This window comes from Streptopelia decaocto (assembly GCF_964273445.1).
Source record: "Streptopelia decaocto genome assembly, chromosome: 1".
NCBI lineage: Eukaryota > Metazoa > Chordata > Aves > Columbiformes > Columbidae > Streptopelia > Streptopelia decaocto.
Window position 1 is genome coordinate 167,330,286 of NC_138663.1, and position 144,179 is coordinate 167,474,464.

The following is a 144,179-nucleotide window of genomic DNA, read 5'->3' on the forward strand; positions in this document are numbered from 1 at the left end:
TTTTTTCATTCATCACAGAATCACAGAATGGTTGAGGATGGAATGGCCTCTGGAGGTCACCTGGTCCACCGCCCCTGCTCAAGCAAGGCTGCCCACAGCTGGTTGTCCAAGACCATGTCGAGATAGCTTTTAAATATGTCCAGTGGGGGAGACTCCACAACCAGTGTGGGCAACCTGTTCCAGTGCTCAGTCATCCTCACAGTAAAAAAGTGTTTCCTGATGTTTCAGTTCCATTGTCTTTTACCTGCACCCCTGCACAGTGATTCAGCTCTAAGAGCAAATGGAGACTGTCCCTTCATCTTTACTTTGGCAGTGATTATATCAAATAGCAAATATGGATTCAAAGCTCTTTATAAAAAGAAGGACTTGAAAATCAAAGCTCCTGCTTCCTAACTATTTCATGAGAGTCATGTCATCCCTCCAGCCACATAACAAACTGAACTCTATGTTGTCCATATGCTCAGTGGACCATAAGCACATATCAACTCCAGCTGGTTTTCTCTTCATTTTGAGCAGGTATCTAAGGACTTTCCAGATGTAGGTGCTTACAGCCCACAGGTGTCACTTAGGTACCACAACTGGTAGGCTTAATATAGCCCTACATGTTTTCATTGACCTGTAAACTGATCAAAGAATGCTTCAATAGAAGACAGACATTCCTTGACAGTATCAGATGGTTAGAAGTACCTTATAAAATAAATATTTAAAAGCATCTAGTAAACACATAATGTCTTAAATGTTATCTTACTTTACTGAAAGGTTACAAAGGTTAGAAGACATGAAGACAACTAGCAATTACATTAATAATTTTGTTTATTGCACTGAGTTACTTTAGTCATCCTGAATGAGACTGAATGACCAGTTTGGCAAGTCTCTCTGAAGAATGGGTACTTAACATTTAACAAAAGCATTATTAGTTTGCCCTTTAATACCCCCTGTACTTCAAACCTGACAGCAGTTCAGCATTCAGCCTCCTCTGCACTCAATCTAAATCCCATTAAAGTCAATGCAAGTCTCTCCCATTTTAATGGGATTTAAATCAAGCCTTTAATCCTCAGTGTCTGTGTCACTGAGAGAGAAAATTACGAATGTGAATTTGTGATGTAGATATTGCTGCAATGGGAGGTGAATGGTAGCAATTGGTGCAAGTTACTGTGAAAAAATATATCTTTGTGTATCTTCCTTATTGATGAGAGCATAAGATCTTGGACCCTATCAGAAAAGCTAAAGCAAAGTAAAATATTTAAGATGCAAGATTTTTAAGACCTTCACTCTGCCATATCTACACCTCTGAAGGGATTCATTCATCTGCCTTAATGAACTTACCTAAAAATTGGAAGCTTATCCTTCAGGTCCCCTTCACAGTAAAAGGAGAAGAGTCATGTCCAGAGGGCAATTCATTTGATCTGTCTAGGACGCATATTTTCAGCTGAGATGAACAGCCTTCTTCTGATGCTTGTTTCTTGCTATTGATCATATTGGGAAACTTGGATGGGTAACTCAGACTTTCACATGTCTAATTTTTAGCTATCTATGATTAAGTAAGATATATCTCAGTCCTTACTGGATTTTTTGAAAACTGTAAGAAATACCCTTTACGCCTGGAAAATAGGTAGGTTAGTGCTGGTGTTCAGTTCCATTTCTAAGGCTAGATGCTATGAGAATAACACACTGGTTTGACTTGCATGAGGTCATAATTTCTTTTGTTGAACTAAAATATCTATTTTAAGTAAAAACAACTGCCATTGTGTACATATTTTGAATTACGGAGATATCATCATATCCCTTGTTAGGTTATTGCTATGATTAATCATCCTTACTATTAAACATATTATCCCAGCTCTGGTAGAACTTCATCATTTCTTTAGTGTCTGATGCAAATCCTCTCTAATTTTGTAGTTCGCAGTCCGTAAGTTCAAGGATTGCATTAGACTTTTTAATCACAGCAGTATGTGACGAGCTAATAGATAATTTGGTGTTCACTGAAACTCCTTAGTGCTTCTAAGCATGTTGCTTTTCAAGGCACATATCCTTGACAAATAACATAGTATATATTCAGTTTTCCCCCAGTGAATTCTTCATAATTAGCTGTATTATGAACTTGTTTCTCTCCACTAAAGAGACTGTGAATTTGCTCTACTGGCAGAGCTATTTTAGCAAAACAAGATACTAAAGGAGTTTTTCGACCAGTGGATCTACCACACCTACTGTAATGACTCCAGCTAAGCCAAGATTAGAGCTGCATTTTGTGTGGACAGATATATGAGTTTGGGGGGTGTGATTTTTCCCCAGCTCAGCTGAGACATCACACTGACGGAAACATTTTCTATAATAGGCAAGATTCATAAAATGTTGCCCACAGAGCCTTACTGATGGAGGTCTGTGGTGGGGAGGGGGAATATATATATATATATATACACACACACACACATATTTTTATATATATATATATGTACACACACATATATAATATACGCATCGCTTTCAGCAAAAAGTATTTTTGGGAATACAGCTTGGCAAGCTCCACTAGCAAACACACTCTTATTCCCCTGTTACACATTTACACAATTCTACACTGCCACATTTCTAAGCCTTTTGTTGTTACAGAAGTGCCACCCCCAAAAATAAGTCTCTTGTTGCTATCATAGTGCTGAAAAAAAATTGTATACCACCTGTTTGAGTCTAGTTGCAATATGAGCTGCATGAATGATCTTTCCTCTTCATTATTTAGTTGTTAATTCTCCATGTTATTGGCAAAATATGACTCCTACAAAAAAATTACTATTATGAGAGTTCAGTTGTGGGCTATGTGATGAGGTTGCTTTGTTATATAGGATGCAATTACAAAATAAGTTGCAATTGCATATAAGTCAGATTTTTGTAGTGTCTTCTGAAAGTATAAAAACCACATGCCTAGGACTAAATTCCCACTTGTAAACTATACACTTGAATACATGCAATGACATAAACCTTTGGATCACATAGAAAATGTATAGCTGTGTTTGAGCAAGAGTATTCTTTAAGCCACTAAGATTTATGTACAGTACATATATTAATGAGTATGGTTTTAGCTAAGGAAAGAGTTACGGTGACATAGAAACCTAAGGATCTTGAAAAAGTGGTCAACTTTACTGGTATGAAAAAGACTTTTACATAAATCAGAAAAAAAAAAAAAAGTGTTTGAAAGGCTCTAAGACCTTTATAGAAAAATCATGATCAATCAAACCACCTTCGGGGGGAAAAATATTTAAAAAATCAAAAAGTAGGAAAAGTAGGAAGAGTGAAGTAAGAAAAATACAGAATCAGGAGTCCATTTTTAGATTGTTTGTGGGATGAGCTCGAGTGCTTACAGCTCAGCTACCCAACTGGCAGATGTAACCACAGCCCTAGCACTAGGTTGCTTGTGCCCTGCCATTACAATGCTTCCTTTTGTCTGATGGCTGCAAATGTTTGACAGCCATTAGAAAGTCATCCAAGGAAATACTTCCTTTCCATGTACAAGATCCTTGTCGTGGATTTTTTAACACTGAGCTTTCTCAGTAATTCAGCTATCATTAGCAAAAGAATGGCTTCTTACAGCCTGCCTCTGCCCTTAAGGGTCTTTTATAAAGAGGACAGAAGCTCTTTGTTGTCACTCCTTCACACGTTATTAACAGAGGTTTAACAGATAGAAGAGGGGCTTGTTACATGCCCGTTGCAATTTGTCTTTTTTCAGTTCATTCAGATCTTCACCATGTCCACCCAGAAGATGGATTAACCCAGATCCACGGTGACTGTTTCCATACTAAATAGAAAATGAATTGAAAAAGGCAGACAGTGTAATCTCTCCCTATAAAGAACCAAATCAGCTAATGAGACAGTGAATATTCCTGAATGCCAAGCAACATTTTTTATAAAACAAACTGCTGTTCAACAAATGGAAGTAAACTTCAGTAATATGCAGATATATTATCTTGATAATTTGATATGATCATCGTTTTGCCTAGTGGATGTTTTTACTCTTTGTCTCTGCTGCCTAATTCTTTCCATGCCCCCTATGCCCACCAACTGAACTGCACAAAGCAGTAACTTACAGTGACTGCTTCTGCTCCTATTGAATTTGGGTCTGATATCTGTGGTGAGGCTATTAGCTGGCATAAAATAGGATTGCTCTACTGAGGACGGCAAAGTCAGGCTGACTCAACACTAACTGAGCCTCAGCTTCCTCAGTTCTGCCTTTGCCAGAGTCCACGCACCCACAATGACTTGCCACTTTTTAGAATTCTAGCAATGCTTTTGATGAATTTGGGACCCACGCCCAGTATGAATCATAGGCAACTCTTCAGCACCACTGCTCAGGGCAGGAAGTTGTAGATCTTTCCATCAGGGCCTAATGAGTCACTTAGCTTTCTGTGAAAATTTCTGTTGGTTCAGAATTTCATAAAAGGGTGATGAAAACCAAAGAGACACGTACATAAAAAGGGAGTTTGCAACATGCGAGCCAGTGCCGCACATCATGTTGATGTACTAAAATCTTCTGTGACCTCTTGAAAGTCAAGAGTTCTCAGCCTAAGAAATACTGAGTGTCTGAATGTGTCTTAAGAGCTAACATTGCTTAAGCTCAGTTTATCCAGGAAATAGTATCTAACCTACACATTTCTTAAAGAGCTGTTTACATTTTTCATTTAATTTGGTAATAAAATTAATTCCTGAAAAGTCTCATCCCCTCCTATCACCTGTTCCCACACCCTGTTGTGGTTCTCCACCCTACAATGTGCTCGGGAAACACCACAGGGATGTGCCAGATCTCTACAATGTCCTAGGTTTACACAACAACAACAACAACAAAGCACAACAACCACAAACAAACAAAACAAACAAACAAACAAAAAACTCACACACTACAAAAACCTACCCCCTGCAAAACATAACTTTTGCAGCTTTAGAAAAAGTTGAAGTGAGGGAACAAGCAGTCATGAGTGGACAGGAACCTTTCAAGACAATTTCAGCACTGAAAAAAGAAATCTGTAATGCACAACTACAATTAAAACAGAAAAAAAAAAAAAAAGCATATGGGTATATGGGAAGCATTTAAAACTTCTGTATCAAGAATAGTGCAGTGCAGGTCTGGTGGTCTGCTTCACAGGGAATGAGTGGTTAGGGGACATTCTCTCCATACAGGTAAAGATCTTCCAAATACGTGATCAGTTTTGAGCAACCTCCTCGATTGAAGGAGTGTAACAGTTTCAGAGACGGCACAAGATGGCTTGTGTGTGTGCAGTTCAAGACATTCATAAACAGCCTGGCAAAGAGAGGCAACAGCAAGGCAGTGAAGTCTGTGGATGATACGAAGCCATTTAAGTTAGTGCAAGCAAAGGCAAAGTGTAGAGAACCACAGAAGCACTATAAGCAACTGAGCAGTAAAATGGCAGGTGGAATTCAATGCAGATAAAAGTGAAGTCATGGGGGAAACTGTTCCAAAAAACAGACCTAGTATCACATGTAAAAAGGTGATTACATATAAAATGAGCTGATATATTCTGGGGAAAGATCTTGGGATTAGACCTAGATAGTCTGTAAAGCACCAACTCGGTGCTCAAAAAAGAGGTAGAATATTAGGAAATGTTAGGAAGGGAATACAGAACAGAACAGAAAATGTCTTTATGTCATTGTTTAAATCCATCATTCACCCACGCCTTGAATAAATACTGTGCACAGCTTTGATGCCTGCATCATAGAAAGGATAGTAGGAACTGGCAACGACTTGCCTTGGTTTTTCCCTTCCCTCCATGGCCACATGCAGACACAGCTAGGGCAGGGTTCCGCGCTAGAGAGACTCTTTGAACCATTCCCGTGCCCTTACATGTGTGTGGAGATTATGTTATGACTGAGAGCTACAGCTAACAGTTCTGAGAAGTGAGCATTGGCAGCCACTTCCAGCTGAAAAATGTAATTTGGCAAAGGTCTACCTGTTGTATACTGGACACTATACTTCTATGTGAGGACAGAGGGGATGAAGACCTGATCACAAAAAGAGCATTTGAAACACTCTACATATGAGATCACCTTAAATATAAACATCAATCAGCCTGAACAACTTGCTATTCCACCTATACAGATATAAAGTTGAATGTTTATGCATATGGAAGTAATGCTATATAATACAATAACTGCTCAGTACTGTGATCAGGGTTAAAATATGGTTCAGATACATCTTCAGTGTCTGTGACCAAACCATGACAGGTACAGAAGCGGATTACAATTGTGTAAAGCAGCGCTTTAACTGGGTTATAAAATAGCTTGAGGCTGCTACACAGACATTCTCTCATGGCCAGTTCAAGCCCACCCCAGCTTTCCCACAGCTCCTTACAATGCCAGCAGTGCAGCACCCGTTCTAGAAAGCTCACAAGCAAATTTATTTGAATGCTCAACTACAAATGGTCGCAAATCCCATGAGAATCTGATTATTTCCTCTTTGTATCAGCAATATTTACTACATGGGAAAGTACAAGCAATTCAAAAGATGTATTTCTGCTGTTGAAAATAAAATGTCATTTTCAGATCTCTGAAAATATCACAGACTCCGGTAACACCAACAGTGCCCTATTGTTGGAAACAGTTGCAAGTAACACACACCCTATTCACTTGACTGCTCGAACACTAAGGGACGTATTCTCTTCCTCATTCTGCTTCCCCTCCACTCAGCTGCTAAAATGACAAAAGGAGGCCAGCTGAACACTACCGGCATTTTTATGGAGTATGAAGCTGATGCCTTCACATGGTCTTAGGAAAACAGTACTGAAGACACACTCAGCTGCTTCAGAGCATCTGAGCAATATGGAGCTACAGGTTGGACTAGGAGAAATCAGCATCAACTCATATCAACTGAGTACTGATATTTTGAGCATCAGCTGGGAAAAACAAGTTCAAAGTCAAGCAAGACCCTGATCAATGCAGCCATGACTCCTGGTGGAAGGTCTAACTGATGTTCAGCAGCAGGGAGAACAGTTTTTCTAAAATGGGATCTGTGAAAAGTATTTATTTCAGAAACATGGAGTGTACACAGTATAGTCACTATGGCAGTAACCATGAAACAGCCTTAGGTATACATTTAAAAAAAATAGCCTAAACTTAACAAAAAGCAACATTCCTAGTGAAAAATATGTCAAAAATAAACCACCTTGTCCAGAATAACAGTAGGAGAGATAATGTTACCTCTGTAACATCATGCACTATATAGAGATCTTAGACAAACTGAAACGCTGAGCAGTGAATGAGCACGTAGCTAATAAAAAAGCTGCAGCATTGTTTAATTCCTGTGCTGGTGTCTAACCCAGGATTGCACAGCAAAGGGAGAGGAAGCTTCCTGAGGCATAAGAAATAATGTCAGGAATAGAGGACTCAAGCCCTGGGGCCTCTTCAGCCCCACAGAGTCTTTAGGCAGTGCCACCACGTTCTTCTTCATGTGCCTTCAAGTGAAATTAGTGCTCTCCATGTGTTTGAACCAATCGGATCACTGTCAATCAGCCTTGATCAGAGGCAATTTCTGTATTTCAGGTTCCCACAGGTCTACAGTGGGAAACTTCTGAGGATACATGGGATTCTGCATTTTCAGTGCTCAGGGAACTCTGCACTGCATGTCTATTAAATTCAGATGTTTTCAAGGGCTGCCAGCTATGTATTGTAGGCATCTTTAATTACTCTTTTGAAACTTGCCATCAAAACTCGATCTAAATCCAGCTGAATACATCTCAAATCCCAATGTGAAGATTCTAATTTGACACCAGGAGTGCCTTTCTGCACCTGAACATAATTCCAAACTATACCTATTCTCAAAATGCATTGAGCAAAATTGCACAAATGCATTGTTATTGCAGAGAAAGTGGTACATGTAAGAACATCACACATGCTCTGCTGGTGCTTTTCTCTCATTCAGGATGACAGAGTTTAGAGAAACCCTCCCTTAAATAGTGTGATTTGATTAGTGAAATAAATCCAGAACATATGGCCTGGACAAAAGTCTGTTCACAGTGAACAATATCTAGCTGAGACTCCATTTAAATATCTTTGTGAAGTCAACTGGGTAATCATAAAGTACTATTCATATACAGTACGTATATGGGAACCAGAAGCATTCTCTCTTGAAGAAAAATCTCATTAAAAACCCTGTTGTATTTCTTCTACAATTGGAAGCAGATCATCATACCAAGCAGAGGGTTCAAGTCTGAACTCAGAAGGGAAAGCAGGAAAAAGAAGGAAAAACAACAGCAATGACCTCCCTCTTATACTTTAGGAAATGCTTGTTTGGAAGAGTTGCATGAGAACATACAGACAATGTTTTTAGTTTCTTATCAGGCTGGACCAAGCTCAAATCAGTGACCTCAAGGTTAAAAGCCCTACATGTCTTTTCCATGTTCCTAAACAATCCAACCCTTCCTACTAATAAAATATGTTATTCGGAAGCCCACACCACTGGATTACATATAGCTTGTAAAAACAATTAGGTCTAGACAATCAACTGACAATCAGACTGTCAAGTCTGTATTCCCTCAAAGAGAGGGCATGAAGAAAAGGAGTCTGATGCTCAGCTGCTCTGAAGTCTGAGGCAGTGAAGTGATACCTGTTTAAAGCAGATAAGGGTCTGGTATTTGGTGGTTAATAGATTGTATGTTTTAAGGACAGATCATTCATTAGGTATATACATGGGAGATGCTCCAGAGTATCTATTCTTGAATGAGTTATGAATCTCTTAAATTACCATGTCCTTTAACTTATTAATCTTTCAGTTTTTGCCCTGGCAGATGGAAATGAAACTCATCTTCTCTGTTGCAAGTTTCATCAGTGACAAACAGAGGCTTTTTCATAGGTGTGTTTTCTACAGTGCTACTCATATTTTTGTGATTAATGCCCTTACTGCACGTACTTTTTCCTTCCTATGTTTACCACTGAAGTTTTTCTGGTATATAAAACATTACATTCTGAGCTGGGTAAGTTACTTACCTGTAAGTAGGGTTCGCCAAGATGTGGTACTTGGAAGACCCTTTCCTCTGAGTACACAAACCCATCAAACACCTAAGCCCAAATGACTTTTCTCTCCAGCAGTCTCAATATTGTGTGTGCATCTTCTCTTGTGTCCCATGCAAAGAGTATAGACAGGTGGGCATTTTCTGCTCTTCCCTTTCCTCACAACCACACGATCCCAGAGTGTGAGGGACTCCAAGGAAGAAGACAAAAAAAAGCAGTTATAAAATGTATATGATTACAGCATAAGAGCTCCATTCATAAGTAAGTCCCATCTCTGGATGTTTGTTCATTCCGCTTTGGGTGACCCCAGTGCCTACGGGTGTGTCTGAGGTCTGTGTGAGCAGGGAATTGCTTTGCCAAGAAAAAGTCTGTGTGTGTGTGTGTTTTTGTGTGTGTGTGCAAGAACAGACCTAGCCCAAAATCCATCCTGGGAATGTACAGTGGGCATACCTGGCATGGTTTGCATAGCAGAGGGTCTATATGAGTGACTCATGTGGAAGGAGGAGGCCATGAACCATCCTGTGCAATCACAGCCAGTTCCAGACAGCTCAACAACCAACCCAACTTGTGCAAAACCTCAGCTGGTCAGAGGAACACATGGTGCCTCTGTTCAGACATATGTAAGAAAAGGCAGTAGCTGCTGGGTGTCCAAAGGGAGGCATGTGAGGAGACCCAAAAGGAGACACAGGAAGATACAGTAGGCACACAGGAGGGGACATTAGGGGGGACATGGATGGAGGTGCATTCTTGAAGGAAGAGCTGCTTGCCAGAGGGCTGCAGCCCATGGATAAGCCTATGCTGGAGCAGGTACTCCTCTGAAGGGACTGCAGCCCATGGAGAAACCCACACCAGAGCAGAGGAATAGGAGCAAAACCTAGGAGCAACAGCAGGAAAACACCGCGCACTGATCCCAACCTCCTGTGCCACCCATTGCCTCACTGAAGGAACTGAGAGCTGTCTTGACTGACTTTGAGCCTGGGAAAAAAGGTGGGAAGGTATTTTCCCAATATTTGCTTAATTGTTTGTTATGTTTCTCAATAGCCAAATCTGTAATTAAGAGTTTATGTTGATTGGCCAAAAATTCCATCAAGTTAAAGTCTCAGAGGCAAGACTGTTTTGCCCACAACAGGACAGAAGAAGCTGTCTTCAGTTGAGGTCCTGGAAAGGAACAGATGAGGTGGTAGCACCTCCACAAGTCCTTTACGCCATTAGCACTAGGAAGGAGAAGCATCTGTTTCTGATCCCATCCATGATATCCATGTGGGCCTTTTGGTAGACCAGTAGTGGAGTTAGAACTGATATCATCTGGATAATGTCATAGTGCCTTCTTCCATCAACTCTCCACTTATATAGTAAACATACTCAGTTTCACTCTTTCTGAGGGCTGTTATTTTATTTCTGATCAGGATCACTGAATCACAGAATGTTAGGGATTGGAAGGGACCTCAAAAGATCATCTAGTCCAATCCCCCTGCCAGAGCAGGAACACCTAGATGAGGTTACACAGGAATGTGTCCAGGTGGGTTTTGAATGTCTCCAGAGTAGGAGACTCCCTGGGCAGCCTGTTCCAGTGTTCTGATACCCTTACTGAGAAGACCTTTCTTCTCAAATTTAAGTGGAACTTCTTGTGTTCCAGTTTGAACCCATTACCCCTTGTCCTACCATTGGTTGTCATCGAGAAGAGCCTGGCTCCATCCTCATGACACTCACCCTTTATATATTTGTAAACATTAACAAGGTCACCCCTCAATCTCCTCTTCTCCACAAGGAGGAAAAAAAAAAAAAAAAAAAAGCAAGGGACCGTTAGGAAAAACCTGGCCTGGGTCAGTTGGTGGTATTTCCTGAAAGTCCTAAGTTTGATCCAGATAGAAAAACAGCCTGTTCACAGTAGGTGTAATTAATTTAGACAGAGAGTGTAAGGAGGCAAGTTACTGTTGTCCAGAGTAACCCACAGATCCAACTCAGTCTAGATGAGTCGCAAAGACTCAACTTCTTCGTAGCATAAAAAAAGTACATCAAAGAATAACCAGACCTCGTAATGGCGTCGGCATTTCAGAGATAGGCACTTTTAAAAGGTTAAAAGATAAATTGCCTTTTTACGACTCTTTTCTGTGTAGCTACACAAACAAGTCAGACTATCTTGTAACATCAATTAGCTTGACAACTCTACTGGGTAAATTATGAAACAAGTCTTCTTTGCATTACTTTCTGCATAACTGAATTCATCCTATAATAGAGTTGCTCATTAAAGCACATACTGCCTCTGAAAATTTCAGTATTTCCAGTTTAGTGAAATTTTGTTTTACTAATTCAGTTCTCTGAGTTTGGCTGTAAACATTACATTTATTAATATTAACATAGTTTAGATCAAAATGCTATTTAATTACCTAAAATGTCACTTTATTACAAAGAAAGGTAGTTCAATATATAGGAAAATGAATGTGTAATTACTAAGAGGTTATGATGCTGAATGAGTTGAGGGAATGACATTAATATTACAGGGACACATTCCACAAGACAGTAGTTGAAAGAGCTTTGTGTCATTAACTTTATTGGGAGACCTTCCAAAAAACTCAAGTTTAAAGAACTCATGCCATTAATATAATTGGGAGTCATTCCAAAAAAGCAGTAGTTGAAAGAGCCTCTTGGAGAATTATTTATTTGACAGTTTGAGCAGATAAATTAACCCTTTTGGTATTAGGTGCTGGATTTTGACAGCAATTCACCATACTGATGGCTCTTATAAAGGGAGCTGGGGTATCCTGGACTAACATTCACTAAATGCTGAAGTTAACTACTTGAAATTAGGAAAGTGTTTTTCTCACTTCTCCAAGCTCCTTTGAATATTTTTTTTTGTGTTCCTTTTTCATGGCATAAATGGTCCTTCACAGCTCAGTCGTTCTCTGTTCCTTCTGCCTTGTATTTGTCACTGTATTTGAAATGCTCTTTTTCTGCCAGGACAAGTCATGCCCCTGCAGACAATTTCTTAACATTTTTAAATTACTGGCCAGTGCTTCTGCAGTGACAGTAGCTTGAAATGTTCACTTCTTCCAAAAATGTATTTGCATGACTGTCTCACACAGGATCCTCTCTGTGTGCTGCTCTGTGAATCCACTACTAGGAAATTTTCCTCAGTCTCTTACATGCTGAGAGAGATACCTTGCATGTTTGTTATGCTGGATAATAACACGTCATAGTTCTGTTCTGTTTCCACATCTTTTTATGCCCTTCTCTCAGCTCTTGGCTCAGATAATTTTGGGCAGGGTCTGTGTTTTCTGTGCTTGTTAGAAGAACACTGCATATAGAGGAGTCCTGGTCATTGCAGAATTCCAAATAGTGTTGTATCTATACTGTCATATTGCTATGTCCCCTCTTTCACACTCAGGTCTTAGTCCTTTGGTTTTCCTGACTACATACACGTTATTCATCACCCAAGATCCAACTGTGGAGTGGTGCTGTAAGGGCAGGAGCCTAAATAGTTCCTTTGCAAAAAAAAAAAAATAAATAAATTGCAAGCGTGAACTGCAAAACAGTGCATGCCAGGTTTTTGTTCCTATATAAAATATCAAAATAAATCTGGGCAGATCTGGCTTCTTCAGCCTGCAGGCATCCTGGCCTTGTGTGCCCTTCCTGATTCTCATGCTATAGACCAAAACAACATGCCTTAGCCTTGGCAACACGCTACCAAACATTCCTGTGTTAGATTGTGAAGCAGCTGTCTCGTTTGTGTCCATTGCTGAATAGAATGATGCTAAAGAGCATTTAAGGAGGTGCCAACCTGGGGTCAAGAGATCAACACTCATGGTTTCACCATCCAAATCCAGTAAAACAGCATCCGAGTCCAAAGAAATAAACTGGAACTTGAGGGAATTTTCAGTGTTTCCAAAATATGCACAACAACTTGGATGGAGAAGTAGCTACCCAACATGCCCATGAGTTCAAGAGACAGGTCTGTGTCTCAGCATCTCCAGACACCCCAGAGCACAGTTGTGCAACATCTCACAGAAGTAGCCTCCAGATGGCGTTAACTATGGTGATGAGGAAGAAGTGGACAGGCAGGACAGGCAGGAAGAAGTGGTCATGGCATTCATGAATCTCTTCACTGATCAGCAATGCTCTGCAGGACCAGGGAGTGATGTCTGTACCAATTCACACAGTTGTAGGTCCTCACACTGGAAAAACTGGAGGAAAGTGTCCTTTTAGTGTCCTACACGCAGAATGGAAAGATGCACTTACTGCTTCAGAGAGGCCTAGAGCCCAGCAATGCATGGGGATGGACAGTTGGTCTTGCTTACCTTTCCTCTGAGTTACCTAGCAGGGAACTTTCTCCCTCCAAACTGGCTTGGGGTGGACAGCCCCCCAAGGCCACTTCTTGTCCATAGCAGAAAGGCACTGGTGATGGCATGTTGCTGCTGCTGGACAGGCATGGACTCCCCACGAATAAATGTGTATGTTCCCGCACCTACCCTAAAGTTTTAGAGGTACTCTGAACATCCCAAATCTGAAGTATAATGATGCGATCAGAGAGTGCCCTCCTCCTAAAAAGCTGCTACTTGACAACAAAGACTGTGGCTGCCTCACTGACAAAGTGAAAAAAGGCTAATATCCCAGTCAAAACAGCCTTGTCTGATGGCATCTGAGATGAGAGAGGTCTGTCTTGCCAGGGTCTACTCATCCCATATACATCTTCACTCCAACACCTGGGGTGTGAACAAACCTGAAATATTCTTCCCAGTTAAAGGCATAACACTTCCACTAACAACATCAGCAGCCACAACAATGGACAAATTAAGTAGAAAGTCCAAATAAGTGGTTAAGTGTCTGTCTCTGTCATATAGAGAACTGGAGATATTTAAAATTCAACAGGACAAGATCCTGAGCAGCCTGATCTAAGCTGACCCTGCTTCAGGCAGAGAGTTGTATCCAAGGACATAAAGAGGTGTCTTCCAACTTAAATTACTCCTTGATTTAGTGATTTTAACACATATCTATGCTAAAATATCATCACATTCAATGTAGGAGAAAAATAATCACCTAAATTAAAAGACCAAATGAAATAATTGCTAGTGACTGTGATGGTACAATGTAAACCTTCAAAGTTCTTCAAAGGCTGAACATTCTTTCTCTCTGTCTTCATTACATATGTGGTAAATAGAACGTATATAACTGTATATGTATATAGCATAGACTAACTTTCAAACTACTGTCTATGTATTCTTCCTTGTGGTAAATCATTCACTATACAAGATATATTGTGACAAATAAACTATGTAGCATGAGATTACAATCTTTTAATAACAGTCTACATTTTGGACTAATTTTCAAAGAAAGATGCAGATATCTGTAGACTTAAAAGACAGATTAGAGAACAGGATTTAATGTTTAAGGCCATAGTATATTTTTGCAGCTGTATTCAAATAGGAGATCTGTTAGTGATGCTGGAGAGCAGCTTCGTGGAGAGGGACCTGGGGGTCCTAGTCGACAGCAAGTTGAACATGAGCCAGCAGTGTGCCCTGTAAGACAAGAGGGCCACCCGTGTCCTGGGTGCATCAAGCACCCAGCTTGGTTGCCAGCCGGGCGAGGGAGGTGATTGTCCCGCTCTGCTCTGCACTGGTACGGTCTCACCTGGAGCACTGTGTACAGCTCTGGGTGTCACAGTATAAAAAAGATATAAAGCTACTGGAGAGTTTCCAGAAGAGGGCTATGAAGTTGGTGAAGGGTTTGGAGAAGAAGCCATATGAGGAGCAGCTAAAGTCACTTGGTTTGTTCAGCCTGGAGGAGAGGAGACTAAGGGTGAGACCTCATCATGGCTACAGTTTCCTCACAAGGGGAGGAGGAGGGGCAGGTGCTGATCTCTTTTCTCTGGTGACCAATGAAAGAACCCAAGGGAATGACAGGAAGATGTGCCAGGGGAGGTTTAGGTTGGACATGAGGAAAAGGTTCTTCACCCAGAGGGTGGTGGAGCACTGGAACAGGCTCCCCAGGGAGGTGGTCATGGCCCCAAGCCTGACAGTGTTCAAGAAGAGGTTAGACAATGCCCTCAGACACATGGTGTGAATTTTGGGGTTGTCCTATGTATGGACAGGAGTTGGACTCGATGATCCTTGTGGGTCCCTTCCAACATTCTATAATTCCAGGACAGTCTTAAGTGCAACCCTATATATCCAAACACAAAAGCCTATATCAAAGAAACATCTCTCTGGTGTCCAACACATAGGAACGTGCTGCTTTCCCTTTGTCATCACAATCTGACTCTGTTCTTTCTCCCTCGAAGTTTTGTGTTGATACACATATATTTGGTATGCATATACTATGCAAACCTAATGGAAGTTAACACTGCACCATACAAACCATTAAGAAACACGGAATTTATCTCAGTTGTCTAAATATGCAATCAGAGAAAATCTGAGGACCACAGAACTTAGAAAATACATACGCAAGACAGACAAGGGGTAGAGGAAAGGAAGAACAGACGAGAACAGCAAACAGTGTGGTCGTAGCAAATATTATCTCTGTTAGTATTGTTATTATTGGCTTTATTTGTTGCTTAAATCTTTACAATGTAGTTCTGAGAGGGATTAAGTAGGTGGAAAAACAAAAAGATAGGAGTAAATCCGTGAGAGCACATGGAAAAATCTGTCATGACTGTTTTAATGCTTTCAGCTTCCACAGTTTCTGCAGTGGCTCTGTCAGCTTGACTCATTGGTTGCCTCAGGTCTACTGCTTCTTTTGTAGATTTTAAAACCTGTATATCAAAGGAAGGAAGACAGCTAAGCTATGTTCAGTTTACCTGGATGGGCAGTGATGTACACAGCAGATGTCCACATCACAATGTGTTTAACCACAGTAACTTCTGCTCAGCCCTCGTTCTTAGCTTTCATTTCAACCTAAGTAAACTGGGAAAGCTGACCATCTTCATCACCTCAGTCCTAGGTGCACTTCTAGGCCTGGTCATCTAGACATAGTCCTAGTGGTTCCTGGTCCATACATTTAGGTTTGGAAGGTTATACAGCTTTGCAAGAATCTTTGAGCATCAGTTGCCTATGCAGAGTATAGACAAAAAGGATGAGTACCAGCTAAAGATAAGACTTTTAAAAAATAACAAAAGCAATTAACAGAGGGTGGCTCCATCAGACAGTGCAAGAGGGACTATCAGGCCTAGGAGGAATTTTTGGTTTAAGAACACTCTTGGTTTTATAAAAACAACAACAACAACCGCAAACAAACAAAACAAACAAACAAAACTCCCCAAACAAACAAAAAACTCAACAACCATAAGTAAACAAAAAACAAAAAAAAATAAAACAAACCCACACAGGGAGGGGAAAAAACAAAACAAAACCAAAAAAACATTATACAGGTCATTTAAGGACTGAAAAACCTAAGAAGACAACCGGAATGCTTTATATTGGCTCAGCTGAGAAGAGATATAGAGGAAACTTTTGAGATGTGTTGCATATGCCAGAAAAACAAGCCAAGTCAAGCAAAAGAGCCCTGTTGGTGGCACAGTAAAAATTGCTCCTCTAGAGCACAATGAGCTTAGTTTTATTTAGATTGGCCAAGAAAACAAATGTACTTTTTTTCTGGGCTGTGTTTACCAAGAAGTAGTATTTTGTGAATTTTGGGCATAGGCAAGTTACTGCTAGTGTGCCCTTAGTCGTAACCCAACAGTGACTTTGAGAAAGTTTACTACAATTAAATTACAGGATATAACTAAATACAGGTTGTCACCTGTAGGCATTTGTATTACTAGACAGGAAGAATTATAATGCGTTTATGGATGATAGAAGCTGATGTCAGAGTTTTGTGGAAGTATAAATACAGCTATATGCAATATAATCTGATGGTCATGGACTTCTCAACTCTTGACTCAAAACACCATATATATACATGATGGAAATCAATTATCAGAAAACAAAGGAGATTGAGGAAGCACAAAGTCCAATTAAAAATGTCTCATGTCATGCACTGCAATCATATGACAATTGATCAAATTTCCACAACATCCCACCTTTTACTATTTATCCTATAGCTAGACTCAGGTCCGTAAATTCAGATGGACTCTGGTACAGCTGCCCCACATATTTATGAGATTGGTATCAATAGACAAATGCCAATATATCCAATATCTCCAGGTAGGAGTCATTCAGCTTGATTTTTTTTTTTCTTTGAGTTAGATATGATTAGGCAGTTTTTACAACAGAGAAGACAACTAAATCCCAGGTCTTTAATACTATTTAAAAAACAAACAAACAAACAATCAACAACAAAAACTCCCTTACAATTTCCTATTAAGAGTAGTTTCGGTATTTCAAGAGAGACCTGCCAGTGACAGGCACCTCAGAGACTAATCAAAACCAGTTATTAACCTCAACACAAGATAATAATTTTATGTAGTAAGTTCATTACAAATATTTGGAAGTAAGTGCCATATATGTTGCCTAAGGACTGATGGTGTAAGTGCTTTGTTCAGGAGGCTGAGCAAAGATCAGTCTCTCTAAGAGAGCCTTGTGTGTGTGGAAACTCTCTTAGATTCTACTCCTTTGCTGGCATAGAGGAGAAAGAGGGGAAGCTGGAGGAATGAATGAACGAACATGCTTAAGTATGTTTTATATTTATTTCATGTGTATATTTATCTAAAAAATCATGCAAACAAATATATTGTGTAACTGCAGCTCTAGTAAAAGGCTTCCTAATTCTTCAACCCAAATTGGGAGATTTAATAAAGCTCAGGACTTGACAGCTGGGTGTTCCAACAGTGAGTGAGATATAACCAAAAGAAGTAATCAGAGTTCTAAATCTCTTGCCAGAAAGCAAAGGACTGAAACTAGTAGCTGTGTACTGCAGGGAAAGAGCTGTACATTGTTTCTGTTTCTTTGCTTCCCATCCCTCCCTTCCTCCTTCCCTTCTTTCCACAAAACACTGTTTAATTAATCTGCTCATCTGTTTGGTTCATCACGTACAGCTGCAGAAGTATTTGTCCAAACAAATTAGGATTATTTTCCCATGCTTCCAGGTGAATATTCAAATCTGTTTTAGCAAAGAGACTTCTAGAAGCCTTTTGTTGCTGCCAAGGCCTGACAAAAAGATTACTGTTATTCAGTTTTATCTGGGAAAATAAGCTGTGGTGTATGAAATCTTCTCTTTCAGGGGTTCATTCTGGGAAATGTGTCACTGATAAAAAAGGATCTTTATTACCACAGACCCTGAGGTTACATCTAAACTGCTCAACAAAGCATGTCACTTTGGATGGCCTGATGGCCGGGTGGCACCACCTTTCTCAGCTCAAACTGGCTTTGGGTTAATCTCCTGGACATTTGTGTGGGAGATGGTTATTTGAAGCAGTCCAAAACAAATCCAGGGAATGAGTTAGGAACTAAGCAATGTAGATCGTCTTGGGTATAGCGCTTGAGTTCCTTTCCCAGCCCTCTTCTGTTCAGCAGTGATGACTGAGCCCTACCCTCTAACTTTCAACACCTACTGTGGAAGTGAGATGGCACCAACACACAACATATGGGTGCCTGCACCCTTTTAAAGGAAGCTCAGGAACAGCTTAGTAGTGAGTCTCATCATGTGCCAGGGGGAGTGGGCAGGGTTTGAGTCATATGGTTTCATTTTGACCTGCAGGAGAGAAAAGCAAAGAGAGCAGACGGAGCACACTGAAGTGCTGCACCTGAGGTGTTAACCAGAAACCACAGCAAACACAGCAACCGAGTTGGGAGAGTATTAGATGCAAGGAGATCAGAGTCTGTCCAAGCAATATGGAAAGGTTGACTCTGAGCTCATACCACTTTCAGGCATCAATGACAATTGCAAAGAGCTGCAGTAGTGCAGAGTGAGAAAGGAGATGAAGTAACTCAAACTGGGACAGAATAGATGAGGTAGGTCTGCTAGCTGTTTTGGATTGTTTCTCTGAAAGCTTTCGTTATTCCAAGCTATTACCTGTACGGAGATCCTAGTACACGGCTTTTAACTGAGGCTGTCAGATCACAGCCTTGCACCGTAGTTTACTTCTCTGTGTGCAGTGTCCTGCACTGTTCACAGGACATACAGCAAAGCCCCAGGGAGTCTCCTGCAAGTAGTTCTGCAGAAGCTGACACCGATGCAAAAATTTCTGAGTCTAGTTGCTAGCAGGAATGGTGCTGACAGCTCTTTGGAAGGGTCTTATGATTAGGCATCTCAAGACTGTCAGCCAGCCTGCCCAGAGCTGGCTTGGAATGATCCCATTGCATTTGTCTTTGCAGGTCATCTTTTGATGAATGGTTTATTTATCCAGATAATCTCTCTGTGAGAGTAGCTCTTCTGCCAAAGCAAGAAAGTGCCTGAGTTGTCACCTCAAACTCTGTACTATACTCGTGCTCTTTTGGTTTAATGCAGATTTTAAAAAATGCTCCAGGCACTGTAGAGCATCCAAAGGACTTCTAGCCTGTGGCAGAGCTCATTTCTTGACCAAAACCTTCTAGAAGTATTACGTTACGTGAATGGTCAGCTGTAAGTTTGTATCCTGTGGTGTTTACTTTTGGACACAGAAATATGGCAATTTTGAAAAAACAAAGCAAAACAACTCCACTCTGTTTGTCATAGTTCTTACAGATGTTATTAATTGCCCTCTGTGACAGAAAAATATTTTTCCTCATGAAAAGTCTCTTACAAATATGATACAGAGATTCTTTAAAATAATATTTTTATCACGCCTTCAGGCATTACCTTTCTATAAAATTCGGAAAGTACAAGGTGTACTGTCATGTCACAGAATACCATCTGACTAGCAGTAAAAATAAACCAACGTACGGAGTATCCCTGTCCTGCAGAGCTGCTTGAGGCACTGCATAGCTTAATATAAACATCCTAAAATATATAAACATGTACTGATTAAAACCTACCACTTAAAATTCAAACAAATGAGAACAAAGTGAGCATGAAAAAAGGTTTTATGAGCTAAATAGACACTAAGTCACTGTTGTTTTGAATTAACATATTCATCTAACTGGTGCTAGATAAATTACTTTAACACAAAGCCCAGGTCTGGCATCTGTACACAGGCTGGAAAAATTTTCTTAATAAATAATTCTACCACTTTAAAATGAGACTAATCACTAAAACACTCCTCCATATGGTTTCTAATAAAAAAATTGGCTTCCCCAAGTGAGGTCAAAAGCTATCACAATAATTTTTTTTTTTTTTTCTGTAAAAGTTCTGTTAAATTGCATCCTAGCTCTCCAGACAACACTGACAGTAGTAGTTATATGTGCTTTGATTATATGATATGAGCTTAGACATGCAGTTCATTTTCAACCATTTAGGCATCTACAGTCTGATACTAAATCCCACTCCTAAATGGCTTCAGTGGTGAAAACCTGAGAATTTAGGACTCCATTCAATAGCTCAAATAGAACAGGGCATCATGCTGGGCCTCCTGCCCTCCATTAGGGAAGAGCACGGACCTCCCACAAGTCCTGTACTTTATCCACCAGTCTTACATGGATGGCTCAAGACACCCTACGGCAACAGGCAATTATGTTAAGACAAATGAATTTGTTCCTACCTGTCAACATTTAGATGAGATTAACAATATCACAGAACTGCCCGCTTCTCTCTACTGAGTGTAGAGAAAGAATAGCTGGTAGCTCAGGTATCAAAACTGAGCAGAAGAGTCCTGCTGCAGATGATTTGTGTAACAGTGGTTGTGACTCAACAGCAGCTGGAGGATGAACTTTTCCCATTTGAAAAAACCTGAAGTACAGCTAGGTAATTAAAATTCACCCAGTCTTTGTGAATATCTGGAGGCAGATACCTTGTCTTGAAGGCACATCAAATGTATCTCCTTGAAAGGAGAACAAGTAAAGCACCAATGTCATTTCCTACATGTGCCTCTTGTCCTGGAGAGAGGGAACTTTTCTTAATACCAAGCTTACATTTTCCAGCTACATTTCAATGTTTTCATGTGTCAGTAGCCATGAATTACCTACTCATTTTACCTACCTAACAAATTTCCTATCTCCCTATGTCTGTCTTGTAAACTCTAAGCTACTAACATCAATAGTGTTTTGCAATGTATGTAGAAGACATTGCAAATGCAAAACACGTTGCTTATGTTAAACCAAAAATACTGCCTCTGGATCCTCTGATTCCTTCATGTTTCTGCTACAAGCCCAGGACCAGATCTATCAGTGAGTCCCTCTAGCCCAACCCAGAACAGGTGCAGCGGTTCAAGCATTTTGAACAGTGTCCACCAAGAGTAGGCAACAGGCCATCCAAAAGACATCCCAGATTCCCAAGAGCCCTTTTGTAAACCCCTCTCTCCTTCACCCATGACCAAACTTGAAAGAACTGCAGCTAAGCAGAGCTGTGAGTGCTGTGCGCCAGCCAAGCGTTAGGTCCTGCCTTACAGGATCCCTATTCAGCAAACCAAGTGGGTGTTTGGCTCCAGCTGAATTTCCCAGGTGGTCTTTTGAGTGCATCCCCACTGAGAGAGCTTTCCAGTGCCACAGCACAACAGAACAAAAAGAGGCATTGCTGTGCCTAGGTCATTGCTCCGAATTTAAACAAACCAGCAATCCCTTCCAAAACAACAGTATCTCCTTTTATTTCGTGGGCATCAGATTAGACCTGAGGCACAAAAGTAGAAAACATTTCCATAACAATTTACCACTGTTTTACAGTCTTTCAATCGCAAATGAGACCAAATAAAACCCTTAGTAAGTCAATGTGAATAATAAATGACCATTTAATTTAAAGAATTCCTTCCAACCGACTGGGTTGTCTTCCTCAACCAACAAGCAACACACCCATCAGTACCTGAATTGAGGATTGCACCAGAATATAGATTTCCTTAACCTGAAAGTCAGCAGGCAGTACAGAGAAATGCTTGTCAGGAAGGGATGTATCAGGAAGCAGCATGAGCATGGGGACATGAAGTTAGAGGAGTTATATGAGTTTTAGAATAGTTTTGCAACAGGTTTTGCAATGTATTATTTAACATTGAGGCAGGAGGCTGTGAAAAGGGAGACAGTGGAAGCAGCTCCACTGCATGGGTAGCAATGGAGCCAGAGTTTGGGAAAGGGGAGCACAGACCTGACACAGGCACCTCATCCTTGTACACTGTGCTACAGCTTCTCTCCAGCTTTGGAAGAGCTAGAGAGCTGTGATGGTGCTCAGGGGCTCCAAATCTGAGTCACCTGCACAGGATGAGAGGAAAGAAAAGTGCGATTAGGAAGAAAAGAGGAATGACTTAGTCGTTTTCTAAGTAAATCTCTTTCTCTGAGAAAGGGAAGGGAGCACACTGACTGCACTAGAGGCGTTTTGCAGTAAAGCAAAAATGTAAAGCAAAAAAGTAAGGATACAAGAGAACTTGTACTTAAAAAGTCCTAGAGTCACTAAAAATCTGTTGTGATAGCCAGTAAATGGAAAAGATACAGTTGGAATTAAAAAAAAAAAAGTTACAAAATTATGAAAGATTAAAAAAATAATAAAACACTTTTCCTGTAGTTTTGATAGGAGTACTCCATAAATGGGAAATAAGGAACAACACATCACAGTGTTTCTGCTTTTGGATGTCCCTTTGTGGCACTCAGTATTGAGAAGCATTTGTTAGGAACATTGAAATATATGTATACTTTGGCTAGAGCCGCTCAGGACTAAATGCGCTTCATTATAGCCAACTGGATGCCATTTGGGTATATATTATTTTGGGAAGAATACAGTTAATTATGCTCAGATGTTTTACAAGCTACTTCGTTTCCTAAAGGAAATGTGATTTATTTCACCGACTATGAAAGATCTGCAGACACACATTGAGGCAAATTTCACCATTTGCAGAACCATCAAGGCTGGGGGAATACCACAACCCTATAGCTTTTATTTTTCCCTACACTAGGAATTTACTTATCCAAAGAGGAAGGAGATAAGTATTTTAAGCATTAGGTGGTAAAGTATCCTTTTATCTCAGAATCAAAACTCTCAAACTTGTGAATGTTTATTCTCCCTCCCATCCTCTGGGCAAACAAAATGCAGTGCAGTTCACCAGTGCTCTGGGGAGTGTGTGTCATGCGCAAAGCTTTGAAAGTTCCTGTTTATTCTGAGTGGACATTTGAGATCCTAGGACACAGATCATAAAACTAGGCCTTTTTTCTTTTATAGTTTGCCAACAACAGACTGCTCACTCTTCTGTGGTAGCATGCATTGTTATATTTATATATATATATATATGTCAGCATTTGGATGATTTGAAAGACCATGTAAATGTAAGTTATAAGGAAGCTAATGAAATCTGAGTGTCATGTATAGATTGTCTGACTGTAAATGAGAGCATCTATCTACTTAAAGAGTAAGACTGTATATATCTCTTATAAGCAAATCAATTCTAATTAAAGCATCCACAGACAGCTGCTATTAAACAAAACAAAACAATTATCCTGTGCAGCACTAGTAGTCCTAGTTAGAAACAAAGTGCTTTGCAATATTAATGAGTCATATGTTAGTGTGACAACTCCTGTTTATCTTAACTTTCTGCAGCCTTAAACACAAAATCTAAGAGGGAGGAAGCAGGAAGACAATTTAGCAGTCAAGAATAGCTGGTGTGAAAGGAAGGGAGGGAGCTTTCCCCTTGAGTTGTGAAAAGATAACTTGCAAAATCTTGCTCTTTATTTCAAAATGCACTTAAAAAGCAAGGATGGTGATTTACTGAATACTCAAGTTCTGGTAGTTAAAAGAAATAATTTATGCCAACAAAATATAATTTTTTTTATTTCAAAAAACAATAATCTACTTTTGGTCCAAAAAGATTTCTCTTAGAAACAGGTTCCATAAAATGAACAAGATTGTAGATAACCTGTGCATGCAGTCAGAGTATATAAATCTTATTTTGTGGCTTATTTTCTATAACAATTTTGAAAGCTAGTTCTCATAGCTCACATATAGTGAAAAAAAAAAAAAATCAGGTAAATTCTTGGTGTTCAAGTGGAAAAAGTTTTTCTTCCAGTTCTGGGGTTTAAAACTTACCTTTTACATATTCATATTTCCTTCAGGGAAGCGGGAAGATATTCCAGTATTTTAGACAGCTGTGCCAAAGTGCCCGTTTAGTGTTCAGTAAAAGGAACAAGGAGCAAACCAGACCCAGCTGTGCTGGGTTGTACATTCACAGTAACTAGACACATATACTGTACAAATTAGAGCTAGTGTGATAAAAAAAAATACGGAGGTTCTACAGACCTTCTCATCTCTGCATTATTATGAGGACCTAGTTTGTATAAATCTGCAATCTTGCTATCAAGTGGAATTAAGATTTAGAGCCATGTGCTTTCACATACACAGAAACTGCAGGAGCTGCCCATGGAATCCTTTTTTTTCCATTACAGTAAAGAAGTTACACACAGTTGTAGCACTTCCACTCCAAAACTAATTTTCATAGCTCAAAATGAAGCCAGCATGTCATTAAGCAAACTGATACATGCAAAAGAAAATTTGGGACTGCTAAAAAATATTCCACAATTACTTTTAGTGCTGAAAAAGCTGTACGCTAGTATAGCATGCATGCCAGAGATGACCGAACATTTCTCGAGCATTGGGTTTTGATTTACGTAGAGGCTCACAGGTAGAAACCGCGCGATGGTGTGATGGTGACCTCTGATGTGAATGCAGCTTTTCCAGGAGGCAGAGCACTTGGCACAAGCCCCAAAGTCATGGGACTTGCATGAGACTTGGACATTATCCTCCGTACCTCCGACCTCTTTTGTATAATGGCAAGAACCACCACTTTTCTTCCTTGAATGGCTGCTAAAAGGCTTAACTAATCACTATTAAGAAAGTACACTGAGGCTGTCTCACAGCATTAGTTGGTTCTCTAGGACAGAAAAAACATAGAAAAAGAGGGATCTTAAAGCAGAGTCCCAGTTCCATCTTAGAAAATTAAATTTTGTTTTAGAACTACTAAGACCAAGAATGAGATCCTCAGAACAGCAGCTTCATTGAAATCTGCTGTACTAACTGGCCGTAGCTCAGTAAGGGATAGGGTCCTCAGTTTTTAAGAAGTAGCATTTTTAAAATATTTGAAAACTGGAAATTAACACATGAGCTCTTTGGCTCTTCAGACTAAGAACAGCCCATCCAGAGATTGCAATTAAGTGCTTACTTAAATATACATTGTAACTAATGTTAGGCACCTATTTTCATGCTTTCCTGAGTAAAGCGACACCAGTGTTGTTTAAGAGCTTTCTCAGCCAGGTTCCAAATGCAGTTATTATTAAAAGAATCAGATAGGTAGGGCTGTTTCTGAAGCTTCAAAACAGAACCTGTCCCCTGTGTGTAGTGAAACAATATCTATTCCATGTTCATTTCACAGACTACAAGCTCTCTAGACTATTTTTGCAACTGTATTTTCACAGCGTTCATTTCCCTGCCATCTGGAGTGATTAAAGGGTCTTGCTCATCTGCAGCAAAAGCAATAATGTTTCTGCCAATATCTAAGAATGAAAGCTGAACCAGCATTCAAAATACATCTCAAATAAATGTTCAAAAACATATCCTTAGGGTAGTTTCCCATGTTACTGGCAAATCTAGTTTGTGTGTCTGATAAAATGGTTTGAACTAGAGAAGTTTAATACTGCAAAGAATGTTTGATGGTGCTAGGACATGCCAAATGACAAACTGAGAGCGCCTCATGATGCTCCTAGTTTGCCAGTTCTTGCCACTGAGAAAATCTAGTCTTGATCTGGACACCCATTTTCTTAGTCTTTCTGGTGACTGGCGTTTACAGTCCATTTCGAAACTTTTGCCTTCTACCTTTCTCGGTATTTATTAACCTGTCTGCATTAATAACATGGGATATAAACCTCCCTGAACTATTTTTCCTAAACGATCAAGATGATGGTAAATTACTTTTACAATACTGAAGTGAGAAGCAAGGCATATATTTTTACCAGTGAGGAGGACTATTAGCAAAAGAAAACTTTATCAGGAAAGAATTTTTATATCTTTCTCTCTCCTGAGCATTTCAAATAATGACTAGACAACTTCCCAGAGATTCGGCTGAACACAGAGGTCAATGGTGAGATAAGTGGGTAAACTGGTAGAAAACAGGAAAGATTTTAATCAGCATGGACCCATAAAAGCAAAGCAAAGGAAAGCAAACCAAATCAAGCCAAGCCAAATGAACATGACTAGAGCAGTACTCCTGCTTTAAATAAGCTTAATCCCATATTGAATGCTCTCAGTTGAATCAGAGGACTCTGCTGGAGAGAGCTGTCCTTCCACAACCACCTCTGTTAATCGTCACTCCAGTGGTGGTGTGTAGTATATAAAATCCTGCTCAAGAGGGAAGAGACTTAGCTGGTTAAGAAGGATGCCACATGTAGTGGATGGTGGGTGATGTAGATACATTTTCTATTTATTTAATTCTATTAGGAACTCCCTAGAAACTGGAGAATGATATTGCACAGTATACCATTTTAAGTTGCAACATTCACTCTATGTTCTTCCACTTGTGAAACTTTTGCTTTTCAGAATCTGAAAGTTTTCTCATGTCCTAACAGTGCCTGCTGCTGGTGGTGTCACAGAGAAAACCTTCTCAGTTCCCTTTTTCCTTCAGCCATTGGAACATTTAATGGGTATTTTGGCTGACACAACGCTTTGTTTGGAAGAGAGAACTGGGTTCACGCTAGATGACAAACTGGTGATCAGCAGCAAAATTACATTAAGCCTGATTTGGATCCAGAGGTGACTCTGCATCATTTGAGGTAGTAAAATGCTTCCTGATTTCTTCCACGACACAGAAACTACAGACTTTTTTTTTTTTCCTAGAAACTCTTCAAAACCAACACACACTGAAAGCCTCTAAAAACTGAGCACAAACTTTGTAAAGAACTACTCTGTAAAAGTATTTGAAACGTATTTGTGGATGAATATATTTGCCCTTGGCTATTACATTCCAGTTTTCATCTGTAGAGCACTGGAAAGGAACATGTTCATTTGGCATATGGTTTTAAGCACAGCAACAAAACATAGAGGTAATTAATACTAGGGTTTAAGACTGCTAATTTTCCCTTCCATGATCATCTCTCTTCTGGTCATATTTTGAAAGAATAATTACAACTCTTGTAAGCTATGTCCAAGGGAAGAAAAAAAACTCAAACAAACAAACACCCCAAACAAACAACAAAAACCTCAACAAAACCAAACAAACAAACACCCACCCCAACCCCCCAAACAACAACAAAAAAAAACAGACAGAAACCACAAGTTCTGTCTTCTGTTAGTTATTAACATCTGCACAAAGTTTTACTATGTTGAGTACATCTAACAGCTGCAGCAAACTCCCAGGAAAGTAGCAGTCAAAAAGGCTATTACAACAGATGCTTTTCAGATGCTCCTGCAGAACATGATATAAGGCTGTGATAATATAAACAAACCTTGTACCTACATGACTGCTCTACAGTAGCATATTAGGTGATTTTTCCAAGCTTCTTTTTTTTTAGAAATAGAGCAAATAAGAGGAACTGTAGGCATTTATACTACATGACAACTCCTGTATTTAAAAAACACTTAATCATGGAAATAGTCCCAGGAGAAAACAAACAAACAAACAAACAAAACCAAACAAACACAATATTTCCTTTCCCTGAACCACTAGTGTTCAAAGTTACGCGGTAACTTGTGTTCTCTCTCTGGCCTGAAATTTCCGATAGATCTCTTCTGTCCAGTTTAACAGGAGAGGCTGAGGGAAACTCATGGCAGTAGCACTCCTTTGGGACACGAGCTGTGACATCCTAGAAACCAAGTCTACTGCTTCTTTAGGAAGCCTTAAAACCATTAATAGCTATATAGAGGGTTCCTGTCTTGGAGGATATCTTTTAAGGCTGATAGTCCTGCCCAGTTCTTATAAGGTACATCTTTACTGCTAAATAATAGAGCCAGGAACTAGGGTTAAACAGCAAGCCACCAACTCACCCACAGTATTTAAATGTTATTTCACACCCTGGCTCCCTTTTGAACTGCTTCAGGTAACTCTCTCCAAGACAAATTTTGTTCCAGAGGGAGCTACTCCTCAGCTGCGCAGCCATCAGCCAGTTTGTGCCATTTGGCTTTGCGGTCAGGGATTGGCTCATGGCCCTTTTTTAATTAGCAGCATAAACATAGCTTCAAAGAACATATGTGGGTGTCAAACCTCATTAGAGGATTCGTGGTTGTGAAACCCAAGCGAGCAGATTCATCCCAGTTGCCGCCTTAATTCAAGCACTTACAATCTAGAAAAAGGAAAGTTTTAATTAGCATTTTTTAATAGCCAGCCCTAATAGAAGCACTCTTCTGAGGTGTTTCTTTCTCCTTCAGCAATTAGGATGCTTCCTTATTTTACTTCAGAGTTGGGACTACCTCCTGGGGGACAGAATCGTTAAAGGTAGGCATCACATTTCATACTGTATAGGCACCCAACTCCACTATCAGATCTGCCCCTATACTCCTTCATCGAGAGGTTTCCTTTCATGGGTTTTCACCAGGCTTAAAATTAATCTCTGCTCATGCAGTCTCTGCTGATGCAAATTTAGACGAAGAACAGAAGCTTCCTGGTTGGAACTGCTTAGAAGTGGTAAAGAGCCCAGGCAGGACAGAAGTTCACACGCTAGGGAAAAAAGCACGTCACAAAATTTGAAAACATCAAATAACAGCAGCATATTCCTTTTCCTTTGCTGTTCTTCAAGCGGTCATAGATGCTATCACTCTTGTTCTTTCTTCCTCTTTAGAGGGGTCAACAGCAGCTCAGGGATGAACCCAGTTGTATGGTCACTGACTCTCACAGTTCTTGTTCTCAGAACTAATACTTCAAGACCAGCTTCTGTGGTAAATCCAAAAAAAAAGAGGACATCAAAGAAAGTTGCCAGAGACATTTCCCTTTCAAGTACATACAATCTAAAACATAGCTGAATTGCTCTACAAAAGTACAGACAATTTGTCCTGTTTAGTATTACGTTCTTTTTTTTCTTTGCTTTTCAGACTTTTAAGGCAAGGACTTGATTTGATCCAGTTTTACCTCCTTGCCAATGCCACGTGCACAGCAGCTGAACAACAGGTCTGATTCTGCAGTAACACTGCACCGAACATTAGAAAAAAGAACGGTAATTTTATTTACAGTCTTTCAAAGACCACACACAAAAATTCTGAAGTGTGTGGTTTGCGATGGAAAGTGCATGCATAACCAATATATACCATCAGAACATCAGCTGTCCTGGCCCAGATGCTCTGGCTCACTATTACACTTGTGAACCACCTTAATATGATGTAATATAATAATAAGTACAGATCAAATACCATTCTCTCTCCTTCCCTCAGTCTTGACAGCTGGACTAGCAGCTGGCACATATAAATGTGGCACTAAAGGACACTAATTTTTCCTCATTTTAGACAAAAATCTGCTATTTGAATTCTCATCATACCTATATCATCTGGTCTCTGGAACATCCCAGGACAGTCCACTGTCCTTTGGGATAATAATCAGTGTGTGTGAGATAAGGATGAGATATATAGTACCATTTATAGTGCTTTTAAGGTCTCTGGAGATCTTTTAAGATAGCCCTTTGTTTACAGCTCAAAGGAAACAGTGGAAGGCCAATAAACTGGCTCACAGCTGTCACTTTTCTATTAGATTTTAAAATAACTAAATGAAAATGCTCAGCTAACCCAAAATGTGGCTGGTGAGGTAAAAAAATACCAAGTTCATGCCCCGTGCATACTGGTTCTCACTGTTCAGGGAATAGTCATAGGGAAAATTTTGACTTTTCTCCCTGTACAAAACTAGTTCGACAGCTACGAAGTTGCCACAGAACACTGAAAAACTGTTTCTTCTGAGAAACATGCACTTAACCCAGCAACATAGAAATACAAAGGGCCTGGAAATGGGAGAGAACGAACACCTTTTCTTATGCTGGGATTTGAAGCTAGTATGGAAAACGTTGGCTGTTGGTGCACATGACAGATCAGTACCTACTATGGACAGTACCCTGTCTTCAAAAGAGTACTGTTCTCCTCAGTTAGCTTTATTTCTGATTCTCTTTCTCCCCTTTCCTTCCACTTGTGTTTGTTCCATTTTGTTCCACGTCATGAAGATATGAAACCTTAACCAGCCTACAGAATAGAGAAGAAAACTTAAAAGCTGTACAGTTATTTCCTTATGGATACCTAAACTTGCTAAAGAGCCTTTGGTCATTAACTAAACGTATCAATAATATGAAATAATCCCATCTTCACAGGATATTTCTGTACAGGAATATGTTCTCAAATTTGAAAGTTCTGTTATTCCACTGCTTTTCTTCATTGCTAAATAGCTACCTGTGTTCAAGGGCATCAGAATTTGTTTTGCTTCATTCTAGTTCCCTTAAAACCTAAACAATAACTATGTTACGCTAGGCTCTGTGAGTACGTTTTAAGCTTAGAAAGCAAGGACAGTTTAAGCAGAAACTGAATTAGGAAAGAAGAGAAAAACCACCAGCCCTACAGAAAATGTTTGGGGAAGACAACCCAGGTTTTCTGATTTCCAGTTTACTCTCCTGATTATTTGCTCCTGTCTCAGGATCAGTTCTGCAATTCTCTCGCAGGTGCAATTCTCTCGCTGTGCACCTTGTCATATGACGAGGTGCACAGAGCTCAGGCAATGCCCTCACTTCACTGTCAGCTGCTTCGGACAAGGCTTTTTGGTTTTATTGCATAAAATCCAACTTTGTTCCAGGCCACAGATGCTACCACAACATAAAAATGTTACCCAAGTGCAGGCATGTCAGGAGGGTTTTCTGGTAGTACTGAGATTTTTGTGAAATGGGTTCATTTTCAGTGCTTTGTGATTTTTGTCAGCAGGCTAACACATGCCATGACACAGTTTTTCTTGTATTTTTTCCCCCCAGAGGAAAAATACTATTTCACAACAAACTTATCTGCTCTGTGGAGCTAAGGAGAAGCTTCAAAACAGAGTGCAAAACTGAAGTTTACTGCTTCACAAAGGATTAAAGGAATATACGGGAGATGTACTTCATAAATTCTCTTCAAGGCGATGGCCTGCTTTTATGTAAACTGCCTTTCATCTTATCATATATTGTTCACAGTGAGGATATAAAGTAGACAGGATATTGAGTGAGGCTACAAAATGATGCAGAAGAAAACAAAGCTCTTTTCAGTGGCGTATGTTCTGAAACGCTGCTGAAAAGCTCCAAGATTTCCACATCTCTATTTCTTTCTTGGAAGTATACTTGTGCTTATGTAAACCCAACAAGCACATGTGGTTTATATTTTGAAACTACATAAATTTCTTAAGCAAACTGCTGGTTTAGTCTATTTGGAGGTGGTGAGCCTACTCTTGGGAATACGGCTGATATTGACCACGATGGAGTCCTCAGTTATATAAATGCCCCTTGGGTGTAGTTTTTGCTGTGCTGCAGTATATGCTTAACTGGGACTTTTATTAATGCCTGAGACTTTTAGATGGATACTGGAATTTACACTCAATTCTTTATAAAGCAATTGGGTGCCAGGGAAAATCATCATTCCAATTGTCTGGAATAGGGCGTCAAATAAATAGCACTTTTCTTCCCATTTCCTTTGGAAAATATATCATTGACAATGCAAAATAATCTAAAACATTACTTTTAACAGAATGTTCTGTGCACTGAGCTTGAATTTTAGATATTCTCTATTTTTGTGGAATTCCCTGTCCAAACAGTGAATTTTATTCCAAGCCGTTTTCACTCAATGCCATTGTAAAAACTATTTCTGAAATAATCTTTAAGATATTGCCCTGTGAAAACATAATAATGAAACCTCTCTTTAAATGGGGTAAGAGAACATCAGGAAGAAAAAATTTGCGCAGTGTCTAATTTCAAAGGTGCTAAAGGTCTTTCCAATTGAGCTGGATGCGATGGGAGCTGCAGGCATTCAGTGCTTCAGAAAAAACATGCCCATGTTGTAAGACTGTGCATAATTACATTTGGATCTTCGTCAAAGAGCATCACTCAATAGTTCACTTACAAACCGTATGGCTGGATTTGTTGATAACAGATTTGTTATCAGCTACCAGGCTGATAGTACTGAACAAGGTAAAGCAGACAAACAATCTCTTTCCACCCAACTGCAGATCTCCATCTGCATAAGACTGTATCCGAGGCAGTAAGATATCCTGAGAAGGAAGATAAGCTCCACTCACACTCTGCAGAGCTTCTGGATCAGACTTTACTTACATCAACCAGATGAGACTGTACCTAAAAGGACTCGAGCCCACCTGCACCCATCCAAGTGGCTGCATCTGGGGATGAGGCCCATTTTACAACATAAATGCTATTTCAGATTGACTGAAAAGATCAAGTGGTGAAAGTGTTCCTTTTTTGGAGGCAGAAGTAGGTTATTTAATGTGAATTCTGATACAGTGAATAACAAGCCATTGACACAGCAACACTGTTTTGTCTGATGCTTTTTTCCTTCTCTCATCCACTGAAAAAATCCTTCCTGTTGTATATGTATATATAATCAGAGCTGCATAATTCAGTGCAGTCAGTGACTGCCTAGAAAAGCATAGATTCAATCAAAACACATTTTTAAAATTTTATTTGGTTTAAAAAAAAACCCCTACTTCTTCTAAATCATCTTTTCTTCTGAGTACTTGAACTTTTAATTCAATTATTTGCATTTTAAAGGAACTGAATAGGATATTAGCAGCATTATGTAAATAAGACAGAGTATACACTGATGCTGTCATTGGAATATCTCAATTTTAGAACCAGTATGAGAAAGTCTCCTAAACAAGTCAGTAGTCACTAAACGGTTTGCTAAAAATGAGTTCAACACATTTTTATTGTCTTAGTGAAATTCATAACAAGAAAGTGAAAAGTACTTGCCAAGGGTATTCCAAAATGAAGCTATTATAACCTCCTGTAGGGAGGGTTGAAAAGCAAAGTGGTAGAAACATACCAGTATCTTTTCTGTTTTCTATTATTGTAAAAAAATGGTTCCAAATAGTCTAGTTTAGATGTATTGTAGTTGACATCCACATCATGTTTTCTGCTTCTGCTTCTACTATTGAAAAGTTCAATCTTGGATACAGATAATATACCTCATTTAGTAACATTTGTGAAGTAGGAAGGTTGGCTGAATTTCTAGAGCTCCGTTTGGGAATTTGGCTTCAGGCTCATTCCTCCTATAGGTCTGGCCACAAGGACAAAGGAATAATATTTTATTTTTCCAGAGGAACAACAGAAATGTCAGAGGCAAGGAAAAAGTGAACAGAAACAAAGAAGAAATGTTATTTACATTCTTTTAACTGAAAATAATCAAAATAGAAAAATATAATACTATATACACAAGCATGGGGAAAGAGCTCTACCTAGCAGAAAGATCGTGTCTGAAAAGGCAAAGCATTCTCTTTTGGCTGTGCTCACAGAATAGATACAACACAGTCGAGTATCTTCAGCTATTTGGACTCTGCCCCAGTAATTCACTTTTTTAAGCACTCCACCTCAGCAAAAAGAAAGGTCCCCTCTCCGGTACCTCTGTGGACAACTGTGCCTGTGGATCTGGGTACCACAAGTGCAGCAGGTGACAGGAGTCCATGCTTTCTTTGGTACAGTGCTACTCAAAGCCAGACAACAGTTAAACTGCCAGTGACTCCCTACTGCTCTTGAGCCTGTTAACGAATGCTGCCTCAGCATTTTTCTTTCTCTGCTTGGTGATTTTTACTCTACCTAAATTCCAACCTGTTGGAGGCACAGACTCCTGTCATTTTCTATTTGGATCTCAGTCACAACACTACAATGTCCGTATGCTAACACAAATACTAAAAATTAGCATCTTTATATGGGAAGCATTATTTAATTGTCCGCTGTGAATGATGGGTGAGATTTCATAATTAAAAAGAATTGGGCAGTGACACACCCTCTCTCTTAAAAACAGATTTGTGGTGTTTAATCATCAGGCAAGACTTAGAAATTCAGAAATTGTGGATAATAAAGGAAATGACTAAGCCTGGATGACTTTTCCTGTCACCGTTGGGGTGAAAAGGATAAGTCCTGGCTGGTCTGGTTTGATTTTCTTTTTCCCAGCCAACCAGTCCATCTGCTCAGCCATGTTTTTCCCTTTGTCTACGATTGCAACTCTTGCTCTCCCCCTTTCTTGTAACCTCTGTCAGTGGTTACCTGTGCACTTGTGACTGATGTGGTTCCTGACCATTTACCTGCAGATCCCACCCAGCTATTCTGCTCCTTGCTCACCAGCCTTGGGAGCAGGTCCTCAGTGGATCCTTTGTCTCCACCATTTGGACTTTCAGCTGTTACCAGGCAAGGTAAGCAGTTATACTTAATCTGAATTAATGACAGTGGAAGGGAAGTTTAAGGCATGAAGAGAAGCTGATATGTCTGTGAGAATGGTAATTAATACCAGAGTTGGTGATCCCTTAGCAGGGTCACACCTCTCTCCCCTCTGATCTGACCAGGCTGCCCATTAATTCCAAATGCAATTCAAGGGCTTGACTTTGATCTAAAAAGGCCCCATAGATTTAGAAAAAGTAGGGTTTTTATTTAAAACAAAATAAAATTTAAAAAAATGTGTTTTGATTGAATCTATGCTTTTCTAGGCAGTCACTGACTGCACTGAATTATGCAGTTCTGATTATGTATATAGCTTGTAATTTAGGTATAGCAAAATTCACCAATCAGATAAAGAAAAATGATGAGGCAGCATTCATTAATGGGCTCAAGAGCAGTAAGAAGTCACCAGCAGTTTAACTGCTGTCCCGCTTTGGCATTTCACCAAAGAAAAAGCCTTTAAGGAAGGATTTGAAGGCGAATAAAAATGGAGACCCTTATGATCATGAGGGTCTTGCTCCCCAATAAAGGACAACATGAAAAGGAGCTAGAAGGCGCTTTGCTTGCAAGAGGCACAATGCAGACTGGCCTCATGGACCTATATATGGGATACATTTAAACCCTCGAGAAACTAGTAGTGAGATGGCATAGCATCTGTGACTTTGCAGAAGAGTTCAACTAGCTCATAACTCTTTCTAACTGCATTTCACAGAGAGGGGGAAATCAGTATCAATACACAAGAAGTGGTCAAAGCAGTGACATGGCCAAAGCAGGAAGATTGGAAAATTATCTTTATCATTTTCATTTGGACAGATCTCACAAGCTGAAGATACTAGAAGACCAAAGATGACTTCAGGTGAGGAGGTTAATGGGTGAATCCAATATCTGCGGGGAAGAAAAGGGAAATGTGTATCTTCATTTTATTATGCATGCAGGACTTTAAATTAACCAGAATAATAGGTTGTAGAAAAGACAAAGATAGTGCCCCAGTTATGGGGCTTACTGACTAGAAATGTAGAGGTTTTATCCCCAGCAACTAAAAAGGGAGGGGAAAAAACTTTAAAAGTTGAGAAAAGTTGAGAGTCATGACTCAGACATCAGCTCAAGAGCTAAGCCCACGACTACAGTTTGGACAGAAGGTCATTTTTGGGATGCAGCAACAGAGAGACAGGAGTGGGATTTGCATTCATGGACCAAAAGAGAAGAACAAAAGAGGGAGTTCTCAAATGCTTCCTTATACTTAGAAATCAAAGTTTGGTTGTGAAAAATAAGTATTTTTAAAGATAACTGCATGGCCTTGCTGATTCCTATTGCCTTGGAGGAGATTCTACCTCTCACAAAATTGAGTGTGACAGAAGTGGTTTTGTTTTGCATATTCCACACGGTTTGCTCCCAGTTAGGCTGTGGTGAAGTATGAGAAACCGTGCAGTAGTACCTGTTTTGTGGATGCCCATCTCAGGAGACTCAGCCAGCCCCACCAGCTCCAGGCAAACAGCAGCAGTACCAAGCCCACAGTTGAAACAAGTGTGATTCTGTTGATTCTTTGAGTGTTGACGAGATCAAGCTGCTCACACCTTTAGGCTTTCTCCTCATGTTTGATGGCATCCAATGTGACATATACTTGACAAAAACACTTAAAAAAGCAAAGCTATAGCATTACTAAATACTGACGTGAGTGGAACAGGACAATTAAAAAGGGTAAAACAACTGCATCTTCTCAAAGAGCTCATTATATTCAAAATGCTTGACTCTCTAGTTCATGACACAGTTTGTAGTGTGAAATTTAAAAACGCAAATCACCAACAGTTGGGCACCTTCCATTAACATGTCATCATACATAAACAAGAGTGGAAAGAAAGCTATGCACTGGGTTCAAACCAAGAGCCTGGAAAATAGAAGAGCTTCAGCTACCAAAAAGGAAATATTTTGTAAGTACATACTGCCCTCCTGTGTACAACTCAGTATTACCTTCAAGAGCTGCAACATATTTCAAAAATCCAGAGTAATGTGGGGCTGTGGTATCCCTGACAACGGAGGAACAGGAATAAAATCCCGGCATCAGGGAAGAGAGTGAAGAGACAGCTCAGGCCAGGACCGGTACAATTAGCAATGAGCAGAAGCGAATCATTGCCACTGGTCTCCAGCCATCTTTCATGAAAAAGATCATGCTGGTTCCCAAGCACTGAGAACCCAGGAGAGCTTATTAATTTGGGAAGTTCTGCAGCACTCCTTGTCACAGACAAATAGCAAAGTACCCCCTCAAAGCTGGCTCTGCACCCCCACCACAATTAGTCTGTGAGAAAAACTGTTCAAGTCAACAGAGATTGTCTACAAATGACATTGCTTTAACCAGCAGTAATTTCTTCCAGCTAAAGCTTTCCTATGAACAGGATGAGTTTGGTGCACTCCTGCTGAAATGCTTACCTGTGCAGAGGTAATTTCCTTGCTGGAATATTTTGTGATACCTTCTTCAACAGTTCTGGGTTTTTGGAAAAAAAAAAAAAAAGAATACTTTAACTGGATTAAAAGAACTAAGTTGTGAAAAATTATCTCTGTTAATATTAATCTGTGCAGAGATACTACTGCATTACTATACAATCACTTTGCAGTGTAATGAAGGTTTTACTCACCAATAAATCCTTCTCCTTTGTTTTTTATATGAGCTTGCCCTTTTAAGAAAAGCTGGTCCTCGAGCAAATCCAGAGCCACAGTGAGAGACCCACTTGGCACACTGTTTCCCATTGCAAGTCACATTTGCACTTGCAGAATCCGTACATTAAATTGCAATGAAAATTAAGACCATAATAACTATTATTTCTAAATCAATCTTATCTGTCTTCTCTGCAAACATTTTTTTTTTAATTTTCAGATAAACTTAGGTACTATTTTCAAAAATCTGGCATAATCTAAATGCTAAATAATAAACCTTCAAGAGTTAAGCAGATGTCAATATTTATACTGCACACCCAAAAAACAGCATTATTGCTGAAATAAATTCTTTATTTCTGAAACATTCCAAAACAGCAGTATACACAGTTGTAATCAAATATTAAGTCATATGCCATTATAAGAAAGCATTGATTAGTGCAATTGGATTTTGTAAAAGATCTATCAAAAAGATTTATTCGCATTAAAACTCATTTTCCATAAGCAACTGTTAATAAAACATTACAATTTTATTCTTTGTAATAAAGTACTGAAAACCAACTGTAGTTTTAGAGATCACTGTATTTTTTAAGTGCAATGTGACTTTTGCTGTCATTTTAAATACAAAACACGATGACAATAAATTAACAATTGAACAAACGGTGAAAGACCAACAAAACCATGCTGACCCAGCTGGATGGCAATTTCCTCTGACTGCTACTTTTTTTCTTGTGCTTCTGCAACATAAATATACTGCTTTGTATTGCCAATGGTATGATTTTTAAGGTATGTTCCTAGAGCTAAAAAAGTACATTACCCCAAAAATATTATTTATGGCACAGAAAAGTTAAATTATCTCTCTGTTGTTCAAGGTTCAGGCAAGTTAAAATGAACTCAGGTATACAAAATAAAATGTACTGGAAACACTAGAAAAAAAGTCAAGCACATACATAAGTCCCCCCAAACTCAAAATAAAATGCATCATGTCTTTACATTGAATAAATTATCCTAGAATTTCAGTATGGCAAAGCTGCCCAAAAGCATTATCTCCTAGTTCTTTCCAAGGAAATATTCTGGTACTTTGCCCATATATAATACTTTCTTCAGTTCTAAATACCAACACTGCCATTGTCAGCCTGATAACAATGCAGCTGTTCAGGTAACTGATTAAGTGCAATATTTAGTATTTGATAAGATGTTCATTTTTTAAAAAAATGACACTGCATTATGGATAGTTACATATTAAAATCCTGGGGGAAATAATACTGTATGACCCTCCTTTCCCAAATCATTGTTACCCAGCCAGCTGGGTAATGAAATCCTCATTATTTATTTTTCACTGTTGATGGGCATCCTTCATCAATAGCAGCCATCTCTCCAGTTCCCATCCCGCATCGTGCTGAGTGATGAAAGTGGCTTTGGAGGCTGGAGAAAACTATTAAAAGAATGACAAAAAAAGACATAGGAAGTCATATTACATGTGAAAGATGAAGGTAACAAACTTCTTTTATTAGGCTGGTGCAAAAGTAACTGTGGTTTTGGACCATGAATCATTATAACTACGCTCAAACACACCTTTATTAATCAAAATAGGAACCATTACATTACAGGATAGAAAGTGGAGGACTAGAAGGTAGGGGACTGCATGAAGCCCCAAGCATGGAGTTGGAGAGGGCTGAGGGTTTTGTGAATCCATTCAACAGGAAGTAAAAAGTAGTTCTGCCTCAGTTGTAAGGCTAAGAAAGGATGGACTGTATTGTTTATATTTACACTGCTTTTGGATGCAGGAATCTCTGACGGCAAGGAGAAAAGCAGTTAATATTTAGCCAAGTTACTTACCTTGGCTTTTATCAATTTTGTTTTACAAATAACCTAAAGCACTCCCTTGTGTTTGATCCTATGCAGTAAATATTGAAGTTCCCTATCCCTAATGCAGGCCCTATATAAAATGTCTATCTAAAATACCAATCACTTGGTTACCTAATTACCTAACATGCTGGCCATAGGGATGAAGATAGTTTCACTCAGAATGTACACTTCTCCCTGAATATCTGATTGACTTAGAAACAAACAAACAAAAAACCACCAGAGACCTTTTCTACTTTTAATCCAGTTATAGAATCATAGAAATATTTAGGATGGAAAAGGACCTTCAAGATCATCAAGTCCAACCATTAACCTAACACTGCCAAGTCCACCACTAAACCATGTCTCTAAGCACCACATTTACATGTATTTTAAACACCTCCAGGGACAGTGACTCAACCACTTCCCTGGGCAGCCTGTTCCAATGCCTTGCTACCCTTTCAGTGGATAAACTTTTCCCCTCATCTGGAGCAATTTCAGGCCATTTCCTCTCATGCTATTGCTTGTTACTTGGGGGAAGTCACCAACACCCTGCATGCTACAACCCCCTCTCAGGTAGTTGTAGACAGTGATAAGGTCTCCCCTCAGCCTCTTTTTCTCCAGGCTAAACAGCCCCAGCTCCCTCCGCCACTCCTCATAAGACTTGTGCTCCAGGCCCCTCACCAGCTTCACTGCCCTTCTCTGAACTTGCTCCAGCACCTCAATGTCTTTCCTCTAGTGACAGGCTCAAAACTGAACACAGGATTTGAGGTGCAGCCTCACTAGTGCCGAGTACACAGGGACAATCACTTCCCTGGACCTGCTGGTCACACTATTTCTTATACAGGCGAGGATGCTGTTGGCCTTCTTGGCCACCTGGGCACACTGCTGGCTCATGTTCAGCCAGCTGCTGACCAACACCCCCAGGTCCTTTTCCACCAGGCAGCTTTCCAGCCACTCTTCCCTGAGCCTGTAGCACTGCCTGGGGTTGTGTGACCCAAGTGTGGGACCTGGCACTTGGCCTTGTCGAACCTCATACAACTGGCCTCAGTTCATAGATTCAGCTGGTCCAGGTGTCTCCATAGAGCGCTCCTACCCTCAAGCAGATCAACACCCCACCTTGAGTCCTGCATCCAGCTCTGGAGCTCTCAATACAAAAAAAGACATGGACCTGTTGGAGCGTGTCCACAGGAGGCCACAAAAATCAGAGGGCTGGAATACCTCTGCTCTGAGGACAGGCCAAGACAGTTTGGGTTTTGTAGCCTAGAGAGGAGAAGGCCCCAGGGAGACTTTCTTTTGCATGTAGCCTTTCAGTACTTAAAGGCCAAAGATAAGATGGGACAGATGGGGACAAGATAAGAAAGATGGGGACAGATTTTTTAACAGGGTCTGTAGTAACAGGACAAAAGGTAATGGTTTCAAACAAAAAGAGGGAATATTCAGACTAGATATAAGGAAGACTTTTTTTACAATGCGAGTGATGAAACACTGTCACAGGTTGCCCAGAGAGGTGGTAGATGCCCCATCCCTGAAGACATTCAAGGCCAGGCTGGACAGGGCTCTGAGCAACCTCATCTAGTTGAAGATGTTCCTGGTAATTGCAGAAGGGTTGGACTAGATGGCCTTTGAAGGTCCCTTCCAACACAAACTATTGTATGAACACTCCTGCCCAACTTGGTGTCATCTGCAAACTTACTGAGGGTACACTCGATCCCCTCATCCAGATCAATGATAAATATATGACTAAAACCGCTTTAAATTTCAGTATACCAGCAGAAGCTAGACTCTTAAACTGATAATCAGAAATACCATCCCTTAGAAATGACCACAGCGACAAAATTCAACAGTGAGAAAATCTGCCACTGATGGCTGAATTCTTTCCAAGAAAACTGCATACAAACTGGAACCACCCTTATTGTCCACATGCATAAATAAAATGAAACAAGGGTCTTTAAGAGCTGTAGGCTGAGCTCCAACCTGCCTGTGCTTTTAGAGTCCTATAAACTTGTCATTCCCACAGTGAAAAGACCATCTGTCTTAAAGGATCATGCATCTGGCTGTATGGCAACATATGATACTGCTAAGGTACATTTAAAGGTGAGAAGATCTGAGCCCAGAGTTTCTGCACTATAAACAGCTTTGTTACCACCTTGAAACAGTTTCTAATAAAAATAATGTTGAGAGTACAGTGTCTCACCCTCTCAACAACACCTCTTAATTTTGTTTTTCTTTAATATTGTCTGTTGTATGAAAAGTTACAAAATAGCAAAGAACTGGACTTCACAGCCCGGAATGTCTTTCTGACATATTGCTATGAAAGATTTAATAGCTCTGCAAAAGAACATGAAGTTGAGGAAAGGAAAAACAAAACAAAACAAAACAAGAAAAAAAGAAAGCAAGCCCTCTGCTATAAAGAACTCTAACACAGAGAGTTCCAGCAGGGAGCAAAGGAGGCTATCATAGAAATCTCATGGCACAGTCCTCATCAAAGAAGAAACCTGTCAGCTCTTTATCAAAGTTTCACTGCAGTTGGTCAAAATCTGTTGTCAGTCACATCAGTGTAATTCCCAAGTAACTCAACCAAAGAGAGAATGTGAGTGATTGAACTTATTCTGGATCTAGCCAGTATCTAGTGAAAAGCATAAAAACGGTGAGAGCTAAACAGTGACAGTTCACCCAACAGAAAACCAGGTGGTCACATAGAGAGGGTCCTCACAAAAGGAGGAATGCATGCAATGGGAAGAAATAGTTGGAAGAGTTTCTTAAAGGGCAACTTTCGTCAACTGATGTCAACTCTTCCAACTATTTTTCTTTGAGAAACTTTATCATTTGGAGACAAAATTCTCTTGGAAAAATTCATTTGCTTAACAGTATAGCTCATTGCAACTATGTGATACTTCAGGATTTTCTGTTTGTCTATTGTCTAACAGCTGGAACTGAATAGATGCTAGTTCAAGCCAAGACCATACTATCCAGAATATTTCCTTCCTCACAATGCTGTAATGTCACAAATTGCATTTTTACAGTCGACTGCCTTTTACAACAAAAGGGATGCAACTCTTTTTATTCTCTAAAATTTGCTTATCCTGTGACCTTGAAATTGCAGCTGGCACGAGTTTGGAAGAAGGCAAGTCACGTACGTCAATGATACAATATTTCTATTTGTTTTGATTTCCTATTGATGGATGGCAATCTATTCTTGTTTACATGTAATCACGTTCTATCAATTATCACAGCTTACTAGGAACTACCAGCAGGCATTGTCCGTATCACCGTTTCTGGAGAGAAACCTTCACCCATTCAGTGATGCAGCACTGGAAGCTAGAAACTCTTCTCTTTTATATCCCAGCTTCATACTCAGAAGAAGAACAAAGAAAACAAACCCACAATCTAAGCCAAAGCCATCCACTTAGGGAAGGAGGCCAGTTTAACTCTTACCTTCGAACTGGCTGTGCAATTTTACTTCTGGGTATGCCACTCCCATTGACGGCCAGCGATGGTCTTGGAAGAGCACTGCGTCCTACAGTCCCTTGACTGGCAGTCTTGTTTGGCATTGGGATCCCAGTGTTAGAATATAACTGTAAGTTGTTGGACACGGGGATACTGCTGCTACTGCTACTACTACTACTACTACTACCTTGTACGGTTGGGCTTACGTAGGCAGTAGCTTTGAGAGGCTGTCTGACAGACACTGGAAAATGTCCCACACTGTGAACTCTGTGTTGAAGCTGTCCTGGTGATGGAACTGCAAAGAGCGGTAGAAAAGGAAGTGACAAGGTCAGTATGTGACAGATGAAGGCAAGCAGTAATGCTCATTTCTAGAGAGATCTGAATAGGGATAAACACATCATTATGAAATTTATTTGCTAATTATGACCTGCTGGAAAAACCCTTGGATCCAATACTGTATCCAATAACACTGCACTGAACAAAAATACCCTGTTCCATTCTCATCCTGAACAAAACTCCCACCCCATACTCACCCTTCTTTCTCCCCTCAAAGAGGTCTCCTTAGCCATGATGAGCAAACTAATTCCACCTGTGCAATTAGAGCTTTAAAGAAGATAAATTGCTGAAGGTATAAATCAATTACTATTAGATCATTCAGTTTTTTGTAAGGTTGCTTGTAATAAAAGCGTTTAAAGAACATTTCATTAAAGCATTCTAAAAAAAAATCACAGCAGTCTAGGCTTTATGTATAAATCAAAAAAAGGCTATAAAAAAATCTCCTGAAAATAACAGCATATTCCAAGGCTGATGTTATGTAAACTATCATTTAAAATCAATGCTATGAGTTCTAGAAGCTTTATATATAGATTTTTCTACACAATCCTGCCCCCTGGTGTACATCAGACACACATGTTTCAAAGTCCACATATCAAAAGCAAACTGTCAAAAGCCTGAGGCACATGAACTAACAAAGCACACACAGGCTAATCCTTTTTTCAAGTCTTTCAAAAAAAGACATCTTAAACTCATTTAAAGACACAGGCGAAAATACAGACGTGTGGCTCAATTAAACAATACTGGCAATACAGTGCTATGGAACACTTGGCATAATACAGCTCCTTAAATACTCCAGCAGAGTCACTTGTTGGAAAAGTTTTTAAAAAACATATTTCTGAAAAATCACATTTTATACACACACATATATATACATATATAAATACAGAATATATAATTTTCAAATATTAAATAAAATTAAATTCTCAACACATTTCCATGCAAAATCAAGTGGGAACCTTAACAACTGCTTCCATTCTCCTTTTCAAAAAGGACCAAAATAAAACAAAATAAATCCAGAGATCAAGTATATTTTCCAGAAAATATGCAATTTAATAGTTTTGAAGACATTTGTAAATTCTGCTCAAATTTGAAAGAAAACACCCACAGGAAAAGGTTTTGTCAACTTCTCCATCTAAAACCTGACAGGACATGGGAGGCTTAAGTTCAGTCCTTTCTTTTGCCTGTGTCAAATGAAATCCACTTTTTCCACTTCCTCTCAGAGTACCTCAGCCACTGTGCTAGAAAAGATGGGTTCAGATCCCGATCCATCTTGTTCACATTCTACATTAATAATTCAACATTCACTAGATCAATACTCACTCCATCCCCTCATGAAGAAGTCACCTATATTAAACTAATTACAGAGTCATTTTAATTGCCCCATTCAACAAATATATTATACTTGAGGATATAACCATCTGTTTACCGCATTTGCTCAGAAGAAAGTGGCTGAAATTCAGTAAGAGAGAGAGGTCATGTATTTTAAGATAGTATTTATACAGTGTACTGTAAAACCAGGACTGTATAAATTACCAGAAAGAGCAGTTTTTGATTCTAGTATGAAAACTAGAAATGTAAGCTTATGAGAGTTAATTGCATTATTGGTGCTTCTACAATATTACTACTAGTACTAATTATTATTAGAACTTTAAAGTTGATAGAAAATGAATGGGCACAGAAAAAAAGAAAGGAGGTGATGAACCTCTCAATACTGCATAACAAGATTAGCAGAATTTTCTTTCCAAAACAGAAAACTTTGAAAATCCTGAGCTATATTAAAATCTGGTGCAAAAGGAAGACATCCTGCCTTTAATTTTTCATAAAGTAGAGGACGAGTGACTGGGACAGCTGTTTTACCACTCTATTGATTCACTGTACTCAGCCAAAGAACACAGGTACTTACTACACGACTGCATCCTTGAAATCCCATTACTTGCTCCATGCAAATTGGAGTCAAAGCTCTGGCTGTTCCTCACAGTGACTGGAGAACTAGCAAAGCCAGCGTTGCTGTTAATGGTGGGGGTACTTGGCATCCGAGCAAGGTTAGGCATGCTTCTTCGAAGTTTATCTGAAGCAAAAGAAGACCACATCCACAGTCATATCACAATTTCCAACAAACATAAGCACCCTCGGAATAATTTCTGCAGAAAACCAAATTAAAAACAAATTACTTCAACACAAAGAAAGGCCTTGCTCTGCAGGAAGAATATGAATACATTATTGGCAGCCTACTAATCAAACCCTTCTGACTACAGTAATAGCACGATCATTCAGACATAATTTTAAAGACACCAACTGGCAGTACATTTTTGGAATCACAACAATTTAAACACTACAGTGTCATAATAAGGATGAGTTTCACATGAATGTGTAAAGTAGGTCAGCTGAATCATGCCCTAAATGTGCCTGTTTCTTTGCAGTAAATACAAAGCAAGGCTGCAGTGACAAAGTCAGACACAGGTATCTACACTGTGTATGTCTAAAGACAGGTGAGATTAATCTATCCTAAGTGACTAAAGTCTTGCTTTCAGGTGCCAATAAGATGCTCAAAATTTCCATTCAGTACCTAACCTTATTAGCATGTTAATTTTCTGCAGGTGGCCACATGCAAAACCTGCTGTTCAGTTGCTTGGAGCCCTGGGTTGACATCAGGATTTTCAAATCTGGTGGTTCTTTCTCTTACCCTGCTTGTGGTGCCTGATTTTGGTGGGCATTTTCAGAACAGGGCTGTAGAGCCTTTCACAAAAAGAAAGCTGCAGATGCCCCAAATGTTTTGAGGCAGGTTCAACAGCTAAGGCACGTGTCTAATTGCTCAGAAGACGTTTGCAACCCCACTCATGCTAGTCAATTTGGAGAGAGAAGACTAAACCAAATCTGACATCTTAAGAAGACTTCCCAGCCACAACAACATTAGGTAACCTAAGGTGAAGCTCTTTGGTCTCTTCTGCCACAGGGCCAAAGAGAGACAACTCAATTCTGTATAATGAGAAGAGACTGGTGGGGGCAGAAAGGCACACACTGAATGACCTGCTCTGAATTGTCTCCTGTGAGGTGACAGACTTCAGTAAAGCACCACTTTGGGGGAACAACGGGTCAGTTGTTAAATTGTCACTGACAATACCACTAACGCCTCTTGGCCAAGTTCAGGAGCACAAGTGCTGTTTGTGCTCTGCTGAGGTGACTACCATTTCTCCTGGTACTGTGGAGGCCACCAGCTCCTGCCCCTGCCATAGATTCCAGCACCTGACAGACATCTGCCTCCAGTTCCTACACTGCAACAGAAAATGTGTATGCTGAACTGCTCCTTCCAACAGCAAGCAGGGTCATTTCAAGACTGGGTTTATGCACAGGAGCGACACATTGAACACGGCTTGCATTTGCTGTTTTGGGTCAAGCACTTAAGTCACACAGGCCAAGTTCAGTCCAAAGAAACAACGAATTGACTTAAGAGTCTCTGTTTATCAGTCTACATAGATATATAACCTGTTTAGCACCATCATGATCGCCTCTAATCCTTAAAGCTGCTAACAAGTGACAAGTAATAAGAAGTGACAGTACAGTTCTATCTATACAATGTATTAGTAGTCAGTAACAGTAACTTCAATATATGTGATGCCTGTGTAACTCCAGTGAACCCAGTCACAGCAAAGCTACAATTCTAGCTGTTTTTTATTACTAGTCCTCATTATAAGGACTGGTACAGCATCCTGCAAATAGTCAAAAACAGTCTTGTATTTCACAAGTCCAGCATTTCTAATATACTCATGTCCCAATTACTACTGCGTACCTGCCCTTGACCCTGTATCATGCACACTTGCCCTGCAATAAGACATTCTTCCCTTCTATCCCAACAAAGGCTGACTTTTAGTTACCACAGATCGTCTGACACAGAAAACCACTGCTGTTTAGGGAACAGTTTAAACATTCCCATGTTTTGGAGCCTAGCCTACCCTTTAAAATCCTATGTCCTGAAATCCCAGGGGAACATTACAGCACTTGGCAAAGAAGGTTTGAGCAGCAGGGTGGTGGTAGGGAAGGTGGCACTGCATAAAATAGCTTTTTGTCTAATATTACCCATATATCACGCTATATAAACAGAATTTCTTGGACTCTAGATGCTCCTCCACTCAGGGCCTGCATCAGCCACCACGGGCATGATCCACTACTCGAATTGTCCAATGGATGCAGCTACAATAGCAGGAAAAGTAGCAAAAGTGCAAAAGTAGCTTGGATCTACTGCGTGTCATGGGTAGCCACATCTTTTCCCTCCTGTTCATTAGTGCCTTTTCATCCCAGCAGTATGTTCAGCTGCTGATTCAGTCCTTTGGCAGCAGATTCCTGCTGCATCAGCAAATTCTCATCCATCGAGCATCTATGCTAGTTCTTCGATGGGTCCTTGTGTCTGCTAAGATAAATGGTCCTGAAAAGCAATGAAATAGCAGGTCAGTTTTGTGTTTGGGGAAAACACAGAAATGCTCATCTTGATTTTGCAGCTTTCATCTCCTTGGATGATGCATTCTCTTTTATCTCTTTCTTGAAGTTTGTTCTGTCACCGTTCCTCTCCTAAGAACAGTGAAAGGAGTCTTACAGACACTTTGTAAATGAAACGCTGGCTCTTGTGAGCTTGATACATGGAAGCAGAAGGTGGGAGTTATGTGATTTTAATATCATTTCAGGCTACTGAGGTGTGACTAGACAAGAACTTGCTGGAAATATGAGACAAAAACAAAAATAGTTTTCCAAGCCACTAGTAGCACACCTTCCCTTTCTAGAGCTCTTTGCCCCTCTAAGACTGATGAGAAATTTAACAGAGAGGATAAATAGAGCTGAGACGTAGTCTCAGGTGAGACGTAATTTGTCCAAAGAGTCTTGTTTATGATGAATGCTGAAATTTGCTACAGTTTCTTCTCTGTCTTCTGCACTAATCTGGTTCAATGGCAAACCTAAAAAAATCATCGGTTGTTTACAGTTTATTCTCTAACGAAGATGTGAATTAACACCAGGAAATCCAAAGGACCTGCACCTTCTACAGCACCCAAAGTTATTATGAACCACTACTGAGTCTCAAATATAATATAGGTTGAAACAAATATGATGTTCAAGTAGGATGCAGCCATATAAAGCATCATAGATGTATCTTCAGCTTTCCCAGCCTTCTTTGAGATGCAATAGCATGACCTACAGACATTGTATTTTTGAGATATTTCTAAGTGTGAGAACAAAATGCAAGGACAGGTCATGCAATGGAGTTAACAATCAGTTCCTGGTTATTATCACCTTCTCAGTATAGTTCACGCATATACACATGGGCTTGTCACTTCATGAGTGTTCTTTACGTGGCACGTGTTGCCCTTGTTTCACCTATCTGCAGCAAAATGATCCACAGAAAATTGCCTGTTGCATTTTTACACTTTTACTCCCATGTGGCATCCATGCTGAATTGCATGTTGAGTAGAGCACAGGAAAAACTGGAAATCATGAAACACAGGGTCCTCTGCCCTCAATTGAAAATGTGCATGAAAGGACCACCCCACATCACAGACCATATTCACTACAGGTGAGAAATGGGTTGAAAAGCAGGCAAAAATGTCCATTTATTCTGTGAAACATTCCAAAATTTACAATAAAGACAGCAGTTTGTCTCTTACACACCTGCTTCAGTTCTGATTTTTTTTTCAGCAAGTTCTTCTCCTGATGCAGTTTCTTCTCTGGAGTCAGCATGGGATCAGCGGCCCAGCTTCATTCTGGCAGGACTCCAGAACAGCAGCATCTGATCCCAGCATTACTGATGGCTGTCCCAGTTCCAACATTTTTTTTTTTTTTACCTTCCCTGACCTAATACTATCACCAGCTGAAGATTAATGTCCAGGCAACATGCAAACAGACCTTGTCCTCGTAGCAAAGCATCCCCAGAAGAGAAGTGCTCTTGGTGGGCTGCCAGACTGGGAGTTCTGTAGCAGTTCTTGATAAATATCATCTCCCTCTGTCAAAACGCCTCACCCAGTAAGGCTCTCCTTGCAAGGAGGCTTAGTTTGTCTCTGTGGCGAAGGGTCTTAAAACACTTGTGTTCATTCATTGTTATCCTCTGCAAGTATTGTCAACATTTTATTTGAACAAAAGGACTCACAAGCCTGACCAAAAGTGTACTATCATTAAGGAATGTGATACAATGAATCATAATTATTAGCATCTCAGAGAAATCTGTATCGCCATTTTACGTTAGCAATTTCCTACACATACTTAAATCCTTCACACAAACCCTGCAAATTCAGCTGTCTTACCTGTACTATATGCACAAGTAAGCTGGGGAAAAAAACACAAGGAAAAAAGATCTATGCTTTTCTATTTTCAATATTATGTTCTAAATCATATAGATATTCAGAGTTTGTTCTGAAATCCTTAACAAACTTGTAGACTCAATTACAACTTTAAGGGCTTCATTTATCTCCCTCTTCTTTGAAGACCTGAGCTCAGTATCTGCATTACATCTCTTATGGTTGTAACATTAGTGACATCCCAAATACACCAGGGTCTAGTTAAAGGTCTGCGGAATTGTCAGTTGATAAAACAGAGACATTAGTGTGTAAAAACACAAATACAGATTAACAGCAAAAAGCAAGTCTTTCATTTTAAGCTAGAGACACCATTCTTCATGATTGTGAATACCTATGTTTTGCTAACACTGAACATTTCCATTTTATTCAGAATTACTACTTCTTATGCTTCACAGGCACGTCTCCCTCCACAGACAGTTACAGCAAATTAAAGATTTTTCCATTATCCTTCCATGACTTCTCACCACTGACCACTATTCTCAATATCACTTCAAAGGTGAAAAAGTAAGATTTTTTCTGCTTTTCTTTAATGAAGTCTGCTACAATTTCCTCCAGTGAATTATCTCTTCCTTAGTGAGCAAGAGAAGATATGAGCTGCAAATCACTCTAAATCAGTAAGACCTTTTCCCATTTCTCCAAACACACAAGTCAATGTTAGTCTATACTGGCCTGATATCTAGACATCAACCTACTGCCCCTGAAACAGAGCTTTTCTATACCTGCATGAAGTTTGCTTAAAAAAACACTGGAATAAACCAACAAAAAAACTCCACATTTGCTGCTTTCCAAATGAGGCAAAGGTGTTGAAACAGCCCAAGATGTTAATATTATTTTGCCTGAGCAAAGTTATTCCCTAGAAGTGTATGCATTTAAGTAACTCATAACTAGTGACTTCTGGAAAATAAAAGCAAAATTTTTAAAGTGAATGGTATCTGTGGCCTGCTTATGAAGGTATCAGCCAAGCTAAAAATTTAAAAATCAACATGAAAAAGTAATGGAAAATATACATTAAAATTAACCAGGTTGCATGCACTGCTACTCAGTGAAGGACGTACTTTTCATCCGCCCCTTCGTTCTGCATTATAATAAACTTCTTTAGCTGGAATAATTTGTCCAAAGTTTCCAATTTTCAGGTATTATGAAAATGGACCCTTTAAAATTCACATGAAAGAAGGAGTGCCAGGATAAAAGTTTATGAGTAAGCTTATCCCAAGATCCAGAAAGCAGGCTAGAACACAAGAAGTTGAACCCCATTTTCAGTATCTTGTCTATCCTAGATTTTGACTACTCTATATGATTTCACAGCACTACATAGTTCTATTACTTCTGGTTTCTGAAAACCACAAGTAATAAAGGGCATAAATGTTTATTATTCTTAATCTTAATAGAACTAGCAACATTTTAAGTTGTTAACCATGAACTTCTTCAAATTAGAGGAAGGAGAGAAAGGTATAAACTCAAATCTTTCTATTGCCAGCACATTAAAAGCTTTGTTAAATTATAAAACACACACTAACTAGATGGATTCACTTCAGCTAACTGCAACAGACACTCAAAAGCTATTCACATGCAGCCTCTCTCAGATTTTCTTTAAACGAACTACTTCCAACCCACTAATCAATTACAAAATCCCAGAAAACCAGAATGCCTTAAAAAGTTCACAGATGGAATCGTTACAGACAATCCAGCTGATTAGGGAGAGGGTGTAATTAAATAAGTACAAAAAAAACCCCAACAGATTTCATGCAAAGCTTTTTGATTAGTGTATTCTTGCCAGAACTGGAAATAACACTTATTAGAAAGCAAAGTTAACAGACACACACCACAGGTGATGACTGCAAAAATGTTCTTAAAGAGGTAACAACAGGTATGCCTATTCCCTATGCTACAAGTGGCCTCAAATAAACCTTAAACACAACTTATTTACCTTTGCATACATCTGCCAATTTATGGCACCGTTTACCAGGAGCCTTTCTGTACAGCAAGTTGCTGGGGACTGGCACTAAATTGGACTGGTACTATTCACTCAGACAGAGGTGGGTTAAGGCAACAGAAAGAACGTGGGTCTGCGAGTGGGGGCCAGACAGTGTGGTATTTTAAAACAGATGCATGGTATTTTACTTTAAAATAGATGTACAGCAATTTAGAATAGGGTAAACAAAAAAAATGTTGAAATTACAGCAGGGGCAGCACTTTGCTACAATACATTGGCAAGAACAATGTGTGAGTTTGAAATTATGGCCTCAAATACAGCTGGAAAACATCCGTAAAAGTGTTCTCACCCCAAGCACAGCGGGAAGTTTACTAGGGTGCCAGAAACCCCAGACCACATCTCTGCTACCTAAAAAGCAACCTTGTGGATGGAAAACAAGCAAACCATTGGCTGTAGTGAGAGACAAGACACCCAGTGCACAATTCAGCGCTTCCGTATAGGTACCCCGCACCACTTGAGACCCTGGGTTGTCTAATGCATCTGAATAGCACTGACACATGGTGATGGTGAAGTCAAGCAGAGTGCATTACGGTACCTCATAAAGCACTAAGTGCTTATACATGGCAGCTGAATTGGGCCCTTCATATATATTAGTATGTGGGCATCTACATCTCAGCGTATAAATGTCGGCGTTCCTCATCAGGAGACATGTATCATACTTTTTAAATAATTATTGAAGTTTTCTAAGTTTATCCCACCTTTAGTGTATCTGTTACAGTACAGGTAGTTAAGTTACTTATTCAAGTACCACAACTAGCATGTCATACCAAACCTCACTAAAAGCAGGAAGGACAACTCTTTGTCTGTGGAGAGCTCTGTGAAAGATCAGACGAACCAGTGACCTGACTGCTGACTGCACAGACAAGAACACAAGTCATCTCTTGGGGGCAAGAGAGAAGAAGAGAGATTTGGGAAGAGTGTTGGAATGGGTATGAGCAGCACAGCACGTGGCATGTGCAATTTTGATTAATAATGGATGATGCTTTCCCATACAGTGAAAGCAATAACTGAACAGTTTAGCCCCTCCATCTATCACCCCCGTCTTTCTCATTTGCCTTGGTAAACTTTAACAGTGTGGAAATACAGGGTCCATCATATTGAGCTTCAGACAAAGTCATATTTTGCAGTCTAACTCCATTTTAATGTGCAGGAGTTCTTGAAAGACAACGACATTGATGCCAAGCTGATAAGAAGTACTGATGAGATGTTGTAATAATACTACTCTCCCTATACTCAATACAGCGAAAACTTGACTCCTTGTCTGCCAACAGAGCACCGCCAAAGTGAAGCGTTTCTCACTATCAGTATTTGCCACCTATGTGGATCAGCGCTGCATGAGTCAGAAGCTGATGGCACAGAAGCTGAAGAGATAATTCCCATCTAAAGACAGTGGTATCAGCTATTATAGGCCTGTCTGCCATTCCAGCAAAAAGGAAACTGAGGTCATGTGTGTCCATCTTCTGAATGACACCAAAAAATTATCCAACACCAAAAAAAACTACCCAACGCTTTGAAGTTCATGAGCAAAAAAGGCAACCAGGTGATAAAATTGGTGGCCTTTTACGTTCATGCATTTTCTCGTTAATAAATGGAGAGTTTAGAATTTTTAGTGCCCTGTAAGTACTTTCTGAGGTTTCCATGAGGGAATCCAATGCTTAAGGTTCCACTGACATGGAACATTAAAAAAAATCATTCAAAAAGCATTTAGGGACCATATAAGAAGATCACTGCACCATATCCTGTCCTTATTCCTTAATTAAAAAGTCCCATAACTTTCCCTTCTTTCTCCCCAACAGATTTTCTGCAAGATTTTCAGTGCTGTCACATTCGTGTACCTCACCAGCAAGAAAAATAACACTGAAATTAATATGCTACATATGTTGTACCAACATATGCTCACGTCTCTCTGCCCTCTGTCAACCTCAGCCTTCTTTATATACTGTCACTTGTCAATTATACTTCCACGCCATGTCTTACTTTGAATGCAAGTGCTTTTGGCACCAACCTGTCATGTCTTATTTGTCAGGAAAGCAACATGCATACCTGTAGCACTCTATAAATAGCAACTGCTTTGAAAAACACATTTATTTTCTTGCCCAAAGGTGAGCTGTAACCTGCAATGTTACAAACAAGACCCTGACTGAAAACTGACTGTTTTGAATTACCTTGGGGAAAAGACTGAAGGAACAGGAAAGTAAGATGCAGCAGGAAGAAGAAAATTGTGATCATAATAAGGAATGAAAGGGAAGTAACAGCAACAACAGAGGGAAACTTAAGTCTTGAGTAAGCACTGAGAGACAAACATTCCAGAGACTCTGGAACACATTTCAAATGCAGTGCAAAAAGCATCAAAGGCTCAGGGTAGTTTGGGAGTGACATGATCTCCTGCTATGTCAGCAGTCTGCCCTACCAGACCTGGAACAGGAGCAGAGTGTTGACTCTTGCCACAAACGCTCATTGTGGATTCACGGCATAGCTGCATTAATAGCAAAGTCAGGAATAAGAGAGGGAATGAAAATCTGAAAACTCTATTTTGTATTTCACTGTATCCACGATGGACATGCATAATCCAACCTCGAAAACTCGATTAGGTCTTTAACCATTAGCCTGCTAAGAGATGCTCTTCTTTCCTTTTTCTTCTTTCGTCACTTGCGGTCATACTTGCAGCACTTTAAAACAGACTAAAGCAACAACTTTCACAACCAGGTCACAGATTACATTTTGTAGCAAATTACTTAACAATAACATTCCTCAATCATTTGCACAGGCTTAAATTGCTTGTCACAATTCACGGACTGATCTAGCTGTCATACACTAAAAGCACTTCACCCAGGTGACACAACTTGACCTTTAAAATGGCACCGGCACTTCACAGAGAGGAAACACCACTTCTCAGAAAAAGCGTGCAACCCACCTCCATTAATCCTATTTGGTTGCTGCTCTGGAGTTTGGGCTTGAGGAGAGTAGTAGGGCTGCTGATAAGTGTTATTTGAAGGGAAGTGCGGGGAGGTCGGGCTCCTCCTGCAGTCCCGGATACTGGAGAAAGTCTGTGAGTGGGGGATCCCCCTCTGGAAGGGGGAGCAGCGAGTCAGTCGCGGCTGCGGGGGTGGGAGGTGGTCAAACTCTTCCTCATCCTCCAAACTGTAGCGATCGTACTCCTGGTCGCCACCACACGTCCCTTTCTTTCCCGCATGCAGAGAGATGCTTGAACTGTGCCTTGACACAGATGCTGAAGTCGAAGCATAATCTTGCCTCAGGCCTGTAAATTCCAAGAAAAGGATGATTCGGCTTCTGCTAAGTGATTGATTCTTAACATGCACTTCAATCTTGAAAACTAAGCAAGTAGACAAAATTTTACATCAAGAACTGGATTTACAATGTCACCAGGCTGAATATCTTCATCTGATCTAACTTTTGGTGTCTATCTTTCAGGCATCTGAGCCTGAATTATTTCCCTTGAGATCCCTTTTTAATAAAAAAATAAAGAACACAGGCCTCTCTAAAATGCAGTACCTGTGAGATTTCTTAAATGTCTCTCTTAACATAAGATGAATTGCCTTCAGGAGGCACCTATTTCTCTGCCAATAGAAAGACTACATGAGCATTAACTATTTAAATTTTAAACAGTCTTAGAGGAATTAACACTCACTGTATTAGTTTTCCAAATTACTGCTATTCTACTTTTATATATCCATGCAATGAAAACACTGATAACATTTCCTAAATTTAGAATCCATGTAAATATTGTGGCTGTCCAGCCTCCCTGAACCAGAATTAGGTCCTACTAGCAGCCAGTCTCATGGACAAGGCTCAGTGGTAACATGGCCGTGTTTTAGACACATACGCATCCTGCCAGTCCCTTCTTGGAACACTGGGATTTGAAAATCATTCCACTATTAGCACTGCCTCAGAAGAGCATGTTTGCTTTGGGTCAAGTGAGAGGGAAACATCCACATTCCTTGTACATCCCTCCTTTTCCCACCTGCATAGTAGTCAGGGAAAAGGGGGATATACATCACATTTCCAGGAGCTGAGTAATTCTGCCAATAGCTGCGGATAACAACTTTTCTAGATTTACAAAAAGCACTCGGCTTCAACAGATGTTTTTGCTGGAAACTTCTTATTATAATATGCTACCCCCACCCCTTAAGTGGGAGTTTCCATTCTTGCCCACGAAGACAGCGTGTCTGCATGCACGTATAATACTACCACTGTCCACAGGATTAAGTGGGCAACAACCATCATATGTTCAAACATTCTGTACCAGCTGCTACTACAAGGATGAGATACAATCATTATAACTGACATAAATTAGAAGGAAAACCGTGTTTTTCCTTCCAGTTTACCAATGACCTTATTCCTTAAAGACACAAGTACCTGAAGTCTTTTTTTAAACCTCACTCTGAAGGAGACAAGCGCAGCTGTCATTTAAGTAATGCAATCCTTTGTATTTCTGATAGTATTTTTTTAAAAATTATTATAAATTTCACATAATGTCAGAAATTTTCCTGGCTGCAACTACACACATTTGCCAACTGAGAATTCAGCTCTCTAGGAAAGTCTCACACTTGCTAATTTCTCTGCTGAACATGACAAGTGGTACCAGACGCTCAGCAAGTTCAACTGCTGACAAGTGATTGTGCCGACTTGCTCGGTCTGGTTCCTGCAGACAGATCACAGCTCTACTACTTTTTTTTTCACATTTGATTTTTATTTTATTTAATCACTTATTACTTGGCATTTTCTTTCAGTCACCATCTTTGAATATCTCATTTCTCATCTTATAATTTTCTCCTTGATGTCTCACTTGGCACTAATAGTAAGATACTACACTTACTGTCCGAATGACTTCTAAGTCAAACACTATTTATTTATCAATACAGACATTTTCCAAAAATTACTATCACACGATACCATAATCTATGTCAAACATGCTTACAGGCTCAGATTTGTGCATAATCACTAGTATCAAAACAAAATGTTAAATTTGAATGTTCCCAACTGAGGACTTAAAGGGAAATTAATTTCAAAATTCATCCAACAACTAAGAAAATTAAAGCAGAGACAAAAAAAATCCATGAGAGCTTCTTATTTTTACCTTTCTCATTAAATGTAAGCAGAAGAAAAATGCTTTAGCATCTTCTCTTTGCAGAAATAAAATAATTTTAATTAATATGTAAGACATTATAAATCTTCTAAATCTAAATGTACTCTAGAGCTACCAGTTGGGAATGAGAAATATATAAGCATCAAGTTTTGAAACATCCAGTACCATTAACCTGAATCCAACAACCTGTATACCTTCTCCTTGTAGGTGAAGAGTTTTTCCACCTGCCACTTAAGAGCTGACACGATTTAAGAAAGATCCATTTGACTGAGACCAGACTGCAGCAGTTTTGACTGTTACGGGAAATCATCCTCAGACTATTTTGAAAGATGAAAAAAAAGCCACCTACTCTCCTCCTGTAGACGAGCCATGATTTGTACATCGGTGAGGTCCTGCAGCTTGTATCCCATAGAGATGGAGTCATCCTCCAGCTCCGAGGTGCTCAGTTCACTGTCTATTGATGACTGTGGGCTCAAAGGGGAACTCCTGGAAATGTAACCTATGGAAGAAAACATAACCTTTAGTCTGTGAATACATCTGGCCATCTTTCATTCACAACTATCTGCCCTTCATTTTACAGTATATTAAAATATTTCCTGTATAATGGATAAAAACTCCCAGAAAATTAGCAATCCACTAATAAACACCAAAGGGTTTGATACTCAAGGGTGGTAATGGATCATTAATTCCTCTGCTTGTTCCCAAAATAACATCACATAGCATAGACAATGAATAATTTACCCAATACAATCGTGATACAGCTCAGATTAGCTTAGTCTTAAATACACAATCCTTCCCACGGGACTGCGGTTCTCACTATTCTGTTCTGAAAAGCAAGTGTGTTTGTGCCACCAGCTTCTGCTCAGTAATCAGATTCCATATCAGAGCCACTTACCTAAATTTTACAAGTATTTTGGGTATAATAATCAGATAAATCAATGACAATAATAATTAAGATTGAACCTTATGCAACAACAGAGCAAGCATTGCCTCCTTCACAGAGCTACCTTTTGGAGAGGGCTCTGGATTCTCTGTTTTCCTCCATGACATTAAAAGTATAAACCAAATCGCAATTAGTTACATGAGCTTATGGTTGCCCAACTTCAAAGAAAAATTATTCAAATAAAACAGTAAATCACTTTCTAATATCCTCTGGACCACTGCAGGCCCAGAGCCTACAGGGCAAGAACAGCTGTGACAAGGGCTCATCAGCTCTGCTTGTATCACAGATGTGTTTGCATCCTCAAGCACTGCTCAAAGCAGCCACCTAAAATTCATCCCAAATTCAGCTGTGCTCTAATAATATCTCCAACAGAAAACAACACACAGGGGATTACTTTTCTTTGGAAGGACTGTAAGGAGTAAATGTTTGCTTTTTTAAATTTGCAAGTTACAATGGTCCTTGAGGTTTTGCAAAGGTAGCAACAGCTCTGCTCTCCTGCAACAGCAGTGCGAAGCTAGGCAAGATACGTGAGGGCATCTCAAATAGCTTGAGATCCCTTCATTTAGGAACTAAACTACATCCCACTGAATAGAGGCACTTAGGCATCTCACTCACACAGACACCTCCACCAGGTATTCAGTCTGGAGCTGTATCCCACCCACAGTGCCCATATCCCTGCACTGATTTCATGCACTGTGAAGAAAATTGCGCACAGATCAGTGTGACACTGGGGCTAAATTCCTTAGACCACACCTGGTCCCGACAGCAATAAAATGTTAATGCCTCTTCCCCAGATTATTTTCTCCACTTCAGCTTAAGAGAAGTCACAGATATAAATCGACTCCTGATACCTGTAGCAAAGAAGGAAAAATAAAACTCTTCGCAATTCACAGCCCATAGAAAGTTTGTCTTTTCCTAAAACTCCTGTGTCCCCTGAAAATCAGCAGCAAATGAAAAATAAATCTTGGAACCTTGGGTAGTAGCAGCAGTGCCAGCTTGAAAACATCTGTGATTCTGATGGCTGTTTTTATTATAGAGAAATTCTCCCTGCAACTTCATTACACAGTTGCACAAAGGTTTCTATAGACGTAGAAAAGGGTCACGGTGGGGCAGAAATGAACAGTAAAAGGCAGGCAAAGCTGGAGACTCCTTCAGCTGACACAGTCACAACTGTACTCTCAGTTAAACCCTTATTTAGAAATAGGCTCTGTTTACTTGCATCACTTTCCTATAACATGCTGTGTTCAACAGAAACACTAGCAGTTAATTGCCAAATTTTAGGTCATTTAAAAACATCTCCCTCTGAGATAAGAGTCTATACAATCATCCAACCAGTCTATTGCTGTTACATGCTAGCAAGATTAGACTAAATTAAGCATTTTTGTAAGCACCGTAAATCAATAAAAAGATAAGCATTACCTGTCCGTTCAGGTGTTAGTATTGCTTTACTGGAGGTTTTAGAGAAGCTGGGACTATTAAAGCCATTGGTATATGGGGTGAGTCTTGCAACAGGACTATAGGGAAAAGCCAAGGAGACAGGCGTAGAGAAGAGGTTCCGCCACCGGCTGGCTGTTACAGATGCAAAGGGAGGAGGGAGAAAAAAAAGATTTACAGTTATAAATAGAATGGTGCTGTTACAGAGAAAAATAATCTCATCTTAATGTGTTCATTATACACTTTTTACTTATGGCAAAAGGAAAATAATGGTCAAAGCTCAGGAGCAAAACAACGGATCAGCATAGCCTTCTACATCTAGAAGTGTGCTCCAAAAAGCTTTCTAGCAAGTATGCCTTGTTTACTGTTTTCTATGTACACATCATTTTGGTATATATTTATCACATACATCACTGTGCGCCAACACACAAAGTAACAGAAGAAGTAAAAACCACTACAGCTAATGAAGTAACACAGATTAAATTTGCAGTGCTCTTCAAGGAATTGTTCATGGCAATCAATCACCACACAATTGAATTAGCAGTTAAACTATCAGTTATGGGAGTTCAGAGACACAGCAGTAAAAGGCTCTTAACCATCAAGTGCTAAAAACAACTGTAATCCCAGAGCAAGCTTTTAAGCTACCATATTTTCCTTCTCTTTTTACAGCATCAAATTCCCAATTACATAAGCATGATTTTTTTTTTTCACTGTTTTTAGAGGATCAAGCAAACAATAGAATGGGGTACCTCTTTGGCTACATATTGCTTACAATAAACTTGCTAGGCATCTGGTCTGCTCAGTAACATCACAGAGAGCTCAGAGTAGGCAAAAAAGCTAAAGGCTTATTTAATTTACATTTTCTTAGCTCATCCAGTAAAATATGAATGCAACTGTCCTTCAGTTTGCTTATTTTTTAACATGTGTTCAAAAGGAAAAAGAAACAAAATCCAAATGATATTCAGAAAAAAAAAAAAAAATGAAGGTAAAGTTGCTTTAAGTAGAAGGAAAAGGCAAAATTTTAAAACTGTAAATTTCAGAGAACCCATCCAGATATAACCCAACTCTGTACAGATGAAAACCAAATTATACTATTGCCTGTTTATCTGTGGTAGGAACATACCTATAACTAGCTTACAAATCAATGGCGTAACCTTGATGTTTAGCAGATGTACTTTGTGCCATCAGGTGCCACAATCTGGTTTTAAAAACTAGAAGGGCCCAACATCCCTCCACCTTTTGGCGTAATCTGCTCGTTGTCACTCCAAAAGATGCTACTTCCCCTCATTTTTTTTGCTTTGACCCAACCAAAGGTAGTCCCAGGTTTGTAAGGAATAAGCAGCCTTTTCTACCTTTCCCACTAGAAGTAAAGGCAATTGCTGGTTGCAGCACAAAACAATTTGCCAGGGAAGGGACTACCTGTGGGATGGAGCTAAATAAGTTGCCAAGAGAAGTGGTAGATGCCCCATCCTTGGAGACATTCCAGGCCAGGCTGGACGGGGCTCTGAGCAACCTGATCTAGTTGAAGATGTCCCTGCTCATTGCAGGGGGTTGGACTACATGACCTTTGAAGGTCCAATCCAACCCAAATGATTCTATGATTCTAAACCACACAACAGTAAGATATAAAAATGCAAATGATGCTCTTTGTTGTCCCCTCATTATAGAATTATTGCAATTCCCTAATTTTTAATGATTCTAGTTCCTTAAAGGATAAAGAAACCGAAAGGTCTTGAGATCTGACCTAGGAGCAGCATCAGTACCACTTCTAGGAAATTGCTTGATGTCAAGTGACATGACAGCGACCTCCAGGCAGGGCTATTTGTCTTTAACATTTACCAACGCGATCAGTTCAAAAGCCAAGTATGCAAGTGTCCCAGGAAAAAAAAGGCGAGCAAATGCAGATGGACAAAACTCTACAAACTAGTAATTAACACAGATCACTGGGGATTAATTAACTCACGAAAAGTTAATAACTACAAATTCATTGGGGGCATTCACTGAAATAAATATACATGATAGAGCAGATCTCAATATCACATCCACAGCTTATGTTTGTTATTTCCACTAGAAACCATCAGAAGGAGCAAAGGATGACAGTTCCTTGTGATTTTATTTTTCTGCCTAACACAAGATCCTGTTTTGTAGCTGCCTGCTCATTTGCCAGGCCAATTAGCTGCCAGAATGTTCTCACCCCCAGATGTGATCAACCGTACAGCACAAATAAACATCATTCATTACCCTTCACAATAAGCACTGTGAGCTGGCCCACAAAGCACAAAGCAACAGTTATCACGGCTATGAAAGCAAGAACCCACACAAAGAATATAATTAGTATTTATGGCAAACCAGATTCCAAACCCCACTTTCAAATACTATGTATTCTCAAGGCAAGATGGAGGAAGAAGCCAAGAAACACTGTTTACACTCATCTCGCTATATACTAAATCTCTAGAACTACTAATCTAAAATTATCCTTAATTCTAGCACATTTGCCACTGTGCCTAAAATAAAACTTCATAGTGTTTAAGCTTCAGCAAAGGATTGACAGTTTTAATGCATTTGATTAACTCCACTGTTCAGGATCACATATAAAAAAATGTCATTACATTTCAAATGGAAATATCAAAGTACCTATTGAGTACTTCTATGGTATTAACAAAGACGGCAAAATTAGACTTATTAATGTCTTGTGTTAATGCCAAAACCATAAAAAGGTATTAGGAAGCAAGTGCTACAAACATCTTGGGAAATACATGAATTAATGTAAAATTTATAAAATCCCCAAATTGCGCAATGGGTAGTAACTCTGTAAGTTATTTTGCCCCACACTGACTAGAGACTGCCCTGGTTAGCACCACAGTGTGCACAGATTTGCTTGTTGATACCTCTTCCCAGTAGGTTGTTTCCAGAGAATAAGACAATGTCGTTAAAACCTTTAAGTTTAAAAGTCCAGCTCTCAAGCTCTGAATATGACAATATTTGTAGCTTCTTCTTAAAGCCCCAACTCTAGTTGCCCATAGATGAAATGAGAAACTCAGGTAACCTTTTAAAAATAAGGGAAGTTTCTAACCCATGCAGTTGAATAGAAATATGAATAATCTTGCTCTCAGTACTTCACACTGAAGATGAACTGAAGCAAGAAAAATTATCAGCCTTAGAATGGAAAGTAGGGGCATGTAAAGAACCATGAAGAAAAAATAAGCCAAAAAATCCATTGACTGATGGCAAATAGTTAAACGCAATAATAATCTGACTCTTTGAAGCATAATACAGTAGGCCTTTCACACCAAAGGAACTAATATTCTCTAATACGATAAACACAAATCATCCCACTCATCAAAGACTACAGTTAGATTTGAAGTGCCCAATTTTGGGGGTATGATTTATTTGGTTTTGACCAATTCTTAGTAACTAGATTGATGATAATTTACTGTGTTGCACAACGTATGCTGTAATATTTTAAAACAGGACTTGTCAAAATTACTACATAATCAACCAAACAAAACCTTTCCTTTCAAAAAACAAAATTAGCAACAAGAGAGCCTGTTCATAACTTTGAAGTGTTTACTAACACAACTGAAGGTTTAAAACCCAATTAAGACTTTAATTTTATAACTTCCCTGGAGATATCAAAATGCTAAAATAGACGAGAATAGTAACTCACAGAAAAATACGAGCAGCTACATAAACACAAATATTCTTCATACTGACTCGTGTGAAAAAACAGCATTTGATAAGGACCGATGGAAAATTTAACACAAAAACCTTAACAAATAAACATCTACAGTATTGCATGGCTCAAAAGGAATGGAGCACTCTGCAAAACCAGAGCATGCTGTACCATATCTAAAGCAATTCCTTAAGTAAAAGCAATTTTTCATTTAAGCTACATAAGGTATACAATTTCTAAACATATACAGAAGCACGTTTTTGAAAGTGAAGATGACATTTGCTATTCAAATTAATGGGAACAGTCATAAGCTGGGACATGAGGTAAAACCAGCACAGATTCTCATTGTGTTGTTTCAAGTTTGTAAGGCTACACTGATTTAATACAGGGACAGATCAAGTACAAGTCCTGTACTTGATGAATCATATATGTAGGGCATTGCATTAGCTCAGGATATCAGGGTTTCCAAGAAACCAAGAGAAGAACGTGTACATTTTAAATACCTTTGATTTTAATACCTCCATTATGAAAATTGGTGAGTCCAGTTTGGTATTTCTCTAACACAGTAAATTATTTTCACAGTCTAAGCAAAACAAATTAAAAATATTTATTTGTTTTAAAGACAGAAACACTAAAGTCATAAATAACTGTGTTGTACTAACCACACTAAATTATATCTGAGGTGCTATCTACATTGCTTATCCACTCCATTAACTTATATATAGGCCTTCAGGCTAGACTCAAAAATACTTCTTAAGCTTAAGCTAAAAATAAATTGCACATATGCAGATACTTGAATATGGGTACTAATGACATAGCCTGAACAAAAACACTCTTTTGAGTCAGTAACTGGAGGAATATTTACAGTGCTGTCAATCCAACCGCAAGTTTTGAACCCATAGTTTTTTCCTGCTGACATACTTTCCTCAGAGCAGGAAACCCAAACCACTTCCCTGGTGCATTCTGCATACACACAGTTGCACAGCAGCCAGGCTTAAAAGCAAAATATCTCTCTCGGGAGTGAAATGCAGAGTCCTGCATAACAAACGGAATTATTTTGTTAATCACTGGGGAAATTCAAGAGTGCAAGAAGGAAATTCAATACCCTCTCCTTACTGTAGATAAGAATGTCTAAACTAGCTAAGACATATCACCTCAGTGGTGCATATCTGATATCTCCCTCTCAAAGACAGGTATTTAACCTGGTAGAAGAGAGGTGTTAGATACCCAACTGCAACCAATGCTGTGGTGCCACCACATAGGAGCAGGTTTTCAGGCAGCTAAGTTTTAAAAGTAAAGCTTAAGTAGACACTGCCTTTAAGTGCCTCAGTAGCTCCCAAGCACATGGACCTTGGAGGTACATAAAATCCTAAGGTCTGCTTCATGGAGTGAGGCATTCAGCTTCTGTGCTCTGAAGAGGTCTGTGACTTCTTCCAGGGTTTACTTGAGCCCACTGCTTCAAAGCTTTCCTTTGCAATTACAAGTCCTAAAAAACTTACTTTTTTGAAAAAATTGCAGTTTTATTAGTTACAAGACTACAAGTTCCGAGCCCAAGACAGAAATATTTTCAGCTCTAGTAACTGTGAATAAGAGTACTAAGTTGTACCTGTAAAACTGCAAGTTAGTGTAGGGCATGTACATACTCCCATCTTGCTCAACGCTCTTGTGCAGTGAACGTCCCAACTTTTCAAGCAGCAGACTCCTCGTCCCACAAACATGAACTGTGGTCATCTCAAGAGCTTCTTCCAGCATGTATGGTTTCCTACCTGTAGCCACCTCAGCCATCCAGCTAGTGGAAGAAACTTAGCAATCTGCACAGAGCCACACTTCATATGTTTAATGTGCATTTTCAGTCACATTCAATCTGCCGTTGCCTGAAATTATTTCCCTGCACTGCCACATATAGCTCACAAAATGCTCTTGGGGTTTGTTTGCTGTTTCTGTCCCTTGATTTCTTGGTCAACAGAGGCAAAGTATCCCTTCATCCCCATCTGCAATGGTGACGGAGAGAAACAACCCCTTAGACTGTACAAGGGGACTCCTTTCAATAGTCAGTAAATACAGGTCTGAGGGGTGACCTTATTAATATTTACAAATATATAAAGGGTGAGTGTCAGGAGGATGGAGCCAGGCTCTTCTCAGTGACAACCAATGATAGGACAAGGGGTAATGGGTTCAAACTGGAACACAAGAGGTTCCACTTAAATTTGAGAAGAAGCTTCTCAGTGAGGGTATCAGAGCACTGGAACAGGCTGCCCAGGGAGATTGTCCACTTTCCTATAGGCCTGGAAAAACTTTAATATAATCTTAGTTTTAACAGTATGTGAGAACTCCAGTTTTAAGAATATGTGAGAACTGGGGGTACCTGAAAAAGTTTCCCAATTCATTCACATAAAGCAAGTCCTTTTTGAAAAATGACATTAAAGGATCTAATATCAGTGAGGAGTGAGAAAGCAGTTCAGTTGGTATGTGTTGGTATACTACTGCTTGGTGCATAGAACTGCAACAATTCATATACCTCAAGAGCTGCTCCAGAAAAAACTGCAAACCTTTTAAAGGTACAATCATAAAGCCTATTGAAATTGCAGTAGTTTCTAGGACTTCCAGCTAGCATAGCAAAGCAGTGCAATCAGCACTGGTGGCTGGAATACTGCAACTGGTGACAAAAATGTAAATCTAAGTAAGATTCAGGAATGACGCACTTTGACAAATTCCAGTTGTGCCAATGACTACCTATGAGTGTGAGCAGGGAAGATTTATATATTTTTCAAGATAAATGCACAATTACTCTATTTCAATGTATTAATAATTCAGTGAAAGGGAGGCCTTACAATTGTCTTTGGACACACTATATACTGGAAAAATGACAACACTGCTTTGCAAATGCAGTGTGACAGAGACTCTAATCAGTATGTCCTGATCCAACTGAGCCATAAAAATGATTTTATGACATCAAAGTATTCAAAAGACTAGGAATGAAATGGAACTGAGGTATGAGTTACCTCCAAAAAAACTTCAGTGAAAAACTACACTGCACATTAGCTACATGCTTTGGAGGGTTGTTTTCGCTGGGGTTTATCGTGGTTTTGTTTTTGTTCAGGTTTGTTTTGTTTTGTTTAACTTGCCTCTTATTTAAGGCAAACGTTTTACCAGCCCACTATATAAAGAGACAAGCATAGAGGCTTTGTGAAAAACGTAATTGTCTCAGCATTCATTTTATTTCTGTGTGCAAAACTCTCCCTGCATGCAGAGGTCCAAAAGCAAATTTTCAGAGCACAAGTAATAGCCAAACTTGCCTTCCCAGCTTCCCGTTCTTGAGAAACTGGCCAAATATTATGCTAAAGTATTAAGCCCTAGGCTTGACCTAGGGCCCAAATGTCTGTTGTCCTCCCAGCTTCCACACTCAGCAAGTACCATTTTATACAAACTGTCAGTCTGATGCATTTCCATTCCATTTGGTGGATTCTTAACCAGAACTCATGAGCATATACGCTCTCACATTTCAGCTAGTTTGAAGCAGAAGACTCATTCTCGTATTTTAATATATAAGGTAACCTGAAACAAAATATATAGCCTCAGATTCTTCAGCCAAACTATTAGCATTTCATTCATTAAGGAGAGTGTTTACCCTACATAATTTTAGGAGCCTTCAAACAAGGAATTGAGAGCCTGTCAAAAGAAGGAATTCTTACCAAAGGGTACTGCGAATGCAAAACTTTACATGGGAAGACTGCACAAATTCACAGAAGAGGAATCCACCAGAGGTTAATAAATCGCATCTAAATCAGAGCTCGCATCTGGTTTGGTCAGTCCGTGAACTTGAAAAACATCTGGGAGAGTGTTGGGGCTGGTATGGATGCTATTTCCCTGTATTCTCACTATCTTCCAGTATCTATTTATGGCACGTTTGGATGCAGGAACCTATGTCACAGACACAAAGATGTTCTTATGTATAGACATTGATGGTTGACCTAGTCACCATGGGATGCAACATGCTCCAAAGGGAAAGGACAGGGCACGATTCACCCCACCTCCACTTTAAAAGGCCACGAGCTGTGCTTGTTTGTCTGTGCCGCCTACAAACACAGTCCAGAGTGACTGGCTGGGATACAGATCTCTGCCTGTATTCAAACAAAATTCATTCTGACAACATTCACTACAGGGAACAATAAACAGAGCTTAAAAACAGATTTCAGAGACTGCATTGTTTTCCCTTTTTTCTCAGCAATTGAAAAAGACAACTCTTTCGCAGCGCTAGAGCACTGAAATGCTTGCATCCATCCTAGTGAAACATCTTTTTTTGATGTTGAACATCTTTCTCAGCATCAGCTCCAGTTGAAAGAAGAACTTTTGCTGCCTTCCTACAGACTAAGGTTTTATGCCAATCCTCCCCATTCCATCCTCTCGGCTGTATCATTACACTGTACCAGCAAGCACAACTGTCCTTGCAAGACTTCACGCTGAATCAGTCCAGTTATCCTATCTGTATTAAAAAGACCTTTTTGTTAATTTATTTTTTTAAACAAGGAAGAGTTCCTCAATTTCCTTTATTGAGAGGATGGAGCCCAATTGTACTAGGGCATATAAAGGAGAGAATGAGAAGCAGAACACAGCAGGAAGGTGAGGCTGCTGAAGCCAACATTGCCTTCAAGAGAAACACTTGTCAGAGAACAGCCTCCTTGATGTGTCTGAAGGCAGGTGACGTGAACTCAATGTCTGGTACTGATTCCTTACTCACATATATAGCACAGAGCAAAACAACAGCACTTCCATAAAATTTTAATAATTATCAACAAAAAAAAAAAAAAAGGAACAAATGGTAACCACCTTACAACGTAACTCAGAGGGGAAAGAAAGAGCTATCACCATGATGTGCAGACAGTTTTCCTCCAGAAATACCTTAGTCCAGCTCTTACCACCATGCCAGCTGGACAGGCCTCCTACCTCAGCCTGCTCTGAGTGTAGCTTGCTAGGTCTCTGGTTAAGCTCGCCCAGCAGGTTCTGACTAAGGTGGGCAAGGAAGCCATCAGCAATTCATGTAGGCACAAATGACGTTAGGACAGGACATACTTTCCTGCCAAAGAGAAAGCAGGCTACATTCCCATGCGAAGGGATGAGAGGAAGACAACCATGGCAACCTAAGACCACCTTATCTCAAATTTAGTGGATCCACAAGAGACTTCTAGGTTTATACCATACAGCAGAGTGTGTAAGAGCCCTGAGCAAGGTCTAAGGAAGGTGGTGCACCTACCTAGAGAAAGGTAGGACCATGAGAAGTAAATAACATCATTTCCACAATCAGCATAGCTTCACTAGCAGCTCACTGCACCCAAACCAGCAGGTGTAACTCATCTGGTCTCAGACAGTTCAAATAACCTTGCAGAAAGCTCCACACCATACTAATTTATGAGCAGTGGCTCAACTCCTCTAACGTGAAACAGCTCTCCTCACACAGACATTGCTATTGCAGCCTACAGCACGGAAAAGCATTAGACATAAGCAGGGCTGTGTCAGAAATCAGCATACACATACCACTGTAACGCTGTTTGAGCATCGTCATCAGTGTGAATCACATTTTACTCACTACCTGCTTAACCCTGCCTGCTAATCCATAGGGAAAACATTTCGATTGGCACCGTCTGTGACATAGTTTGCATCTTCCTTTATAAATCACAAGTCTACCACTGATTACATGCACTCTAACATTACCATTAAGAAAGAGACATTCATATTCTGTAACGACACCGTGAGCAAAATCAGAAAGCTCATACTCAGTGCACAAGGATTGTGAAACTCATCCCAACCTTATTTTCCCTCTTGAATCTACTACCTTTGAGAACTGCTTTGTTTATATTTCAGTGACAGTACAATACAGCAAAATTGTAAAGAGTACTGAGGAAAGCATGTTTTGCAATCATACAATGCTGGTTTAAACACTCGATTTGTCCCAGTAATCCAAAAATAGCACAAGGAACTAAATTTTTAACTGCAACACGTCTTTTTGTCTTTTTTGTTAAACGCTGGCTCTCAGGTCTGAAGCATCTCCCAGGTCTGAAAAATATTGTGCCTATAGTGCATCTCAGGACAATTCTTCACTGCTCGCTGCTTGCAGAGCTCTGACAACCTCTGTCTGCCTGGTAACTCACACTGTTTCAATTCAGAGGACATATTTGCTCTGCAGCGCAGCAGGCCATATTCTCTCTAGGTCCAAAGAAGTCAAGGAAACGTCTGTAGATAAGCAGCAGCAAGTGTATGCAGCTGCAGGAGTCACCTCCACAGCCTCCATAATCCAATGCTTGCAGCATCCTCATCAGAGATGCTTGCCTGGGATGCAGCTCTCACACAGTAAAGTGTTGGTGACCAGCAGTTTGACAGCTACTCTGCTAGATTATTAACACCACAGTTCTGTGTTCTATTCAAAAACAGGAGCACCTAAGTCTGTTTTCTCTGACTCAAAACAACCATACTGTCATCACCTCTTAGAGAGGTGGTTTTAACTGTAATGGGATCAACGATACATGCTCACACAGAAGAGCCAAGTGCAGTCTTGGCAACCACACCTGAAATCAGGTTGTTTGCAGGGTTTTTATTTTACATGTTGTTCCTGTGCAAAGGTTGTATACATCTATAGATTACTGACCAGAATATACAGAGTTAATATTTCCTATTTCTGTATAAAATGTGTTATTATATCACTAAGTTTCAGGTCTGCTATAAAGAAGTAAAGGAAGTTTTGAATCTAAAGCCAGGCCCATAATCTAATCAAGATATTCAACAAAAAATGCTAATTAAAGTACCTTAACCAGGAGGGAAGGCAGAAATTCCTTGTGCCATAGAAGCAGCACTTGCTGCCTCAATACAAAATCACAAGGATTGGTTATTCCACTTTGAGACAGAGAGTAGTTACCTGAGATCCTATTTTGAGAAACTCTGCAATTCACTTCACAGAAAGGAGCTGGGGAGCTGCAGCTCTATAAACCTTCCCCAAGCATGTCCCTTGGGGAATGCTGAGCCTTCTAACTCACCACCCTTGCTACCCAAGATCCTGGATTAATCAAGAGAGAAACCTAGTAACATTATATAACCTTAATAATGCATGTTGCAGGGGGTGGTTTGCTTGTAATATGGGTCCATGATCATAAATCTGTGCACTTCATCATCCTAAAAAGTATCTGGTGGTAAAGTTGACTTAAGGGAAATCTGGCCTACCACTCTTTTGGATGGGGTTATCTATTATTCAGGAGCAGGCTTTCAAGTTACTAATCCATCTGGTACACATACTGGGTATGTGACTCTTGTTACAGGTCGTCCTCTTCCCCAGCCACACAGCTCTGTCCCCTGGGGCCACTGTTATGTGTGGAGTTTGCCTCAGCATCCAAGAGGTAGAAGAAGCAGTTTCATGTCCACAGTTCACACAGGGGATGCATCCACCCTTGTACAAGTCACAAATGCACAGTGACAATCTTTTTCAGTTGCAGAAAAAGCTGGTAAACAAATTCATTTTGGACAGTTCTGTGTCAGATTACATCTTGAACTACTCTTAGAATAATTTTCTTGGGCATCTCTCTTATTTGTTTCCCCAAACCAGTCTATTCCACACATATACCTGATTATTTTAATTACTTAATAAAGACCAAGTAAACCCATTGGTGCAGGGATATTTTGTGAATATGATACAGTAGGACCTGTAATGACTCTTACACCACTGAGGAAAGTTGTTCTGTATGTCAACACCCTGAAAGCACTGCCAAGAACTAAATAAGTTCTATCAATATAAGGAAATATGTATATACCAGGGACTTCTGCCAAAGCAGGACATGGATTCACATCTTTTCACATTTTTCATGAACAAAACTATGCTACATTCAGGTCTCCAGCACAGACCTGACCTTCCTGACACTTGTACAATGGCAAGAATATGACGTTTAGTTCTGTAATGTGTGTCAGAAGAAACCTGTGGTGTCAAAGCAAGTCTTGCAAAGTCTTCTTCAAGCAAAGCCTCTGACTATGAGGAATCAAGTTTCAGAGTTTTAAACAGTTTGTACTTATTGCTGCCAGTCCAACCAAGAGCATGAACTTACTGTATTTTCAGTCATATGGGAACAAATAAATACTGAATCTCAGCTTATATTTTTAACCTTAAATATAAAGCTGAAGACTCCTCTCAAAGTTATTTGATGTTCATCCCAAAAAGTATACTATTAGTAGGTGAAATACCTTAAGGAGCTAACATAAGGACACTGCACAAACCACAAGAAAGTTAAAGACTTCCAGTGGTTTCAATAGGAGAAAAAAACATGTTTATCCAAAACCTACTATATTTCTACTACTCTATTTTTTCTATTACTTCTATCTAGTACGTGGGATATAATTACAAAAGGTTATCGTAACACCATTTTTAATACTATTTATTTAGTTATCTATCATCCTACCATATGACTGAAGACACTCCACCTCATTCTTGCCTCAGGTTAATTTTACAGTGCTGGAAGCCCTGCTTTTAACAGAATTAATTCCAGTTTAACAACATAAGTAAAGGCTGGAAATTCCTTTTGTTGGATGACGAAAAATTCTTACAAAAGCTATGGTAAGGAAGCTAATCTGAATTTTAGTCACAAAGGAGAGGAGAAGTGGAGGAAGACTGTTTTGCAAAATGCAGCAGCTCCTCCATCTTTAATGAACTCTGTGGTCTCTATTCACCTCAACTAATTTTCAAGGTTCAAACTTGACATCCAGTCCTATCAAACCGACTATGCTCCTCTCTGTCTCTCCTTGTCACTGGAGGAAGACATGTCTCATGCCCTGGAAATGTCTCTGTTTTTCAACTAGTCCTTGATTTCAAGCCTGAAGTTTAAGATGGCTTTAACAAAGTAGTATGAATCTTACCTTGAAAGCACTTATAGCATGTTTAACACACAGAAACAGAGACATATATAGTAGCTAGAGAAGATGTGACCTGAAAGCTGAAATATGAGTTGGATCATGACATTCATTCAAGTTGGATCCAAGTGACAGGATCAACTTTTACAGTCTATGTCTGTTTTGATAACACAGTCAGGAAGGATGATGTCTTCTGTGTGCCTGTATATGCTCTGAATACAAGTGTACCCTTCAAGGCTACTAAGAATGTGAGAGGCTTTTATCTTGTCAGCCAACCGCTTTCTACATAGCAAAAGAGTAGAGCTCTTGCGTATTTTCTTAACTTCAGTCTGAGGCCTATTTTCAAAACTAGTTAATGTATTATGGGCTTTTTCGTCCAGAAATAAATCTCCATAATTTCTTGCAACTGTACATTAGACTGCTAAAAGCATTTTTAAAACCCCAATGATAGCAGTGTACCCACTCTTGGAAATGCTGTTTTCAACCCTAAAAAGAACAACAGCTGCTTTGTGATGTCTTCAGTCTTTGTGTCTTTGTCCGGGTAGGTCTAGTATCGTCAGTGCCATTGTATTTATCTTCCTGTGCATGCAGTACAGGGACCGAGTCATTGCAAGCACAGTGGTCCCACAGAACTCTGTTGGACCAGCTCAATTTCTGCAGCTTTGGTCTCAGGAGTTGAATAAAAGACGGGAGGAGACAGTAGTAAAACTGTTGTTCCAGGGGAAAAAAAAAAAAAAAAAAAAAAAAAAATATCACATAAACTAAAATGCTTCAAAAATATGTAATAATTAGGGCAAACATTCAACCACAGTGCAAACAATTTAAAAAAAAAAAAAAAAGGTGTTGAAATAATTATTTTAGGGAATAAACCAGAGTTTTTAATATAGATTTCAAGAGGGGCTGAGCTGCCATTCACGAAACAGAGGAAGATGAAGGGCACCTTCACCCTTTTTCTCTGTAAGTCCAGGCTTAGAGGATTCCTCTAGGATGAGGAGCAAGGCCATTTAACCCTTCACTGCTTGATTTAAAGAACAGGTATTAGTTCAATCCCCTTGCAGATCAGAGCTCAGCTACTACACAAGGTGCTCTCACATTTTTCTGCTGAAGATGTCCTATTCCTTTAGTCTATTATTGGATCAGAGGAAAAGCAAACAAACAACAAAAAAAATACTTATCTACTATTTCAGAGAATGTAACTAGGGTTTTGTTCCGGTTAATGAGGGAACTTCATTCCTACATGCCACACAGGATGCGTGGCAGTTCTCTTTAAGTGGACATGTACTGTACTGCTAACCAGATATGCTAACAAAAATTCAAACCAAAGATGTATTTTTCTGCTCAGGAGAGCAGGTGGATGCAAGAAAAATACAGATAATTACATTTCTTAAAATTTCTGGTTGCATGCTTAACTCTTTTTTTACTTTTGTACAGTACCATCTGCAACAGAGGTAAGCATACCAGGTAAGGAACCTGTTCTGTAAATAACAGACTCGTAGAAGGACAATTTCCCACTTTCTCTTAACAGTGTAGGATAATAATTGCATGCCAGATGGAATCCAAATATATGTGTCTGCTTGGATATAACTTTCTTGATCATTTATCATAATGTGAAAAAGATTAAGTAATTCAGACATTAGCCCTAAACTGCATTTTTTCTCACCTTACTACTTAGTCACAAATTTCCCCTACATTCAAGAAACACCCGTAAACACATTTTCGCTTCCCCTAAAACTGTATTTGCCCACCATTTTCATTCACAGGTTAAACCTCTGGCAAGAGGGTTTTGCAAGGGAGCTTCTGTGTCTACAGCTTCTGACTCTGACACCCTGTTCCAAGATGCCATTTTCTTTGCACACATATACCTGCTGCCTATATTGAATCAGACTGGGAAAGCTAAAAGTTAGGCTGAAATTGAGGTCAAAAGCTGCACTACCCTCCAGGACCCCTGTGGCTTTCTGGATAAATATAGCAGGTGTCACAGCTATGTGCTTATTACGAGAAAGTGTTAACACAATTACCCAAAGCAGAGATACAAACACCTTCAAAAATAAAAGAAACTTTAAAATAGGTTTTCCATGCTTCTAAAATGCCAAACTGGGGAAAAAATCCTGGAAGTTTAGGATTACAAAAAGTTCTGGTAGATGCTTAAGTGACTGTCAAATGTAATAAAGCATTCAGAATACATATCCTCATGTAGAATTAAGGTTCAACACCAAGCAAGAGTCAAATTAAGAAGCACTAACCACATAGTTTTCTAGAAACATGGGTAAAATGACATCTACGTATTTGATACAGATACCATTATCATTACTGTAATTGCAGAACCCCTGACCCCCATGACAATTTTTCACCTAGAGAAACCCATCTCTTCAGACTCCCTAGAGAAAGACCACTTTCTCCTGTCACTAACCCAAAGCACATTCCTAAACTTAAGCTGCCCTGGGGTGATTTCAGACATCTCAAGAGAGACTCCCTAAGTAAGCTTCACCTTGCGAGTACCTCCCACAAGTATCTACACTGCAGCAAGAACGGTGCAAGCATTTAATAAAGAGGCAATCATCGCTCCTCACAAACAAGTCACCTTGAGTTTGCAAGAAGAGGAGACTATGACATTATTAACCAAGAGTACCATACAACAGGGAAAGCATGAGAATAGCACAAGAGACAAGAGTCAAAGCACACAAGTTGCAGAAGCACACAATTATTACACTGCTGTAATATATTTCTGCCCATATCTTGCTTTTCAAGATCAGAGGCACTCTACAGTATCTTTTAAGCTATCATGGTTTAACCCCAACTGGCAACTAGGACCGTGCAGCTTCTCACTTTAGCAAGTGGGATAGAATCAAATTGATAGCAAGAGGAGAGAATTGAAAAGGGAGAAAACACTCTTGGGTTGAGATAAGAAAAGTTTAATAGGACAGCAAAGGAAGAGATAATATTATAATAATAATAACAACAACAGTAGTAATAATCATATACAGAACAAGTGATGCACAATACAATTGCTCACTGCTCATGATACCAATCATCTGCTCATTCTCGAGCAGCAGCATTTGTCCCCTGGCCACTTCCAGTGTATATACTGAGCATGACACCATATGGTAAGGAACACCCTTTGGCCAGGTAGGGTCAGCTGTCCTGGCTGTGCTCCCTCCCAGCCTCTTGTGCACCTGCCACAGCATGGGAAGCTGAAAAGTCCTTGACTACCCAGCAACAACCAAAACATAAGTGTATTATCAACATTCTTCTCACACTATATCCAAAACACAGCACTACACCAGCTACCAGAAAGAAAATTAACTCTATCCCAGCCAAAAGCAGGACAAAGGGTTTCCACCATCAGAACCTGTCATGTCCACAGTAAGCAGAAATGTCCTTGGACAACAAAGTTTGAGAGGTTTCTTCAAACTTCTCCATAATTCCCATTTTGTTTCTTCCAAGTAATTATCTCAGATTTATCAACACCCATATACGCAAAAAAATAACAAAATCTTTTTTGGACTAAGTCCAACACAACAAGAACATATGGGCCTAGTTACAAACTGTTATATATTTATTTATTTATAACTAAAGATCCATTTGTGATGACAGTGAAGTATTCCACATCCAGCATTTCAAAAGACATTAAGAAACAACCACGAGGCACTCTTAACATTGGCTACATGACTGCAACACATGAAGAAGAAATGACAAAAAAAAAAAAAACACCAACAAACCTGCTGACACCACAGATGAACAGGCTAAAGCAATGATTTCCTCCATCACTCCATCTTGTCCCGTTTTGTGCTGGCTTACAAACTGCTCTCTCACCTGCCTTTCCTATGGGTTGGGAAGGAGGAACAAAGAACATCGAGAAGTTTTGCTAGAGTTTCACAGAGCTACTTGAGGGATATGCCGGACTTCTAGGAAGAAAAGCCCTTAAGGTGTCAGGATGCTAAACCCAGTCCTCCGTATTTGCAGGAAAGAACACGACTAAATTGCTAACACCCACACATTATAGGCCACAAAATCTTTCCCTGCACCCATAACAGACTTAAGACATGCTATGAAGAAAAAATTGCCTGAAGCCAAAAATCACAAAAACATCGAGCACCAAGTAACTCTAAAATAGTAATAAAAAAAAGGAGATATGCTACCAGTCAGATGCAAATTCTTGACTTAATGCTCAATCCTACTCTTTTACTAAGCCTATACTGTAGTAGTACCTTGAGCCCAATGAAATTGGAATTACATTATATCAGCCACTCCTGAAGGACAAAACAAATGACACCCCCTCGCCGTAACAACTCACTTTGATTTCTGACACAAATCTTTACATGGCTTATAAGTGACTTTAAAAATGGCCAACAGTTAATGGTACTTAGAGTCTGTTCACGTGCTAAAAATTTACAAGTGCAAGTCATCTTGCAAGACTTATCTTCTTGTGTGCTGATTACTTTTCAATAACATGACAGCATCAACATAAAGCACCTACTGAATTTCTTCATATGTAAAAAGCAATTCTAAATGGAAAAGAGAAAATAATTACTACATACTGCTGTATGATGCATGAAAAACCTTGAGAGCCATATGCCAACCTGCTAATAATTTAAAAGGTATAGCCTGAAGCTACATCCAGAATTAATTAAAAAAAAATTATTACAAATTTTCCTTCCAAAACTCTTAAATAATTACTTCAAATTAACAAGTCACATATGAAAGTCACTTGTGTAATAATACCTGTATCATTGAACAGGTTAATGCAATTTCAATACAAACAATGTTTTTAAAAAATGTGACACAAAACCACATATATCTTTAAGAAGAAAAAGAAATCAACTTTTTCTCATAGGATTGTTTGAGGCATTTATTACTATTCCATGATGCCCACAAGTAAGTTTTGCACCTAAGCTCTGGTACTGTCAATGGAGAAGTACAGCTCAACTCAGCTGCCTACATACAGGCATCTCATGCTGTTTAGACATCTGCTGAGGACATTTCAAAGGCAACCAAACCTAGCCCTGTCTTTCTGTTGGCTAAAATGGAAATTTAAATACTTCTTGTGTGAAAGTATGCCAGGACGTGGCTTGGCCAGAGATCAGGGTAGCTGGACACAACATGAGGAGCTGCAGGACCAGACACAAGACGTTGTTCAATGTAACAAGGAACAGGCTGTGAAGCTGCCAAAAGGGACCCACTGTGCTGCAAAGGACGGCCAGGTCTCACGGGGTACTGAGCGGGGGGGTTACATGAGAAACAGATGAATGAGAACATCATGGACTTTTTGGAGAGCAGAGTCCTGCTCATCAGTGTCTTGGTAACCCCATCTGTGACACCATGTAAGGTCAAGAAGACCAAAGTACCAGTACCAGAAATAGCAAATCTGGGTACAGATGTAGCAAAACTGAGACCAATGGGGAGTAGGAATTAGTGACAGGTTGCTTATTCAGGAGACAAGGACAAAAAGTGAGGAATCACGACGAACGGGTAAGGAACATGCGTGGGAAATGAGAGAAGGGGGATGAGAGGGTCCAGCCACATGCCAAAATTCTGCTGGTCAGGCCACTGGTGTGAGCCAGCCCTGTACCTGATCAGTCTCTTTCTACCCCTTGTTGATTTTTTCTCCTATTTTTCTGTACAAAGGGTGTGAATGTGCAAATGCATACACGCGTGTGAGAGACTCCAGCAAACTTAAACCAGGCTAGTAAGTGAGCAGGACAAGAGGTCTGGGAACCCGCTATCGAGCAGCTAGAGGGCTACAGACCTGGCACTAGAGGGACTTTGAGTCTAGGCCAGCTAACAGAGGCCCATATGAGTATGTATATGAGATGCCAACAAACATCAAGTCAGACTAGCCAGCCAATAGGAGTAGAGATTTGGGGGTCAGATATGGCAAGGACAATGGATCGAGGGGTTAGCTATCAGATGGGAAGGTCTGGGGTATAACATTGGAGGGATCGTAGGCCTGGGAATGTACCAAAGAGTCCTACATGGGGTGTGCATGCATGTATGAGTGTGGATGTGAGATCTGCCAGCAAGGCTCAGCCTTAAAATTGGCTAGACCTGGGAACAGGGACTTGCAGCAGCCTCACATGTAGTGGACCAGAGAGAAGGAATCTCCTGGGTCTGAGACTCCAACAAAATCAGCTCTGGAGAAATGGATTGGTGCACTTTCGTGTGTCTTGAAGTCCACTGGATTTGGCTAATCTAAACATACCTCATATGCTTAGACAGCTTCATTTAAATACCTGAAGGCTGAAGAAGAGACCACTCTTCAGCACTAAACAGCAAGGGCATGATTCAGTTGTTTAAAACCAGAATATAATGACATTTGAGGTGCCCCAGCTCGTCTAGATAAGTGAGGCTCTTGCACAGCTCCTGTTTCATACCCATCTGGATATCTCAAAGACCAGAAAGCATGTCAAATTACACTTAGCACCTTTGTTAAGATAAATGAATCATGACCAAAGTAATTGTGCTGTTAAATTAGGTATAGCAGACACATGCCTAAAATTAAATGGAATAAATCTGGGTCACATTATTCACATAATAAATGCCTGAGACCCAAGGACAAGGTACCTCCAGTCAGATACAACAGAAACGGATCTATGTCTGGTGCTGGTAACTAAGACACACAAAGTCTTTCCGGGGGAGATTAATCATCAAGATTTCCCTAAGTGATTCAGATGCAACACAAAGCAATACCCTACGAATCTCCGTTAAGACCAACAGACACATACTATAGTGTTTAGACGAATTGTTTCACTGGTCCATGGACTCTGACACAAAATTGTGCCTAACTGTTACAGAAATATTCAGATCAGCTACTAGTACTTGAAAACACACACAAAAAGACTTTGACTGTCCTGTTTGTCCCCATTCTGGAGAGCTAACTTGGGTGTCAAAGCAAATGATTATGAATAAGGTCTGAAGTGCTGTGACTGAAGAAATAGGAGACAATGAGAAACCACCTTTAAACAAAAGGCATCAGTGCTGTTCTTGCAAAATGCAGAGGGTATTTAAGACTTGTTAAAATTATAAAGGAATATTGTAATCTAATTCCTTCCAATGTTAAGTACTACCCAAGTTATTTTTTCTAATTAGTAGAGAGAAATCACTATCTCCAGACTCAGATCAGACAACTGCTTAAGAACGGATGGAGTAAGACAGGTGGGACAAATTGCCCCTTTGGCTTTTTCAGAGTCAACAGACAACTAGTTTTTTGTTTGGTTTTTGCTTTGTTTTGTTTTTTTTCCTAGGTATCTAATTTTAATTACTCATGTTAGATTAAATTAATCATATAACTATTAGTACCAACAATTACAAAAGCTCTCTATTTACTAACGCTTACCATACTTAGTCAGAAATAATCTATTCTCCTGCAGCTGCAGATAAAACTAAGCGAGAAATTAACTGACCTTCTCTCCTATGCAGCAGAGAATACAACTCATCGACTCTTATAGTGGAATTTATCTGACTACATGAGGACATCTTCAAAGTTAGCCACCTTTACCTCTATGTGTAACCATTTTTGAAATGCGCACTTCCAGGTATGAGGCATCTCATCCTGATTTAATAGAGCAGAGGTAGCAAGATCAATACTGGTACTACATGATGAAGACAAATTAATACAAAAGAAGCTGGATTTCTTTCCATAGGTGGGAAAACGTATTTGTTCCAAGTCAGAATGCATTTGCAATGCCCCTCTGCAGCATACAGGGTTGAGTATGTTCAGCCATCAGCTGTACTTCCATGCTTCTGCTTTCAATTAAAAGCTATCTCAAAACAGTATTACCATACAGATTTATCTGGTGTTACAAGGTAGATACAATCTCAGCTCAGCTAGATGGATAGAATCCCTTTTCAGGTACTTTACATGGTAGAAGTGGTAAAGGTGGTCAAAATCCATATCTCGTGTTTTGATTTACATTACTTTTTAATTCTGGTAAACAACAAAATAAATAAAACAAATAAAACAATGAAATAAATAATATCTAAACTATCAGTTCAACATCACTTTAAAATCAATTGTTACCCATATCAGTTTTCTGTAACATCTCGTAGCCAAATATTTCAATCATAAAGTATTCAACAAAGTATTTCTAATTTATTAGACTGAGAGGTCAGCTGCCAAGGAGAAAGACTGTATGGCACATTTACAGGACTGTGGACTATATCCCAGAAGTAACCAACCAAAAGATACTTAGGGGCCATGGCACAAAACAGTCTGAACAACAGCTTCCCAGATGATGCAGTGTTATCAAAAAAAAGATCCAAAGTGCTCCCTGAATGTGAAAATACAGATATAAATAACGTTTTAGTAAAGAAGCAGTGCTACCTCCATAAACCACATGGGGGAGGCTTGTCTGCATTCTGAAATGTTATTCCCGCCTCTCTTCTGCAGACATCAAAAACAGGCAGTGAAAGAAAGTCAGAATGTAAGACAAAAGCTATAACAATAACATGCAGACCAGGAAACAATAAGCAAGACATGTAGACTATCAGGAGCAAAAATCAAATTACATCTTCCAGAACTGCCCAGTTTTGAAAAGATCCTCTTGTCCATAGAAAAAGTATCTTCAGAGGATAAGCTGTCAAGTCCATTAACAAAACCTAGGTTTCTTTGCAATTTCTATCTAGGAAAGTAGTTGCATACTTTGGAAACAAAAACCAGTGATTAGTACTCTGCTGGATAACACTAACTGTGCCTCTATTTTTAACGTAACTGTCAGGGCTGATGCTACTACTATTGCTTTTAGCCATAGGCTGCTTTGCAGACGTTGAGCCTACATTGCAAGCATGAATTATTCTTACTTTAAGTAAGCCTACTGAAATCCTCACGTAAAATCTGACAGTGTTTCTAGCTGTTTAACAACTCATGATGAATTGATAATCCCAGCTCAGTAGCTAGCATGGATTAATAGAACGCTTCTATTCTAAAACAGGATGGGTATCTTCTCAACTGAGGTAAGATCCAACACTACCTCTCTACCAACCTTTACAAGCTTCAGCATTCAGCATCTTCTTGCAATTGTAATTATGATGACAACCAGAAGTCAGTTCTAAGAAAACATTTAATTATAAGCTGCACAATGATCAATCTTCAAATAAGAAATAAAATTCTTAAATAGTATGCATATTATAATTTAATAAAAAGTAGAAGTAGTATCTAAGACACATATTAAAACAGCAAGGAATATCTGTGAAATTAATAAAAAGTGAAGCGTCTGATCTTCTCTGCATTTGTTGCCATAAGGGTTTTCAATCAAACACTTCTGTCTTGAAGTGTACTTGCAGAGTAAAAATGTTCCAGTGGTAGAGAGAGATATTCTGTTTGAAATGCAAGCACATGCTTCTAAGTAGAATATCAAAACTGAGTTTTTCCCCAATTGAAACCTACAAATCATCCTCAGCAGCTGTGTTAGAAAATCCAGTGATATCAGCATTTGCAAAACCTCTAAGAACTGCTTGGAATTATGCAGCTGTTGCAACAGGTTATGTCAAATAAATGAAAGCTAATAGGAAATAACTCCGGTGCAAGTATATATGTGCTCCAGGCACTAAGCCTGTACTGCAGCAGAAGACAGCTGTGCACCCCATCCTCTGAGATGTCCTGTTCCCCAAAAGGCGCTCAGGTGCTGACAGGAATTACAGCTACTCACCACCTTTTCTTATTTTTACTAACATCAGCAACATGCAGAAAAAGGAACCAAATCAGTCGTGCCACTTCTTTCATTCCTTCTAGAGTGTTAGATCTTTTATTATTTATGATGGAAACAACAATTCAATCACCTGCAAGCTTTAGCATGTTATCATTTGCTACCCCAGAAGAATTTACATAAAACTTCAATCTCTATTACATATGAAAAATAAGGACAAGAAAACTGTATTAAATCTTATCTATCCAGTCCTGAGTGCCACAACATACGAATGCATCAATGGACAGCAAATAAACTTAAACCTATTTCAAAGTAATAAAAAAATCTCACCTTGCACCAGTGCAGATCCAGCTCAAGCATAAAGAACAAAAGCTTTCATCCATGTACAGTATTTTCTGTTCGCTTTTGTCATTAACAGAGTACAGCATAGAAGTTCCCTATGATAGCAATTCTATTCTTCGCAGTTTATTAAATGTATTTTATATCTTAACGAATTCAAACTAAAAAACTGCCCTCGAACCTTTGGGAAATGGAAGAGAATTAGAAGAATGGAACAGAACCTCACCTCCTTCTGTGCAAGCAACAAGTTGCATATCCAGGTAAAACCTTCTGTCTGGGGCATAACCAGCCTTCAGATTTTTTTTTTTTCAGGTAAAAAAATATAGTACAGTCAAATTAATTTTTTTTTTTTTTCCGGTCATGTTGTATATTTAGACATCAAACTTCATTGACATGTGACACTGGGATCCAGCACAATAAAGGCTAAAATATTACTGATGAGATTCTTGGGGTTTGTGAAATCACAAGCAATTGAAGAGAAACTATGATCGGTCTGTTTCACAACACACATTATCATCCACAGATGACATAAAAACATTCATCCTGAAGCACATTTCTCATTTTAAGAAACAAAGGAGAGTTTAATCTTAAAACTATAAATTACTGCAGCCAACTGCAATGCCTACATACGGACTTCTGTTGCTTAGTCTTTTTAAACATCTGAGGCAGCATTTCTGAATAAGGAATCATCTATGCCAAACTCTGAATCTAGCCAATATTTCATATTCTCCATGAAAGAGGAGTTTTCTGTCTGGAAGGCTGAAGCGGATGAGACATGCTTTGAAGCCCTGCATAAAAGCTGAGCTCCTACAGACTGGCTCCTTGCTAAGCCTCTTAACTTCTCAGTTTATCCAACCGCCTGCTCGAGAGCATTTTACAGGAGTGAAGCTATACAGAGCATCTTCAGCCAGCATGTCAGTCAACACCATCCCATCAATTTCAGAAGGGTTATACCCATCTGCACCACCGAGCAAGTTTACACATCACATCTCTGCTCACTGGGCTGCACGCTGACATGTCCCAACATCTCCAAGTACTACCAAGAAAATACAGAAGAAGCTCCATCACACCGTTAAGACTGTTATGTGGCCTTGTTGCTTTGAATGAATCTAATGAAGTAAAATAGTCAGCAAGATTAAAAAAAAAAGGGAGAATGAACTGACCCTACAATACATATAGAACTGCTGTAAACAAAATGAAGCAGAAAGGTTTCAAACAAAAGATGACTAAACAAGAGCAAAAAGAAATAAGTGATCCAGGTCAGGCCACAAAGGGGTAAAAAAAACCAAACAAATCAGCCAACCCACACAAACAAATATTACCTCAACACCAGAACTGCTCATGGGAACAGGAACAATTCCAAAACCTCATAGGAGGTTACATTTAACTTTCATCCTCCTTAAAGCTAGCATGCTTAATCCACAGAAATAGGGCTTGTAATAAGCCTAGCTCATTATGAACTAGATATAAGCTTTACCTACTTTGTGGTAGACCAGAGGAATGTTGAGAAGCTTTTCCACATTCTCACAGTGGTTCACAGAAGAACCACCTTCTGGAACCACCAGTGGCTCATACCCTTAAAGATTTATGCCAAGATGAAATCTTAGTTCCACCATGAAATACTTAAAGCAGACATTTTCACCAGAAAAGAAACAGGTTTGTGCGCACAACAAGGTGAAAAGTAAACTAGCATCCCTCGAGTGACTCTCCACTCTGAAAGACCAAGTAGTCATTGTATTATTTCACCACCTAGGATTACTTTGCCAGCAGCCTCTCACAAGACTGTGAGCCTTGTTAAGAGCTATTCTAATGCTGGCGTATTTCAGGCATCAAAGGAATACTTTTATGAAAATCAGGATAAAATGTAATAAGGAAAACTTACATGAGCAGGAATAAATGAGCACTGATGTAGAAATCTTAAGAAGAGAATGGGAATTAGTTAAAAGTCAGAAAAACAGCCTGGCAAAATTTTACTCCTTTTGGCTCATAGCCCTTCTCTCTGTGTGCACTTATTCAGATATGCTGACTTTGCAGCCAAAAATCAATTTTTACTGCTTTTTATTTGTATGAGCACTATAAGTGCCTAAAGAGTTACGAGACTCTAAACTGGATTAATTTTTGGCTGATGTACCATGGTAAAAATTACGAAGTGAATTCTATCTATAAGCAATTTCAGAAATCTCAGCTTGGCACATTATAAGAGTTTTTAAATGTTTAGTCAAAAACCATTTAACTACATCAGTGTTACCATTGACTCAGTGCAAACATAAAAGGCACGACCAGATTTCAAAATCCCTCTAAAATGCACTTTCAAAGTGTATGGCTAAAGGATGAAAATGCTGTTCAACTTACAAGTACAAAGTTTGAAGCTTTAGTACCAGAGAAAAATGCCTTTCTTACTGAGTCACTTTCAAAATTAGAATAAAATCATGTGTATGTCTTCATACATATACACTTACTGATAGAGTAGACTGCAAAAGAAATCCTAAGAAAGTCAGATTACAGAAAGCTTCTTGTATTTTAAAACTGAATTATTAGATTCTTACAAAAATCACATATCTGGTTCCAAAACTGAGAAATAAATACTGTGAAGCTAATTTTGACAAAGTCAGGGTAAGACATGACATTTGCTTATTACATATTATTTGTAAAGATATAGGTGATTAAAAGGAAATATTTAGAAATATGAGAGTTAATCAAGTCTAACTGGATAATTATTTAAAACAATTTTAGCACAGAATTGCTGCAGTAGAAGCATCAGTCCCACGAGTCCATTCCGTCCTTGAACATACTGTTCCTATAACGGGCTTTGTATGTGGCATATAATTTCTCAGAAACTTTCTATAGAGCCCAAGAAATTCATTAACCCATCACCTCATGTAGAACATATGGATCAAAGCAACTCATTGTCAACATAACTCTGTGATATATGTCATTTGCTGTGACTTCTGCACAGAGAGAGATTGAACTGATAACCAGAGAGTGACTTTAATTTGAAACACTAACTTTGCCTTTCTAATGTCTTTATTGCCTATTACATTTAAATAATACCTTGAAAGGTAAAAATAGGTCACACGCTCCTCTGGCTTCTTTCTACACACACATTACAGACTCGATTCAGTTGCCCACACCTACATGCACTGGCCCATCTGAGAGGCCCTTGGGAGGCCAAGGTATCATCAGAGAACATCAGATAAGGCACAGGACCTCTGTCCATCCTGAGTGGAAGCTGGAGGTCAGCTAGGGTAACTGAGACCACCCCAAAAGGCACTAGATGCTTGTGTGGGGTAACCTAAATGGAGCTGCTACACTGGGATTCAGCCCCAGACTGGGATGCCCTACACCAGACCTATACCTACACCTACTTCAGGTGACCAGATTGGACTTGAGTGCCAAGCTCCCATTATCATCAGTGGTCTTGGAGAGCTACTGACTTCATCCTAAGGCCAATACATACACCTCATCGCCTGAGGCACTCCCCAGGTTCCTCTGACTGTGTGGTCAAAACTCCCATTGAGCACCAAGCATGAACACTCTGCTCACACTACAGACACCTGAACTTGGGTGTCGGAATCGTGACCCAAATTCCACCCCAAAGCTAGGTGGAAAGATTCCAAACACAGGAACCTTAGTTTGGCCCACCTAACTTTAGGCAAATGACCTCAACTGAATATTGCTAGGACAATAACCACTGTATAATCTTTTATAAGTGCAAAGAGACAGATGCCTTCAGAGACTGATTCAGTTAAATGCCTGATTTTGGATAGGACTAACCCACAGCTACCTATATCCTCCAAAGCATACAGGAACATGCTCAATCTGTCTTAATGATGGCTGTAGATAGTTTATACAAGCATATGCTCATAACGTCATCATCTTTATTTCCTTCTCTTGTCATCTTCCTATATTCATTTGCTGCTTCTCTCCTAGCAAGTTATGAACCTTAAGATAATATCCTACCTTAATCACTTTCTTCAACAACACTTAGTACAATCTTAATAGGACTCTAGATGGTAAAAAAGTAAAACTAAAGCCGGCTGATATTTACTTAGAACAAAAATTCAGCACACCCAGATATAACTCTACAAGTTCACTGGCACCAAACTGCAATCAAACCGATCCCAGTACTTGAGACTACTAAGAGCCCAACAAAGCAGTGCTAGCAGTCAAGTTACAGCTCTTCTTGGTCTGTCCTATAATTAGCAAAGTCCTGACACTACGTTAGATGGGGACAAATAAGTCTTTAAAAATGTATAGCACCATGATAACTTTGGCTTTAAAAAAACAAAAATAAAAACACTGTCTTTCAAATCTCAATAGAGATACCAATAGTAAAGCTAGCATCAAAGCTTTCTTGCCAAGAGGTCTGCTATTTTAAGCAATGCACGAAAACTGCCAGGTTTAAAAACAAAAGTTATGCAGGGGAAGAAAGGAATAAAAAAAAAAAAAAGCAGAACACTTTAAAAAATGCACAATCGGAAAAAAAAAAAATCAAACAATTGTTAGCATTTATGTAGTGGAGGAAGACGCATACATAGGAAAAACATGCATGTCTGCTATTTGTAAAGCTTGCTAAATTCTGAAAAACAACAAACACGAGCTGCCCAACCAAAAATCCCAACTTACTAGCAAAGAAATTCAAATAATAAGATTACCTTGTTCTAGTCTAAAGCACAGGGAACGTTTTGCAGCCTCTATCTCAGGACTTGGATTATCCAGCACACGCCTGCACCACTGCAGAGGACTCAGTGATTTCTCTTGAGGAGTGAGAGTCTTGGTAGGCAAGATGTACAACCTTAACCAAAAACCACACAAATATCAGTAAGATATGCAATACTTAAAAGTTTATTTCTATACTCTCAATTTCCTCCCCATTAAAAATGTAGAACAGTGCAAAGCCTTGCAATATGATATTCTAATAACAAAAGGTATTCCAAAGTAGAAGAGTTTACATTAGTTTTCTTCTTCCCTCCTCAGAAAAGTAGGTGGCAAAATATGAACTCTACAGGTCTGGCACATAAAAACAAAGTTGAAGTAGATTTCTCATAAAAAGCTTCCATCTCATCATTACTACTGTCTCAATTTCAGCACTCCCCAAAGTTCAAGTTCATTAAGTGCTATACACACACCAAAGATGCTGTTGGTTTTCCTCTTTATATTTACCTGTACCAGAGATTAGACAATTTCAGTATTTGTTTTTACTCTTTTGCCTATAACAATTTAATCAGCTTGTGAGATTGCTGATCATAATTCATTTTCCATACACAGTCTCTTCTCCCAGATGAACCAAATGTCGTACAAGTCAGATTTGTAAAGATTAGACAACATTTCCTGGGAAACAATGAAGATCCAATTTAGATATTCAATTCCAGCAGAGAAAAAAAAAAATAGGCAAGAAAAGCTAGTGTATATGCATTATTCTCAGACAACAGTAAGCAACTAATCAGATGATCAAGCACATAAGGAAGCCAGGTATCAAAGCTGGTTTCATGGGAAAATTCTTAAAGCTGGGATCTGTGTTGCTGCTGTTGCCCTTGCAGATTAGTGGACACAAGCAGACACCGGTTCACCTGGGAGGGCGCAGATCTCCCAGGAAGGGAACTATTTTTGGCCACTGGAGATGGCTTGCAGCTCCCTGACCTGACCACTTCTGATGGATGGGACTGCAGGCAGCCACAGGCAGATTCTCAGGCAACAAAAAGCTCCATGGGCTGCAAAGGAATCTGGAGCCCACACAGGGGGTGCAAAAGGCAAGACCAGAAAAAAAAAAAAAAATCAAAATTAAAAAAAAAAAAAAGGATTGAGCTCCTCAGGGGACCAGGTAACAGCTTCTCACCTTCAAGGTGTTGACTCACCAGCTACCCAAGTCCCCTGAGAGGAGTGGTATACCAATGTCCGCTCCATGCTTCTTATTACACCCATGAAGACAGTCAGCACTCTCTATCCATCTCACAAGGAGTAAATATCTTCGTGGCGACTGCCGTCTCTCATGGCAATCCCAGCAGACATCAACTATTGAATTTCTCTGAGGAGAGGACTCATTTCCCCTGACTTCCTGCGGTTCCTGGCTACACATTAAAAAAAACGATACTGAGAAAAAACAAAAGGAAAAAAAAAAGGAATATCTTTCAGCTTTCCTGCTAACCTGCAGAAGTGCTTTAAAAGCTGAACATGTGACTGATCATTCTCAGTGATCAGACATTTGTGTAAAAAAAGCTGTACAGCCAAAAGAGGTCTGACTTGTCTGCAATGATGCTAATTTTACTTTTTTTTTTTTTTCTGTAACTGCAGATAAAGAAAGAAAAAAAAAGCAAAGGTATTTAAGGCCTCAAATTACTAATCAACAACTAAGATACAAACTGGTCTTCGACTTTCCAGATAACAGTCTGCTTTAAAGACTGACATTACAAAAAGCCCCAAGCAGCTGGCATGACACAGCTGACCTTTCATGGACAAGGATGGAGATTCAGCCTTGAACCAAAGACATTCAACAGCTAAAACAACTCACTCTTAGTGGAATAAATTTGTTAACAATTCGCTGTCATGAAATTCTTCTGTGGACACATATCTGTGTGACATGAAAGCAAGTTTTGGCCCCCAAGAAGCATTTAGGATTGCTTCCAGGGCACAAATCAAATAGGAAACTATACTGAGGCACTCAAAAAAATGCTGACTTTGTATTGCCCCAAAATATAAACACAGAAAACATTTTGTTTAAGAGGATGGGATCAAACAAATTCGATATTCCTTAATGTGATGGATAGTTAGGGGTTAAGATCAAGGCAAAATTTGAGTCAAGTCAGTATCGACAACCCCAGAACAGCCCCACGCAGGCTAGTGCTGCACATAATGAAACAACACTGGCAAAGATTTCCATACAATTTCTTGATCATTCTCAAAAGAAATTTTGCAAAACTGCAGCAAGGTATTATTTATATCATGAAGCACATACAACCAGCATTCACTAAATATTTATTATATTTATTTATATTTATGTCATTTTTTAAATCCTTTGTCTGCTACCAAAATAAGGATGTTTAGATGCACCTCAGCTGCATTATACTGTATTTTATCCTCAGCTGATGTAAACTTCAGCTCAGTCTAAAAACTAACCACATAAAAAAATGACACTGAAGCCTTGACAGATATTTAAATCAGTTATTTAAATATACATACTGCATATTCGACTACTGACACTTTAAAACAACTAAACATCAACTATGTTTAACGTGGTTACACACTCAGTGATTCAGGCAGTATTCCACCAGTCTTTGGACAGTCTCTTCTTCCACGTTGCTGAGACAAGTTTTGAGGCACCAGGCTCACTTATTTATTTATATCCTCAGTCTATAATTTCCCCTTCTATCTCTAAGTGAGCATAATCATCCCTCTAGGTCGATTTTATTTTCCGCTTTATTCGCCTGCTATTCATTTCTGCTTTATTCAATTTACCAGCACCCAACCGTGCCTTTCGGAGCTACATGGGCGCTTAAGATACACAACCAACCATTTAGATCAATGTCTAAAAGACAAAAGCCCTCCCAAATCCCTGAAGATGGGAGACAATTGGGCAGAGATTTTAGGATGGGAAGGCAGCGCTGCTTAGAGAAAGGCTTTCCCGGAACAATTCCGCTATTTTTAATTCCTTATGTAAACAGGAGGCTGAAACTAGGCTGAGACCTGAAATTGAAGAGAGACGATCTTCCTCAAAGAGGAAAACGAGCACAAATCCCCCGCCAAGGGGGGTAAAGCCCCCACCTGAGCCCCAACCCGGACACAGCCCCCTTTGGTCGGTGGGGTTAACCGCACTGATGCCAGGTTTTAGGAAAAAAAAAAAAAAAAAAAAAAAAGCCAGATTTCAGATTTAAGTTTAAGCAGAACGAGATCAAGTGGATTTGGGGGCTAATGCTAATCAGAGCCTGCAGAGCATCAGCGGGGTGAGCGCTGCGGGAGGCAGCGGCCGCCGCCAGCCCGACCGGGAACTGGGGGGCAGAAGGACACCTGGGGCCGGGGGGCGCAGCGGGGGCAGGGCAGGGCCGAGCCGCATGTACCATGTATCCTCGTCCTGTCCGCAGCAGCCGTCCTCCAGCTCCAGCACCGCCACCTCGTCCAGCACCGTGGCCGCCGCCGCCCCCGGACCGCCGCCTCCGCCGGCTTCTTGTCCCCCGCCGCCGGCTGCCGGCGGGCCGGGCGAGGGCTTGAAATAGGCGAGGGGCTCCGGCGGGCCCAGCGCGGCGGCACACAGCAGGGTGGGCACCGGGCTGGGCATGCACGGCACGGCCCCGCCGCCCGCCACGGAGGGTGGGCTGGCGGGGCGCAACCCGCCGGTGGCCGGCGGCGGGGCCAGCAGCAGGTGCGGGCTGGGCGGGCCGGCGGCTACCGCGGCGGCGCGGCTCCGGAGCTGCTCGTTCTGCTTCTCCAGCTTCCGCACAAGCTCCTGCAGCTTCTTCACCTCCAGCTCGGCGCTCACGGAGGGGCCGGCGCCGCTCCCTTTTACCTCCGCCATCATCGCCGGTTTCAGCAAGGCAGCCTCCATCCTGCCCGCCGACCCGCCGCCGCCGGCACCTGCTCCGCCGCGCCGCCGGAGGGCAGCGCCCGGGAGGCGGGAGCGCTGGGGAGCGCTGCTCGCCGCGCTGGGGCCCCGGCCCGGCCCTGCGCTGCGCTGCCCGCCCCCGCTCCGCCGCCGCGCTCAGCGTCTCCCGTCAGCGGCGGCGAGGACGCGGGTGGGATCCCGGAGCGCCGCGCCGGAGCGCCGCGCACACGCAGACGGCGGGAACAAAGAGCCGCCCGACTCTCCCGCCATCCGCCCAGGAGAAGGGGCGGCGGGGGCCGCCTCGGAGGGGATCTCCGCGAGTAACCCTGGGGGCGGCGGGGCCCCCTCAGCGCGGGTCTTTAAACAAAGGTGCCTGCCCCGCACCCCACCCGCGGGTTGGATCTGGCCCAGGACGCCGCTCCCCTCATGAGCCGTGTAATTAGAGCTTGGTGGTGTCAGGGTTGTAATTATGCAGATTGAAAGTGTGATGGGAATGGAAATCACAAATAGGGGCTTTGTTGGGCTCGAAGGGAACGAATTCAGCCAAAAGCAGGCGCTTGTGGGTTTGAAACGTGCTGATTCTAGGAGTTTTGATTCACCACGAAGGAAAGCAACGTATTTTTGAAGATGCATTGCTGGTGAAGCGAGAAGACTGAACCAAGCATAGTAGAAAACTGCGTAGCTACATAATTCTTTATGTATAGGAGAAACCCGAAGATGAAAGATGCCCTCATATTGAAATGATTTCCTTTAACACAGTCCAGATACATAGATTATTTTTTAATGTTCAAGTCTTCACTTTAGAGATGAATAACATTTGTGCATGGTGGGGTTTTTAGATTGTCCTTCATTGACCATTATTGAATGAAGCCATTGCTTGCCTCTCTTCTTCCCACCTGGCAGGTGAGCAGAGATTAAGTAATGCCCAAGGCAGCTCAGCCATCACACAGCCATGGTCAGGTTCATTTCCCCCAGCTACAATTACAGGGGCCAACCTCCTATTTTACCAGCCTGCAGTCTCCTAAAGTTCTGACATGAAATAGGGAACAAATCTCCAGGAAATGTGTGAGTTACTCAGCCACCCACTAATAACAGCTGTCAGTTCGTCACTACCAAGTTCTTGAACATCAGCTTTGGGCAGAGTAGTAGCAATAACAGCCACCAGTACCTTCACCTTTCTTCATCGCCATCTCAGCTTTCTTATGTAAGGAGAGACAGACACTAATCCTCTGTTCAGAGCATAAGTCAACTTTGAAATCATCCAGCCTGTCACGGTTTTCCTTCTTTTGTTTATAGTCTGGAAACTTCCTTCTGCACATGCATAGGACAATGGCACTGTTGTTTGACAGTCTTTTAAGCACTCTCACAGTGCAAATAATAACAACTGGTGCTACAAGAATGGCTGGAAAGGAACACACATCACAGCACAAAGCATTGACTTCCAGATAACGTAACTTCTAACACTGCAGAGAATAAACATAGCCCCCAGTGTACTAGATTGCAACCAGATAGTGCTTAATCCAAAACTTTTGTTTGGTCTCCTCTGTCTCTTTGGAAGAAAGAAGTGGGAAAATGCTGAGAGTGTAAAAACTGTCTGGCCCCAATTCTGCCACATGTCACCAGAGTGAGTAACATAATCCAGTTTTCACTACTACAGAATGCTGTAATCTTTATTTTTGTAAGTGAAAGAAGAATTTTATTTCTATATGTTTAGCCCTGGGCAAAAGGCATATATTTCACGTGGCTATCACTAATACTGGTACTAGCTTTAATTCTTAGAAATGTGTAAAAAAATCTAATGCGGACGCCAGTTTGGAGATACATCAGGAGCCACATTTGGAGACACACTACAGCACATAGCATCATGGCACGGGATTTTAATAGTCACCATGGAAATGCTTGTCCTCAGTTATGAGTAAAAGCATTTGCAAATTTTCAACTGCCTTCTACTGTTTGTGCTGCCCACACAAACAATGCATGCAGACACTTGTTTGGGCTGAGCTCCTGAGGAGAAAAAGCTTAGGATTGAGCATAGTGCCTTAGCATGGGTACGAGAGCTTTTTCCAGACAGTTCAGATCAATTGGTCAAAGCCAGGATCAGGCTCGTTACATCTCATCCCAAAAATAACAGTTCAGAACGTCGGCTCTTCCTTGGGTGGTACTGCTTTGAGCGTGATTGCCATCCAGCAGTATGGCAGAAAACAGCTTAAATTTGTGCATATTCAACCACCATGCTCACAGTCGGTGTGAGAGACCTTTTTCCAGGCATTTCCTGGGTGGGTTGATCTAGTAAATGGTAAGACTCCATTTCACTGTGTTGCATTTGTTGCTGTTTTAAAGGTCCATGTAATTTCACTAACAATGTAGCTTCACGTAGAAATGCTGTCAGATACAATGTATGTTCTCAAGCACACTATCTCATGGTCTTCATGCTGACCTGCTATTCTTCTGCAAAGGCAGTTTGAACATCTTAGTCATTAAAATATTCGACCTAGTTGTTTGGTTTTTTAAGCACAAATTATTCTCCTTCCAATACTGATATTAGTAATAAATGGTTAATGAGCTCTGTTCAGTATACCAACACTAGCTGAGGAGTTTGGTCAACCCAGAAATTCATATGTTCTTTACAAGCCATAATGAAGACTTCATGGTTCCATTCCTTTTGTTTCTAAAGTCAACAATAAAATGTGTAAAATACCAACCCCAAACATCCTAACCTGCCCATGAAACCTGTTATCCCTGGACCTGAGAAATTATATGCCCTAAATCAGCAGAGATCTACTCTAGGATGCTACTTATATGGCATCCTGTAGTAGAAATTTCTACATCAGTAGAGTTACTAATAAACTTCCAGTGCAGAGAACAAAGAAGCAGAAAGTCTACAAATCCCATCTGCTCTTCTCTGTTAATAAGCCTATTGCTTTATGCTGCAAGAGCTGCAGGCTGGACCTGCCTTTCAGGCAAGCCAGTAAAGAATTAATTGCAGTAATCCAGTCTGGACTCTGCAAAAGATGTGTTACAATAAGGTCAGAGCATGAACAGTAAACTGCAAGTCTGGTGAGATTATTTTAAAGGGCAGTTCCAGCCTGAAAAATTACTGTGAAAGTAGTTTTGTAAAAACAGAGCCACTACCATGCCAGCAGAAGTCCATCTAATCCAGTATTCTGTCTTTAACAAAGGCTGGTAGTAGCTTCATAAGGAAAATACCTCAGAAACAAGAAAAATATTGAGGGATTTTCTCCAGCTTTAAGAAGTTGCCAAATCGAGACATCTGGACCATTTATTTTTGATAGTCACCAATGTGTAATAATATTACATTTGCTGAGCCCCATTTTTAAACCATTTAAACATTAGGACTCTACAACACCCTGCGGCAATTAGCACTGCAATTTAATTATGTATTGTAAGAAAAACTACTGCCTATTATCTATTTTAAATCTGCTGCCTAGTAATTTAATTGGGTGTCCCTTAGTTCTGGTTTTCTGAGAAAGACAGAATGATTAATCATTCTCTATTCAGCTTCTCTTTGTCATTCATGACTTTATAAAACTCAGTTACTTTCTTCCAAGCTGACAAGCCCTAATTTATATAGCCTTGTCCCCACAGAAGTCAAGTTGAACCTCCCATTGTTTCCTGTCTCCATAATGAAAACTGAATTTTCTAACCCGTTGTTTCCTTTCTATTAATTTTCTGTGTTTTCTTATGTCACAATAGCTTAAGGAAAAGCTGTGACAAAAAATTCTTGTAAATCCAAATATACTCAGACAAAGAAATCAGCTTAACCAAAAGCATATTGTCTCCTTCAGAAACACTCACACATTCATGACCATACCTTGCTTTTAAAAAGCTGTATGGATTCTCCTCCAATATATCATACATATCCAGATGCCTCTATATTCTGTTATTTATTATAATTTGTACAAATTGGCTTGATTGAAAATCAGACTAACTGAAATGCAGTTCCCCAGAGCAGCTTTCACGTTTTTTCAAGACTGATGTCCCAGCTGATGCTTCCAATTCATTTGGCACCAAGCCTGCTTTGAATGACAGGGTAAATGTCTGTGAGAAGTTCAACAATGCCACACTTCAGCTGCTGTGGAGTTTTCACATAGATACTGCCTGGTCCTAGCCATTTGTTATTGTTAGATTTAGAATCTTGTTTTAAAAAATATTTGAATAGTTAAACATTTTCCTGGAGTTACACCATATTCTTCATTCTCAATGCCTCTTGCAAATGTTTTGACTTCCTAGCTGTTGCTAATTTCCTAATAGTTGGCTTTCTAATTTTTATACAATTTCATTTTTTAACTACTACAATTCCTTCTGGCTTTTTCTTTATTTGATTAATATTAAATTGAAGTACATTGTAATCACAATTAGAATGGATTTTCTATAGGATCAAATCCAAAATTTCATCATTATCAGTGAGCCCAAATTGCTTCAGAAAATCAGTGTTTGTGGTATCCAAAGATATCATCTGCTCATTAAGCTTAGGGACCTCTAATCTATAGATCCATCTAGATGGAACTATACATGACAGTCCTAATCTAATGGACCGTTATTTTATTTTGACTCATCAATTCCATATCTGGCTTTCAAATGAATTAACCTTTCCCTTCCCTTCCCTTCCCTTCCCTTCCCTTCCCTTCCCTTCCCTTCCCTTCCCTTCCCTTCCCTTCCCTTCCCTTCCCTTCCCTTCCCTTCCCTTCCCTTCCCTTCCCTTCCCTTCCCTTCCCTTCCCTTCCCTTCCCTTCCCTTCCCTTCCCTTTTTTAGAGATATAAAGACCTGATTCTTACAAATCCAGAAGAATTGTTTCTTTCTAATGAGAACAAAGACTAATTACGCTTTCAAAGAAGCTCGAACCTTTGCATGGTCTCCAGTACACATGTATATTGGAGAATATCGTTTGGATCACAGAACCTTACCACTGATGTATAAGAAGGAGAAGGTAGCGGGGGAGATGTAGAATTCAAGATTGTTAATAATGTCAAAAGCTCTGAAATAGCAAATACAGTCTGAGTGTAAAATGCTGAAGATCATAGTGACAGAAGTACAGCTTCTTTCCAGGAGGCTAAAACTCTATGACACATTTTTTTGCCAAGAATTATGATTTCAGCTTGATTTGTCTTCAGGGAACAGTGGCTATGAACAGAGGAAAAATGCCTTATTTCATTATGACATTAATATATTGGAGGGTTCAACTAATTTTGGTCTTTTTTTACTTTTTTTTTTTAATAATCTTCTGTCATCTATAATTTTGTCTATCTGCATATAGTTGGAGAAGCAGATTCAAGAAATTCAGCGGCTTTGCAATAAAGTGGAAAAAATTATTATCAATGTTAGTCACTCCATCATATGGATAACTAAATGATTTTTACAGTTTGCAAAATTTTAGTAAGTATAGGCCAACAGACTGAATGCTTTGTGATACTGTAAAATTATTTAGAAGTTACCACATTAAAAAAACTAAGCAAAATGCTTATTAGCAATGGTTATGTGACATATTTAGGAAAAATTAAATACTGCAAAAGCCCCTCAGTCCAGCAGTAAATATGTTTTTTGGAAGGAACATCTGAACAGCACTGATACCCTGGTTGAATGAATGCCAAAAGAGCATGGAAAGTTTGCCATTGCTTGGAAAGTTTTTCTTGTATCGAAGTGGGTGTGTTATATTTTCAGATGGGGAATGGTTAAAAAAATTAACTACCTGAACTTTCATCTGAGTTCAGTTTGATCAAGCAAAAATCTTGACTGAATATCCACAAATGCCAGTGTAATTTATTTATTTGTTTATTTATTTATTTCCCTGTCAGATGTGGTCTGAAAAAAGCCTAGCATGCAAAACCCCGTCCTTGCACTATCTATAACCCACTCAATCACAGAAGATCCAATAAATGACAAAGGTACCTAGAGGAGAACTTAGGTACAGTTAGAAAACCTAAATCCAAACTTGTTTCCAGACCTTCTCTTCCATGGACTACAGAACTTGCAGAACACTTGAGATCTTTCTTGCAACAGATCATTAGACCAGCAGAAAAAACTTTGCCATTCATCCTGCCATGCCAGCTCTCCTAGGGCTGGGTAGTGATGGACTGAACAGTCTTTAGGTGTCACCTACAACTCCAAGGCTGGAGGAGAGCTGCTTTAGGATCAGCTCTTTCTGGGATAATCTAGAAATAGAAGAAATGTGGTGCTGCAAAGGTGTTTCTTGAGTACACTCTCTGTATTGAGGAAGGATGTATGAATTATGTTATTACAAAAAAAGCATATTCTTAGCTAGGTCTTTTGTTTATTCCAGTTTCTCTATGGGATGTAAAGTCCCTCCTACCTCCATTCTGCTCTTTCATTTCTATTCCTACTGAGGAGATCCTGATTCTGAATCAGAGAACAGGGGAATTTTTAAACAGTCCTGGTGATCTCTGAGTTAAAAATCAGAAACCAGAGTTCTCAAAGCATGTGCTCTCCTCTGACTGAGTATCTGGGGTGTCTCACACTACAGTGGAAGAAGCAGAAAAAAAACCCTGCTCCTTCCCTGTGTTCCTCCTCCAGCTTTCCACAGATGTCATTCATGTCAAGACCTGGTACATTTGCTTCCATGGAGACTTTTGTTGTGAGAAAACTGTTATTTTACTACAAAACGCTTTGCAGTTACATTTAATGACCTGTTACTTTGGTAAAAGAATAAAAGCAATGTTGAAATGCATTATCAATTGTATACTTTTGTAGATTTTCCAAATATTAGTAGTTTAAATATTTGGCTGTTTGAGATTCTAATGCTACAAGTACAGCTAACTGGATTCCCATTCCTAATGCCAAGAACTGAACTACACACAAGGACAACATATTTTAAAGTTACATGAGTGGAAACTCCCCAGAGGAACCTGACAATAGGAAGACAGACCAACGTTTCCTGGAATATTCATGTTACAGTAAAGTTTGGCTATTGATTTCAATGGCACCATAATTCATGGCAACACTATTACTTTTTAAATTGCTATCCCTGGTTTTCAAAATCACTGATTCTACTTGTCCTTAATTGGCTTCTTTGCGTAATGCTTTCATCTTTTTCTTAATCTTTTCTCCTTTTTCTGTTTCTTTTGGATATTTTGATGTGAACATCTTTGTTTCCCCTATCAGGAAAAATTTCTTGAATACCAGAAAAACTTTGCATTATTATTATTTTTTTTTTTTTAATGAATAGGTTTAAAATGTTGGCTGCATATTGTTTTGACCACAATAGCTGTCTAAGCTCCCTAAACAGATGTCTGATGACAGCCAGGCTCAGACAAGCGCTTTCGGCATGATTATAGTCAGATTTTGACTGTAAAGGACAAAACCAAGCAGCTTTAAGTCATGGCATATGCTATGAGACTGTCGGTGTCCATTTATAACCAACACAATTATAAAAACTCCATGAAAATAGTAAATTTATAAGTAGCTTTCTTGGAAAAAGAGGTGAAATCGGATTTTTTTCTTGAGCCACTTATACAGGTGCAGCAGTACCACCCAGAGGCCACTGCTATTCTGGTCACTGCACAAAAAGAGGGAATTAGTCCCTGTCCAAAAGAGCTCAGGGACTAGAAAGGCAAAGAGGATACTAAGGCTTAGAAGACATCACCATGTGAAGACATTTCTAGTACTCTTAGATGAAAAACCCCAAACTTCCACTCCCTCACCATCCTGCTCCAGACAAATCTTAGTGCAGACAGCTCCTCTAATGGTGCTAGAAAGGAACATGACATTCAGAGAGATGAACCAGAGAATCATTGAGACTGCTTTTAATTATGAATTAGACCACTTGGACTAGATGGAGAAATTCCAGGATTTGCTCTTTGCTCCCAGATGTCTCTGTATATTTTGTATTCAGCAGTCATTCCTGAGGAGTCAGTAGACACATGTCTATTGCAGCTATGCTATGGTCCATGGGCCATCAGGATCCACCCTGCACAGGTCAGGGAATGTGGCAAACTCACTAATGGGGACATCTCTTTGAGATGAATCTGTTCCACTGTGTTACACCACTTGGTTAAAAGAGAGGTATATTTAGAGAGAAATGGAACTTGGCCCTCTTACTTTATGGGCCAGTGATCTGTTCAAAGAGGAGAGCACCATCTCCCTGATTTTAAAAGGCAGTAGTTATCAGGTGATTTTTGAGGGAGTCTGATCTTAGCAGCATGTGACAAATATGTTTAGAGAACATCTGCAGATTTTTCTCCCTCAAGTGCGAGTCCAAGGTCCCAGTTTTACTCATGCAAGAGATTAGAGCTGTATTGATCAGAACAGGCAAAGTGCAAAATCGGACAGCAGGCCTTTGAAGTCAAGGAAAGAAATATCTCGTCAATTTAAGACCTCAGTCATTCTGCATCTGTTAAGCAGCTAAACAGAGCTATTTTGGTCAACAATTTCAGACTTTGGCACATCAAACCTACCTAAGTATTGTCTTTATCCTTTGTCTTTATGGAATGATAGGTGTGTCTGCTGTTATGCTGCTGTGAAGAAAAACAAGGGCTTTTGATGCAGCAGAAGGGAGAAAATAAGGCTACATTTCTCCCTTGTAGTCTGATACCTACTCGACTGGAAGCTAAAACCACCTGCTGGTGTAACAGAGTAGCTCTAGTGAGCAACATGCAAGTATGATCAGGAATAAAATGCAACCAAGAAAGCAGATACTTTTTATTATAAACAACAGGATTATGTTAAAATACCAAGGAAGGCAAGAGGGGTAGCAGAGTTCTGATGTATATGTGTTCTGAATAAACAAACTGAACACATGAAACTGTCCCAACACAACAGACATCTCCATACCAAGGAGCAAGAAGTAGAGCTGACCTACTGAATAAAAGCAGTTGACTTTTCATATTGACCAGTTCTTTATAAGCCTAGCTAACTTCACCTAGCCTAAGCTCCTAGGCTAAGGAGCCTTTATGAAGTAATGGAGAGCATGTCCTGTCACACTCACTGAGGAAGAGGATAAGAGGACAATGTTGCAGATGTTCGTCATCATGCATTAAGCACTGCTAGGGAGGGGATGCTCAGATTGAGCATTCTGTAAGAACCTACACAAGATACAACAGAATATATTAATATAGCAAAACAGTTCTTGTAACATTTCATGTTCTTGTTGATATCAGTAGCTTTGAAGCCATCTACATATTTAAATGCATCAATATATATTATATGCATTCTTTCACTCCTTTCCTCTTATTGCTTGACTCTCTCCCATGTAGAGCTATGCCCCAGCTTTGTAAAATAAAGTGTCCATTACACACCAAGAAAATGGGCCTGATGAATCACAAAACCCCACATAATTTAGTACATCATCTCTCAATACAGCTTTTCAGTCTAATTTAATGTATTATTGAAGATAACGTGTTCATTAAAACAGCTGCCAGCAAACTGCTCATTTGGATTGTTTCACGGAAGCACTAGTCAAAAAGAAATAAAACACCACATGCTAATGATATGCAAAAAGGACAAAAAACAATTAAGTTTTGAGACATTGGTATTGAGATGTTAATATGATTTTTATTTTAATGAGTACTGCCATCCAGGCTTTTATATGGTAAATATCAAGCATCACAAAACCGGTGTTTCTTTTCAGCAAACTTACAACATATAATAAAAAATAACAAAAAAACACATGGCAAAATTACTAGGGCTGTTCAGCAAGGATGAATTAATGAGCACAGAATTATTATTTATTGTTTCTTATTGCTAGTTCTCTGTCAGTGAACATTTAAGTAGAAGATATTTGGATCCAGAGTTTGCTTCTGGTCTCTAATGGAGTGAACTAAAATCTCACATCTCCTCAAACACTGGGAAGTCCTGGCTTCTAATATACTGGCTCAAATGAATATCTAACATCTTCCATTGTAACTGAGCCTTAGCAATAACTGTCAGACTCTGAACAACACCAAATTTGTAACACCAACATCAAAACTTCACCCCTAATTTTCTCCACCTGTTGTGCAAGTCTGTGCAAGTTTCCTCATGAAGCACAGGTTAATAACAAATATAGTTTAACTAGAATATGTCAATAGCAATAGACACACATCGGAAAATATTTATAATAACAGGTTTATTAAAGCTACCGCCACTAAGTCATAAGAAATTGTCATAAAAATAACAAAACAATCTACTGTTTCACAGCCCCTTTGCATATTAGTCTGAACATCCTTTAAGCCAGGCAAGACAGATTACATCATTATTCAGCTGCAGGCCCAACGGTTTAAATTACACAGACATCCATGTGTCCTGTCTCCACTACTGAATGTAAAGACAAAGAGAGAAAGTTTGTCTAGGACAGCCATTCAGCAGTCTAATATTAATCTACGACTTTGGCACTTTTCACCCTTCTAAGGTCTTGCTCAGGTCCAGCAGCCTCTGAGCACTCCAGCCCTGCCGTGATCATACCCAATAAGTCTTTTTTGGCTGAGAGGTGAAGGGACAAAAATCCATTCTGAATAACCATAATGTAAAACATGTCATAGCAGAGACCTGTAGTCAACACCTTTGTCCAGCAAACTACTGAACTATATATTATTTTAGGCAAACAGGGCAGGTAACTGTTGAGGAAACACAACAAAGCATGAATTCTTCTTTCAGTTTCTATACTTTAACACACATTGTTCAAAACAAAACAAAACAAAAGCTTTCACTGTAATCTCAAAGGAAGGATTTTATCTGGCCTAATGTAGATTTCTAGAAAACTGAACTATTCAATCCAAGTTCCTTTACAAATCTTGGAAAATACAGCATACATTCAGAGCACGGTAAAATACATGTTTGCAATCTGATCAATTGAATCAGTGCCTGAAAATGTTTACTTCTCTATATGACTATAAAGACAGATTAGATTAAGTAACTGAAAAGTAGATGTCTATGTTGTAGATGTTTAAATTTAAGTGAGATTAATCCATCTGAAGTGTTTATATAGTCGACTTAATAAAGTAAGAAAGATAAATACAGCAACACAATGTCATGCAAAGTATGTATTTCATAATTTCATGGCAACAATTAAGAGTACACTTCTTAAAAATGATAATACAATAGTTACCAGAATTACAAACATGGAGTGAGATACTTCTAATTAAAAACCTCTAACAATTTTTGTCTAGAATTCTTCTGCAGTAATAGAGATGCTTTTTCCAAAGATGCTTTGTTCATTTGATGGTTTGTTTTGAGTTACTTGTGGAGAATCCTTCTCAGGAGATTGATGTTTCTCCTCAGAAGTACAAAGTGAACACACCTCACTCTGGATGTAGTTTAAACTGAATAGCTGACTTCAAAATGACTAATCTTTGATGAGATTAATCCCATTCATGCTATATAAAGATAACAGATCTTTATATATGAGGAGATGTGTTTTCAGTAATGAGAATACAGCCCTATCAAAACTTATGTGTAGGTATGTCCTGCTATTTAGAAAATTTCAATAAATGATCGTTAGCTTTACATACAGTTTAGCAGTTTCACAGATCTCATGAATACGCTGAACAATGTCTTGGTTTGCTTCCTGGAATGTGTGTATGAAAAGGCATCTACATTGTCATTTGGGCACTGCATTTACAGTCTTTGTTCCTAGTAATAAAAAATTATTTTCCATAGTGGTTTGAATTAACAGGCCAATACACTTAACTAAAAACTAGTGGAACTTCTTTATCATGCTTTCTGTATGTCAAAATTAGTAGATCCATTTTTCTGCAAGATAGAAAAGATTGATCAGAAATGCCAAGCAAGTCAGTATTCTCTACATGTCACACAAGGAAAATTTAGATCAATTAAATCTTTAGAAAATCTACTGAAGTCTGACTGTCCCATCTTGCCATGTGCTGAAATAGGATATGTCCATTTATAATGCTTAGTATACAGAACCTCAATATGTCTTTCTATTGTTTGATCACTGTCACAATGCCTAATTAATTTTAGAATCTAATTAATTGTAAAATTCACTCTTCCACCAAATTTTGCAATGGCATAATAACACAAATTGATTAATATCATTTTAGTTAACATGATCTTATCTTGGAAGAAGTTCACTTATAAGAACCTTTCATTTATGTTTCAATTTGTATTTATTTGGTACACAGGTACTGATTTATAGTATTATGAGGTAATAGTTGCTGAGAACAGAGAAGAGTTAAAATCTAGCAACTTCTAGAAAAAATAATAAAAGCTTCATTCTTCACTGCCTTGCATATTTGTTTACTAACTAGGTATACTACTCACAAAGGTAAGAATGGCACTAGCAGAATAATATTTTCATTATGATTTAATAGATTTTGCATCTTTATTGGTCACAATGACTACATTATGGAAATACACCTGAACTCTGGTTTATTAATTTCCATAAAACAACCTAATTTTCAGATAGCCTTGCAATTTATTCTTGCAACTTTTAGGGCAAGATGCCATTGCCTCACTGTAGATGTCTCCACTGACTGCACAGGTAGGACTCTACAAATTACCATGAGACCTTAAAGCATCTCCCTCACAGGTACAGCACAATTATCGTGTCTGGAGCCTGGGAGCCTGGGCTTAAATATCATCCTAAGCAACCCAGTCTTACTGAATGAAATACTTTGAAAAGGTTTAACTACACAGAAACAAGCAAAAGCAATATCTGTGTTGTAGATGTTGAAGTTATCTGAACAACGTTCTCTACGTATTTTTTTTTTAATGATCAATATAATACATCTTGCATCTTACCTCTAACTTTGGAATAGCAAGGCTCACAATGCACAGTTTGTCTGTAAATCCAAATGCTGTCTCCTGCTTTCAGATCTTCCAGTGGTCTTTTGCATACTTCACACTTCAACACACAAATAAAAGTGATAAGAAAAATTAAAATGAAATCCTCCTTTAATTCCCAGCATACTGTCTTTTAGGGAGTAAGCAACCCCAGACCAGAACGGGTTATGAGTACTGCAGTATCATCAAATCTGAACTCTGAAAGAGTAGTTTTTGTAAACATTAGATTAGATATCTGAATATCTTACCTTGAGACATCTGAAAATCTGATACCTAAGTCTCTACTGGTTGCCTGCATTCTCTTTATACTCACTGACCTCTTCCCTCCCCCAGACATTTCCGAAGGGAAATTTCTCTGTCTTAGCTTGGAAATTTGTTCTAAAATGAAGTGAATCACCCTTTTGAGATCTTCTTGTTTCTTCGTTGAGTAAAGAAATCCTGATGAGCCTTAATCATCCAACTCAGAGAAGATCTTAAAGAATCTAAACCTGCTTATTTTAAAATGTTTTGCGATACCTTGTCTTAACCATTAAACGTGTCTCCCATTATTGCAGAATCTGGGCACTGCTTTCCCAAATTTCTCAAAAAGCTAACTTTTGAGATAGAGAAGCATCGATACACAGATACACACAGAAGCTGACTTCCCAAGATCACAAGAAAAGCCTATAGTGAATCAAGGAGCAAAGTAGTTCGACCTATAAACCGGAATCTTGACACCCGGATCATCCCTTTTTCTGCAACCTTAATTAAAAAATTGTCAAATTCTGGTTTCTTTGAATATTTTATCCTCTGGTAAGTGAAAATCAGCATTAGTGTGATTCAGTAACCAAATGGACAGCCGTTCCAGAAGGGCTGTAAACCTCTCCATAATTTTCACAATGGCTGTCTATTCAGATCAGTTTGAACTGAAAATCTTGATTAAAATTAAAAATTACCCAGAACATCCATTTGCAGCTAAATGAATAAAGAAATTGTGTGATGTCAGCACCATAGTTTTAAAGGTACTGTGAATTCTTAGATCCAGACAATATACAGTTACTTTATGTTGCATCATTAGAGCTAATATGAAATTGAGTGCTCAGTATTGATTAGTACAACATGTTAGAGTACTACAGAACTTTTCTTTTTCCACTTTTACAGAAAAGTTTTTTCTATATCTTTCCTACATAAGCTGTTAGTATTAAGGTACTATTAAAGCAGTCTGCTTTCTTCACTCATTTTAGATTTCTGTGTAAAAATCAGCTAAAGGATAGGCATGTTTTCAAAGCTTTGACCACCAAAATTATCTAGTGTTTTCATACAGAGAAAAAACCCCTACAGTTTACATTATTTACTTACTGAACTTTTGGCGTATACCTTCACAAGGAACCAAAGACCTTATACTGCTGACAACTAGATGCAAATCTCTAATGGATACAGGGTATTTGTAAGGAGTTAAATGAATATTAATGATGAGAAATTGCACTACTTAGCTAAATACATAACTACAAGCATGAACCAGAGACTTAAATTAGTTGTTTAATTTTTTGCCAAAGCTTTCATAAGTGTGTAGTTACACAAAACTTGAGCTGAATTTTGCTGGCCAGACAGGTCCCCACTTGGGAATAGGAAACAAAAATAATCTAATTTAAAAATAAGCTTAAGTATTTAATAGATAATTCAGCCACTACCAATATGTTAACACTCCTAGCTGCATAAGAAGCCCATTCCTCTTTATGTGGGTAGATCCACCTAAAAAGAACGGAAACAAACTAGAGTTTGTATGTACTTGCAATAATAGATTTAAGGAAGTATTACGGAGTAATTTCCACAGAAGAAATTGCATTTCTAGTGCTCACAGAGTTCAGAAAGTCCATATGAGACAAAAAGCATATGTAACATCATACATGTTAAACACAAACTTAGCACTATATTCTGGTTTGGGTTACATTTCAGGCAATAACCAGGTAAAAGAACTGCTGCAGAAGCAGAAGCAAAAGCTACACAAGACTGAGCAGAAAAATGAGCTGTGCTAATGCAGTGGTTTTGCAGAGTATTGTTAGAACAACAAACTCTGTGTGGGGATGCAAGCAGAATTAAGCCAAATGATGCAGAAAGATAGCAGACTATAGGGCTGAGCACTGGTAGGTGTACTCTGAGAAGAGTTTAAGAGTGAATTTTAGGCTGAGGTTTAGCCTTTGAAATGACAAGCAAAAAAATTATTCTGTACCTTCTTATTGGAAACATGAAAAAAACTTACATAATTTTTGATAAATAAGATTGAAGTAAAGACATATCCAATTTCAACACCATTTTATCCTATAGCAGAAACTATCTATAGGACCCAAATTTTAATCAGTTCTTTGATCACAGTGAGTAAAATTATTTCACCTCTATTGTTTACTTTTAATACCTCTTAAGTGTGGCTTCTGTGATTTTAGATGTCACTTTATGAAGAACATTTACAAAACTTCATAAGAAAAGAAGCAGAATAAATTTTTCCAATATGAAGAAAGTGTAAGTAGGACATAGTTCACTACATCAGACTGAAAGCGTCTATAACTGAAGGCTTAAAAATATGTAGGGCATTCAGGATATCTTCCACTGCGTCCTTTTCCTCCTTGTGGTTGCAAGAGAACAAAGAGAAGGAGAAACAGGGAGATGGAGAGTAGAGGAAAAGGGGGAGAGGGAGATGGAAGGAAAAAGGAAGGAATTGCACAGGGTCAAGAGAATTTCCTACATTAAACTTCTCCTCCGGTGTGCAAGCCTTCCTCTTCTCGCAGGTAGAGAAGGCCTGAGGCCTAATATTTTGTTATTATATGTGTAATGTAATGCAGGTATTACATCCAAGGTATTTTTCTTAGTAGCAGGTGAAATTTTCTTACCTTGAAGCAAGTCGAATGACAGCAAATTTGCAAGGCATCTAAGATCATTTTGGCATCTATGCCCAAGGGCTTCCTGCAGTATGTACATATATCTTTTCCAATTATACTCCTGTGTATATAACATAACATCAGCTGTCAGAAAAAGGGCTACCACTGAAATCTCAAGGTAAAAACTGATAAGCTTAGTGCATTACGTGGAAAAGACATTTGTATACTGTACAACGGCCATAAATGGAAAAATGTCACATGTATATTCCCTCCATTCCAGTTGACAGACAAAATAGACATGCTCCTGCAATGGGCAAATTGCTGAGCATAATTGTCAAGTAGCAAAAATATCTTGATAGAAAGAATGGTCATCTTTTCTGAACTGAATGATTTCTACTAAATGTGGATAAAGTGCAGGGTAACAAATGTAATGTTTAAATCACAAAAGTAAATCGGTAGTTGATTTAAACTGCCATCATTTGATCAGTCTGATGCAGATTTCTCCTATGTGTTGTGGAAGTGCCTGAAAACATTTTTAATTTTCTGCACTGCAGACAGAAATCTTACCTTCATGGCAGTTATAGTGAACATATGTATAGAACAGTATTCATAACAATAATATTTTAAAAAATTTTCTCCATAGTTTTTGGATTCTTACATGACATCAGTCTATACTTTCTCTAGATACAACTGTTGGTGTTGGTTTTGCACTACAAAATCAACTGGCCTTATTCCTTTGCACTCAATGATAAAGCACTGCATTATTTTTTTAATAATTCCCAGAGTTCATTGTACTTTTGTTGGAAAGGTTACAATTTTTTTTCTGATTCAGTATTTCCAAGTAGTGGGAAAGTCCAAATTATCTGAACTGAAAATAGTGGGCATATTTATTTTTTTCCCCCATGTGGTAAGATACGGAAGATACTGAGCAAATATCTTTATTGTATTTGGGAATATCTTAACTGGCGTGAAAACAGAGTTTTTAACAGCATTGTTATGTGAACCTGTTCCTCCACATCTGTATGTGAAATTGGTCATTACAAACACCATTCTCACAAAGGAAGGAAATTTTGCAGAGTAAGCAGCTGCCCTGGGTAGAAACCTACAGAATCACCAAGCCAACTCTGTTACTTAAGGCATTGGCTATTGTTTCTATAGATATTTTAAAATGTCAGCTGTGACAAGCTTTACATAAGAATGGGCTGCTGAACTGTGGTAATGATTTGATGGCAAGAACCCACTGAAAGGGAACTCTGTGTGAAAAGCTGTCTGACGAGCCTAATGGTGACTTCCACTGCTCTCTATTTGTCTGAACACTTGAACGCTTATGTGAAATGTCTGTGTCCTTTGACACTCTACAATGTTATTCATGTGTACTTACCGATCAGAAGTAGAGTAAACAGTTTTGATAGTATTTCCTGTTATATTTTCTTCATAGGCACCGTATGATGGTTTGCTGTGAAGCAGTGAGTGCATAGCAATCACTAAACAGTACGTTTTATTTGTAAAGGTTTCACTACACTGATGATAATATGCAAATTACACTAATGTAACATGCTTGTAAAAAGTCATCGTACTTACTGAGTTCTTTTTTTTTTTATTTTCACACCCATCAAGAAAAAGATATAAAATAATAATAAAAAAAAAAAGAATAAATTAGAAATATGTAGAAATATAGTGTCCTTGGACTGTATTCTGTTGTTGAATGATTCATCAACATTTCAAAATTAAATCCACAAGCCCACTGAGCAAAATATACATGTTGATATTGGGTTTACCTGTGCTGATAGCCCAGTCTAAATGATACATATCAGGAAATGATGACATACTGCATTTTTTCCTTTTTTCCCTAGTCTTTCATTAGTCCTCAAAGAGCTGTCAAACAGCCAAACAAAATTACAACATGTCTGTAGAAGGAGAATGAGGGTCTTTATAATACAGGCTGCTCAATGAGTGATTTTTATTCACTACGGTAGCTGTATTGTTCTTTGTATCAGAGTCAGAAGAAATATAGTGAATTTAACTATCAGGGAAGTTAAATCTTTTTTTTTTTTTTTGTAAGAGTCTCAGTTCTAGTTGCTTAACTGTCAGTTTTGTTTGCATGGAAGGGATCAGCATGTATGTGACAGCTGAAAAAGTCATCTTGCCATACATGTTTTGAACATTTCTGAACTGATGTAATTATCTCATTCCTCAAGAAATTCATAAGGTATACAGTAATTATTACATTTCATATCACTTTTGAATAATGTTTAGCAATGCTAGGAACAATTTTTCTCAGTTGTGTATTTTCAGAACATGTCTTTTTTTCAGGGAAAGTGAAACAGAGTGGTAATGTATGTGTGAGGTGTTACACAGCCCAGATAAACTTTAATGCTTACCTGTCTTTTATAATGTTTATATGTCTTATTTGATTGCTGGTCAATGCCAGAAATGTAACAAAATGGTACAGTTACTGAGAAGTTTAAATGATAAATGTTTTATTTTGGTTTCGTAGAACACAACGATATGCTTGTTATGTAATAGTAATGTGAAAAAAACCTGGTTTTGCTCAACACAGAGAAATATCTCCTCAAATGAACACTCAATGCTCCATTTACATTACAGGCAAGATGAAAGTATGCTTACTAAGTAGGAAAGCAAGCTGAAGCTAAGCGATTGCATCTTGAAAGAGTTTTCTGGCTATTTTTGCCCCAGTCAAGCTGACATGTGCACAACATGTCACAAGGTGGAGTATATTGATGATGCAAGTGTCTAAATTTTCTTGCTGTAGTAGAAAAGTAGTATAGGAATATCACCTCTTTACTCCTATAAAGTATGGGCCTGCCTGTGCTTCCTTTTGTTATTAAGCTTATTTTTGCCAAATCTTCTCTTTAACTCGTATTTAGCTGCAGAAGCTAGAGAAGCTGACATTTCAAATTATTTAGTTAAAACAGGGTTGAGATCAGGGCAAATTGAGTACTGTGTATTGCACACTCAACATAATATGGGTATTTGGATGTAACACACCTGAAAATTACACTGTTTATCTTATAAATAGTTGTGTAGAGAAAAATACTTTCTTAGTGTCCCAGTGTAAAGAACAGTGTCCCTTGGATTTTAATAACTGTCTAGAGTATTATTCTTGAAACACACACAAATATATGTAACCATATCTTAACAAAAAAATGTACTGTATAAAATAAAAAGCTATGAAGCTACAGCAAAAATATTTCCTAAGCATCAGTTTCTAGACTTGTCAACTGAAAGTGTGAGGAAACTCAGAACCTTTTCAAATAAATGCACAGGGTGACAGCTTGACAAGATGCTAAGTTGAAACTGAGCCACGATGGAGCCTGAGAACTGCCTGTCTGGTCAAATCCATTCTTTCAGTTCATATCACTCACTCCTTTACTTGCTATGGTGTGACTTGTTTATACAGCAAACTACTCAACAAGAAATACTCTGTAGAACCTATTGCATAAAGAGTAACCTGCAAAGACCATTCATTTAGTAAACTTTCATGAGTAAAATCAGGATTACTTCTTCAAGTAAGGGCTATACATTTTTTCAAAGGCTAAGTTAACACTGCATATTGGAGTACATTCTTTACCCTGCCATTACTGTTCTCTATTTTAATTTTCAAAGATAATCAGAATATTACAACTCAGAAGCTTCATGTCTGCAAAATGCTAATTTATTTGTGTTGAATATTCGTTTTTGAGTCTTAAAAACATATGCTGTTTAGCTTTTTTTTTTTATCCTTAGCCAATTTATGGGCTTGGCCTTCAAGACCACGTAGAAGTTGAAGGATATGCAAATTTCAACCACACTCCAACTCTTACAGCAAATGTAAGAAAATGAGAGATCAAAGACCCTGTCCCCAGTAATACTCACAACAAGGCTCAGGCGTGCATAAGCTTAGGGACTGGGACATTTGCCATAGTTCCCATAAAGTACCACACTGTGACTGCTGTTTTCCTTATTAGTAAGACTTAATAGATTTCTCCTCTCCCTTCCAAGTCATCAGCCTTGAATCTGTCATTCATGACCATTACATGGCAACATACCTCACATATAGAACCATGTCTATAAACAGTCCTGTCTACATTAATACTTAAATCCATATAGATAAGTGGGTTGGTACTGAAGAGACATTTTCCTAATCCAAAAAGATCTTCTACTCAAGAATTATATAATGTTTTTTATTATCATATTTCTTTATTTACTATCATACCACATTTTTCACTCAGATTTGCAATACATGTGCTTGTAGAGACAGAATCCAGCTAGAGCAAGAGTATTGCAAGACAAATGGTTTTAAAAATAGTTTGTATATGGTCAAAAAGTCTGAAACCCATGCTACAGTTTCAATGATTGGGATAAGACCTGACATGAGTTCATCCCATATAGCTTTAGAAACTTAAAGCACCTGAGTGAAGAGCATAATGTTTTCCTTACAGCCTTGGAAACAAATAAGCTCCCTGAGATCATGGCATCTCTAATGTGCAGGAAATGTCTTTCCTCTATTGATTATATAAGAATTTTGGCTTAACTACTCTCCTAAGTTTCATGCCTCAGCTAAATCTCTAGAGTTATGCCAGGTATGCCTTGTGCTCCTCAGTCTGTGCACTAGAGCTGTGTTTTGTGGGCTTCTTTGGTGGGATTCAGGAAGCAGAATTTGGAAAGGGGCTGGCATAATCCCAGATGTCAGTATGAGGTTTCCAAACATCCCTGAAATTTCTTGCATAAAGATGGTTTCTCCTAATTTTTTGCAAGAAAATACACTTTAGTAGTTATAGTTCTCAATTAGTTACCTGGTCTTTCTTTCACTGTCACTGAAGTAGTTTGTTTCTGGGAGCTTATTTGGAGCCCTTGGAGGATTTTCATACGCCTTCTCAGTTACCCTAAAAAAAAAAAAAAGAAAAAAAAATCAAGAAACCAAACCAACACAACAAGGGAACAAACACTTTTTAGAAATCATTTTCAACTACACAGCTTTCAGTTACACTTACTTACAGCCATAAATGTAAAAGCTTGGGCTAGAAACAGTACATTAAATAAAATTATCTTTCTTTTACTGTTGTTAAATTGTTGCTTGTGGAAAGTAATAGAATCACTGACTTATAATTTTAAGTTGTCTAATTTATGCTGGTAGATATATTCATATCAGAAACTTCACCTAACTTTAATTGAACTCCAGTTGTCTCAAAGTGCCCACTGAGCTTTTCAAGTGTGCAGTAATGTCTCAGTGGTAACTAGAATTCTGCATTTTCTTGGCAGTATTCTATAATGTTTTATTCTTGTTTTTACTGTGTTTTAGTTCCAAATTTTCTCTTTTTTTGTATATACTACAGTTATATTTTTATTAGAAATGACCAGCTAAACAGATATATAGACCCTTATTTCAAAAAGCAGGATTATGATTCAAGCAAAAGAAACCTTGTCTCCTGCAGTTTTCCCTGCCACAAACAAGACATGCAACCAAACATAAAAATAAACCTTGTCAGACAAATTATAGGATTTAAGGAATAAGTGCTAGTAATGTTTTTGATGATTTTACAAAGCAGCTCAGGCAAAGGCTGGTCTTGTTTTGTCCTGCCAAAGGTTATATTCTAGAAAAACTTGATGATTATAAGCCTTAACTGTGGCTGTTTGGACTGCAGCTTTATTTTGGTGAGCTTGCCAATGTCTGAAGCTTAACTAAACGAGCCCTGCTCAGTGCTGGTCACTGTTTGATATGCACAGCATGCTGCACAAAGCAGCACCCACTATTGTGCTCGACTCCTAATCTGGCGGACCTCCTTTCAGAACTAAAAGAGAAATTCATTCACCATAGATATTCAGTATATGCTTCTCTGCTCAGACTGTCAAGTGGGACTGCTAGAATAAAAATGTATTGAAAACAGCAAAACTACTTGTGTATACAGATAGTTAAATTCTTCCTCTTCATTTAGATATGCAACTAAATGGAAGACTCAAAAAGATGCCATCAGAATGCTACCTAAAAACGTATACTAACTTCACTTTAATTGACCGAAATGGATCTTAGTTTTTGCAAATAATGAAACCCCGTAGCAGTGAAACTTTTAAACTATGAATGCATTTACTTGTATTTATTTGAGCTACTGACAGCTGAGTTCACAGAACACCTAGATAAGCATAAAAATACTTAATTATGATCTTGCCACCAGGTGTTTTTATTCACTACAAGAAACTATATATTGAGTCATTGCTTATTATCAAAATACATGCAGCTATATTGTTGTATTTGATTAATCAGGCACATTTTAGAAATAATACAGATATCTTAGGGAAGTTATGCAAATTCTGCTTGCCTGTACTAGGAATTCATTTTTTCTGGTACCACACTAAACAGCTACAACTCTTTATAATGGCCCTTTAAATTTTATAGAGAACCATGAAGGATGTCTCACCGCTTTTTACTTTGATCATCAACAGACTTGACTTTGGAGTGATCACCAAGGTCCTCATCTCTGTGGAAGTGAGAGAGACCTCATAATTAACCAAATTATTTCATTCAACCTAAACATATTAAGAAGGTTTAATTATTTATTTTAAAGAAGAAAAAATTATATGCATTTCACAGGAAGAATCCTGATTATACTGAATATGCATCGCAATTTTTTCATATCATAGGTGTTTAGTTAGTTATAAAGTGTTATCAGTTCAAACTTCAACATTTTTCAGTTACTCTCCAGTGTGACTGTAAATAAAAATCATATTATTATCCATTGAAGAACTGTTTAAGATTAAAAAAGGGACACACTGACTATCATTTGAAAGTGAATAATGTTACTAACAAAAAAGAGGATTTTTGTTATTCATTTATTTATGATATTCCTCTTTTGTATATAAAGCACAGTTTTTAGTTTGATGGAGCATTTCACATTAATTTAGGGAACTTTGATGGGCGTGCACTGAGCATTTAGGGTTCCAGTATGATAAAGTCAAGTACTATCTGCATTTCTTCCACACTTAACTATTTATATTTACTAGCCTGTATTTAATAAAGAATTTTACAAAGTTAAAGTGCTATGGTTTAAATAACATAAAACCATCAATTTTTATTCTTCTAATGATTTTAACAGAAAAGAGCCTATTAATACTAATATAAAACCAACCACAAACAGTTTATAAGTATATAAACGAAAGATAATGGCAGTCTTGCCTCTCATTTTTCTGACAAGCAGTATTTTTCTCAGTAAAATCCTCAAGCTCTTTTCCTCTGAAACAACAAACAAATACAACCATTAAAATATACCTCATATGTGGGAAGAAGTGAAATGCACTAAGAAAGATATATATTTATGCTTACATTTAAAATGAAAAAAAGTAAATTGTTAGATAAGTTCATGTTCAAAATTTGCAAACACTTATGTTATAGTAAGAAAATATGTTTACAGTTTTCCACTAGAAAGGCAAAGTTCTCTGTGAACTAAAATTTGAGAAAAAATAATCGTACTCAACTTACAGGTTGGTGCTAAGTGTACATATATATATGTATGTACGTATGCATGTATGTGAGACTGTCTACTGTAAAATAGATGATCACATGTTGGCAACATTTATGTGCTGCTATTGTGTAGAACATAATTCTTGAAGTTATTTCTAGTATTTTGGTGTTAGGTGTCACAAATATTATATAGTTCTTTCTAGCACTGTACTCTGGCAGTTCTTCCCTTTCTGTATGCTGAAGGGATGTTTACAGACCACAAGAAACTTGGCCTGAAACACACTAAACTGAAAGGCTGTTCAAAAATATAAGTTCTAGCTGCTCTTTATGGATCACTGACCTTGCTGACTGAAATGCTTTGTTACACTCTGTTGGGGCAACACTTATCATCTGAGTTCTACAATATTTTGTTTAGTGCCCCTTCTCTAACTATATTGAAACATTTCTTTAGGAGTTTTATTGAGAAAGAATATAAGGCAAGTATGGAAGCTTGCCATAGATATTACTTGTTTAGCTGGTAGTGCACATACCAGTTAATTAGTCTGTGTGTTTGTATTTATCATTCTGTATAAGGAATGCTACTTATTAATCTATAAACATTTTACTGATTTGTAACACTACCTTTCCTGACATTCTCATAGTTACAAACTACTCACTGCCTTAGAAAAGCAGGGTCTGAGAAGCTTTGAAGACTTACTCCTTGTCAATTGGCAAAGAACTTGGTTTCACTTTGATGAGGTTATCAAATTCTTGGCTCCTTTAAAGACAGAACAAAAAACAGATCAAATCACAATTATATAGCCAGCTGTCAATTAGCAAAATTAAATACTTACTTAAAAAGAAATTACAGTTGACACATTCTTTATGAAAGGCAAAATTAAACTGATGAAAAGTACAAAGCATATATCATTTTAGTAATTCATAGACACATTCATATGCCTCCCATATGCACATAAGCACACATTTTTCCGGGAATAATAGGACCAAATAATGTTTTGGAAGCAACTATTAATACCTAATACTTATGTCAAAAATGATAATTCCTCCTGAACATGCATCATAGACAACTTCAAAGAGTGCCTGACCTCTAACATACAATGTAACAAAAATCTTTATGAGACAATACAATCAGTCAAATATTCTTGATATGAATAATTTCTTACCTAAAAAATAATCATGGACTGAGTCTTTCTGGCTAAATCAGTCAAAAAATCTATTAGGTAGGCTATCTAGACCAGCTCCTTCCCAAGTAGATTTTCTTCTCTCAAGAAATTTCATGTTTAAACTGAGGAATGCTGAGAACTAATCATATCCACTGATTCTTGAACTTCCATAAAAGAGGTAGGATGTGATTTACTGTTATTATCTCAAGTAAGGAAAAAAAAATATTCCTTGAACTAGATATTGTTGGTTAATTAATTTACTTTTTTCAATATAGCAGCATTAAACTTGTAATATATAATCATGTAACATAACTATGAAAAACAGAAATATAAATCAATGCCTTTTATACTTTGAACAGAACATTTAGTAGTATGAAGTCAGAACATGGGGTGCAAAGGATGTCACTGGTGTAAATGTTTTATAGAAACATTTATGTGAAAAGCACTTTCCAACTGCAAACTCCTCTACTAAAAACTTATGCAACTTTACCTAAAAAAGTTACCATCTAGTAACCTTAACTCACCAGAAGAAATTGAAAAATTGCCTCCTAAAAAGAAAGCAATGGGAAAAGAAGGATGCCCATGACAGTGCCCCCGCTGTAGGACCTGTTCTATAACCTGGTAGTCAACAGCGTTCCCTACATCTCATTTCTGAGATTTCATTCTGAACAGTTCTGTCATGAAACAACATCTCAGTGAATGATAAAGACAACCTTTTCAGATTTATTTTTGGTTGTGTTTGTTGGCTTCGGAGCTCCCTTTGATAAGATTATCAATATCTCTGTTTGTTTAGGAACTAAAAAAAACAGCTCAATGCAAAGAGACTCTACTGCCATTTAGCTAGAATTCCATACCAGTCATTAATAAATCTACATACTATATACTTCTGCAAATTCTCTTTATATTACCACAGATTTCACACTTTTTAGAGTTTTCCTCTAGAAGCTGGAGCCTTGTGATTATCCAAAAATACCCTTTCCTTTACCAATTCAATGGCTAATTGCTTCCTCGGTAGCAACACTAAAATGATAGTAAGTCTGATAAGACCTCAGATAGTTACTTTATTAACTTACATTTTTGCAGTTTTTATTAAGAAAAAACCTCCATCTGGCATGTGTCTGACTTGAGTAAAATATACATAATTATTCCTGTCTTTTGCATCTTCCATTCCTTTATGTTCTTACAGGTATTTAAAATATGCATCCCAAGTCTTCTATAAAGCCTACTGAAGCTTTGCAATTGCATCTACCTCAGTTATGATCTTTATGTGCTATGCAACCCTCACATACGTATCAGCCTTAGCATTGCATATTTACCCAAATCATAGAAAGCAGATTTGGGACTCCTGTTTATTCTGGCTGCAGTCATATGTGGTTTACTCAGCAGGGTTATCTGTAGCCTTTCTGCTTACTCCTGCTGACTTTCTCAGAGTGAAGCAACAGAAAGGTTGTGACAGTGGCAAAGCTGTGCTCTGCAGGCCAGTACACTGATTTTCAAAGGAATATAAGCATTTGGAGAACAAAATTCCAATATGCTTTTCATGACACTTAACTCAGTAAAACAGATATGATTGAAAATTTTACGCATGGTATAGATATAAAATACCGTATTGACTTTTTTATCATTTTCCATTTCATATTTTTTAAAATTACTGGAGACTCTTCTTTCAGAATGATACCAAATAATTGAAGACACCTTCCTATAAAGATAATCAAACACAATGCAGATAAAATATGCTCCCACCACAATGCTCAAATACTAGAACTATTTGTGTTAGCCTTTGTAAGAAATGTTAACCTGTCCTAGTGGTTTTGTATCAAATGGTACACAATTGGATTAATAATAATAAAGAAATTGTAAAACACTTGGAAGTTATATCACTTATATAGGAAAGGAAGAAACTCCCTCGAGATTACCAGGAAAGATTCTGGCTTTAGAACACAATATTTTTAAGTTTTCACATGTATTTTAACACTCTTCCCACGTACCTTCAGATTTTCTTTACCTTATATTGCTCAGTTGACTTTGCACAGAGTTTTGAAACAAAAAAAAAAATGAGAAGTTTAACTGCTGTCTATTTGGAAGCAACAAAAAAAAATATTTACAAACTTCCAATAATTTAAGAATCATTCCTTCAGAAATGTGTTTACTGGCCCGTATTAATCTTTGGTGCAACTCGAGGGATAGCTGAGTTAGTTCACTTCTGTAGACTTTAAATCATTGTGACTTTGCAGCCAAAAGCATCTTTTACTTCTTCATGCATTATTTTCAGTGCTTTGAGTATCCCAATGCACTGACTGGCTTGCGAGGAAGATTTTGGTTGTTGTCCAAAGGGACAGTAACCAATGTAATAAAATTCTAGGCTGTGTGTGCGATCCTTGTCAATAACAGCCTGATTTATAGAATGCCAACACTGAAGTGTCCTAATAAGTGAACAGAAACAGTTGTACCTGCAGATTTCAGCGCAAAAATACATGCTGACTGACCCATTCAGCTGCACTTTATGGTTCCTATGGAACAAAATTTCGATAAAACATAACCCTTATAAGGTTATTTATTGCCCTGGTAACACTTCTCTAACTTTCATCCTCATGAAACATCTGCTTGACATGAGTGCAGCAACTAATCAGGGCTGGTGTCTTGCAAGTTCTTTGCCTTGAGGTGGCTGGCTGGTGCAAAGGAGGGGTCATAGGAGACGGAGCTTCAAGCTACTGGTTCAAGCATAGTTCAGGTTATCAGCAAACAAAACTAAAGTCTGAGCACTGTTATGTGTAAAAGGATAAAATGTAAAGTAGGGCAAGATGCAGGACTTAATGGAGAAGTCAGAAATTATCTGATTGGGTTCAGGGCATACTTTTGCTGATTTTTTTCAATCGTTTTTAGCAAAGCTACGTTTACTTGAGCAATAGCACACAGTGGGTAGCAGGGTTATCATCACATAACCCAGTCTCACAATTAAGAATGGATGTGCAATAGAATGGATGTGCAATAGAATGGATGTGCAATACAGGGCCTCAACAGAAATTCAGGTTAGGTTTTGTTCAAGTTGTTAGCATGCTAAAAATCAGCACCATAATTCATACTTTTTCTAATATTTCTAACAGACATGTCAGGGTTTAAAGTGGGGAAGAGACTAACCTATCTATTAATACATTAATGAGGCTCCTTGAATATCAGATTACCAAATGCAATGAAAGTCTGTTGTGGAGAAACCTTTCTAGTTACAGGTATAACTATCATTTGAAAAAATAAACTGTTTCAGTGTCCAAGGCTGGTTGAACTGAATTCTTTCTTCTAAAATTTGTCAAGAATTTTTAAAAATATAGCTGCTGATGGAAAACAGCAGCATAAAAACTTCTACACAAAGCTGTTCAGACAAACTTGGGGAAATATCTTCCAAACGTAGTAGGTGGCTTGTAATAGATGCTGACATTTTTCATAGGTCATTCCAAAGGATGCCACCTCCAAGCATAGTATTTTCAGAGACAGTCATTGCATCACTGTGAACATTCTGCCTAGGGTAAGAGTTTTTGAAATGAATGAGGACGAGGTAGGTCAGACAGCCTGTCAGGAGCAGAATATATAGTTTGCTCATGAATTCAATAAGATGACATATTTTAATAAAGCCATAGGACATGACTGGAATTTTTAGGAGTTTTTGTATTCTGTGTAAAAATAAAAGTACAGAGGATTTTGTACCACATTTTGTACAAAAGCATCAAGTATTGAAAAAATGAATGTATTTGTTGGAAAATAAAAGCATTAAGACTTAGATTAAGACCTAGATCTGCTTGGTATCAACACTGAAGTATGGAAGACAATTCTATTGACGAATTTACTTTTTTCTTCATAAGTAACCACCTCTATTCTGCCTCTCACATCCCCTTGCAGAAAAAGGCTTAAAATAGCACCAGGAATTTACAAGAAAATGCCACTCTAAATGACGTGCAATTGGGCCACTGCAAGCCTCATGCTATAAACTTGTTAACCATGAATTTTGCTGCTGCCGTCTACTATTTTGCCTCAAACTGCTTGTGTAAAATAGGATTATAAATTTGACAACTAATGAAGTCCAGTGGAATAAAAGGCTTGCAAAGAAAATAAGTAAAGTAGGTTTAAAAAAAGCTGTCAAGGCAGTCTGCATGCAAAATTTATGGCTTAGTTTAACAAGACATTCCTACTCTGCCATATCTTGGACCCCCATTCTTCTCAGACACAAACAAAAGGGGAAATTACTTAGCGCTTGTGTGACAACTTCTTCAGAAATTAACTAAATTTCAAAAGCTTAATATTTCCGACCCTGGATCAATATCAGCAAATGTTCCTTCATTTACAGAACAATTATTTTCTGCATTATCTCATTTTGTTAATGTTAAGTATCTAATGCCTTCCTTGGTTTAATGTACAAAAGACCCAAAGACATGTTGAGTAAGTAAGGTATAAAAATGAATGTATTATGTAATCACATAGTATGATTTTTTTTTTCCTTTTATGCTCTAGATGAAAAACTTTGACAAATTGAGTTGTCTACATTTTGCTTTAAGTCTGCACTTGATGTCTAGCTCAGTTCATCTGAGTTAAAGATCTAATACTTTTCAGTCCTTCTGCTCTGTGAGATTCGTTTGTGAATCTCACTTATTTCAGTGGAGAATAATGCTGTAATTCTGGTTTAACTGATGACAATTCAGACCACCATCAAAAAGGAAAACACAAATTAATCCCACCCAGACATTCAGGCACAGCTAATACTTTTTTTGTTTGTTTGTTTGTTTTTCTTTTTTAATCTTGAAAGCATTCAGATAAAGCTTCATATGGCATAGAAACAGGAACCATGGAACCATCCCTACAAAAGGGCTTTAATGATGTCATTAGTTGTTTGATGGAAGCAATGAAAACCTTCTTAAAGTTTGTATTTGTAAATTCTGAAGGCAATGAAGAAAACAATCAACAAGAATATATTTTTTAAAGTTTGATCACATTTTTATGACTGTCCTTATGCTGAAGACAACCTGAAGTTAATCCTGGACATGTGTGGGAGAGCGAGAAACAAAATTTTAAACAGACCCCAGCTGTTCTCTTGAACCTCGAGTATCAGGCAGGAGAGTATGAGACCACAACTCCCTAGTCATTCAGTGAATGCTTACTTAACCTGTAAAAGTCTTACTGAGCCCATATCTAGCCCCAGTTGTTCCTTAATTCCTGAAGGCTTTCTTGCCTTGTTACCTAGAATGTTGTCATCCCTCTTTGCTGATACACAAACAGTTCATATAATACTTAGGCATCAATGTTGCAGGTGGTGTTTTATGGACCAGAAAACTGAAGGTCCACACAAATTTCAGAAGACTTGCTGTAACGTCTTCAATCAGTGGGGCACTTCATGTCAAATCCCAGATACTCAGTGAGGTTTCAGATTTACTCACTCTGTCATCATCAACATCATCATCAGCAATCCAGAGGCAGATCTATTCATGGAGTCATACACAGTATTTTTAATAGAACTCCATCTGTTTTCTGATTAAAAGTCCTGAACAGGATTAAAAAAGCTCCTGAGATGACTCTATTTCTGGATGGATGATATTGTAAGATACATATAATATTTCTGAATGTGATACCAAACAAGTTGCATCTGTTGTCCTTTTTTCAGTGATATCTTCCAGTTGATGTCCTACAAAGCATTCTGACTGACAGCTTCTTTTTCTGACACACTAACTAAGTCTGGCTAAAACATTAAGGCCATTTCTGACCTAGTCGTGTCAATACAGAGGAATACAAAAACAACTGATTGCCAACTGGGCCTTCCAAATCTGAACCAAAAAGAATTGGCTTTGAGCATGTCAGGCATCTCACTGGATAGAACTTAACATCATGGACCTGGCTGAGTTTTGGTCTGCCATCCATGGCTGCTTTACCATCCCTATGTCAGACATTGTCACTAATAACTGAGAATGAATAAAGAAGTTCTTTGAGAAAAGAGCAGCATTTATTCTGAAGCAGGGTGCATTTCCTTTCACACCGCTATGCTCACTAATCAGTGCCAGGAGCCCTCATTCAAACCTTTCATCAGTAACAGCCGAGGATGAGTCAAGAGAAGAGGTCTGCAGTCAACTGTGAAAGACAATTTATACTGTGCCAAAACCAGGGTAATGCTTAGCCCAGAGGATTTTGGAGTTACATACAGAGGAAGAAGCTGTTGATCAGAATGTTTTATACAAGGTGGACTGGGAAAGATCACTGAAAAAAGGGACAACAACTCATTCAGTTTTGCTTGGAGGATATGTGTGACCCTGAAAACACTGTATTAACTCTTCAGTTAGGAATGATGGGCCTGGATCTCTTCACATAAGCTCTGCAACAGCAAATCATTTGTATCAATGTGCAGAAAAGCTGTAAACCAGCATTACACTGAATGCAGAGTTTATCAGAACTGGGAAGCAGAAGGTCGCTGTCACTAGGAAGTGCCTTCATTTGAAACGCAAAAATGTATCATCAAAAATGACTGCATTAATTTGTTCTATCAGAAGCAATTTAGAAAGTGTGTAAAACCACTTCACTTTACCATAAAAACAAACTTGTCATTGTAGCCAAAAGCAAGATCTGGCTGCAGTTACAACTACTGAATTATGAATAGTTCTGTTTAGTATCCCTGCTTCCAACATTTTTTGAGTGACACAAGTGTCCTCGAAAACAGGTCTCCTTAAGGTCTCACTAACAAGTGAGAGCAAGTAAAAATGACATCACAATGGAAAAGTCAGAGACATACCTGGTGAGGGAATCATGCCTTCTGATTTTGGTGATCTAAACTTTAGTTCAACCTAAGATAATTCTCTAAGCTGTTTCTAGTGGCTGTTCCAGTCTCTCTTCATAGATCAGATTTCTCTTTCTCATGCAATGGGAACATATAATTGTCCAATGCCTCAAAATGCACCTACATGTTCTCTCAGTTTTGTGCTCTTTACAGCTCTAGAATAATAAAAGATTTATCAAGAAATGTTCATTTAAGAGACCTGGTATATAATTTTTATACTTTATGTAATTTACTCACATTTTTTATGTAATTTGAAAAAAAATCTGTCTTTCTTTTTTTTCCCTCTTCACAGTCGCCAAATGTTGACAGACACAGAAAAATTGTCCTTGTTACAAGAGATAGTCTAAGCACAGGTAACTAACGTGTTATTCTTTCACAGTCTTTTGTAATGAAAACTGTCAACACATCTCGGGTCAAATAGGAACATCATTAATAAGGAGCACAACACAAACATGTTTACAGCATTGTCTGAATTTGCTACTATCTGGCAGGAGTGATTATAGTGAATTACCCTGTGCAATATAGGAAAACCCTGTACAGAACTAATAGTCAGTGAACTGTACTTCATAGAAAATGAAATGCTAAAGAGCCAAGAATATACTATTTACTTAAATATGTCAGAAAAATATTCTAGTTGCTTGTTTCTGACCCCCAGAAATTGCCTCTCTCACCCATATACATACAAATACAGAGCTGAGATGTTTTCTTCAACCTAACTCAGCAGTTGATGGCATACCAAAAATAAATGCTTATATGAAAGTTTCTACAGTATGCTCTGTGCCCCTACATACTAGTAGCTATTCACTGGTAGCGGACAACCTCACTACAGATGTTTTAAGATCTCCAAGTTCTTACATAGCCCTTGTTACTATCACCTCAAAAGCTTCTCCTCAAATATATCCAACACTAATTCTGATACACCTGTGCAAAGTAAAACATAAATTCATTATTTCTACAATTTATGAATTGCTGGAAATATGGCTTTCTGATTACTCTGCTTATTTTGGTGGTAATACTTGTTACTGAACTCATGAATGTGGCCCACCATGCCACACACTGTTACTTTCTGTATAATCACATATGAAAGGAATCACTGTACTTGCGTACAAGTGAACTCCATATAAAAGCATTTGATAGAAATACATATTTTTGCCTTCTACGTATAATCATTAATGAAAGATTGACTAAAGCTGTGTTAAACACTCTCGGGATGTTTGAAGCGATTAACAAGACAAGATTGTCTTTTTTAAAAAAATACATTTTTTTAAACACCTGTGTTTAATGGTTGCTACAATTCTGCAATGGAAAAACACAGAGTGAGAATCTTGAATCTCCACTGAAATGGAAATGAAACACAAAAAGAACTTAATAAGCAATGGATAAAAGACCTCAGTTTTTACCAGTAAGACAGGTGGCCCTCAGGACAACTCATCTCTGGAGGTGGTTGACAGAGATAGGAAGCCAAATAGGCCCCTTGTATTCCAGGAGGAAATAGTTGGTGATTTACTGAGCCATCTGGATCCTCACAAGTCTATGGGACCAGACGGGATGATACATCCTAGGGTGATGAGGGAGCTAGCAGAAGAACTTGCCAAGCTGCTCTCCATCATCTTCCAACAGTCCTGGCTCACTGGGGAGGACCCATGTGATTGGAAATTGGCCAATGTTACCCCAGTCCACAAAAAGGGCTGCAAAGCTGACCCTGGCAACTACAGGCCTGTCAGCCTGACCTCGGTGCCTGGCAGGGTTATGGAGCAGATCATCCTGCACAGCACCTTCAGGATGGACAACGGATCAGACCCAGCCAGCATGGGTTTAGGAGAGGCAGGTCCTGTCTGACCAACCTGATGTCCTTTTATGATCAGGTGACTCACCTGGTGGATGAGGGGAAAGCTGTGGATGTGGTCTATCTGGACTTCAGCAAGGCCTTTGACACTGTCTCCCATAATATACTCCTGCAAAAGCTGGTAGCCCATGGCTTGGACAAGTGTACTCTACGCTGGGTTAAGAATTGGCTGGAGGGCCGGGCCCAGAGAGTGCTGGTGAATGGGGCTGCATCTAGCTGGCGGCCAGTCACTAGTGGTGTTCCCCAGGGGTCAGTGTTGGGTCCAGTCCTATTTAACATCTTTATTGACGATTTAGATGAGGGGATTGAGACCATCATCAGCAAATTTGCTGATGACACCAAGTTGGGAGGGAGTGTCGACCTGCTGGAAGGCAGGAGGGCTCTGCAGAGGGATCTGGATAGACTGGAAAAATGGGCTGATTCCAATGGGATGAAGTTCAATAAGGCCAAGTGCTGGGTGCTGCACTTGGGTCACAACAACCCCCTGCAGCGCTACAGGCTGGGCGCAGAGTGGCTGGAGAGCAGTCAGACAGAAAGGGACCTGGGGGTACTAATTGACAGGAAGCTCAACATGAGCCATCAGTGTGCCCAGGTGGCCAAGAAGGCCAATGGTATCCTGTCCTGTATCAAAAATAGCATGGTCAGCAGGACAAGGGAAGTGATCCTTCCCCTGTACTCTGCATTGGTGAGGCCACACCTGGAGTATTGTGTTCAGTTCTGGGCCCCTCAGTTCAGGAAAGACATTGAAGTGCTGGAGCGGGTCCAGAGAAGAACAACACAACTGGTGAAGGGACTTGAACATAAGACCTATGGGGAGAGGCTGCGGGAGCTGGGGTTGTTTAATCTAGAGAAGAGGAGGCCTAGAGGTGACCTCATCACTCTCTATAACTACCTGAAGGGAAGTTATAGCCAGGTGGGGATTGGTCTCTTCTCCCAGGCAGTCAGCAATAGGACAAGGGGGCATGGGCTTAAACTCTGCCAGGGGAAATTTAGGCTGGATATTAGAAAGAAATTCTTTACAGAGAGAGTGGTCAGGCATTGGAATGGCCTGCCCAGGGAGGTGGTGGACTCGCCGTCCCTGGAGGTTTTTAAACTCAGATTGGACATGGCACTTAGTGCCATGATCTAATAAATGGACTAGAGTTGGACCAAGGGTTGGACTCGATGATCTCTGAGGTCTTTTCCAACCCCGTCGATTCTGTGATTCTGTGTGATTCTGTGACCCATTGAGTAAATCAGAAAAATGTCTCTTTGTGTATCCAGTGCAGTGCTCATATGCTGCTGCATTTGTGACATATCAAGAGACCTGATTTGCAGATGACTTGTTGTGCTCGGAAAAATACACCATTATTAGACAGTGCTTATCTTTACTTTTTCTGGATCCTAGCCTGTTTATGTTGTCTGGAGTACCTATAGATGCCCTAATAGTGAGATGCTTGTTCCATTCAGTTAATCATCTCCAAAAGATGGAGGTCCATATGTCCACGCCTCCAGATATGTTATATATATTATTGTATACTCTGTTTTAAGATGGATGCCATATCTATCTGTTCTACTCAAAAACAATGAAAAAAAATTCTTTTTAGGGTAATAGAATCAATTTTAGGCCTTTCATGGACCATTATACAGGGAATCCTACACTTTTAGCCCAAGAGATAGTATCTGACATCTTTTTCGGGTAAATCTCTTCCAAAAGATTTTCCTTTTATCATTGACCAGTCTGATAGAAAACCAATTGCCATTTTCCACTTATACTGAAATTAATTCATTAATCCTTTAACATCCTTATCAGAATCCCGAGCAAAAGACAAACAATCAATTAACCATGACTTAAAAAGCGTGACTTGAAAATCTTTCAGTTCTAAGTAAAAATATAGGGAATTGAAGGGTGTAAGATAAATATTATTCTAATAAATGTCTATGTTACTAGAAATACTTTTTGTGTAACTATTTACCTCCCCTGTATGGCACAATTATTTTTGCCAAAAGTGTAGTATTTGTATGACATCTTTATAAAGAAATGGCACTTCTGCTGACAGCTGCTTAATACATTTTTGTTTAGCATAAATTTAACAAAAATCCGTAGTTTCGTGAAGCTGACACATCAGCAGCAGATGGATGACATCTGAAGCACCAGCCAAATGTAAAGGAGGAGTAGGGAGGGCTGAATTTTGCCCACTAAGATTACAGGCTACTTATGGTTTATATACTGACACAAATAGCTTTAGCAGCACAATGTTACCATAGAAACTTGTAGACCAGTAAAATATTCCTCCAGTTCTCCACCAATGGAGGGACAGGAATACAAAGCTTGATATGGTAATGAAAGCCATCGGGGGATGATGAATGTGAACTGATTGAGGGTGGGGATTAAGTAAAACCTTAATGAGCCTTTAGGAGTGAAGAATGACTGTGACTTCCCTAGTTAATACAGTGGTGTATTTAATTCTCTAAGAGCTTTCACATATGTTGACAGGAAAATATTTCACTCAAATGTTGCTTTATTCCTAGAGATTACACTGTCAGACATCTTTTGGATTTTTTCTTAATTATTCTATACTGGTTTTATACACTTGGGGGAGGAGGCATGATTCAAAATATAGACTGCAGTTTCAGACCACAGAAAACTGTATTTTATTAATAAAATTCAATAAAATCAGCTAATTCTAGTGTCTGCATCATTTCGTATTTCCAGATAGAAACTACCAAATGAGCTGCTGTAATTCTCAGTGCATATCTAGAAATCTATTTCTGATTCGCTCACTTTTAAATTGCATATTCAGGCATTTTATTCTGGTCCAATTCACAGAGTCAACTTTTTTAATGGTTATTGCTGATTGTTTTAAAAACTGTAGCATCTCCATCAGTAGAGAACCTCAAAATTTGCTGGCATTTCAATCTAAAAAAAAAAAATCTATGTTTTCATGGTATTCTGTACACTTTCCAAGATACATTAGTACATATGTCATCTGACTCATACCACAAGAACAAGTCCATCTGTTTAAATGTACTAATTTTGTCACACTAAATGGTATATGTTGGGCTTTTACTATGTAAAATGCTAACACTATAATGCACAAGTTGGTTTTTTTATACATAGTAGTGTGTAGATATTACATCTTCCACAATTCGTTGAAGACCAAAGACAATATACTATGTAATTCATGCGACTGCAATTCATCTGTTTCCAGTCATTTGCAGCAATTATCTATATGCTATTCTTTAAGATGCAGGCTAGACAGACTGAAAGAATAAAAAATGAAACATCTGAGATAACTTAGTTCCAATGAGATGGAACTCAACTTTGTACTTCTAGACCACTTGTGTTGACACACCAGAAGGCTGTGCTGATATCCAGTGAGACCTGGACAGACTGGAAGACTGGGCAGAGAAGAACCTGATGAAATTCAACAAGGGCAAGTGAAAGGTCCTGCACCTGGAGAGGAACAACCCCAGGCACCAGTACAGGTTAGGGGTGGACCTGCTAGAAAGCAGCTTTGCAAAGAAGGACCTGCGAGTTCTGGTCAACAATAGGTTGACCATGAGTCAACAATGTGCCCTTGTGGCCAAGAAGACCAACGGTATCCTGGGGTGCATTAAGAAGAGTGTGACCAGCAGGTCAAGGGAGGTTATCCTCCCCCTCTACTCTGCCCTGGTGAGGCTGCATCTGGAGTACTGCATCCAGTTCTGGGCTCCCCAGTTTAAGAAGGACAAGTAATTACTGAAGGGAGTCCAGCAGTGGGCTACAAAGATGATTAAAGGCCTGGAGCATCTTTCTTATGAAGAGAGACTGAGAGAGCTGGGCCTGTTAGGCCTGGAGAAGAGAAGACTGCGAGGAGATCTTATCAGTGCTTACAAATATTTCAAGGGTGGATGCGAAGAGGATGGGACTGAACTCTTCAGTGGTGCCAAATGTTAGGATGAGGGGAAAAAGGCACAGACGGAAGCACAGGAGGTTCCATCTGAATATGAGGAGGAAGTTTGTTACTCTGAGGATGCCAGAGCACTGGAACAGGCTGCCCAGAGAGGTCGTGGGGTCTCCTTCTCTGGAGACATTCAAAACCTGCCTGGACACATTCCTGTGTGATCTGCTCTGGGTGAACCTGCTTTGGCAGGTGGGTTGGACAAGATGATCTACAGAGGTCACTTCCAACCCCAACTGTTCTCTGATTCTGTTAGAACGAGGTAAATGCTGCATTTATCACACACCATGTCCAAATGAGCTATCAAATATGGAAATCAAACCAATTGAGTACTTAATATCACATTTATCAATGTTTAACAAAATGCTGTTTTGATTAGATCTGCTTCTGTTACCTCTCTGTAAGTTGATCATCCACATCAGTCTTTGATTTCTGTGGGGACACCTGTTCTGAGGCAAGGGCAGCCCTGCAATATGAATTGTGAAAACATACTTAATGCACAAGAAGATATTTGGAAACATATTATATCATTTAAATGGATTACCATTGTAGGTACTGTATTTCTTACAAAAGTAACCCCAGTGATTTTCGGTTTTCCTTGAGAAACATTTCCATATTTTTTTTTCTTTACATACATATAAAATTTAAAAAAAATATATAATATATATAAAGAATTACATACATAATATATAAAAAGAATGAATATATAAAAAGCTATATAATGTTTTATTTCATGAGATTACAACATCCACTGAGTCTTGAAAAATTAGTATTCCAAGACCAGCTGCTTTGTTAGCACAGATATAGTAATAAAGTGCAGTTCCTTTACTGTTTCAATAATATTTTAGTAATAAAGGATTTTTAAACACTTTTGCACTACCTATTAAATAAATTTTACTTATGTAGCAAAGACTAACATTTTGTTTATTTAGCAAAGTACTGATTTTTTAAAAACTAAGTAAACACTTTTAGTTTCCTGTTTTTACTTATTTGTGTGAGTAGTCAGATTGGTCGTTACAGGAATACTAAAATTTTAACAAATTGTAAAAAAGGGAGAAGGCAGGTGATACAGTTGGATGTGAGAGTTACAGGTTTCTTTAGAGAATCTTCCAATTAGGATGGCAACTAAACCATGACAAGTTTTATAGCTGTCTTAACTATAAGCCATGAAATTACAGGTTGTTTAAATAATCTTTCCTAATTTAGGCCTTGTGAAATGCATGTTTAATTAATTAATTAATTAAATTTATTTTCTAAAATTAGAGCAACCTTTGCAGACATTCAAATAAGTTTAGAGTACTTTAAGACAATTTACCTTATGTTAATACCTTCTATTACAAGTCTTTGCATGTGCACAGCTTTTTAATTTACCACTTTCTTTTTCTTCATTTTGTGCATACTCTATTTTTTACTCTCTCTTTATAGCAACAGTTTAATATAAAGGAATATTTGCATTAGCAACATATATAACTGTGGAACTAAAACTGTGAAGCAGGTTTAAATTTTTTGTAGAGTTACAGTTGGTTTTGCAGTTTGAATAAACATCCAATTAAATGTTCTAAGCTATGTGAAAAGTTACATGTCTGCAAGGAAGGAAGTCTTCCTCATGCAATTCTGTGACATTGACTACAGAGGATCCCTCCCAGATAAATTATACAGTCTGTGTATTATAAATATATGTAAAATAATAATCAAGGCTTGTGCACAGGAGTGTGTTGCATTTCTAAATCTACTAAGAAGCAAAGTAAGCAAGACATACGTCATTGGAGCCTCCGAATTTTCTGAAGTGGTCCTAAGGAAAGAAAAGTGTAAGCATTTTGGAAACCAAGTAGCAAAATGCAAGTATTGAAGCACTTTGCAAGATTCTAAATCAATCAAAGGCAGTTAATTTTGCTTTTTCTTACTTCCTAAGTGGTTGTTTTCTTTGTTTCTTAATGTGGAACACAACATGTTTAACTCAAGTAGCATAATACTAAATTCTAATAATATTCTTTATATGTTACTAAGACAAACATTCTTCAATTAATATTCTCCAGTCATTCATTCGGATCAATAGTGTTCTGTTTTCAGCACACAATTTATAATCAAAAAACTCAATTACGGTGAGCTGCTTATATTCTTAGCTTCAACCGCAACATTTCCTAAGCGTCCTATAAAGTGTGCTTAATCAGCTTGGAATGGAGGTGAAGCACTCCAGAGGTTTCCATGTCATGCTTGACTAGTAGAAGGCTGGGATCAGGTCTCAGAATCAGGAAACGTAAATGAATAACAAACCCTGACCAAAAATCCTCCAAACCCATGATTGCTGAACTCCCTTCCTGGGGATAGCAGAACAATTGACCATTCTCATATCTGAAGAAAAGACGCAGGTCTTTGCTCCACCTGTCACTAAGACTGATATTGACCTTATAAAACTGTGGTTATTAGCATCTATGCATAGCACTTTACTTCCTGAAACTTATGGGCAAGTAAAAGGCTTTGCTTTGGTGACTATTATTAATTACAGTAACATTCACCATTTGAAATAGCTTTCAAAGCACTTTTAAAAGACAAAAAAATAAGTGCCCATCACAGCGTTGTTAGAGGACCCAGGAAGGCACATGAGAGCTTCATTAAAAATATGCCTGTATTTTGGTCTTCTCTGGACTATGAGAGGAGTAACTGGATAATTAGCATTGAGAAGGACACAGGAATCTCAGCATTTTTTTGGAATCTGGCCAGATGCCATATAGAGGATGCATCATATCCTATGCTTTCAAACTTACCATGATCATAGTGAGATATTGAAGTGAAGCCAGATAAATTCATCACAGTTGACATATTAAAAATATCTAGTAAACACTGACTTAAAAGAATATAAACTTTAAGATTTAGGAGATATCTTTCTGCAGGGCGGTGAGTGACTTTGGACCTTGGCCAAACAGATAGACAGTAGTAAACACAGAATAAGAATAAAAAGAATTGCTAAACTTGGTTTTAAGGATTCATGTTAAAGTGTCCCAGTGGCAAAAATTCCACAAACTGCCTAGGCAATAGTCTACCAAGGTATTATACCTGACATACAATGTATCCATTAAATTCTATTTAATTTAATTTTTATCATTGATATGCACGAGACTCATGTTGGAAGTTTCCCAGATTAAAACTAGAGAAGCACAAGACAATGCTGCAGCCAATGGGAGACCTAAGCAAAGAATATCACTGAAGTTCATTAATGAATATTTTAAGCCATCTATATCCTGCTTTTAGATGAGATCACAAGAAATATTCTCTGTTCTCTTTCTGATCTGCTAGAAAGCAAACACAACTTTAGAAATAAATGTTAAACGTTCATCTGCAAGTAACTTTAGCCAGAGTTTTTCTTCTAAACTTGTTCTTGGACACCTCACTGAGATATGACTAAGCATATCTTGAGGTTTTTGCCACACCATTAACTAAAAGGGCCCAGGGTTAGCCCCTGGCTGTCAGACCAAATGGTGCCAATAGATTCCTGCCCTTCTGGCTAGTCGCTCTGTAGCAGATTTGTCTTGTGGAGAGCTAAATGAAATAGTCCAAAGCAAGACCATGAAGAAAGCATATAAGTATTGTAGGAAAATTTGGGGAGCACTTATGTAACCTCAAGGCACTGGCACTTCACATATTCAGATCTGAGTCAGTGCTGGGCATGAAGCTGTTGAGAGCCCGAACAAGTATCAAGGCATGGGATGCTTTCTCTTGCCATCTTCCTCATCAAACTCAGTCCCTCAAAGAATTGCCCTGTTGGGTCACTCTCAAAAGCAGCTCTAGCTAAGAACTAGGAAATAACTGACAATCATCAGTACTTACCTTTTGGTTTCCACTGTTTCTGTCGTAGTCTTAGTACTTGAAACTGAGGGAGGCATCCAAGACTGCCTGTCAGTGTTAACAAATAAATTCTTGAGTATTAGTTTAATGCTATGGGGCTGGACAGCATACTGTGAATATTAGAAAGTCAGAAGTGATGTAGAAATACCTTGAACTTTTCTTAAATTGTTAGTATCATGAAATACTGCATGCAGATAGGTTTTAGACCATTTTTTCCAGAAAAATGAATGAAATTGGAAATAATACAGTAAATTTTATTTATTGTTGTGAAAAGTGTGTTCTCTGACTCTAGGTGGTCTTTTCTGCAATCTGAATGATACAGATAAATGGATCATTCAGGAGAAGGACAAACAGATAAAATGCACAATGGAAAGCGTGTCAAGGATCAACCCAAGAAACATGTTCAGACTGGTATTAGAGGTCACATAAACATCACAAGCACTTTCATTTTTTTTTTTTTCCTCAAAACTATCAATCCAGCAATTATTTCTGAGGGAAAAGCAATTACACCATAAACAGTGCAATTCAGTGATGGCCTTTCACATCTTCAAAGAGCTGGAATAGAACTACCAGGCTGAAAACACCATAAACTTCCACCGAACAAGCAGGGCAATTAGTATGAAAATGATGACATTTTAATTTCTGCTTTCATAGTTCTACTGATCACAATTTTTATGCATGAAATATGGAAGAGAAAATCACAAACAGACAGAATTTGCAGCTGGGAAGTATGCACAAAAATATGGCTATTGCCAGCAGTGTGTTTAGATTAAAAATGTAGCTCTTTGCTCCACACCCTGGTTTTATTATTTCCCTATCAGAAATCAAAATTTTTAAAGCTAGCTATGCATCATGCATAAAACCTTAGTGTGTTCTATTGCAGTGCAACAGCACAGGGTCAAGCTTAGCATCAGAGATTTCAGCTGATCACAATTACAGTGAGCTACAAATTTAGACACTTGAAAAGGCATAAGGTGGCTGAGTTAAGGGCTGCAGCATAGAGCATCTTTTGGCACTGTGTCCACTGGGCTCACAAAACTGGCTCTACAGAGACAACCTTGAAACACATTACTCTCATGGAAAAAGCCAAAGCATGTAGAAGACGATTCCTTGAAGCTGCTGAGGAGTTAGAGCATGCTAGAGGAGAGAGTTGGTAACATTTTTATATATAATTGTGATATATTACTGAGTTTTCATAGAGTGCTATATATCCTTTGGCAACCATGCAATGGTGGTAATGATTACCTTTTTTTCTTGATTGGAGATGTTGCAGCAGTGTTTGTGGATGATGCATCAGGAGTCCAAGATTGTCTGTTAAGGAAATATACTTAATTAATTCATTAATCTTCAATAAGTGTATCATTCTAAAGAAGAACAACAACAACAAACAAACAAACCCCACAATGATAAGAAATCATATTTCTACTGCCAGAATGATAAAACTGTGTATGGTAAATGGTAGGACTATGTTTATACATGAGAGAACAGATGTGTTTTCACTTGATATCCAAAGTAATTACTGGCTTCTTAATATCCGGACTTCTGTACTTACACTTCGGTCTCCGAAACTTAAAATATTAAAGTATTTATTTTTCATTATTTAAATTTTAGGTTTCTTCCTGAATTGTGTCAATTTTATGATATGCCTGTAAAAGTAGCTGGTATTCCTCATAGTCCTAACTGTATAAATTCCAAGCCGGTGATTTTTCTCATAAAGGTCATCACAAAGTTATCGTCTTGTTCTCTGCAATTCTTAATGTAATGAGAATAACTGAAAAATGGAACTTTAGAAATAATTTTATTGCTCTCTGGCAGGAAAAAGTATATACCATTTAAGTCTCATTTAAGTCCTAATTCAAAATTCACGGTAGGTCTATTAAAAAGTCATCTCCGGACAAAATAAGGTAAAATCCAATTTATATGATGTTTCATGTTTCATCATCACCATGATTTACAACATAATGGTGCAGAATCATAATTTAAAAGAATGACCTCACTTGAACTTTAAATGCCAGGGATATTCATTTGCTCTTCAGAGTAATATCTCAACACTTCTCAAGATGACATTTAATTGCTGTGTTCAGTCTTCACTAGCAACTATACTTCTGTAATTTAGTACTGACAGAACACTACTGACATTGATGAAGGTGCAGTGAAATATCTGTACCATTCATTTGTATGGTGGCTGAGCTCTCCTGACTTCCATTTTTTAAATAAAGATTTCAAGTAGGTAGGAACTGTAAATTCTTCAGAAACTAAATTTTCAGTGTTATGTAATCATATTACATATAAAAATTGGTCCTCTCTGAATCATAAACAAACTTAGAATGTCTCAAAAATATGTACTAATTTATTTTAAATTAAATATCTGTTTCAACCAGTTTTAAACAAAAGACTAAGCTTCTGACAAAAGAAAACCTTTCAAATAAATCATACATTTTCTGTTTAGTTTTTTTTGTGGGAAAAATCAGTTAACTTGTCTGTCAAAAAAAGGTATTCTTTTAATGTTTTAGTACTCAAGTTTTCCATTTGCAATGTTCAACAACATGTTGCACTGAAAAACTTAATCATAATTTTTCTTGCAGACTTTCCCCAGAAACATGTAGTCTGATGGAATTCATGCAAAGAAATTTCGAACTCTCAAACATACCCACACTGAACTGTTTTTGAAACACTCTTATTTTTCTTTTTTGTATTTAAAATGCTGTGTGTCACAAATAATTGCTATGCTGAGTAAATGTGTAATCTGGCTGGGTCTTTCTTTTAATCTTTGTGGACAAATACACATTTCTAAAGAAAAATGCTCTTATTCTAAAGAAAATATTAGTATTTGACTGACATAAGATGAATTGTCCTCCAAAAGATCCCTTTTCTCTTCACCAGCTATAAAAGGATTCTGTGATAACCTAGCTATAAATGTCTGTATTTGAGATATTGTGTGGTGAAATGAACCTACTATTAGGCCATATCTCATGCAAAATATCTCTCTATATAATATATGCTTGGTATGTACATGTAATCAAAATTTATGATAAATATATAACAAATAGATGATAATACATGATAAATGATACATGAGACATGATAAATCATATTACATAGTATTTAAATCATAAAGCTTCCAAACCTCATACCTGTTGCTTTGCTTATTATTCAGAGTTGGAGACTTATTTATTTTATCAGTATCATTTCTGTCCGGAATTCTGTAAGAAACGCAGAAATTATTTATAACACACGTGCTAGATCTTATTTAAAACAAACAATCAAACAAACCAACCAACCACAAACACTTGCATAAAATTCAAAGATGATGTATCACTTTGCCCTGTGTACAGATTAAAAATTCCCCAGTGTCAAAACTGGTATAGAACTGAAGCTGATTTAATATAAATTGAGTGTATTAATATCTGAATAGTCTAAGTAGCTCACTGCAAATAACTGTTTTTAAATGTTATGTTCAAACACTAATTGATATGCTGTATCAAGCTTCATTGTTGTAAGCAGTTAATTTATTACAGCTCCTTTGAATTAAATCAGAATACCAGAAAGAAGAAAGTGTTTTTCAGTGAAGCAGCGCATAAGCCATCCCCTCTTCCTCTCCCTCACCATCACTTGAGAGATGCAACAGTCTCGTTTTCTTTCCACCTTTTAGAGACCAATGTGACTTGAAAATATTCTGGTGTAAAATCCCTGATAAAGCATGCTAGTGTCATATATCAAAGAAGTTAGATTATTTGCACTTGAATTGATTTTGTTAAGTAATGACATTTACAGTAAGAAACAACCATGTGATTTTTCAAGCCCTCTATGTATTCTACAATTGTTGCCTAAAACCCTTCAGAATTTTCACAGAAATCACCATGTAGCTGTCATAGCTGGAAGAACTTAAGTGCTTATTTTATTTCAGCTTTCTTCCCATATATGGAATATCCTTTAATAAGAACAGGGGGACTCTGAAAAGCTCAAATATGAGGCGATGTACATTGAAATACATTACAAACACTAAATTGAGAGGGTTATCTTAAATACTTGGTTAAACCAGCTCAAACACATTTTGAGCTACAACCTATTTACATATAAAAATTACTTAATTTTAGTTATCTATTCCCATTTATAAACTGAAACTATAGATACAAAGTAATTAAACCTAGAACTACAATATAATATAATAATATAAAATATTTTGTATCCTGTCTTCAGGCAAGTATCACAGAATACTGTTGTATTTAATGAAAACCCCTCAAGAGAACTCTGGGACATAATCTGCACCAGTATGTGCTCTGTGCCTTTTTCGAACGTTAAATTTAATTGTTCAAACAACTATCCTGTGTCGTGGGCAGCTTGTCACTATGACCGGCAGTTACAGTTACTGGAAGGATCACTAGAGGTCTCACTAAACTCACTCACAGTACTGCGGATGCAAACATGAGCATTTCTTATAGTTCTCAACTGCCCTATGAACCAGGATTTCTTTCAAGTTTCATTTCATATTTTCACAATTTCAGCATAAGTGGTTCTGTATTTGCCCATTTTAAGGATCCATCTGACATCCTACTCCACTGCTGTCCAGTGTAGCAGGAGCTTTGAAAAAAGGGAAGGAAGAAAGGTAAGTATAATGTTACCTTTTCCTTGTATATAACTTTTCAGCTTCTGATAAGCAGTGGTCAGAGAATATCCTCTGTTTGCATCCAGAATTTTGTCTCCAAGAGACACCTTCGGATCAATGATCCATTTACCCATCTAAAGATTTTTCTGAACCAATTTAAATTTCTGGCCTCCACAATATTCCGCGGTGTTAACTCCTACAATTAATGTTAAAGGAAAAATAAGTGTTCTCTTGTTTTTCTTTTTTTCTCTCTTTTTCTTCCCCCTTAAGTCATTACCTAAACATTGCATACACTATCTCCTCATTTTTACAGTGCAAATAACAGAAAATATTCATTCCATACTTACTTTCCCTGGATCACTCTTTTCCAACCTGAGCAAACTTTGTCTCTTCAGACATTCCACATATGAAAGCTATTCCATCCCTGTGATCATCCTTTCTCCCCTTTCTTTTTATTTGTTTGTTTGGTTGGTTTGGTTGGTTGTTTTTTTGTGGTTGTTGTTTTTGGTGGGGTTTTTTTTGTTTTGTTCTATTGTAGTTTCTTCCCATAAGTGAAATACTGCATGCAGTGCTCAAGATCGTACTAAACAGGTTCACACTATGACAGAACAGCGGTTTCTGGTTGTCTCTCACTTCATTTTTCTAATGATTTCTACCATTCCAAAGGATTAGTTTACTAATAAAGCAGACAAGGAAAGTGTGTCATTTGCTTCAGCCTCATCCCTTCAGATCTAACAGCTATAAATGCAATTAGGATTTATTCTTCATGGAAGCTACTCTGGACTAAGTAACATACAACACTTGGAAAAATAGCAATGTAATTTTCATTGTCACTATTTGATTTTTAAAGTCTTGGTCATCTTTTGTCAAATATTTAGTTAGTTGCTAATAATAAGAGAGTAATAAAGGAATAAATAAATATTTTCCTCACATCCAGAAAGGCTGGATGTGATCACCTGCACAATGCAATTGTTATCTGAGTTATGATATGTAGATCTACATGTCAATACAAGTATATTTGTACCTACTACCATCAAGCTATGGATTTCTGTTAACAACTTAAGTGTGTTTGGTATTTTCATGTGCTTGCAGCCAATGGTACAATTGCATGTAGCCATCTGCAACATCTCTCCCAGGTCTGTAATACTTAAACTGATGGTCAAATTTTGTAGATATTGGGTTAGGAAAAAATCATATCAAACAATACCTTATTTGAACATGAATATGGCAGTATTCAAGACACTGTACTTAAAGCTGTACTTAAAATGGCTTTTAGATCTGTTTTCACTGTGACATTTACACATGCAATGAAGAACCCAAAATTACTCCTCTACTTCTCAAACAGTTTATTTTTTTTTCTATTAGAATTTAAAATACTTGAATTTCTACTTCAAATACTTCAAATATTTTAATACTTCAAATACTTCAAATAATTGCCATTTTGAAGACCAGCTATTGAAGAGATTCATCCAGAGAGATCCAGACAAATCTTTGTCTCTTGGAATGTTACATTCCTGGCCAGGAGACATGAAAAACAGAGTTGTGGAAAAAAGTTTCAATCTCTAGCTTGAAAGCAGGTAACTCTTAAAGAACTTATGCAGGGTAGAAGGCTACAATTTTAGAGTATCTTAGCTAGACAAAATTTATTTTCTACATGGACAACATGACTTACAATAATTCTGTAAACAATTATGAGAGAACTCCAATACCAAGGTAATTCTTCCCAAGAACTGTCTAGAAGGAGCAATCATTTAGACTTTATTCTTCATTTCAGAAACATGCTCTATTTTCAAATTCCCATTTTAATTTTGAACAGGAAAAACAAATGAATGCTTCTTTGTCACACAGGCAACTAAACAATATAGCTGTTCTGCCAACTATTCTAAGCTTGGAGACTTCTTTACTGTGGTTATGCTTGTCAGAAATAATTTATAAGAAAACCAGGGAATTGTACCTGGTGGAGAACATCCCTCACAGAGGAAGTAGATGTACCAAATTTGACTGCAGGCTACAGAAAGGTGCTAAGAGAAAATACATCACCACACCCTTTTATGCCTTAGGTTGCAAGTCTGAAGAGATGCAGAACACGCGGTCACCCCTTACAGAAGTGACTGCTTACAATAGCTGTGCATAAATTAATCCTGGAATTGCTATATTCCACGGTTTTGAGAAGACCAATGATGAGTGAGGAAAAAAAACAAACAACTTGACTGCAGCTTCCTCACTGCGATTATTTCAAGGTAGAACCATCATTATTCAATCAATTTATGGACATATTCCACATTAATTATCAGAAGTTTATCTTCACATCTGTAATTATTTATCTGTATTCTCTGTCATCTGTTGCATATTAAGAACCCTTTATGTCAGATATTTGTGTTTATGAAAAGACAAAGGCAGTCAGCTTACAGCCTAAAATAATTTAGACATCTTACTATCTCAGCATAAAGCAAAAAGATATACATCATGATGATGATAGAGATAGAGACAGAGTACAAAAGGACAACGCTGTTCAGTAACACTGTAGAAACCGGAATCGTCCTGTGACTTTCTTCAAAATTGTTTTGAAGTCAACAATTGTGTAGATAACACTCACACAGCTGATACATTCTACTTGAAATTCACAGAAATTTGCTTTAAGGAGTCTCAAATAAACTGATTTCCTATGTGATAATAGAGAAGGTCTTTTCATGCATAAATCACTGGTTAACAAGCAGGAAACAAAGGTCTGGAATAAACAATTTTTCAGAGTGGAGGGCAGGATCTGTACAAGACCTGTGTTTTTCCATATGTTCTTAAATTATCTAGAAAAGAAGGAAAGTGAGATGATGTTGCTTGCCAATGACACTAATTCATGACAGTCAAAATAAATGCTGACTAGCAAGGCTTTCAGAATTCGTCTGCTAACATGTCAGATTTCTATAATGGCAGATGACATTAACTTTTCATAGGTGCAAAGTAATGCCTGCCAAGAAAAACAATCTCTGAAACAGCTATTGTCACTCAGGAATGTGGTCTTGGAGTTATATAGATAATGTTTTGAAAATGAAAGCTCAATTCTCAGCAGCACTCAAAGGAACAAATTCAATATTGTGAAGTATGAGGGCAAAAATAACAAATGAACCAGAAGCTGTCCTTATACTCCTCTATATATACAAGAGATGCGTCCATCTTAAATACTTGCATGGAGATTTGGACCCCCAGATCAAAAAGGCTAATATGGAAATAGAAAAGATTCAGAGAAGAGCAATAGGTAAATTAAAGCTATGGAATGGCTTTCTCTTGATGAGTGAACAGCAAGATTTAATGGCCTGCAGAACAATTGACAGAAGAGTGATATCACATAGCTCTATAGCTTATTCTATTCCAGACTTCTATGGAGAAGGTAAATTTTAGTCAACAATTTTTCGTTGTATCTTACAACAGAAGTAAGGACCATCAAGCAAAATTACACAGGGCTGAGATCCAGCCAAACAAGTGTACTTCTTCCACAGTGTGCATTTAAGTACTGGTACTCATAGCCTCAACATGTTGTAGGTGCCAGATGTAAATGGGGGCTGAATTTTGAAGATGCGACACAGAAAGAATCTACAAACACAGGCATGGTCACGTCTTGACAGAGGTCAAGGCTAAAGAGGACATTCAAATTAACTGCTTATATGATAAGCATATGATTCTGATATTTGTACTGATCACAGTATGAAATGGCAGCAAGGATTTGCAAAGAACTAGAGGTTTAGCTTTGTTGTGCTTAAGTGTTGGAGATAAGACTTTGACTTCTAGTTTAAAAAGTGGGAAACTGGGTAGGAGTGGATATCATCTGTACAGAGATAGTTACATTTATCAGGACAAGAATACATAGAAATTGATATAGAAAAAAGAAGAGCAAAATGTCAAAAGAACTTCTCAAATCATGTTTCCATTTGTATCATTCATGCAAAAATAGTTCTACTTAGTCTTATTTCTACTAAGTCTTCCACTTTGATGTTTAATAAATAACAAAATTTAAAAAACAACCAAACAAAAACAACAACCAAACAACAAAAAAAACCAGAACCAAACCAAACCAAAACAAAAAAACCAACCCACTGATTTAATTCAAGCTTTTCTTTTAAAGACCTCTCACAGGTATGAGAATCACAAAAGACAATGTATACAGAAAAAAATCCCTACCTGTCCAAGTTAGTATCAGACCTGTATCGTCCAAGTACAGCTTTCTGATCTTCCTTTTCGTTTGTGCTACTGCTACAAAAAAGGTTAGAAATGCCACTTTGGTCAGTGCTTTTATTAAACAATTTATCACCTATAAAACAATATATGTCTTGAATTAAGGTATCATACAGGATTTCAGACCATTCAGGTGTCAACAGGTCCAACCCTGCATCAATTGCAATAATTGAATTTACAATTATTGACGATTATGTCAGATTTACATTGGAAATATGTATAGACTAAAATTTAAAACAGAAAGCTCTTGCTATAAACAGGATATAGTAACAGGAAACTCAGTTTTCTTTGTGAATATCATTAGAAATCATCAGATACTCTACTGTACCTGTGTAGGTTATCTTGGGATTTGTATTGATTAAGCACAGCTCTTCCATAGTTTTCATCAGCACTTCAAGCAAAAAAAAAAAAAGACAGTGGTTAGTTAAAATTTTAATATTTAAAACAGAAAGTTGTTTCTTGGCAAAAGATTCCTGTCCTCAATCAGATTTCACAACTGCCGTAACCACATCTTCTACACATCTCTGCATTAGGTGGCTCCAGACATTTTGGAGTAAGAGTTATCTCTTCCTATCTGCTGTTCTTGGACCAAATAATGAGGGCCTTGTCTCAAGGTGGAGATCTTACAGTAATACAAGTCCTAGTTTGCATTACAGTAAATTTCAACTGTTTTTGACTTAAGGTCCTTAAAAGAACTTCTCAAGATTTATAGTCTTCATGCTTGTAAAAAGAAAAAGTCAGATTGTATTCTTGCAGCCTAAATGTATGAATTGTGGGATTTTTCTTGTAGAGCAGAAGCCTGACATCTTATCAAATGGTCAGTGCTCAAAAGTCCCAATGAAAAGCATAGTCAGTGAAAGTCGGGCAGACTAGTACTTCCAAAAGGCAATCAACACCTCATCAAGATAAGCAAATAACAGTTATTTGATGAAATTTAGGTAATTCTAGATTATACTATTAATGAAAAAATAGAAAATCCAATAAAAAGTATGTGGCATGGTGAACTAAATACATGTCTTTCATATCTTTCATATCTTTCTTACCTTTCCTCTTCAGGCCTCTTCTTTATCCAGCTGTTGTCTTGCAAAAGGGTCCGTCGTTTATTACTATCATGAGTAGTCTGTTGTCTGCTTTTAATTGCAACAGAGGGGCTCTTTTTGTCTGCAAATGCAGAGAAACATCTTGAAAATGAATATATGGGATAAGTTTGGAAGCTTAAATTACTATTAAAAAGGCTGAAATATGTAAAAGTTTAGCACAGGTTGAATCTTCAGCTACCACTGCTGTTTAGTGCAAACTGTCCTCTTGAAAAGTTCGTGACTTAATCCCTTCAGCCTTGAAGGGACTGCAGAAGCCCAGTTTATCAAATGAAATTCAGTTTCATCCTTGATATGAAACAGCTTGGCATATTTTTAACGTTAACAATCACAGATCTGATAAAGGAATTATGAAATATACATACAACAGTAAATTGAGGAAAGTCAAATTAATGAATCCTGTTTCCTGGGGTGTTGTCTGTGGTTTTTATATTTATAGAAGTGTGACAGGGTGTAAATTTCTAATGAAAGCTAAACTTGAGATAATCAAATGGCCCTCCACCTACATGTAGTTTAACACGTGGATTTTCAGGTTTCTCAAACTGTTTAGATTTCCTCTGAAGCTTTTTCCTTAGTGGCTGAATGAACAGGGTCTCTTTTCTAACCAGTTACTGAGTTTTACTGAGCTTTTAATAAAAACAATACCTTTAAGTTACACATTTTAGTTACATTTAACTAAAATTGGTGTATGGTTTCAAAGGTTATTGGGAGGGACAGACAGACAGATATGTGCACTCACATGCTGTATGAACACGGAAGCCTTATATACCTACGAAAACAACCTAAAATACCAGCCCAACAAGGCTGACATTTAGTATATTGAGGAACGAACAATACAATGTTCACTTCGTTTGTGAGAATATATATTCCTTACTGTATTAGAAAGCTGATGTTTATCTATGCCTTCCCTTTATGAGGGGTTTGGCCTAGAAGTAAGCAAAAATATTCAATGACTATTGTTCAGTATTCTCAGTTCCTTCCCTTCCCACCTAAGTTTCATATTATCAGCCTGCTTGAGCTGAGAGGGAATATTGTTACCATTTTACCATTCCCCTTTAAAATGGAAGACTAGAAGTTGAGCCCAAATAGAAACTCCATTTTTAGATTGTGATACTTGCCCCAAACTTTGCCAGACAAGAGAAGCTGAAAAATTAAACCTTTGTTAATTAATCAACAAAGTGACTGGTAAAGAATACTGAATTTCTCAGGTTTTCCTTTGGAGACCTTTATGATTTTCTCCATGAATTCCCTACTCTGAGCATCCACATAAAAGGAGTTCAACACCACCAGATTTCAAGAGATATCATTATCTGGTGTTCAGCAAGGACATTTGACCCTAAAGGTTGTGTATAGAAAGACCACACTTTGCAGCAAATACATGCAGTCAGCATAATGCCATTTGTCAGAGCTGTGTTTTGGCATTCTGCCGTGATTTATAGGACAATGTAGCTCTTGCTTTCAATACAAGAACTTCAGTTGTAGTGATAACATAAAAAATGACAAATAGCTACAGTGAGTGGAAGTCCAAACCATAATAAAATACCAAAACATTTATTTTAGGTGACAATAACCAAGATTGACTTTTAAAATACATTTTTCTCATGAAAGAAAAACACTGCAGTGCAAAGGTAAAATTAAGTCTAAAAACATATATCTGACTGTAAGCCAAACTGTGTCTGCACTTATCTGTTGAAATTCACGGTAGGTATGTCCATACTTCCAAATAAAAGAAGGCCAGTGAAGGAATTCAAGGGTTGGACTAATCATTCATATTTTTCCCTAATTGAAAACATTCTCTGGATCTGCGCAGAGAAGCTCTCTCCAAGACTAAGCTGCTAGAGAAGTGACAAACATTTAAGAAATATGGATGTGACGTGTGTTGCTGTTGCTTGGGCCTGATGACAGGGTTTGGCTTTCCTTTTTTGAGCAGCGTAGATGCAGCCCCTTGAGACCATTACGAAATGAACAGGCACATCAAAGATGAGATTTGTAAGAATGTGCTGAAAATCACGGGACATTAAGAACAAAAAGTCATCAATCCTTACTGCATGATTCCTGCAGCAGATTGTTCACTGCCACTTGACCTCGTTTTTTTTTTAACAATATATATTAAAACTTGACTTAAAGACTTCAAAAAATTAAGACATCCCAGCCTCACCCACAGAGCTCCAGCGGTTCATTAAGTATATATTAAAATATAAAGTTTAGTCCTTGCAAACTGAAAAGAGGAAGGACCTCCATCAGTTTAAACAATAGCATTGTCTCATAGTCACTGTCAAGAATAGAGATAGTTATAATTGGTGAACAAGACTATATTCAGTATATTCAAACCAGTAAATATTACTTGTTCGAATATGCTGATAACACAAGAAATGACTGGGATGTAATAGGGATTTGGATGAACATACATAGATAGAAATTAAAACTTTGCAACATTCATAAATCAAGAATTTGAATGAAGATCCAACAGCAAAAAACTGTGCCTTCCTATTGTCATAAATATTTAGATACTTTTTAATTTAGTATGATTATTTGCATTGAGTAAAAAAAACCACACAAAACAAAACAAAAAAACAAAACAAACCCCACAAACTTGATTTCCAAAAGTAGGGAAAATATGAGTTGCATATGTATTCCAGATTGAAAACCTTTCTTCAGCAAGAATAGCTGATGGCAAGTAAAGGGGTGGAAATGGTTCCAGCATTCCTTCCATACTAGTAGTGCTAGCCAAAAATGTTTTCAACTGTCTGCCATGCACTTAAATCTGTGCTTTACTGTCAGCCATAACCTCCTCTGAATCTTGAAGAAAAACCCTTCAGTGATAGAAACATGGCATAAGCAGTTCTATATATTCAAGAAGTACTCAGTATAAACAATTAAAATTAACTTTGTAAAGACAATATTGGGTTTTTTTCCAATGACATTTTAAGAAAACTATTATATACCTACCCAAAAATTACTTGGATTTCATGGAAATCATGGCTTTCTTAATTGCTTAGTGCAAACAAGGTTTTGGGAAGTCTCCTATAAAAGCAGCAGCCCAGAAGTACATATTGCGTTTTCTTTTCAAGAAACATTACAAGAAATTTGCTAACGCATGAGGCCTTGGGTTTGCTGAAGAGCACTCATTTCTGGTCTGATGAATTGTCTCTGAAGTTTGAATTAAAAAATTAAATATAGATCTGATACAACAGCTTAGGTCACATGAGCACAGGCGGGTGGAGCTCATCCCCTTCTTATTTTGGCAATAAAGAGTTTAATTCCTCAATACGGTAGAGCCAAACTGCTCCTTGCTGTGACTGCACCCATTTTGATGTAGTTAGACCTGGCGTGTCCCACCTAAGCCAGGTCCTAATGTGCCTCAAAACCTTTCAGTCTTTAAAAGCATTTTGCATGTTTGAGTCAAATGGAAAAATTAATCATGTTTCCAGTTTGCCTCTGGTCATTCCTCTGCACAGAAAGCAAAATCCAGCCCTCCTCAATTTTCTTCCCTCCAGAAGGATAAACAACCCCATCTGACAATTATTAAATGTCTTTTTTCTCCCTTTTCCCCATTCCAATTTTCCTCGATTTCCCCTCGTTTCTTCTAAACGAGTCAAAGAGACGCTGCTGAGGGTGATGGATGCCCTGCCTGCCCACAGGCCTCCCAGCCACCATGTTCCTCTGGGGTTTCCACAGCAACCACAGGTCTCAGCGGAGGCAGCCACCATCTTGCACCAAGCTGCCCACCTCCACTGCTCCACCACACCTCACTGCCTGTCACCACCAAAGAGTGCCAGCATGTCCTGTGAGGGAGCTGTGTGAGGGGCATGGTGATGCTTGGGAAGGAGGGGACCATGCCTCAACCTCTAAGTGCCCTGAGAGCAGAAGATGAAGGAGACTCAGTGTTACCACTTTGATTAGGAGACTGTTTTCGTATGCCGAAAGCTGACATTCTGTTCAGTGGGGTGTCCTTCTGGGGAATCTAAAAGGAAACATGAAAAAAACAAACAAACAAACAAGAAAGAGTTGGCGGTGAGATGAAGAATCAGCCACAATGACAATTTAAGTTCATTTGCCAGTTTAATCAACTCCTTGCACAAGTTTAGTCTGATAGGGTGGAATGACTTATTACTACCCTGAGAACA

General features: G+C 38.5%; 2 protein-coding genes and 1 long non-coding RNA gene across 4 annotated transcripts in view; 1 reads left to right on the forward strand and 2 right to left on the reverse strand.

Moving 5' to 3' along the window:
• The first annotated feature begins 34,202 nt into the window (after positions 1-34,202).
• LOC309444451 lies at positions 34,203-56,327 on the forward strand. The gene is made up of 3 exons (XR_014185028.1): positions 34,203-34,306; positions 35,142-35,184; positions 56,248-56,327. It is a non-coding gene; the product is annotated as an uncharacterized lncRNA (long non-coding RNA).
• SLAIN1 (SLAIN motif family member 1) lies at positions 38,334-89,486 on the reverse strand (the record flags this gene model as incomplete). Of its 2 annotated transcripts, XM_082062258.1 has the most annotated exons (8): positions 38,334-38,409; positions 42,258-42,564; positions 44,509-44,673; positions 53,848-54,192; positions 56,390-56,539; positions 58,403-58,552; positions 85,606-85,745; positions 89,002-89,486. In XM_082062258.1, 8 exons carry the CDS (start codon positions 89,484-89,486, stop codon positions 38,334-38,336), a joined length of 1,818 nt encoding a protein of 605 aa, XP_081918384.1. The 2 variants fall into 2 exon arrangements, with proteins under 2 accessions (XP_081918384.1, XP_081918385.1); XM_082062259.1 differs by lacking the exons at positions 53,848-54,192; positions 58,403-58,552; positions 85,606-85,745; positions 89,002-89,486 and having other exon boundaries at positions 56,390-56,450.
• Positions 89,487-98,995: 9,509 nt separating this feature from the next.
• Positions 98,996-144,179, reverse strand: part of SCEL (sciellin) — a 52,793-nt gene continuing 7,609 nt past the window's right edge. Inside the window, exons 3-19 of the mRNA XM_082043179.1 lie at positions 143,944-144,016; positions 139,999-140,116; positions 139,284-139,346; positions 138,902-138,973; positions 133,257-133,325; positions 131,368-131,433; positions 130,105-130,170; positions 128,039-128,071; positions 126,674-126,745; positions 113,240-113,299; positions 112,258-112,314; positions 111,503-111,562; positions 109,883-109,972; positions 106,468-106,542; positions 105,099-105,207; positions 102,193-102,295; positions 98,996-101,184 (exon numbers count right to left, since the gene is read on the reverse strand). Coding sequence (XP_081899305.1) covers positions 101,168-101,184; positions 102,193-102,295; positions 105,099-105,207; positions 106,468-106,542; positions 109,883-109,972; positions 111,503-111,562; positions 112,258-112,314; positions 113,240-113,299; positions 126,674-126,745; positions 128,039-128,071; positions 130,105-130,170; positions 131,368-131,433; positions 133,257-133,325; positions 138,902-138,973; positions 139,284-139,346; positions 139,999-140,116; positions 143,944-143,986 — 1,173 coding nt within the window. The 5' untranslated portion in view covers positions 143,987-144,016 and the 3' untranslated portion in view covers positions 98,996-101,167. The remainder of the gene's footprint in view (positions 101,185-102,192; positions 102,296-105,098; positions 105,208-106,467; positions 106,543-109,882; positions 109,973-111,502; positions 111,563-112,257; positions 112,315-113,239; positions 113,300-126,673; positions 126,746-128,038; positions 128,072-130,104; positions 130,171-131,367; positions 131,434-133,256; positions 133,326-138,901; positions 138,974-139,283; positions 139,347-139,998; positions 140,117-143,943; positions 144,017-144,179) is intronic.